Below are 144,179 nucleotides of genomic sequence, written 5' to 3'. Positions count from 1 at the left end.
TTGTTTCGACGCTGAAACTGGTGTCCATTGCATTCTGCACGTTAAATTTAGTAAAAAGAGCGTTTAAACGTCGAAATATCTCATACGGGAAGGGAATGACGGTTACTTTCGTCAAAATCGACGAAACGGTCGCGATTTGCGAGATGTTGGGACTGTTGCGACGGTTGAACGGGCGTGCTTTGCATTCTGCACCTAAAATGGAGTGAAGAGAGCTCTTAAACGTCGAAATATCTCAAACGGCTATGAAATAACAGTTATTTTCGTCAAAATCGATAAATAGGTCGCGGCTTGCGAGCTGTTGTGCTTGTTTCGATCATGAAAGTGACGTGCATTGCATTCTGCACGATAAATGGTGTGAAATGAGCGCTTGAGCGTCGACATGTCTCAAACGGGAAGGAAATGACGGTTACTTTCGTCAAAATCGACGAAATCATCGAGATTTGCGAGCTGTTCCGTTTTGTTTCGACGCTGAAACTGGCATGTGTTACATTCTGCACCTTAAATGGAGTAAAAAGAGCGCTTAAACGTCGAATTATCTCAAACGGGAAGGAAATGACGCTTAGTTTTCGTCAAAATCGACGAAATCATCGAGATTTGCGAGCTGTTGGGCTTGTTTCGACGGTTAAACGGGCGGGCATTGCATTCTGCAGGTAAAATGGTGTGAAGAGAGCGCGTAAACGTCGAAATGTCTCAAACGGGAAGGAAATAACGGTTATTTTCGTCAAAATCGATAAAAAGGTCACGATTTCTGAGCAGTCGGACCTGTTACGGCGGTTGAACGGGCGTGCATTACATTCTGCTCGTAAAATAGAGTGAAGAGAGCGCTTAAACGCCGAAATATCTCAAACGGGAAGGCAATGACGGCTACTTTCGTCAAAATCGACGGAACGATCGCGATTTCTAAGCTGTTGGGCTTGTTTCGACGGCTGGACGGGCGTGCATTACATTCTGCACGCAAAATGAAGTGAGGAGAGCGCTTAAATGTCGAAATATCTTAAACGGGAATGCAATGACGGTTACTTTCGTCAAAATCGACGAAACGATAGCGATTTCTAAGCTGTTGGGCTTGTTTCGAAGCTGAAACTGGTGTCCATTGCATTCTGCACGTTAAATTTAGTAAAAGGAACGCTTAAACGTCGAAATATCTCAAACGGGAAGGAAATGACGGTTACTTTCGTCAAAATCGACGAAACGGTCGCGGCTTGCGAGCTGTTGGGCTTGTTTCGATCATGAAAGTGACGTGCATTGCATTCTGCACGATAAATGGAGTGAAGAGAGCGCGTAAACGTCGAAATGTCTCAAACGGGAAGGAAATAACGGTTATTTTCGTCAAAATCGATAAAAAGGTCACGATTTCTGAGCAGTCGGACCTGTTACGGCGGTTGAACGGGCGTGCATTACATTCTGCTCGTAAAATAGAGTGAAGAGAGCGCTTAAACGCCGAAATATCTCAAACGGGAAGGCAATGACGGCTACTTTCGTCAAAATCGACGGAACGATCGCGATTTCTAAGCTGTTGGGCTTGTTTCGACGGCTGGACGGGCGTGCATTACATTCTGCACGCAAAATGAAGTGAGGAGAGCGCTTAAATGTCGAAATATCTTAAACGGGAATGCAATGACGGTTACTTTCGTCAAAATCGACGAAACGATAGCGATTTCTAAGCTGTTGGGCTTGTTTCGACGCTGAAACTGGTGTCCATTGCATTCTGCACGTTAAATTTAGTAAAAAGAACGCTTAAACGTCGAAATATCTCAAACGGGAAGGAAATGACGGTTACTTTCGTCAAAATCGACAAAACGGTCGCGGCTTGCGAGCTGTTGGGCTTGTTTCGATCATGAAAGTGACGTGCATTGCATTCTGCACGATAAATGGTGTGAAATGAGCGCTTGAGCGTCGACATGTCTCAAACGGGAAGGAAATGACGGTTACTTTCGTCAAAATCGACGAAATGGTCGCGATTTGCGAGCTGTTGGGCTTGTTTCGACGCTGAAACTGGTGTCCATTGCATTCTGCACGTTAAATTAAGTAAAATGAACGCTTAAACGTCGAAATATCTCAAATGGGAAGGAAATGAAGGGTACTTTCGTCAAAATCGAGGAAATCATCGCGATTTGCGAGCTGTCTTCATTGATTTCGTCGATTTTGAAGAAAACAAACAGTCATTTCCTTCCCGTTTGGGATATTTCGACGTTTAAGCGCTCTTTACAGTCTACTTTACGTGCCAAATGCAATGCGCGCCCGTTTCATCGTCGAAACAATCCCTACAGCGCGCAAATCGCGATGATTTCGTCGATTTTGAGGAAAACTAATCGTCTTTTCCTTCCCATTTGAGATATTTCGACATTTAGGCGCTCATTTGACTCCATTTTACGTACAGAATGTAATGCGCGCACGTATATCCGTGGAAACTAGTCCACCAGCTCGCTTTTCGCGTTGATTTCGTCGATTTTGGCGAAAACTAACCGTCATTTCCTTCCCGTTTGAGATATTTCGACGTATAAGCGCTCTTTTCACAACATTTTACGTGTAGTGTGTAGTGCGCGCCCGCTTAAGAGCTGTATTTGGCAGCATATGTGGAGTATAACGCGCATCGAATTTTCGAGATGTTGCCAATAGCAGTGTAGAAACGTTGAATGAGATATTGAATCCTGGGTATGCAGTACTGCTATAACACTGGATTTGACCTCGACTCGAATTGACATATTGTAAATAGGAGCAGGTCCGCTGTATTTGGCAGCAAATGTGGAGTATAGCGCGCATCGAATTGTTGACATACCACCATTAGCAACGGAGGTTCGTTGATTTGAACACTGAAGCCTAAATATGCAAAGTTGCAATTACAAAGGATTTGGCAGGGACCACAGTTGACATTGCGAAAACCGGTTGATGCGCGCAGAATTTGGCAGCAAATGTGGGGTATAAAGCTTATCCTATTGCCGACATACCAAAAATAGTAGCAGAGATACATTCAAATGAATACTGAAGCCTGAATATGCAGTACTGCTATATCAATGGATTTGACCTCGACCCGATACTCACATAATGCAAACAGGTGCAGGTGCACTGTACGTGGAAACAAATGTGGAGTATAACGCGCATCGAATTGTCGACATATCAGTAATAGCAGCCAAGATTCATTCAAATGAATATTCAAGCCTGAATACGCAGAAGTGTAATATCATTGTATTTGACATCCAACAGAGTTGACATAGCGTAAACATTTTTTTCAATTTATTTATTTAAATTTTACAATTTGTTCAGTAGGACATTTGGTAAAATGGTATATCTTGGTGTTATAATAATATAACATGTGGGTGGTTACCCCCAGCAGGGTACCACCTTCGTGTTTATTAGGTTGTGTCCTTTGTGAGATCTGTTGGGTGTTTCCGTTTTAGTTTTCTTTCTATGTTTGATGTGTTGATCGTTTCCGCTGCTAGCCGATTCAGGTGCGTTGCTACGCTTTTTTTGTACCTTCTTGCGTGTCTGCTCCTCCTTGATCGTTGGTATTCCAAGGTCTTTCCGTATATCTTCGTTTCTGACATACCATGGTGCGTTTACTACTGTTCTGAGGATTTTAGTTTGGATTATCTCCATTTTGTTTATATGGCTCATTGCTGCTGTTCCCCATAGTGGTATTCCGTACGTCCAGACTGGTTTTATAATTGTTTTGTATATTTTTAATTTGTTTTCTATGCTTAGTTTGGATTTTCAACTTGTTAACCGTTGCATTTGTCACCTTGCTGTCTGTATTTTGTATATTATTGATTTAATATGTTGTTTCCATGTAAATCGTGTATCTAGGTGGAGTCCTAGGTATTTTACTTGCCTTGTTTGTGTTATTTGCGTGCCGTTTAGTATAATGTTTGGTGGTATCTGTTTTCACAGTGTAAATGTAATGTGGTTGCATTTATCGGGGTTTGCTTTAATTTGTTTATCTTGAAGCCACTTTTCTATTTTTGTGATATGTTCTTGTAGCAATGTGACTGCTGTTACAGGGTTCGTGTGCCTGACTAGTACAGCTGTGTCATCCGCAAATGTCAATATTTTGCTATTGGTAGTTGTTGGTATGTTGGCCGTGTATAGTGTGTATAGCATTGGTCCTAGGACGCTCCCTTGCGGAACCCCTGCCTTGATATCTTCAACTTCAGAGCACGAATCTTTAATTTTTACTATAAAGGTTCTGCTGCTTAGGTACGAATTTAATAAATGGTATATTTGTTCCGGGAATTGTTTCCTGATTGTTTGTAGAAGGCTTTCGCGGTTTATTTTATCGAATGCCTTCTCTATGTCCATGAAGAGTGCTGTACAGTATTTTTTGCCTTCTAATGCTGTTATTACTTCATTAGTGAGTCTGTGCATTTGCTCTATCGTGGAGTGTTTGTTTCTGAATCCAAATTGGTGATCTGTTATTGATTTTTCCATCTCTATTATTGGTTTTAAGCGGGCGTAAATTGTTTTTTCTAGTATTTTAGAAAACACGGGAAGTAGTGATATTGGTCTGTAAGATGCTGTTTGGTGTGGGTCTTTGCCTGGTTTAGGTAACATTATGATCTGTGCCAGTTTCCATAGTTTAGGATAGTATTGGATTATTAATATTGCATTGTAAATTATTGTAATTAATCGTATCGCTTTTGGAGGAAGGTTTTTCAAGAATTTACCACTGATTAGGTCAACTGGTGCTTTATTGTTTTTTCTTTTCTCGATTATGTTTCTAATTTCTTGTGCTGTTGTTTTAGGTATGATGTAGTGTTTGTCAGTTGAGGTACTAGTGGTTAACGCATCCTCGTCGGTATTACAATTGTGGTTGCTGTTATTGATATTATGTGGTGTAAATGTGTTGCTTGGGTGGTTGGAAAATTCTTCAGCTTGTTCTTTGTTGCTCTTGCCTATGTATTATCTGATTTTCTGATTGCTGGGACTAGTTTTATTGGCTTCTTTATTTTTTTTTTTTTTTTTTTTTTGTGTGGCTTTCCATAGAGAGTAGTTTGAGTTCTCGTGTGCAGATAGTGACTCTATAAATTTTGAGAACTCGTTATTATTGTGTTCTTTTATTTTGTTTTTTATTTCATTTGTAAGTTTATTTAAGGTTTTGTTTTCTTTTGATCTATGTTTTTTCCATTTTGCTTTCGCTTTCCTTTTTTCTCTAATTTTTTCAAGAATGTCTGGCGGAATTATTTTTGTTCGTCTATTTGTTGATTCGGGTATGGTGGTTGCCCATGCTGCTTCCTGAATAGTTTCTGTAAGTGTTGTTACTGCTTGTTCGATGTGTTCAGGTGTTTTCAATGGGATGTCGCAGTTGATTTTGCTCTAAATTATTTCTTTATATGTTTGCCATTTGGTGGTTTTATTGCATAGTGTCTCTGAATTGTTATAAAGTATTGGTTTGTTTCTGTATGTAATAATTTTGGGTGTATGATCGGAGGTAAGCTCGAGGCTGGGTGCTATATTTAGTTTATTTGCATTTAGTCCCTTTGTAACTGCAAAATCAAGTAGGTCAGGTATTTTGCTCAGGTATTTTGCTCAGGTCTGTCGGCCAGTATGTCGGACTTCCTGTGGATAATATATTGAGGTTATTGTTTCTAATGTATTTTCCCAAGGTTCTACCTCGAGGTGTAGTAATTCTTGATCCCCATATTGTGTGCTTTGCATTGTAGTCTCCCGCTGCGATAAACTTGTCACCTAATTGTTGAAAGTACTCTTCCCACTTTTGAGGTGTAATTTTGTTTCTCGGTGGTACGTATACTGCTGACAACTGAAAATGGTTGCTGCTAGTTTGTACTGTAACGGTGGTTGCTTGTATATGCTCCTTACTGACTTGGCTGTGTAGGTGATGTTTAATGTCGCTTTTTATTATTACTGCGGTCTCTCCGTGTGCTTTTCCTGAGGGATGCTTGGTGTCATAAATGGTGTAGTACGGAATTTTTAAATAGCTTTTTGTAGTGAAGTACGTTTCTGATACGAGTAGTATATCTATGTTGTTACTGTACAGGTATGTTTTGGTTTCTAGGGCCCTTTGTTGTAGGCCGTTAGAGTTCCAGGCTGTTATTTTAAGCGTGTCCATTTTTATTTCTTATTTTTTGCTCAGCATGTTTGTGAGTAGTTGTAGCATAACTGTAATTTATTCCTTTTGCTGTCTGAGGGTTGCGTTCGATTATCATTTTTGTAAGTATTTCAGTATTTTTAATTGATTGTTTTAGTAGTTCTTTGATTTCTGTGGCGTCTTCGGTGTTGCTTTGACACTGATTGTTAATGGGCGTTTCTTGTCTGATATTTTGTGTTACATGCGCGTAACTTCGGTTTACTTGGATGTCTGTGTTTCTGATTATAGATTTTATTTCATTTTGAGTTTTCAATGTTGCTTTGTTTTCCGTTGTATTTTGTTGTTGTTGGTAGTTATCAACTGATCTATTGTGAAGTGGTGGAAACAGTTTACGTTGTAGTTGTTTCCTGATTTCACATCCTTTTTAGCTGGCTGGGTGGTTTCCGTTACAATTGTAACATCTGACTTCCTCAATTTTTCCTGTGTACGGGCAGTGTATTGTTAAATGACTTTTTGCACATTTAACACATACCGGGCTTCTATTACAATAGTTTCTTGTGATAGCGTAAACATGAGCACGTGCGCCGCATATAGCAGCAAATGAGAAGTATAACGCGCATCGAATTGTCGACATACCCCCAATAGCAGCGGAGATACGTTTAATTGAACACTAAATCCTAAATATGCAAAACTGCAATTATAAAGAATATGGCAGGACCAGGATTGACATGGCAAAATCCGGCTCAAGGGCGCAGTATTTTGCAGCGGATGAGGAGTATAACGTGCAGCAAATTGTCGACATACCAACAACAGCAGCGGAGATACGTTTAATTGAATACTTAACCGTAAATATGCCAAACTGTAATTACAATGTGTAATTTCGACCAATCGCGGGGAGACGTAATCACGAGGAGTGACGTCAACGGGAGTCATAAATTCCCGTTACGATTATAATAATCAACACCACGAGTTGATCGATCCCCTGATTTCCGTTAAGACAATAGGGGTGATTCAGTTAGGATACCACTGTGGTTCACAGAGCTATAAGGTTTTTATTTCCAACACTTAAGTTACACTGTTGAGTAAATATAATTCCTAGATGACACTTTGGCGCACGAAGATAAGATAGATGTACAATGGAGCAAGGCTCTTATAGTTGAATTTAGTATGTTAGTTTACGTAGTATTAGAGAATACTTAATAGACGTTTAATTTAGACGTTGTAAGTTGACCCTTCTAACGGTGTAGAAGGAGTAGTTGACATTTCTAGCGGTGTAGTAACAAGTAAAGTTGGGTGACTATGCTGTGTCGGAGGAAAGCTAGCAATGGGTGTGTCTAGCGCACGGGACCATCGGATTTGTTCATGACATTTTGGTCAGGAAAGTGAGGGCAGTATACATTGCTTCTGATTGGCCAAACGAAGGTTGGTGGATTAGGAAGGTCTTAGCCGCCCTCGATAGAAAGTTGCTAGTAGGAAGCATCGTAAGTAAGAAAAACTAACTTTCCCTTGTCAAGTCGTAGTAGACAATATTTGTTAAAAAGTAATAAAAAAAAGATATTTGTTCGGTCTGAAGGACCTTAGCTAGCAAATTACTCGGATTTATGACGGGTCCTTAAGACTATTGAGGGTACGCCGTAAGGATGAGCGGACATCTGGTGTCCGTGTATGGCCTGGTCTAGGTAGAGGGCCGTCCGACGTAACATCCTATTCCCGTTGAGAGGGTACCGATCAAAATTTCTATAAAGGTAGAGTTAGTTGGGGGCTGCCGCCCAACTCCTTGTTGATTGCTGAGTGTCCCTCTTCTGCGGAATCGGGTTGCCTCGATAGTAGGACGAGCTGTGTGGCACCTCGTTCCAAGATGCTCGGTGCCGTATGCATTGTGGTAGTCGGGATGAGGCCGTTGTCGCTAGGGTGAATTTGAGGATACGGTCGAAAGGCCGGTGCGTTGAAGATAGGTTGTCTTCCATGCGTTCTGGATCGCCGTGGTCCTCGGCATTGCCTAGATATTTTCCAGTGGAGTTCACGAACCAGGAAGTGTCGTGAAACAGCTCGGCCCATGAAGTGTCGTGGAACACCTCGTCCCAGGAGGTGTTGTAAATCTCGCCGATTTCGCAAGGGCACGTGAAATCCGTATGTGGCAGCGCAATGAAGACGTGAAGGACGTCTATGGTTGATTGGGGGACAGGTCTCCCCCGCTGACCCATCCGTATCGCGCCTTCTTGATGATACTTGGTGGTTGCACCGGTGATCGCATCCAGAGTTGACATAGCGTAAATAGAAGTACGTGCGCTGTATTAGGCAGGAAATGTGGAGAATAACGCACATCGAATTGTGGTCATACAACGATTAGCAGCGGAGATACATTCAATTGAATATTGAATCCTGAATATGCAGTACTGTAATAATATTGGACTTGACCTCGACCCGAGTTGACATAATGTAAACGGGAGCAGGTCGGCTGTATTTGGCAGCAAATGTGGAGTATAATGCGCATCGAATTGCCGACATACCACCTATATCAGTGGAGATACGTTTAATTGAATACTAAAGAATATATATGCAAAACTGTAATTACAATGGATTTGACAGGACACAGAGTTGACATAGAGCAAACCGGCTGACGTGTGCTGTATTTGGCAGAAAATTTGGAATAGAATGCGCATCTGTAGACATATTGTAGACATATCACCAATAGCATGCGTAGATACGTCCAAATGGAAATTGAAGCCGGAATATGCAGAACTACAATTATAGTGTATTTGACAAGGCCCAGGGTTGACATAGCGCGAACGAGCTGATGTGCGCTGTTTTTGGCAGCAAATTTGAGGTATAACGAGCTTCTAATTGTCGACATATGTCCAATAGAAACGGAGATACGTCCAGTTGAATACTGGTGACTGTATATGTAGAACTGCAATAACGTTGGATTTGACCTCGACCAGAAATGACATAGTGTAAACAAGAGTACGAGCGCAGTATTAGGCAGCCAGTGTGGAGTATAACGAGCATCGATTTGTCGACGTATCACCTATAGCAGCCGAGATACGTTTAATTGAATATAGCAGCCTGAATATGCATAACTGCAATTACAAAGGATTTGGCAGGGACCAGCGTTGACATATCAAAATCCGGCTGATGCCCGCTGTAGTTGGCGGCAAATGTGGAATATAACGCGCATCGAATTGTCGACACATCTCCTATGGAAACGGCGGTACATTCTATTGAATATTTAAGACAGAATCTGCAAAATTGCAATTACCCTGAATTTGACAGTACACAAACTTGACATTGCGCAAACGGGCTGAAGGGCTCTGTATTTGGCAGCAAAGGTCGAGTATAACGCGTGTCGAATTGTCGACATATCTTCAATAGAAACGGACATACGTTCAATTGAATATTTAAAGTAGAATTTGCAAAATTGCAAATGCGATGGATTTGACAGAGCGCAGAGTTGATATAGCGCAAACCGGTTGAAGGGAACTCCATTTGGCAGCGAATGAGGAGTATACCGCGCATCGAATTGTCGAGATATCTGGAATATAAACTGAGATACATACAATTGAATATTTCAGGCGGTATCCGCAAAACTGTAATATTGCACGGGCTGATGTCATATCTCCAATTGGAACGGAGATACGTTCAATTGAATATTTAAGCCCAAATGTGTGAAACCACAACTACAATTACTTTTTGCTGGGGCCTGAGCTGAAATAGCGCAAACCGGCTGATGGGCCCTGCTGTCGGCAGCAAATGTGGTGTATAATGCGCATCTAGTGGTGGACATATCAACAATAGCAGCTGAGATTCGTTCAATTGAATATTTAAAACAGAATCTGCTATACAGTATTCACGCTGGATATGTCAGGGTCAAGAGTTGACATAGCAAAAGCGGTCCGACTTGTTCTGTATTTGGCTGAAATTTTGGATTATAACGCGCGTCGAAATCTAGACATATCTCCAATATAAGCGGAGATACGTTCAATTGAATATTGAAGCGTGAATTTGCAGTACTGCAGTAACATTGGATTTGAACGCCACCCGAGTTGACGTAATGTAAACAGGAGCACGTGCGCTGTATTTGGCAGCAAATGTGGAGTAGAACGCGCATCAAATTGTCGACCCAAAGCAATAGCAGCGGAGATACGTTTAATTGAATACTTAAGCCTAACTATGCAAAACTGCAATTACAAAGGATTTGGCATGGACCAGGGTTGACATTGAATAAACCGGCTGATGCGCACTGTATTTGGCAGCAAATTTGGAGTAGAACGCTCATCGAATTGTCCACATATCTCCAATGGAAACGTTCAATTCAATATATAAGACAGAATCTGCAAAATTGCAATTACAATGAATTTGGCGGGGGCCTGAGGTGACATAGCGCAAACCGGCTGATGCGCGCTGTATTTGGCAGCAAATGTGGTGTAGAAAGTGCATCAAATGGTCGACATATCTCCAATGGAAACGGAGATACGTTCAATTGAATATTTCCGGCAGAATCTCTAAAACGGCAATTACGCTGGATTTGACAGGACACGGAGCTGACATTGCGCAAACCGGCTGATGTGCGCTGTATGTGGTAGCTAATGTGGGGTATAACGCGCATCGAATTGTCGACAAATCTCCAATGGAAACGGAGAAAAGTTCAATTGAATATTTAAGACAGAATCTCAAAAACTGCAACAACGCAGTATTTGACGGGGCACAGAGTTGAGAAAGGGCAACCCGGCAGACGTGCCCGGTATTTGGCAGCAAATGTGCAGTATATAGCGCATAGATTGTCGACATATCACCAATAGCAGCGGAGATACGTGCAACTGAATATTTCAAACAGAATCTCCAATGCGGCAATTACCCTGGATTTGACAGGACATAGAGTTGACTTGGGGTAAACGGGCTGATGTGCGCTGCATTTGGCAGCATACGTAGAGTAACACGCGCATCGAATTGTGGACATATCGCCAATAGCAGCGGAGATACGTTCAATTAAATATTGAAACAAGCTGAAACAAGCCCGATACAACGTAAAATGCAATAATTTAATGATTTTACCTACAAAACGTTGTTATTTCGTTCCCGTTGGAGATATTTCGACGTTTAAACGCAACTATTTCTCCATTCTACGTGCCGAGTACTATGCTCGCCTGTTTCATCATCGAAACAGGCCCAACCGTGTACAAAATGCAATCATTCGAAGACTTTGCCTGTGAAACGCTGTTGTTTCGTTCCTGTTGGAGATAATTCGACATCTAAACGCTACTTTTACTCCATCTTACAGACAGGATGCTGCGCATGCCTGTTTCATTGTCGACACAAGCCCGATACATCGTAAAATGCAATAATAAACTGATTTTTCGTTCGCAATAATCTAATGATTTTACCTACGAAACGCTGTTATTTCGCTCCCGTTGGAGATATTTCGACGTTTAAACGCAACTATTTCTCCATTCTACGTGCCGAGTACTATGCTCGCCTGTTTCATCATCGAAACAGGCCCAACCGTGTACAAAATGCAATCATTCGAAGATTTTGCCTGTGAAACGCTGTTATTTCGTTCCGGCTGAAGATATTCCGACGTTTAAACGCTACTTTTACTCCATTTTACACGCCGAATGGTGTGCATGCCTGTTTTGTCTTCTTAACAAGCCCAATACATTCCACCGAGCGTAAAGACGCGAAGTAACTTGATAATACGACCTCACGAGAGAATGACTTTCCGTTGCGATGATGCTGCAGAGGAAAACTATGATCGGGTGTGTCTAAGAACACGAGATCATCGGATTCGTCGAGAAGAGCCTTCGTCCTGAAAGTGAGGGTAATTGACGTTGCTGTTAATTGATCAATTTCCACGTTGGTAGTTAGAAAAAAATGCTAGCCATCCTTGAGGCAAGGGTGCCAGCGGGAAGCTTCGTTCATTGAAAAAACTAGATCTTCCCTATCTTCCCGTAGTTGGGACAAAGACTGTTTGTCTGTTCGCTGGACTTTTGATAACTAAATGTTAATATTTATAACGGCCCTCAGACTAGCTGAACATGTACTGTGGAGATGCGTCGGCATCTGTTAACCATCATGCCCGAAGAATAGGGTCTGCGTGTGGCAAGCCACGGGACAGAAACCGTTGGAATTTTTACTGTCGCGTGCCGGTACAAATATTTCTTTTACGGAGAACTATAGAATTACTCCATACCTTTGTTAGACAAAGCGTTCATCCCGTGACCGCGGCTACGTTCGGCGACTGGTTGTCGCTTCGAGCCCAAGCTCATTATCACAAATCTCGAACAAATACATTCGGTTTGAATGGCAACAATTGTTTAATTACACCTAAGGTAGAATCTAAATTACGGTGTTAAGGAATTTTCCCGAAGTTCCAAAGGGGAGGCACCGAGGTCCTTTCATCTCCGACATATATTTAGTATTAAAAATTTCAAGGCACCAAGGTAAGACCAGTTGGAAATCTTACCTCGCCTATTCCGTCGTCATCTTTTCCTTCTTTTACACATTTTTAGTTTTTGTGTCGTCCACAATTTTAATATTCAAATAATATGTCTATATATTTAACTTTATTTACTTTATAATATGTACTTTACCTGATTTCTTATATTATAAATTTTCCGCTGAATTTCTGTAACGGAATATTGAAAATCCTTGGCAGTTTTATTTAATATTCTATTTCCTATTTCCCGGTTTCAGTAATTCACGTTCTTCGTATCTCATAACAGTGATTGTATTTCATAAGCTTGTATTAAAGCTGTTCGACCGTTCGCGGAAAGACGCGTTCGCGGTAGATCGCGTCAGCGGGAGTCGTAAATTCCCGTTACAGTTAGATAATCGACGTCACGAAATGATCGATCCTCTATTTTGTTTAGGATGATAGAAATGACTGGACTGATTATAACACTGAAGTAACAGGTTACAATATACACTTTAGTCCAACAACTTTATAGACATAGACAGTTACGCTCGATGCGGATAGATATAAGTTAAATACATGACTGATCTAAGGGTGGAAAACCAGTCAAGAATGTTGACTGATCTAAAGAAGGAAAATCAGTCAAGAGACGTTGACTGATCCTCAGATGATAAACTAGTAAAGTTCGGTGACGATGCTGTTGTCACGTCGAAGACACAAAAAATCACGAAACCGATAGATAGCCGGTGATCTCCTCGCGTCGCAATTCGAACGTTTCACGAATAAGGTGACGAAATCGAACTTCGTACAAGATGATGGAAATTTTATTATATAAATCCAACAGTGTGACGGTTCAAAGTGTTACAAGAGAATGAAAGTGTTGAGCGCTAATTTAGGAGGGTTTTTATATGGAGGTTTTAGTCCCTTTGGAAAGGTTATCGTTGGATGTATATCAGAGGCGACTATTCAGATGCTGCTTTGTTATTATTTCGGTAGCTGTGGCATGCAGGATGTTTTATCTACTTTATTACTGTTTCTGAACGGGTGGCCTTTCTTGAGCGTGTGACACTGGCACAGGCTTTTGGCGGAGTTCACTATAGTAGGGACGGTTGTTCTTCACGAATATCGCGGCTATTAAGCGAGTCTACCCCTTATATGTATAGAAAAAAGTTATTCGAAATGTTGAGCTTTCCAACATATCTAAAAGTCATCAAAAGCGGCGTCTAGTCAGCTTTTTACAATTTAACGAAAAGATTAAAAAATGCTTTTATCCGGTAAATAACTTTCGTACTCTGCTTTATCATTTACAGACTGCATAGTAATTATGTTACAAAATTATAAATGCTTATGTCAACTTATACTTGCAAATATGGCATAAATTATTCTCCTTTGTAGATCATCCTACATTCTTCTTCCTGCATTAACGTCAGACAATGTATATTACTTATGACAATCATCATCATTATGCAATCATCGGCGTGGACGGACGTCGAAGTGAAACCACGCGAGTTCGACATTTCTATATATACAGGACAAACTGTCAACGCGAGTATCTTGAACTAGTCGATTATTTGCTTACGCTGCTGGAATCAGAAGCACAGAAGTGTTTTTTTCGCGCGGTAAGTGCCACTTGTTAAACATTGCCACTTGGAACCGATACGAACAGACATGAAACGGGCTGTGTCAGAAGTATTCTTGCATTATTATAAATACATATAGTAATATAATAAAATATCTCACACACCATGTTTCTGATCATTATTGTGGGTGATTCTATATTATTGGGTTTTAAATGGTTAGGATTCTAAAATGTTAGAAAGAGCAATGAAGTGACTTTGTAATACGTATTATTAAATGTCCTATATCTTCTGTTAGTAGACCAGTCTGCAGTCCACATGTGGCAAAAATTCATTTGGTAGAAGTCGGAAGTTGTTGATATTTTCAATACTGTACCTTCGCACTTTTTAACGTGGGATGTTTCGAAGAATCCATATGCTTGTGTAAAAGAAATACTATGCATAGTTTCATTTAAAAAACCAAAGTATTATTTTAAACATTTCTCAATACTCAATACCAGTTGCTCCACCCTGTATGTGATCGATTCGCGTGTATCTAATTATCACAAGTAAGACGATAATAATGGCGTCTTTGCAGTCATTTTAATCAAGAAAATCTCACCAACATGTTAATATTCTTCGTATTATTAAAAATTTAGAATAGTAACGTTTTATTTTTGCATGGGTGTTATTTGACCGTTGTGGGACTCCTACGTTGTGCGATTCCCCAAGTGACCATTGTATGAAGTCAATGTTTAAATTTATTTATCATAAACAAGCAGATGTGGTATTGTAGTTAAGTTTACTTTTGCATAGATATTTATGAAATACAAAGAATAACGTTATGTAAAAGAGAAAAGCGAATAACGTTCGTAGGATATTTACAAATGCGGAGAAGCGCATAAACAAGATTCTACTTGAAATGTCGAAGCCGCCGATGTCGCAATTTGTGTTCTCTAGTGTGTGTTTTTCGATAACAATGCGCATCGATAAATAATTATTGTGATAATATGAATAAATAATGATCGTTTTATTGAGATCGTGTTTAGGTAAAGTACATAAGAGGTTTCGGAAATTAATAACACTTTCGTTGTGTCTTTGTAATTCCCAGTTCTTTATTATCTTTAGCGACAAGCACTGCAGGAGTCACGTGTATGTTGTTATTGCAAATTACGACGTTTGTGCGATGGGATTTCAGATTATATTAGGTCTATAGGGTGCTTCCATTTCAGCCTTCTAGTTATGTTGATGTAACAGTTTGCTATTAAAGGATTTATGTGGAATTCTATCCGTGTCCTTCTTTTGTGGATAGTTTGATTTCTTGCTGTCCAGAGCGGACGTGTAATTCTTTACGGATATCATAGTTTCTGACGTAGCAGGGTGGATATATGATCTCATGTAGTATTTTAGCTCGCTCACCTTCCATCTTTTGCACGTGCGATTTGGCTGCCATTTCCCAGAGTTAAATACCGTAGGTCTAAATTGTTTTCATTATACTTTCATAGATGAGCATTTTGTTATTTCTGTGGAGCTTGGATTTTCAGCATTTGAGCGAGTTTGTCGATTTGTAACTTGTTTGGTGTTTTATTTTTTGCTTAATATATTGATGCAAAGTGAGTTTGTTGTCAAAGCGAAGTGAAGAATGACGACATTTTGTTGAATTTGTTTGTGGTGCTGTATTACGATTTAATTTCAGACTGCCTGTTTGCGGAGGTACTTTCCACATATTTTCTAACATTTATTTTGACTTTACTTTGACTTTTACTTTGACTTTATTTACTGCCAATTTTATTCGTTAACGTTTGAGTATTTTTGTGGGTGCTGATAGTTTGTATAGGTTATGTATAATAAAGGGACAAGTAACGCTTCCTTCTGACACAGCTGCTTCAATGAAGCGAATGTCAGAGGTGATGCCATAGATTTTCACATAGAAATATCTGTTGTTTATGTATTAGTACATACGGTGAGGTGGATAAAACGAGTTGTATTTTTTCTAGTAGCTCCTGATGTCTAGCACTGTCGAAGTGTCACTCAACATCAACAAAGAGTGCAGCACAATATTTCTTTTCATCTGGTGCTCGTAGTATTCGTTCGATCATGCGATAGGTTTGTTCAATAGTGTTGTGCTATCTTTGGAATCCAAATTCATGACTTTGCGGTTGAGTCCCTTGCTGTTGAGAATACTACTGATTTTTGTGTATATTTCCTTCTCAGCTATTGTTGATAGAATTGGCAATAGTGAAAGGACTTTTATTAGTGAAGACTTCTTGGAGGTAATCAGCCATAACCTTCGTTTGTTCCTCGTGTGATTTTTTCCATGTTCCTGTTGAAGTTTTGATTGGCCTTGCAGCTTGTATTGGTCTTGTTATTTTTTCGTCACTTTCTATAAGGAGTAATGTGATATTTCAGTGGTATCAAGGTTCAGGATGTATTTTCCAAATTCTTTATTATCGTAATTACGTATTTCCGCTTTTATGTCTAGCCGATCGCAATCTTGGAATATCATACTAAGTTAGTATAGTTGTTGGAAGACTGACTATATGAATCGTTGATAATTAATAAATGCTCGATTTTACTTTTTCACGTTACTCAAAGACTGGAATAAAAACAACAACTCGACTTCGCAAAGATTACTGTTCTTCTAAACTTGATATTAACTCTTGACCAATTCTTTATTCAACTGCAAGAAAACTGACTGTCTCTCAACTGAAAAACTGACTAACTCGAAGTTTATACTAAAAACTATCATGGGATAATTGTCATGTGACGGTTTAATCCATGAATATGATGAATTTCGACACGTAATTTGTTACGTCTGGCGACGCTTTACCTAGACCAGGCCACATACCGCGGGCAGGCAGGCAACCAGATGTCCGCATATCCTTACTGCGTACCCTCAATAGTCTTAAGGACCCATCATAAATCTCAGGAAATTGCTAGCTAAGGTCCTTCAGACCGAACAAACATTTCTTTACTGAATCGTTTCTAAAGCTTATTGTTACTACGGGAAAGTTAGTTTTCTCACGTATGATGATTCCCACTAGCAACTCTCTCTCGGGGACGGTTAGTACCCTTCCTCACCAACCAACCTAGAAAATTAACTAATTGACAGCGAAGTCTTTCCCTTACTCTCCCAATGAAACCTTGCCCTTGACAATTCAGCTCTTTCTTGTAGATTAGACCCACCCACGACTAGCTTTCTTCCGGCACAGCATCGTTACTTTACCTCACTTATTCTTTATCGTTAGAATAGTCAACATGTCATTACCGGGCTTCTATCCTTAAACAATCACTTGTACATACGCATCAGTGTAATTATCTTCTTTACAAAGTTGTTGCAATAAACATTAATTTATACCTGTTAATTCAGTGTAACCTCAATTGAACCACTTCTATTATCGTAACAGAAATCAGGTGATCGATCATTTCGTGGCGTCAATTATCTAATCGTAACGGGAATTTACGACTCCCGTTGACGTGTTTTCTCGCGATCGCGTCTCTCCGCCAGTGGTCGAAACTGTATATATTTACTATATTTTTTCTCGAGGAGATTACGAGGAAATGAAAAATTACGTAATGTGAATTCCATCGAGGGATTCTATGTTGGAACTGGAATTCTTATGACTGGTGCGACAGGTTTCGTGGGCAAAGGCCTCCTCGAAAAACTGATACGCACGTGTTCACACATCGCTGCTATTTTTATATTGATCCGGCCGAAACGTAACCAAACGATAGAACAACGATTTAAGAAGCTAATAGATGATCCGGTTCGTAAATAATATTCTACTCGCTTTTTGGAATTTCATTATATAAGTCTCAAATTAATGAACAATTGCCAAAAAACAAATAAATTACCTTCGTAAGTTCATGGGAGCCGATTAATGCAAATATGATGTAATTCAATTCTTGCCTATTTGGTTCAACACCACGACTTGGAACAGTAACTTCCATTCTGTTTTGAGTGCGAATGGTGTCAGGATATACTCGTTAATTTTTCAGTGGATAACAGAGAAGCTAAGAATGGCCCATTCGATTCCCTACAGAATTTTTATTTTATCATTCATTAACTGATAATCAACTTCTTGATTGCGAACATTTTTGCACTAAATGGCTCATTTTCTGCAAGAAGATGACATAAATAATAGTGAACTTTTAGGTGACTATAGAACACATCAACAAACGCGGTTGACATCACCACTTTTGCGTACTTTCCCATTTATGAAATCGATCATGCAGCTTTTCAACTCATTCATTTATCTATTTTTATTTGTTATTTCATTTCTGATTCCTTACAGATGAAGACTTTTACAAGGCAGCAGTTTAAGATTTCGAACGTTATCAATTATCTAATTTTGTATCATTAATATTGCATTTTCGTTTACGCCTTTCCCTTCTCATAATTTAGAATTACTATCATAAAACACGTAATACTGTCGCAATACTAAAATACTGAAAGACGTATATATATTAAAAATGGTGAAACAATTATTTATACTGTAATATCGGAATATATTAAAGGTATAGTTTTGTCCGATTAATTATAGTTTATTAATAATGGATTGAAAATACAGATATTAGTTAGACAGAAAAACGATGTTTGATTAACAGGAAAACTAAATACAACGCTCGTATTTACATCAAATAACTTGACAACTATTTGGTAACTCTCTCTCTCTCTCTCTCTCTCTCTCTCTCACTAGCAACTCTAACAACTCTACAACACTAACAACTCAATTCTAACGACTCTATGCTTCGACGTCTCGATCAACTCTGCCCTTCGCAACACACTCGCTTTTCGACTCGCATACTCTGACCTCTCCGTCACCTCTCCTTGAAAACCGAAACCGTCTTTTGTTCTAACGCTGTTTATCGTTTTTCTCATACCTCTGCAAGAACTAGGTCACTTTAGTCACATAGGCGCTCTTAGATGTAAACAAACCACAAAGGACGACGTACACGGTGTTTTTCTAATTTCAGCCGATTTCCAACCGAAGCTATTCTACGATATTACAATACAGAAAAGTTCATATGTACTTTTCTGTCCGAGATAGGTAAGTATGAGAATAGCAAAATCGTACAATAATTAAGCTATTTGCAAGTTGCCCAAGAAAGAGAAATTGATTACTACTATATTTACTATGTATATGTTACGTCGGGCGACACTCTACCAAGACCAGGCCACACACAGCGGACAAGATGGTAACCAGATGTCCGCTCTTCCTTACTGCGTACCCTCAATAGTCTTAAGGATCCATCATAAATCTCAGTAATTTACTAGCTAAGGTCCTTCAGAACGAACAAATATCCTTTTTCTAAATCGCCTTCTAAAGAGTATTGTCTACTACGGCTTGACACGGGAAAGTTAGTTTTTCTCACGTATGATGCTTCCCACTAGCAACTTTCTATCGAGGGCGGCTAAGGCCCTTCCTAGTCCACCAACCTTCTTTTATCCAATCAGAAGCAATGTCTACTCCTCTCATTTTCCTAACCAAAATTGTCATCAACAAATTCAATAGTCCCTTGCGTTAGACACACCCACGACTAGCTTTCTGCCGACACAGCATCGTTACTTTACCTCACTTATTCTTTATCGTTAGAACAGTCAACATGTCATTACCGGGTTTCTATCCTTAAAACAATCACTTACGTAACTTGTACATACGCATCAGTGTAATTATCTTCTTTACAAAGTTGTTGCAATAAACATTAATTTATACCTGTTAATTCAGTGTAACCTCAATTGAACCGCCCTTATTATCGTAACAGAAATCAGGTGATCGATCATTTCGTGGCGTCGATTATCTAATCGTAACGGGAATTTACGACTCCCGTTGACGTGCTTTCTCGCGATCACGTCTCTCAGCGGATGGTCGAAAAACATAATTATTTCTGCGGACGCTGCAATCTTCATTTTTGCTGGTGTCCTTCCAAAAGTGTTTGGGTTTTTTCCTTCACTGATGTGATTTTCGTGGAAATGTTTTTGAAGTTTTCACCTTCTGAAGTCCTTGCTATTGCATTCTTCTTGCAATTTTAATTTCTGCTAATGATGTGTCGTACTATCTTTGATCTGAGATTGCGTTTTCATCGTTTTACGTCTTATCGTTCCTTATTTCAATTTAGATATTATTTGGTTAGGTTTAGTGATATTATAATTTTATTTTTTTAAGTTTGTTGTTTTATTGTGATATTAGAATATTTGTACGCGTCGTATCTTTTATTTCCTTCAAATTTTCTGTTTTTAATTCCATTTGCCCAGAGCTGTGGTTCGTGCTATTCGCGAGTTTCGACGTATTCCTTTTCTGCCGCATGTTACGACTCATGTGGAGCGCGACACGTGGCAGCCAATATCTAATATATCAGGTATTTTATTATTATTCACGGTCAAAATGTGAGTCTTCCAGTCGAAAGGACTGATCTTTTGGTATACTTTTACGCCTTTATTTTTTATTGTCTGTCAACCCCAGAAATGATGTTTGGTATTGAAGTCTCCAGTTATCAAACATTTATTTTCAAACACTTTAAGAAAGTCATTCAGCTCCTCAGCTGTATGTGGTCTATATTGTTTTTGATAAAATTATCAATTCCTCCGTGAGCTGTGCTATTTCGGGCAAGGAGTGCCACAGTATGTGCAATATGGTAGTTTGAAGTACGACTCATTTGTTTCGTGTGTATCGGCAAGAAGAAGAATGTCCGTTCTGTTCCTCGATGCGTATTCTTTTAGCTCGGGCAATCTTACGTGCAGCCTGTTGTAGTTCCATACAATGATATGAGTTATATTTTGTTTAGTTTGTGTAGCGTTAGCAGCTCCATTAGGAGATTTAAGATAGTTGCCATTTGAGCGGCTGACTTTTGTAGTAAATGTTCTAGATTTTGGATATAATTGTTATTATTGTCGGTTAAGTGATTCCGCGATGCACTGTTATGCGAGATTTTTACAACTTGTGCGTACGTTTGGCTGGTACTATTATGGGGTTTTATTTATTCAGAAATATTAGAAATTAAGGTTTCCAATGATTTCTATCTTATATGTTAAGTTTATTGATAGATGGATCTATTTACAATGTATTAAACAGGAAATGATGGTTATTGAAAGTGAACTAAATGCAGAAATGTGCTATAACTAAGATAATGAAATGGATAATTCACAATTCATAACTAATAGTTTACAATTCATAACAATTCGGAAACTCTCGACTCAACTCTCGACTCCTCACAACTCGACTCTCAACTAACGACTCCTCACAATTCGCTGTATCGCACGTCCCTTTGCAATAACGGTTTGATCCGAAATGCTTTATTACATTGTCCGAGCAAATATATGTTGGTAAATATATTTTAATTGATCTATAACTGAACTAATCTCATACGAAAATTTAACTGTCGTCGTTAAATCGTTAAATATTACAAAATGCGATATAAGGCATATGTATGCATACAGTAGCGGACAAAAGTTTAAGACAAAATAGAAGAAATAAATAATTGATTTACTTCCCATAAAAAATATAAATACAGTGTTCTACTTTTGGTATTAACTAATTAGACATTTGTTTGCACACTTACAAAAAAAATTTCATTTTGATATTTTGCTCAGTAGCTAAGTTATAAAAAAGGCACGAAATCTGTATAATATTCTGTCGGTCAAAAGTTTAAGACTACACAAGCAATATTAATTTTTATACACAACTGTAGTATCGTGGAAAAAGGGCCTGTGGTGGCACTCGATAATAAATATCACCACTCGACACTAAGTGTCGGACACTAATGTCGGACGACGGTAGCGCAGTGGTTAGCGCCATCCTGAGCTACCAAGCACTAATCAGGCCGATCACAACCTACGGCTGCCCAATCTGGTACAACATATCAGCCTCCCAAATGGAAAAAAATTCGCATATTCGAAAGAAAATGCATCAGAGCTTGCTTGAGTACTTACAGGTCCGAACACAGCGGATTCAAAAAATATGTTAAAAACAAAATAATCTACGACCTAGCCAACATTCACCGCATAGACTGTCACATCTTAAAATTAATAAGAAACCACTTCGCGCAAGCGGCAAAGATAAAAGAAAATAACTTAATCTTCAATTGCTTATTCCCAAATGACGCATATTAGAAAAACACTCTGGCAACAGGCTACATGCCCCCAGAAGCTTTCCTATACCTAGACGAAAAAAACTACCTCCAAGACCAAAATAACATCCCAATAATTTATCACATAAAAAGAAAAATAGGGACCAAAACTATACTCTACGAAGAAAACTTAAACGGACAAACCGCAGACACTAGGTGGAGATACAACATGGCCCTCCTTCTGAAAGACACTAAAGACAAACACAAAAAAATATTGGTGGATTCCAAATCCATAATAAAACAAGAGAGCAAATCATTAAACCGACAGAACTCAATTCTGACACCGTATAACACAGGTGTAAACTGTAAATATTTGTAAATATTGTAAATAAACCTATTTGACACCCCCTCCCCCGTCCCCTCCCTATTATCCCGCCTCTCCCCAAAATTATACAGCACCCAAAAAGTAGACTACCGAAGCGTCCTGTTTTGCGACCAAGTTTTCAGGACAGAAAAATCAACCAAAAACAAAATTACATAAAAGCTCCGCTCCCAAGCGGCTTAAATCCAAAGATTAGATTTTAACACAAAAAATGTAAAGCGCCGATACATAATATAGTATGGCTATGTCGTACCGTCGCGTATCGGTACCTTTGCCTAACACATCATTACCAAAATTCACAGTTTATTATGAATACCAAAATGTAATTAATTGTATCTTGGATTAAATAAACATCATTAAAAAAAAAAAAGCAGTGGTTAGCGCCTTAGGTTGCGAACATTCGGGACCCGGGTTCGAATTCCGGCGACTGGAATCCGATTTTTCTTCTACGATATAAAAATTAGAAGAGAAGCGACCGTACCCAGCAGCACCATCTACAATATAAAATGTCCGATACTACACAATTATACACAATATGTACACAATTTTTGTTTAAATCTCCGCAGCAATATTATTTGCACTACGAAATCGATCCTTTTCGCTCAATCAATGAATGCGGCGATCCATTTTCGGCGTTGTTTTCCGTCGTCTTCCGTTTTTCGGTTGATCGCAATACATGCTTGCCTTTAAAAGTTTATACCAAGCTTGCTTACAAGCCGTTTCTGATCTGTTCACTATATTTGCTATTTCGGTGAAGGTTTTACTTTGCTTTCGCAGCCTTACGATTTGTTCTCCTTCGTTTTCAAGTAAATTCTTTGATTTGCCCATAGTCTGTTCCTACCTAAATGAATTTTAAGCAATAAAAGGTACACCAAACAATGATTTTGACATTCCAGAATCAAAATGTTCAAAAACTGTACTCATACTCACGTTTTACACAGATCGTCTTAAACTAATGTCCACTGTTTACAATTGCTAAGCGGTAACTAACTGTTGTAACTTCTACATTGTTTGTATTTAACAACTGACGGTCTGAGGTTACGAAGGTCAAACATACAGCTATGTTATTCCAAAGAGACAAACCGAATAGAAGAACAATATGCGTATAAAATGTTTGTAATCTGGTTTACAAATCATCGTCTTAAACTTTTGTCCGCTACTGTATATCGTTTCTAGTGCAATTGCGTAACCACGTGTAACGTATAACCAGAGGAAGAGAGTTTTTACTCCTATTCACTTTACCACACTCGTCTGTGACTTCACTAACTTTATTAGTTGTATTGAATATAATTCCTACATCCACCGTTATAAATCGCAAGGGGATTTTTCCGAACATTGGTACGAAATCGCCCATAAGAGGCAAGATCCATGTTGCATACTCGTCTATGTATACAACCTATGCTACCACAGACGTACAACTATAGGCAGAATGTGATGGTACCGGCAGTTTTTCACGAATATCTTGTAAACCAAGCGAGTCCACCCCTTACATGTACAGAGAAATGCTGTTCAAAATATACAGCTTCACAATATAGCTGAAAATCAACGCAATCAGAGAATACTTATGTTTCGTATACTTTCGCAGAGACTTGTTTATACAATCGTAGTCCTGACTTGTTGCATTTCCAACAAGTCGTTTGAAAACGAGTTACATTGAGGTTATGTAAAATAGGGCTCTCTCGCCAATGAAATTCTTCATTACGACATGTTTTATCTTTCACGAAGAATGTAGTGTCTTTACTAGTTTCCTGATTCATCGTTCGTTTTAGCTTGCCATTTATTCTATTAATTTCAATTTTGAGGCTTCCATTCCTGTTTTGTCTCCTAATCTTCTTCATCCTAATCTCTTATTATCTCCTATTTGTCTTATATTTTCCGAAAACATACGGTTACAAATTTTTGATTTGCAACTTCCACGATTCGTAATTAGAATCTTGAAATCTATGAAAACTCTTCGATTTCTTGATATCCAAATAGAGCCATCTTTCCTTTCCATTAACTTCCTTTATTCTTTCCAAAAATTCACACGTACGGTCTACAGTTGAATTCTGGGTCCATAACCTGTTAAAATTATAGTGTTGCCACGGTATATTAATGGAAAAACACATAATTACCTTTAAATCCTAATTTACGCTCGAAATTCTACTACTTCTAAATTTCACATGCTCTATCTTCACTTACTTGCTATTTCATATATGCTACTAAAAATTTGGAACACATACCGCTGATAATGCACGCCTCCACTCACACACGTTTACATATCGCATAACATCGATGAAAGATTCCCCGTTTTTCAATTCGTTATAGGTCGTTGAATTCGTGCTTTTGGCAGATACAGCAGAGCACTAGAAAAATATGCGGTATCATTTAAAAAACTCATGGTCACATCGATATTTCAGAAAATTTAATTCATAAAAAGATCAGAATATATACTTTTGATCAGTTTGTTCGAATGCAATAAATTGTATTTTAAATATTTTCCGAATAAATCAACAGAAACTGAATTATTTCAAAGTGGTAAATTTTATTAATTGAGCCTGTATATTAATTTGCAGGAAACGACTTGGAAGTTATATTATAATATTCGTTTAAAGCATTCCAAGCTATTTGAATGATAATAGAGATGAAATATTTCTTATACAAGAAAGAAAAGTAGTATTTAATTTTTGTACTCTTTTCCTCCTTTTAAATAGCGTTTTGTACGCATTAGCATTTGAAAAATCTTTTAAATGAAATATTTTTATGTTAATAGGAACATTATTATAGTATCGATATTTAATGAAAACAGAAGTCAAATGTTAATGATTACACATATAATGGTGTAATTTGCAAATGAACTGCATTGTGACAAAATTACACACTTGCTCAGTTCGCGCCATAAACCATCATTATTGAATCATTTTTCCTTTAGTACAGATTATCCTGAGATTTTTTTTGGAACATAACACATATATAGAAATTTAGGATATAAAATTGTACGATATTCTTTATTTATTAATTTTCCGATTTATTTTTTCCTATTCATTTGCAGATATCTGGGTTGAAAAAGGGGAAGCCCTGTGATTTTGGTACAATGAATACAAAGCTTAATGAAAACGAGATAAATGAAAAATTACGTAATGTGAATTCCATCGAGGGATTCTATGTTGGAACTGGAATTCTTATGACTGGTGCGACAGGTTTCGTGGGCAAAGGCCTCCTCGAAAAACTGATACGCACGTGTTCACACATCGCTGCTATTTTTATATTGATCCGGCCGAAACGTAACCAAACGATAGAACAACGATTTAAGAAGCTAATAGATGATCCGGTTCGTAAATAATATTCTACTCGCTTTTTGGAATTTCATTATATAAGTCTCAAATTAATGAACAATTGCCAAAAAACAAATAAATTACCTTCGTAAGTTCATGGGAGCCGATTAATGCAAATATGATGTAATTCAATTCTTGCCTATTTGGTTCAACACCACGACTTGGAACAGTAACTTCCATTCTGTTTTGAGTGCGAATGGTGTCAGGATATACTCGTTAATTTTTCAGTGGATAACAGAGAAGCTAAGAATGGCCCATTCGATTCCCTACAGAATTTTTATTTTATCATTCATTAACTGATAATCAACTTCTTGATTGCGAACATTTTTGCACTAAATGGCTCATTTTCTGCAAGAAGATGACATAAATAATAGTGAACTTTTAGGTGACTATCGAACACATCAACAAACGCGGTTGACATCACCACTTTTGCGTACTTTCCCATTTATGAAATCGATCAGTGCAGCTTTTCAACTCATTCATTTATCTATTTTTATTTGTTATTTCATTTCTGATTCCTTACAGATGAAGACTTTTACAAGGCAGCAGTTTAAGATTTCGAACGTTATCAATTATCTAATTTTGTATCATTAATATTGCGTTTTTGTTTACGCTTTTCCCTTCTCATAATTTAGAATTACTATCATAAAACACGTAATACTGTCGCAATACTAAAATACTGAAAGACGTATATATATTAAAGATGGTGAAACAATTATTTATACAGAAAAGTTCATATGTACTTTTCTGTCCGAGATAGGTAAGTATGAGAATAGCAAAATCGTACAATAATTAGGCTATTTGCAAGTTGCCCAAGAAAGAGAAATTGATTACTACTATATTTACTATGTATATGTTACGTCGGGCGACACTCTACCAAGACCAGGCCACACACAGCGGACAAGATGGTAACCAGATGTCCGCTCTTCCTTACTGCGTACCCTCAATAGTCTTAAGGATCCATCATAAATCTCAGTAATTTACTAGCTAAGGTCCTTCAGAACGAACAAATATCCTTTTTCTAAATCGCCTTCTAAAGAGTATTGTCTACTACGGCTTGACACGGGAAAGTTAGTCGAAACAGTATATATTTGCTATATTTTTTCTCGTGGAAATAGGAGAATATTCCCTTGTTGAGAAACGTTAAATTGGTATGATCGCTAGTTCCTACAAGCTAAGTTGGTACGACTTCTAACGACGCTCTTTTGGCTTAGGAGTCAACCACGTGTTAATTATCTAAGTGTATCCGGTGTATTCAGACGTTTTGTACGAAGAGGTGAAATATAGAAAGCAGAAATTGAATCTATGTGAATCAATTATATCTCAACCCCAAACCTATATTTAATAACAGATTATGGGCTCAGGGCAGTGAACTGCGACAGTAAAAACATTTATTTGTTGAGGTTTTGTGTTTTTCTGAAATTATCCGTGAAGAGACCACGCCATGGTTGACCAGTCGTATCTATCTATTCGATCGCCCCTGGTCTGGAGGAGCCGCATGAATCTACTTTATCAAGTCCATGTCCATAGCCTTGCCCCGGCCATTTGCCCCATTCGTGATCTTTTCCTCTTCTTGCGGTGGACATCTCGCGTTGTCGCCCTGTCTTCCGTCCGTAGCAGGCTCCCGAATCCGGCTGGTCCCTTTAGTTTTCGGCGGAACGCATGCCGCCCCTCCCATTCTGTGTGTGGCGGGCGCACCAAGCGACTCACAGAGCGGGCACCTGGGCACGGAGGCAGAGTAGCTCTTGGCCTGATGACCGATGCCTTCGCACCTGTACCACAGCTGCCCGCGGCCTACCGTATATCTGCAAGTCACTCTCACGTGTCCCAGCTCTAAGCATCTATAGCATCTTAAGAGCTTCTTCGGAATGGCTTCGACCCTCGCCATTGACCAGCCCACAAGAATCCCACTTGGCTTACTTTCCGCGCTGTTGCTGTCGGGCATCTTATCCATGCTGACCCAAAGCCACCTCTGGAAGTCCTGATGTCTCCCACTCGAACTTCCAGTGCCTTGGATCCTCCAGCCCTCGAGGGGGTGTCCCGAAATTCTTCCTTGCCAACCGAGATGTCGATTTTAGTTACCCTTAGCTCCACCGTTTTTCTTTGGGGGGGGGGGGGGGACGCAACTTTCACCATAGTCGGATCCAGAGCTTGTGTCAACCGTGTTGCAAGCGCGAATGCCTTCTCCCTCTCTTTGTCCCCAGGAACTTCTAGGATAATGCTCCCAGTCATCCCTTCCTGATTTTAACCCGTTCAATGCCGAATTCGGCTAGTGGGACTTCCTGTCTAGCCGTCGACAGCATTTCGGCGTATGTTGGTTTCGTCCCCTCGCTCAGCGTTAAGGTCACTGCAGATGACCGCGGAGTAGGAGGGAGCATCACCTTCCTGGTCTCCTGCACCGGCCCTCCTGTTGGGATTCGTTGTGAGGTCCTATGCGCCTTGGCAGTAGCTGGTCTCTTCGCATCCTTGGTTTTTCTCTTGCGTTCGACCACCTTCCATTCACCACCCTCTTGTCCCTTCGAGGACGATGATATTTGGGTGGCACTGACCTCGACCGTGGTTATCTTTTCCTGTCTTTCTTCCGGGCTATGACGCCAGTCCTGTAGGTGTTCTTCCAGGGCCCTCATTAGTGAAGGCCCGAGCTCTTCGAATTTCCTCTCGCGGGTACAGAGACGATCCTTCTGCCCCCCCCCCGTCATCCTCCTTAAGGTGTCCCAGCTCTGAAGTGGAGGCGTGACAGCGTGCGTTCTCCTGAGGGAGACCCCCGACCTTGCCTGCTTGCTCTTTCCGGAGGACCTCGATCTCCTTTTCTAATGCTTCTACCCGTATCTCCGCCATCGTGGCAGCTCCAGTGCCGTAGGCGGGCCCCGTTCTCCTTATCATTTCCACCGTGCCCGCGGCAATGGTGTTTGCTGCCTCCTTTAAGGTCTTAATATACGTATTCTTTAAATTCGACGATGTTGTCGCCACCTTTATTATCTCCTCTACTCGCCGAATTAGTTCGGCTCCTATGTCCGCTGTGGGGGATGTTCTCATCTCCCAGGTCAGTTCCATAGGTATGTCTGGAACTATGGGCGTCAATTTTCTTTTTCATCCCCTGGACGCCTCTGCTGAGGATGAGGATGGGGCCCCATAGGCCAACAGCTCTTCGACGTCCGAACTCGTACTTCCCTGCGAGTTTCTTGCCGTGGTGTTTCTGGTATCTGATTCGACGCTTGGTTTGTCCACCTTATTTGCAAGCCTCATGGATTTTTTGGTTACTTCTGATGCAGGCTCCATTCCTTCCTCTATATCCTGCTTTCTACTGTTGGTATTCTCGGATGCGGGGGCCCGTCCGGTGTCCTTTAACGTGGAGGGGCCTTGCGCGCACGTGCTCTCGGGTAGATTCCGAGGTAGCCCGTGCGGCGGCTCTGCTGTCGCGCGTCATAAAATGTCTGCGTCTGCTCACGTGTGCCACGAGGCGTACCCATAGGGAGGCGCTGCCAGCGCGCGTTCTAACCTGTCTTCCTTACTGCTTCGTCGACAGGGTTGAATTTTATCTCTTGCTCTTCTGCCCCATCCAATTCTTTCCTCACTAATTTTCTTACGCACTTCGCACTCACGCACTGGCACGGCACTCTAGTCCACTTTCTTTTGTCGCCTTTCCTTGATTTCACTATGATATAGTCTGCAGAGTACGGAGCGATGTAAACGCATGCCGCCATTCTCGGATATTCCTTTGTCTTAGGGGTCGACCACGTGCTAAAAATCTAAGTGCATCCGGTGTGTTCAGACGTTTTGTACGAGGTGGTGAAATATAGAAAGCAAAATTCAATCTGTGTGAATCTATTAAATATCAACCCAAACCTATATTTAATGACATCCCTTCCAAACGAGAATGAATCAGTGAAATAATGCAATAATTTTAATATATTTTCAATTCACGATAGCGTCTTAGATTTAAAATTAGATTGAATTTCGTCGCGATAATGTTTTTGTTGTAAAACCTAAGTATCAATTTTTTAATAATGAATCGTTGCACACAGAATAATATTTCTGATGAAATGTGTGATATCTCTGATATCTATCTTACATGCATGTTCATTTACAGAAACGATGAAAACAGAACAACTAATTGATTGTAGGCAAAATGGAAAGAGATGAAAATGTAATGACTAATTTGTGTAACGGTGTAATTAAATAATGTAATTGACCACACTTTTATCTATCTTATTGATGGGATTAATTAATCGAGTATAAAATAAGCAGAATATATGTATTTGGCAAATCGGAATAACAATTATAATTATGTACAATAGCCGAACTAGCTGCACGTTATTCACATACTCTCTCACAGTCCACCCTCCTTTCGGGTTGCACATGACTTATATGAGGTTGATCAGTTTAACTTCAGTTTACTTTCGTTACTAACGAAAATTTTTGGTCCTATGGAGTTTGATCTTTATTAAAATTAGGAGGATTATATTAAAATGAACATTTATATTGAGAACAGACGATACCTCTCATTTGATATTCAGTGAAAGAATGGCGAAGGAATGGAAAAAAGATTGTGAAAAATGAAACGAGGATACGAAATCTTTCAGCGAAAATTTAAGAAATAACCAATTAAGAAAAAATATATGTCGGAGATGAAAGGACATCGGAGCCTTCCCTCTGGAACTTCGGGAAAATCCCTTAACAGCGTAATTTAGATTCTACCTTAGGTGTAATTAAACAATTGTTGCCATTCAAACCGAATGTATTTGTTCAAAATTTGTGATAACGAGCTTGGGCTCGAGGCGACAACCAGTCGCCGAACATAGCCGCGGTCACGGGATGAATGCTTTGTCTAACAAAGGTATGGAGTAATTCTATAGCTCTCCTTAAAAGATATATTTGTAGCGGCACGCGACAGTAAACATTCCAACGGTTTCTGTCCCGTGGCTCGCCACACGCAGACCCTATTCTTCAGGTATGATGGTTACCAAATACTGACGCGTCTCCACAGTACATGATCAGCTAGCCCGAGGGCCGTTATTAATATTACGATTTAGTCATCTAAAGTCTCTCAAACAGACAAACAGTCTTTGTCTCAACTACGAGAAGATAGGGAAGATCTACTTTTTTCTACGAACGACGCTTCCCGCTAGCAACCTTCCCTCAAGGACGGCTAGCATCCTTCTCTAACCACCAACATGGAAATTGACCAATTAACAGCAACGTCAATTTCCCTCACTTTCCGAACGAAGGCATCTCTCCACGAATCCGATGATCTCGTATCCTTAGACACGCCCCATCATAGTTTTCCTCTGCAGCATCATGGCGACAAAAAGTTATTCTCTCGTGAGGTCAAATTAGCGAGTTACATAGAATCTTTAGCGATTTCTTCTCTAAAACAAACATTGTAAACAATTACTTTCTCTTTCTTGGGCATCATATTGTATGATTTTGTTATTCTCATACTTACCTATCTCGGACAGACAAGTACATATGAGCTCTTTCGTATAACCATACAATTAAATAGGCATAAAGCTAAGTAGATACTTGTCTACGCTAATGAGGAATCAAATAGGGCAGGTCCCTAACTATATAGATTCTTCTATATGCTAGCGTGTCTCATCTTCCAGTATTGTCCGCGTAGTGCAACATTAGTCCAGGAATAAACAGGAACATAAACGCGAGTACTCTCATTTTCTCTCTGATATAAATTATTGTCTCATGGAGATATGATAGTTTGAATATTATAATGCATGCTTATACTGACTTACGAAAATATGTAGGCACTGCAAAATTGTATGCATATACTATACATTTTTTTAAACTTCGTTAGCTCTATAATGAGATGCGAGTATCGTAATTATACTGAACAAATTTTAAACCAGTATAGAAATGTATAAAAAAAATTACAAGGCATTTTTGCGGACATACACTTTTAACACACTGTTGACCGGCTACGTTAAACAGAATTTTATACGTAAAAAAAGAATTTATTCCTAATCGGTCAGAAATGTATTAAGAGAAAATTAGTATGTTTAATAATATTCTATATTGGGAACCGAGCTTATATATTATATTCTTCAGATTTTCGATGATATCAGAGCGCAAACCCCAACAATTTTCGATAAAATTCATCTCGTGGAGGGCGACGTGACTCTACCAGATTTGGGTCTTTTGCAAAAAGACAGAGATATGTTGATAGAGAATGTAAACATAGTGTTCCACATTGCGGCCACTATAAATTTCCATCAACCATTGGATATGATCGTCAATGCAAATGTGAAGGGTACCGCTAATATTATCAAACTGTGCAAGGAACTCAAGCATGTAATTAGCGTTGTCTATGTGAGCACAGCTTACAGTAATCCGAATCTATCAGACATCGAGGAAAAGGTTTACACGTAAGAATCAGTTATAATTCGTCAACAACTTTTTCAATATCGTGCATAACCTACTTCCAAATACAAATAAACGATGAAAGTAATTGATAACTTAGTATAATTGTTTACGTATCTATCTGATTAACACTTGCCAGTCTCCATTGAAATGAAAAATACTTGTCAAAACAGGTGTAAATGTAAGAAAACTTACATAAGAAATAATCAATGATACAAGATCTGTCAATAATAAAAATTACATATTGAAAATTATTTTACCTTTTACTAATTTCTTTTTCTTATTGAATTCAATGATGAACTTTTGTTCTTGATACACGTACATGATAACAACTAGGCACGGATATCATTATAAATTCATATTTTAAGATGAATAAACATGATTTGAGGAACAGAATCTAAGCAGAACTTTGTTCGTTTACTAAAAATTACAGCAAGTACTTCATCTTCGATTCTTTCTATATTATTGTGTATTATTTCATTATATTCTGTTATATTATTAGACATTATATGCGTTTTTGCATTTTAAATCTTTAAATGCGTCAAATTTGCAATTTATTAATGACTTTAGCGTGACAAACATGTTATCTTATGCTTGATAATTTTGCAGCACGAATCTAGATCCCTCTCTCGTGATAGATATATGCGACCGACAAGACAAAGAATTAATTAATCTGCTCGAAGAAAGAATTTTAAAAACGTATCCAAATACATACACGTTCACCAAGAATCTTGCAGAGCAGACAATATCCAACAATAGCAAAGGATTGACTGTTGCGATAGTACGACCAAGTATAATTTGTTGCTCGCTAAAAGAACCGTACCCTGGTTGGTTGGTATCTTTTGCTGGACAATCAGGTATTTTTATAAATATTTACAACGATAACCCCTCGTCACTTCATATCTCACTCATATCGCAAATAAGAGCGTTTCATTATACCCAAGTGATTCCGAATAATACAAGTCACTCGTATCACAAGACCTTAGCTCTCCATAATTTTCATAAGAATGAAAGAAATCAGCAATAGAATAAAACTGTGACAATTTTTAACTCGCATATTCTGAAGGTTACGTATATGGAAATATACTTTTTGCGTATTGCGCTATAAAAATTAGTTCATGATACCGTTACTTCTTTTTTTATTCACTTAATTACAGGGATATGAATCTGTAACATACAATCCAATTACAAGCAGTTAGTTTCAGCCGAAAATGTGTAGTGTAGTATAGTGTTATGGAATTAAACGGAATTAAATTAAGCATAAGACGTGCGATGCGCCTCTCGAGACAGTAGGATATGCTTTGTTACAATGTACATGATGTATTTAACGTGAAACAACATAAAATTTTAGAGCACACGGTAATATCATTAAACATTTTATGTGGCAACAACGAGCGAAATATAATATATTTCTGTTTAAGAGGCAATAATTTTAAATAATTATATAATATATGCGATGGATATGTATTAACACTGGACTACTTATTCAACGAGTGGCCAAACGCAGAAGTTGACGCTGTATGCTTTCGAACATATCATAAAGAAATTGCTGATATGTCAGAAGGTTGGTTATTGTTATAAGACTGTAGACTCTGATGTGGCCTGTGTGTTAGCTGAAATTCCGGTCAATCGTCTAACAGTAAAAGAAAGATTACTCTGGTATGAAAGGACAAAACTGATGAGAACTGAAGGAATATATTGGAGCGAGAAATGACCAAAAGTCAGATAAAAAGGGAGATTACTCTAATTGGACGAAAAAGAAACTCTCGAATATTCTTCCGCGGCTGAAACTTCCGACGATTAGAATTCCAAATTTTCATACTGTGGTAACTTTTACGGGATATGGAGTATTCAACTTCTTCTGGGCTTGGATTGGAAAGGCTACATGTAGGAAGTGTTGAAAGAACGGATTTTGAATTATATCTCATTACTTACGAACGCCGAATAGCCGTTGAGAGTACAGAACGTTAAGCGGCGCGAAGCGAAATCGTGTTTGTCACCTACGGTGCACAGAGGGAGGAAATGACGCAAACAACGTTTAGAATTACTCAGTCTTCTTGTACGATATGAAAATTCATTTAATTCCCTTATATAATCTTGAAATTAAAAACAGATGTAGCCAGTTATCATAATCGTTTTGATTATGACAAACGATCTGCACAGAAGCGATTACGCTGATCAACTCCACGAATTACGATAAAAAGGAGAAACAATTGTAATATTACAAACGTTATTCCCTAAAATTCAAGTTAAGATATACGACTGATTATATAATTGATTATACGACTTCTTCTTTCAACAGATAAACTCATCGCTATGAGTTATTGTATGAACAACATAAGCATTTTTAGGCAATGAAGTTAAAAAATTCAGAAAAATATAGTTGCAATTAATTTCTGAGAAGCTAGTTGACTCTAATTTTTACCAGATCGCCATTATTTAAGCTGTGTTTTTACTGTCAGTTAGAGCTACTCTTCCCATATCTGTATCGCTACATTTCGAGACAGTTGAGAATCATTAATAACTTTTAAACCAATTTGACGTTGCAGGTATCTTCATGAATATCGGCAATGGTATTGCAAAAGTATTATTGGGTAAGGCAGATGTAATATCAGATGTAGTGCCTATTGATTATGTAGTCGACGTGATAATGTGTGCCGCGTGGCACGTCACGCTACATATTGATAATAGGGTCAAAGTTTACAACTGTACGAGCAGCGCACGTCCCATCAAGTACGGAATCGACATTTATTACAGAATTTTTTTAACTAACGTAACTCAATTGTTAGAGTATCCTAAAAGCTTTAGATTCATTTAAGCAATGCGATCAATAGAAACGCCAATGGATAAATTACATTCCAGTATGATTAGTGTACAAAGGATTATGATAAACTTAGAAAAAGATATTGGGAACACAAATGGATAAGAGCCAGCCAGATTTTTTCCTGTGAATATCTATACATAGGATTGATTTGTTCTAATGAAGGTGGATGAGTCATAGAAACGTCTTTACGTTTTTAATACTTCTTCGGAAATAAGAAAGGTATCTCAATTCAATAAGTAGTAACTTTCTTTTTTGTGTTTACCAGTTTCTTCGCAACGGCTTGACGAACCGGAATTTGTATCTCGTAGGACATGTTCTAAAATATCCCGTTATAAAATTTTTCTGTATTATTCTTTCTTTTTTCTTTTTGCGATAACCCAGTCTATATGTATATTCATCGATTGAGTTGAACTATCGGAAAGAAATCTTTTTTACAGGTATTTCCTCGAATAATTTGATCCCCGAATCATTTGATTTTGCAAATAAAGTTCTCGTTACCTTTGCATTTCGGCAAGTGCTCTTTCGTCATGTAGTTTATTGCTTAATGTCTCCATTGTACTTCGTGGCTTGAAATGTTGCTACTGCGGGAGATATCGGATGTAGCCATCGGTATCTTTGAATCTGCTTCTAATGGATTCGTTATTGAATTTTATGAGTACCGAATCCGGCAATTCCCTCTCTTCCAGCTGATATGTTTAAAGTGCTGGCCGTGAAAATGTCTTTACAATTCCCATTGCAACTATTAAACTATCAAAAATTGCTACGTTTCGTCACAATAGTCACAGACTCAGAAACAGTAATAGGATAGACAAAACATCCTGAATGCCACAGCCATCGAAACAATAACCAGATAGTAACAGGATAGCCGCGTATGATATACACCGGACGATAACCCCCCCCCCCCAGAAGTAACAAACCTTAATATTAGAACCTTCCTAAATCAGCACTCAACACCTTTTTTGTTATAACACTCTGAATCGTTACTCTGTTGGTTTCGTACAATAAATTTTACTATTACGTCTAAAATCCAAATATTTACCTTACTTGTGAAACGTTCGAACTACGACACGAGGAGATCACCGATGATCTGTCAATTTCGTGAATTCTTGTGTCTCCTACGTGACACAATATAACCCATGATCCTTCATCTAACGTTATTGAATACACTCCTTAGTAATTACTCTTTCGTACAGTGCATTCAAAATAACAGCCTGGGCGAGCGTAGCTTCAATGATTTGCTCTGCATCAGCAAATTGTTAAACGGTTGCGTCTCCCAATGTAGGCTTCAGCTGATGTTTGCTTTTATTGGTGGGAGTCCGCAGGAGTCTACTTCCATTGCGAAATGACATGTGACACACTTAATCACTCTATCATATTTATTAAATTATAGAAATATCCTTCTCTGTCACTGTTCAAAACATAATATCGGTGCCGGAGTACAGTTGGTTTTCTGATTCGTTAATAAGAATTAAGAACTGAAATAAATAGTAAATAGATAGAAACAATTTATCGTCTTCTTAACGACAATAAAGATCATTTTACGTTGACTGTGTAATATTGATCGCTGTATTAAAAAATGTGAAATGACAAAGTTTTCCAAGAAAATACTACCAGCTTCGAAATGTATTAAAATGTATGAAATAATTTCAATTTCAATGTAACAATGGTTCAGATCACTCAATCACTTACTGAATGGCAACTTAAATCATATACTGCAACATTTTCCAAGGCGGTGCAAATTCTCAATTATGATTGCCGCAAGAAAACTGGCGTTAAGATGTAGAATAAGATCACTTACTAACATCTTGTTAAACGGAAACAAGCTCACACCTTTTCAGTTAATAGAACTAATTTCTTTGCCAAAAACATATCTGCAAACGCAGACAATTCTCACAGACCTAACTAAAATTTCCATTTAAATGACGAAAATTTTATTTTCATCACCACTTTATTTTCTAGATAACGAGCGAGACATTCACTTTTAACTGAAAACTTCTTTAACGTAATGGAGATATAGCTCGATTCTGTGCCGAACAAAAAAAAAATCACCTTTGACCGTAATGTGTATTGACATTTTTCACTAAATCATTAATTCATAAATATGTAGCGGCACTCGACAACAAATACCGCTCGACACTAACTAACACCGGACGACGGTAGCGCAGTGGTTAGCGCCTTAGGTTACGAACGTTCTCGGGACCCGGGTTCGAATCCCGACGCCCGTAGTCCTATTTTTCTTCCACGCATCTAAATTAGAAAGAAATAGCAGTACCCCAGCAGCGACATCTGCAGCCAGCAGCTGCAATCATCACGGACAACACACGACACCTCAAATAATTTATATAGGTGATAGCAAAATACAAAACTTTCGATCGATTTGTGCTGCATTCTATTGTTCACAATGAGATAGCTCAAAATATAACCTATTTGCAGATGTTTGAAGCTTCACCCTTTACGACAGAGAGTTGTATCATCGAACTTTAGATATTACTAGTTTCTTTATTGAGACAAATTTCCTCGTCGCCACTGACTTTCCAATTAAATAATTATTTAATAATATTTCGTAATTAAATTATTACGAAAATTGACTTTCCGTTATAATTCCAATAGTTAGATTATTGAAATTCAAAATATTTATGCTACTTTTGAAACTCGCAATAATAACCAGAATGTTAATAACTTCATTTGGATTTACATTGAGATTACTGGTAATGAAAAGCTAGATTTACTCGAAAAAGAAGCGACAAAAGAAATTTATACTTGCATCAGATATCAGAGTTTCACTTATAATCTAGTCCATTAACATTTTTTGTTCAAGAACAGATTGAAAATAGGAATGTTTTTGGATAATCTGATTCGGAACAATATTTAGAACAATATGAGCGACTTTAAGACAAATTTCCTCCGCCGAGATATAAATAAGATATCGATCGTACGTAAGAAATTTTCAGTCGGAAGCTGCAAATGAAGTTTTACAATAGTTTGCAGCAAATTGCTAATAAAATCGTTTTTAAGCCGAGCTTTATTGCATTATGATAAGCCCAATTGTTAGGTTGCAAATTAATAAAAACTGCTTGTCAATGTGCAACAGACTATCCACGTCTGAATTATGGCATCTGGGAATACCTACACTACGAGAATAAAAACAGACGCCGAGTATTACTAACAATTTTCCTTAGTCTCTCCTTCAACAAAGCTCTGTCTTTCACTTTGTATTAGATCTTTCTTATGTGATCTTGATATTAAAGGCCTAAAAGTTATTTATAATTTTCTTGAACTGTGTTCCGTACGAATCGTATTAAATTTAAATAAGTAATGAGAATTGTAAACTTTTTAATATTCACTACCTAATTAGAAGTTGCAGTGATAGATTGATAATGAAAGATAAAAATACTACATTTGTTATATAACCCACGTCGCATTTGGAGTTACTAATAAACAAATACATATATAATGTAACGTTGATAACAAAAGAAATATTGCACTAGGAATGTTGTACTCGCGTCCATTTGTGTCCTCGATAAGTCAATTCAGAAAGCTGTAAATATGGTACAACTGAAATTACATAATTTTTCTTGAGATATTACAAAATATCTTCTGACATACTCTAATAGTAATATGCGTTATCTTGAATGTAATTCAATTACCTCTACAAGTGTAAACATTTCAATTTTCAAGATTGGGTGAGATCATAGATATCTTCGTGGAATGTAGCAGAGAAATACCGATGAAAGATACGTTGTGGTATCCGAGTTGCACGGTAGTAGCAAACAGATATGTTTACGATGCACTGAATATACTTCTAAATGTTTTACCTGCATTTGCCGTGGATATCTTTTTAAGGTTTCAAGGTGGTAAACCAATGTGAGTATTCTATCGTTTGTCAACCACATCAAAATACTCAAAAAACGACATTTCAGGGCAATGAATATGAGCAAATTTTACAATAAATTGGTCATAGCGACAAGCTACTTCAACTCGAATGAATGGTCTTTCAAAAGAGATAACATTGCCGACATGATAAACAAGGTGAATACCTTTGAAGATGGAAATCTTGTTAAACTGGACTTGCAGGATATGGATTGGAAGAAATATTTAGCAAATTACTTGGCGGGAATTAAGAAATTTAATCTGAAGGAAGACCCTCAATCTATAAATACAGCGCCGCAACGGTTATCGATGTACATATAGAAATATTTGATATGATGACTCGATATGATATTTTCTTTTATTTTAGATTCTACTGGATACGTCAGATAACTAAAGGATTCGGTATAATCATTTTATTTCCGATAATATCGGTAATAATATTACTATGCACCGACTACTTCAATGCTATGTTTTCCGCTTGAATAAAAAACAAAGTATATGAAACATTATGGAAAAGGGCCTTAGAATAGGAACATGTCCCTACACATAAACGGTGTCCGGCAGAGTTATATATTACATACTATATAGTATATATGTGATATGCTCTTCGAATAAAAACTGTGAATAAATGAAGTTATTTGTCGATATTGTGAATAATACATGTATAATGCTATTGTATAATATTACAAATTATTAACATATATTAGATATACTAGATAATTCAGAACACTTTATTGCGTGCTTGCTAGCTACGACCGCATGGTAGCAAAGGCGGTTAACAACCAACTAGAACAAAAGAAGAAAGTAAGGCGACCGCACTTCCGCCGAGAACATCGATCCCGGTAGTCACGTTTATACATTTCTATTTTTATTCGAATACTTCTATTCTAATTCGTATACTCAGCGAGATATTAAATAGCGCAGTAGAGACCGCCAAATACGCATATACAGTGCTCTCTTAAACAACGTACGGATAGGACACCGACTGACCACGTTGAATGTAATCCGTGTAGTTACGTAGCTCCCACCCCATCTTCCCTTTCCACATAAGCTGAAGTACATAATCACATACACACATTTATATTCTTCCGATGCATGTGCATAATATACACTATTCTAAATTTACACTGTCACAATCACTCGTTATATTCTTCAGTATAGAACAATTTAATGTAAACTGCCATTCTGCAATCGTTGCTGTATGCATCGAGCAGCAACATTGAATTCAGACAGTTGACAAACTGTTTACAGAAGATAAGATAGTTGATGTGAGTTATATTCCTCTAGCGCTGTGCTTAGACTTAGACGTTAGGCGTTAGATTTTTTGACTGACTTGTCGCTCTTATGCTAATACGGAAGAAAGTTCGATATGGGTGTGCCCCTTTGCATGAAGAACGCGGATTCGTTATTCACACTTTTCGTTAGGAAAAGTGAGGGTAACGATCCGCGATGTCGATTGGTTATAACCAACGCTGACGCTTGAAGGGATGAGTAGGAAGCCTCCTACTATTCGGTTTTTCCTAATAGATGCGTACCCGCTTTCTCCGTGTTTTCAAGTGCGCCTAATAAACCCAAGAACCTCTCTAAAAACCAGATGTGCGTCGAAAATATTTTTAGGCTTAAGAAATCCTTCAAGACAACGGACTAACTGAAGACACATGTTGATACAATACAATAAAAGTGAAAAGTTATGGTGGGTCCTTAGGTTTATTGAGGGTCGGAATGACGTTACGCAGGCCGTTGGCTGTCCAGTCGCGAGAGCTGCAGTGCAGATGTTTTAGGTAACGTAACATCCTCCCCCCGTTGAGAGGGCACCGATCAAATTCTGGCTGTGGAGTCAGGTGCGTTGTTTGTCTATTTCCTTCGCTCCGTGTGGGTGTTCGGACTCGTCTGTATCTGGTTGAATGGGTAAGGGAACCAGTCTTTTGACACCACGGTCCAGGATACTCGTTGCCGTCTGCATGGTAGCGGTCAGTATAATTCCATTGACTCATGGATGGACCTTAATTACGCGGCCCAAAGGCCACTGCATAGATGGGACGTTATCCTCCCTGAGGATTACTACGGTGCCTTCACAAATGTCATGTTTGCCCTTATCCCATTTGTCGCGGCGGGTCAGCTCGTTGAGGTACTCTCGATACCATCTGCTCCAGAAGTACTGTTTGATCTGGTGGATACGCTGCCAACTTGATAACCGGCCTGATGGAACTGTCCTGAAATCACGCTCCCGTAAACTCGTTAATGTGTCACCGATTAGAAAATGACCGGGAGTGAGGGCAGAGGGATCTTTCGGATCAGATGAGATGGGAGTCAGTGGGCGTGAATTAAGAATGGCTTCAATTTCAATCACAAGGGTGTTAAGGTGCTCAAAGGTCAAGAGCTCCGTGCCGACGATGCGGATGAGATGGCGTTTGAAAGATTTCACCGCGGCTTCCCATAAACCGCCAAAATGTGGTGACTTTGGGGAGTTGAAACGCCATTGTATCTGGCGATCGGCGAGAAAACTCTGCACCCTTTCCTTGTGGTCGTCGGACTGCAATAGGATTCGGAGTTCTTACAACTCCCGATTAGCCCCGACGAAATTGGTGCCATTGTCGGTTAGGATGGTTGCGCAGTATCCTCACCGTGAGATGAATCGGCGTAGAGCGGCCAGGAATGCGTCGGTGGTTCGATCGCTGACTAACTCTATGTGGACAGCCTTTGTTGCCAGACAGACGAATATGGCAGCGTATATTTTGACTTTACTGCGGTTGCGATCCCTCCTCTCCGTGATGTAGAACGGGCCGCAGTAGTCGATTCCGACGTTCGTGAATGGACGCGATTCGGTAATACGCGCCTCTGGCAAATCACCCATCAAGTATTCCACTGGTGGAGGGTTAGCTCTGCAGCAACGGACGCACCTTTTAATAGTGCGCCACACTTGGCTACGGCAACTCTACTACTTGGCCGTCGATCGGCCAATAGCGCAGTCTCACGGCGTATAGTGTAGCTTGTGTCCCTGTGTGATGGTTGTTCCGGTGTTCTTGATTTATAATCGGTTACAGTTGATTCCGGCAAAATAATTGGGTGCTTTTGACTGAATGGTATAGCTGAGTTGGTTAGTCGTACTCCGATGCGTAGTATCCCATCTTCGTCGAGGAATTGATTTAGTGGCTGTAGTTTTCCTCCAACGTCCTTGCTTCCATCTTTCTAGAGTGTCCGAATTTCCGTCGCGAAATGTCTGGATTGGATTATCTTTATTAATTTGTTGTGTGCCGTAGTTAATTCGTCTGTTGTTAGGTGGGCAGATCGGTTTTGTTTATGTCTCCATCGAAAACACCAAGTGACGACTCCTATTAGTCTTGTCCAGGACGAATATCTATGGAAGAGTGTATTATCGATGGTACTCGTTGTTAGACAGACCGTCTTCTTTTGTTCCGGGATTTCTCCCAGCGGTGTGGGGGTTCAAATTGGCTAGTTTTTCTCTTGTTGCTTGAGCCATTCGGGTCCGTTTTTCCAGATGGTCGGACGCAGGAATTCCTTGGGAGTCTGCCCTCGGGAGATTAGATCCGCTGGGTTGTCGTTGGTGGGCACGTGACGCCAGTCGACGATGTTGGTTTTGGTTTTCGTTTGGATCTCGGCTACGCGGTTCGCCACAAAGGTTTCTAACGTGTGTGGCGAGAACTTGATCCACTGGAGCACTATAGTGGAATCGGTCCAATACACGATCCGAGAAACGTTTATAGTGAGTGACTTTTTTACCAAGGACATTAGCGAGGTGAGAAGCAGTGCTCCGCTTAATTCGAGTCTTGGGATAGTCAGAGACTTTAGCGGCGCGACCTTTGATCGCGCAGTAAGTAACTGAGTTTGTATATGTCCATCAGAGTTGATACTCCGTAGATATACACATGCTCCGTATGCCTTGATTATGGTTTTACGAGGGAACCGAATATCATTAAGTAAGGGTAGTTGGATATAGTATCGGTCCCATTCTGTATGCAACTCTGCTGGCAGGGATTCATCCCAATCAACTTTTAATGCCCAGACGCGCTGAAGTAATATTTTTGCTTTGACAATTACTGGCACGAGCAATCCAAGTGGATCATAAATTCGGGCTATCACCGAACTCATTGATCGTTTTGTGACACGAGTGATGTGGGTTCGACTGAGTAAAGGATTGCGTCGTCCTGAGAATCCCAATAGATACCTAAAGTTTTTAACGTTTGTGATTCACCCAATTGTAGTCTTCGATTTGTATCTCTTTCTGATAGTCCTCGCAGTATATCCTTATCATTGGATGCCCATTCCCGGATGTTTAAGCGGGCCGATCTGAGAAGTTCCGTGAGTTCGTATCTTACCGATAATAATTCTTCCTTTGTATCGGCCCCGGTGAGGGCGTCGTCGACATAAAAGTCGCGCTGTACAACCGATGATGCTCGCGGGAATCGATGTCCTTCGTCGTCTGCTAACTGTTTTAGGCATCGGAGGGCTAAGTATGGGGCAGCTGATAGTCCGAACGTCACGATGTTGAGTTGATAAGTTTCGACCTCCCCGTTGGAATTACGCCATAGAATCAGTTGGTATTTACGATCTTCTGGGAGTACGAGGATCTTTCGATACATCTTCTCAATGTCACCCGTTAGGACATATTGATGTGATCGGAATCTCAATAGAATTTCAATCAGATCTTCTTGTAATTTAGGTCCTGTATGCAGAGTATCGTTGAGGGAGACTCCGGTGGTGCTGATTGCCGATCCGTCGAACACAACCCGAAGTTTCATGATATCACTCGATTCCTTTATCACGCTGTGTTAATGCGTAATCTTCGTCATGTAACCCAAGTCTAAATATTCTTGGATCACCGTACTATACGCGGCTTCGAATTGCTTGTCGCATTGGAATCGGCGATAGAGAGAGGCGAGTCTACTCATGGCAACGGACCTTGACGTCCCAAGCATGGGACGCTTCTCGTTGAATGGCAGGGCGATTACGTATCGCCCTTCCTTGTTGCGTTGGACATGGTTGCGGAAATGCTCCTCACATTGTAATTACGATTCTGAGAAATGTGTGGTGGGTGGTCCCTTATCGATTTCCCAAAAACGTGCGAGATCCGCTTGTATGTCGGTTGTGGTAACGTGAAAGGAGTGTATACCCGATTGAGCGGGTGGGCTCCCCCGATAACCCAACCGAATCGAGTCTTTTGCAAACATAACTCAGTATCGGTGGATTGGGGTATTTTGATCTGCCCGACACATAATGATGCTAAAGTTGGGCCTGAGCTTAATAATATTTCGATCGGGCTTGGTCTGTGGAATCCTGGGTCGGCTAATCTTAGATTTTTGGGTATCTGGATGACGGACCGATCGATTGATTGGTTTGGGACTAATGACGATATTGTTGGAACTATTAAGAACGTTACTGTACGTTCATATTTGCAATCTATAGAAACAATGATTGCCGTTATCTGGCTCTTAGCGATTGTAGTCAAATCGTCGAAGGCGCCGATTGGGACCGAACATCTCTGTCGTTTTATACCGAGGGAGTTTGCGAATTTCTCAGTCATGAAATTCATACTAGATCCAGTGTCTAGCAAAGCTCTGGCTCGGATTGGTAATGTCCTTTCGTCTAGCACATCGATCTGTGCTGTAACCAGCAGATCATGATGCAGTGCGACGTTTGGAGAAGTATTTATCCGCTCGGTCCCCCTTGTTGTAGTCTGTTTCTTGAGTCAGTTTTGCTCCGGTTGAGATTTGGACGAGGAGTGTGGGGCAGTGCCCTTGGTCCGTGATGAACGTGACTCATATGGAGCATGAACTTTCGTATCTTCTGGAGCCGAATGTGTATGTTTCTGTGAAGATTCGGTTGTCCGTCTCGAATTGTGGAACGAACGCGACTTCAATGATCCAGGTGGCGATTGTCCATTAGAGGATTGTTTATGCGATGAACGACTGCCCGACGACCGACTGCTCGATGAACGACTACTCGACGACCGAATGCTTGACGACCGAATGCTTGACGACCGAATGCTTGACGACCGACTGCTTGATGACCGACCGCTCGATGACCGACCGCTTAACGACCGTGAAATAGCCTGCGTTTGTTCTCGGTGTAGGTAGGTACAATGTCGTTGCCCGCATATATGACACGAACCCACTGTACACTGTGTCATCGAATGTCCTCTACCTAGGCAGTTTGTACATAGCGATGCCCTTTTAACGTCTTGAAAGCGTTTTGGCTTTGAAGACCTTACAATATTTGAGTTCGTGGGGTCCGTTGCAGGTCGGACACACCAACGTCCTGCTGGTTGTGGCAAAGGTTCGCCCATGCGGTATGTTTTGTCGGTGGCGATGTTGTTTGTGGGTTGACCCTTTTGTTTCCTTTACTTTAGAAAGGAGTTGATTCCCGTTTGCCCGTGTTTTCAGAAAGTCCATCAGGTGTTGATAGGGAGGCACTTCTTGGTTTGGCAACGTGCGCTGCCATTTACGCATGCTGGACGAAGGTAATTTCGACGCGAGCAATACGATGATCACTACATCTGATATTACAGGCTGTCTTAATTTTTCGAGCGCTTTGAGATTTACGCTGACGGTTTCCTGCAAATCCTCTATGGCTTCTGGAGTTTCCTTTTTGATTTCGGGATAACTGCGCAACAATTCCCAATGACGCATACAGATCCTGAGGGGGCAATTAAATTTCTCCTTCAATGTGTTAAGCGCGATCAAGTAATTGGCCTCTGTGAGTTCCAATGATTGGATAACTCCGTGCGGCCCTTCCAGTTATGGATGAGCGTAGATGTTGGAACTTTTGGACCGTTGTTAAATTCTCATTGCGGTCCACTGTGGATGAGAACGTGTCATAGAAATAGGTCCAGTTCTCGAGGGCACCATCAAATGCAGGTATCCGAATCTCCGGTAGTTTAAGCGGTGCAGCCTCGCGACCGGCGGCTGATTCGCTGTTTGTCGATTGCGACGGCGTAGCTAGTCGTACGTTGTTTAATTGATGAGTTACTCGGAGCTCTAATCTTTCATACTCGTCTGCTATTTCAAGGCCGCGCGCGGTCTCTTCCTCATCTATACTTATAATCTCGATTTGAATGGCGCGGAATTCTGTCTCATACGTTTCCAGACGATTTTTAATTTGGATTAACTCGTGCTCTTGCGGACAGCTGGATTGTTCGATTTCGTCCAGTTTTTTTGATAAGCGTGTAAAGTGACTGATACAATGGCCTCGGCGTCGGCGCAAGGCGGCAGGTTCGTTTCCGGTTGCCATTATTTGTTATATAATTGAGAACGAAATGGTTAGAACTTACTTCTGTTGACGATGATGCAACGGCGGTGGAGATTGTGTGGATTCACGTGTCACTATATGGTCACTGGTGTGTGCACCCTTCACTGACACTGGATCCAGCTCGAAGGACCATGTATTTTTGACCAATCGCGGGGAGCCGCAATCGCGAGGAGAGACGTCAACGGGAGTCGTAAATTCCCGTTACGATTATACTAATCGACACCACGAGTTGATCGATCCCCTGATTTCCGTTAAGATAATAGGGGTGATTCAGTTAGTATAACACTGTGATTCACAGAATTGTAAATTATATATTTTTTCCACTTAAGTTACACCGTTGCTTATAATATATATCGTCGACAATGAGTTAGCGTATAGAGACGCGATACACTGGCACAATATTCGTTGAGGATAGAGCAAGGCTCTTAGAGTTTTGTTATAATTGGATTTGGTATGTTAGTGGACGTAGCACTAGAGGGTATCTAATAGAGGAAATGAATATTCGATATTCCCGAGAACCGTCTTAGATAGTTGATGTGAGTTATATTTCTCTAGCGTTGTGCTTAGACTTAGACGTTAGGCGTTAGATTTTTCGACTGACTTGTCGCTCTTATGCTAATACGGAAGAAAGTTCGATGTGGGTGTGTCCCTTGCATGAAAAACGCGAATTCGTTATTCACACTTTTCGTTAGGAAAAGTGAGGGTAACGATCCGCGATGTCGATTGGTTATAACCCACGCTGACGCTTGAAGGGATGAGTAGGAATCCTCCTACCAACGTGGTTCGTGGGAGGCGTTGTGCATGGGAAAACCAGCCTGTTTTATTAGATAGTTATTCGGTTTTTCCTAATAGGTGCGTACCCGCTTTCCCCGTGTTTTTAAGTGCGCCTAATAAACCCAAGGACCTCTCTAGAAATCAGATGTGCGTCGAAAATACTTTTAGGCTTAAGAAATCCTTTAGGACAACGGATTGACTGAAGACACATGTTGATACAATACAATGAATGTGAAAAGTTATGGTGGGTCCTTAGGTTTATTGAGGGTCGGGATGACGTTACGCAGGCCGTTGGCTATCCGGTCGCGAGAGCTGCAGTGCAGATGTTTTATGCGACGTAACACAATCAATTCATAATTGTCATCAATGTTTTCGACAAAAGGGTTGCTAATTTCCTTACTGACACTGTAAATACCAACAGTGTCTAAAATCTCACAGGCATTGATTTAGGAATCATACTTACTTACGATGAAACTTCATTAGAGTCCATCATATTAGTGCAAAGTTTCAAATTGTTAATAATCTTTACTTGAATGATCTTTCAGGGAAGTGTGAGTTCCGACGACGTGGAGTCGTTGGCCTATGTGGCCTCGTCCTCATCAACGACATTCAGGGCAAGGAAAAGGAAGTTGACCTCCACAACCCCAGATGTACTTGTGGAGCTGGTCCTAGAGATGAGGACGTTCTCGACAATAGACATAGGTGCTGAACTAATAAGGCGGGCCGAGGAGGTAATATAGGGTAATAAAGGTAATAAAGGTTGCGACGACATCGACTAATATGAAAGAACACCTACATAAAGACCCTGAAGGAGGCGGCAAGCTCTATTGCCGCTGGTGCGATGGAGTTGACCAGGAGGATGGGCTCTGCCTACGGCACTGGAGTCGCAAGGCTGGCGGAGGTGCGTTTAGCGATGTTGGAGGAGGAGAACGCGGCCCTTAAAGAGCTATCCAGAAGGGCTGTATGCGTTCTTCAGGAGAATACGCGATGCGATGTCTCTACTTCAGAGCTGGGTCGCCCAACGAAGAATAACGGAGGGAAGAGTGAGCATCTCTCTGCCCTCGAGAGAAAAATAGAAGAGCTGGGAGCTTTGCTAATGATGGCCCTAGAAGAGCACCTACAATGTCAGCAACGTAGCTCGAAGGCATGGCCGAGGAAGGCAACAACTGCTAAGGGTAACTCCTAATTCCAAACTAATGCCAATTACCATCGCTCCCGAGAGAGCAGGAAGGTGGCAAATGCAAGATCGTCGAGCCTAGGAAGGGGAAGATGAGGAAAGACGCAGAGAAAGAGGTAGGAAAAGATGCGGCAACGACTCCACCGGCTAGCAGTCCTTAGTCGGGAAGGAGAATGAAAAGCATGACGAGACCAAGTGCCACCAAGACTGCGGGGACCGCGCAGCTGCCACTAAAATGGAGTGCCGGTGCAGGCGAATAAGAGGGCGGTGCTCACTCCCCTATCGCGATCATCTGCGGTGACTCGTTGAGCGAGGAGGCAAAGGTACCTTACGCTGAGGTGCTGGCGACGGCTACACAGAAAGTCCCGCTAGCAGCAGTCGGCATTCAATGGGTTAGAATTAGGAATGCGATGACCGAGACCATCATTCTGGAAGGCCCCGGAGATAAGGAGAGAAATAAGACGCCCGTGCTTACCGCACGGCTGACCCAAGCCCTGGACCCGACCACGGTGAGAGCCGCGGCTAGATCAAGGACAGTGGAGCTGCGTGTGATCGAAATCTTGGTCGCCAGGGAGTTTCGGGACACCTTGGCTGGGGCCGAGGATGTAGGGCTTTGGAGGTTCAAGTAGGAGGATACCCAGGACCTCCAGGGGTAGTCTGGGGTTAGCCTAGATCAGGTGTCCAACGGCGGAAGCGCAGAAACTAATCAGGGCGAGAAGGATTGCCCCTGGGCTGGTTAATTGCAGGGGTCGAGCCATCTCGAAGAGACCTCTGCAGTGTTTCAGATACTTGGAGCTGGGACCCCTGAGGGTGACTTGTGGCTCAATGGTAGACCAGGGGGACATGTGCTGCATCTAGTGTCTGCTGCCGTAGCAGGTTTAGTTTAGTAGTAGTTAGGTTAGTTAGGTTACGGGTCCAGGTACGTACCTCGGCGAAGTAGCCATACTGGACCCGGGCACCCCTAGAACCATGGGGTTGGGAACACACCCAACCAGCGCACTCGGTACCCAGACCCTGCTACCTGTATTAGTTAGGCCTGCAGGGGCTTTCATTCGTCTCAGGTCGAACTTCTTCTTTCCTAGCCCTACCGTCCCTTGAGGATGGTTCCCCACTACCCCCACGAGTCCAACCCAAATTGGCCGACCTGAGGGGTTGGCTCGTGGTCCCAACTTTAATCATTAGTGGGACTATCGGTGTGGATGTACAGCCACGTCACTGCCGGTCAGAGATCTTGCTAACCGAACTCGACAGTTCTAGATAGGACTAACGTATGCAAGGGCCCAAGACAATGGGCATCGGTCAACGCCGATGGTTCGGTCCCGGGACTTACTCCGACGGTCCCAGCCTTGGCTTCGGGATCGTGGGTGCGCTACTACCCAAGGCCGCGTAGAAAGAATGTAGTATACTCCCGGCGGCCTACCCTGCGGTGTACATAGGGGACTCACGTAAGCGGGACGCTTGTCTCGACGATCCCCCCTGCTTCGGGAAAAATATCTTTTCTTCTATAAAGAATTAACATACTTGGGACATCATATCTCGACAAATGAAGTTAAGCTCAACTCGATAACGATTGAGGTAATTAACACTTTGACTGCTACGCCGAAATCATATATTTCGCTGGGGAATGCCACAGTGTTTTAACTCAGTGCACCGTTAGATGTACCAATGACCACCGTGGCGTCACAGAAGAAACCATGGCCAGTCATATGACCAACGTAACAGTCAAAGTGTTAAACAATTTCCAGTACTTAAAACCAAAAAGAATGTTAAGATATTCCCTGATTGAGGAAGATATTTTAGATGCTTCGAAGATTGCTAAGATTGCCAAGCCACTTACTCATCTTCTGAAGGAGAAGGTACCTTTTAACTTGGATGAGAAGGCTCAAATTGTTTTTGAAACATTGCGAGATATCATATCTTCCGAAGCCCTGCCTCAATTCTCAAATTTGTTACAGCCCTTCTTAGTGATCATCGCTGCCTCAATTTCTGTCCTCAAGGCCGTTCTGAGCCATGGTCTCATTAGTAAAGACATACACGCAGCATATGCATTTCGAGCCCTTAATCAGCCTAAAACCCATTATTTCAAGATAAAAAAGTAAAGCATCTCCGTCCGTATTTGTATGGTCAACGATTCACTATAGTCACTGACCATCAGCCCCATGTTTGGATACATTATGTCAACGATCCAAATGTCGAAAATTATGAGGTGGCGCACAAGATTGAAAGAATGCGGCTACTATGAATATTGTTTATAAACCCGGAAAAATCAATCCCAATGCCAACCCTTTATCTAGAGTAAAACTCAATAATACCAAATTTAAATGTAAATACCACTCCTAAATTCTTGTCATCCTCGTCTTCGTCCTCTAATCTTCAAAGCATCCTTAAAAAACGATCGTTGATGGCAACGATTTATCGATTGTAGATTCTGAAGGGAGCGAGGACAGTTACTTGGATTGAGAGCTAACCGATGGAAGTCTTGGTTTTTCACGGAGAGAGATGTGTGTGAGGCTGTTATGCCTGAATTTTGTTTTAATCAGTGCGCGCAGACCTCAGTTCAACCCCCAATGAAGTTTATTGACAGACCCGAAAAAGTTAATGAGTCCTAACCACAGGTGCTACGGATGCTAATCCTCTAAATCCAACCATTCGCTCAGCAACGCCTACGTTTCTATATTCGACAAGATTACCTTCACACGCTTCCGGATAACTTAGTACATTTTTTATCCTTAATATTGAAATAGCTTCTTCTGTATGCAATGAACTGTTAAAACGCGACAAAATTTCTGTATCTCATGCAATGGAATAATTTTAGTCATACTTTGGTTTTCCCAAGCAGAAAATTTTCTGTACTTCAATTATTCAGCAAATCCATCCATACTGCTAGATCAGTTCTTTAAAATATAAATTTTTGTCTGACCACTTTTGAACAATTAATGTACCTGTGCACGAGCAAACCTTCTTACATGAACGAAAGTAAGTTAGCCTAAGCAGCAGGGTGTACAGGGATTCTGAAATCGAACGGTACATGGGCAGCAGTTTATTTCGTACAAGTTGTAGAAAAGAAGAATATGACATTTGAAGACATAAATCATCCTGCTCGAGGTTTTAAAAGAAAAATCGTAGATTAAACATTTTATCTGCCCAGTCATTAAAATCCATAACAGCATATCGAAGACAACCTCATGGGATTTTCGAGTAGAGAGCATTAATGTTTCCTCTAATCCTTTGTATCCGTAAATAATAAATAAGTGACACAACGTATGAACGGTGGTTATACAAATTTCACACACGCACCGCGATCGTTCCGTTCGCGGTGTTTTCCACAGGAAAATCACACACATTAAATATTCTTGAGGTGCTACTAAATGTAGTCGAATGATATCTTCCATGAATCACACATATTTTCCACACAAATTACTGATCACTGCATATCACAATATTCACATACATACACATGAAATAAAAAATGAAGAAACCGAAAGAAACTGCAAAAAAAATTGTTTACTCTCTTATATCTGCATATAAAGCCAGGAAGAAAAGCAAATTACAAAGTATCTTGTCCGAAAACGATTGTTTATACTTCTGGAGGGAATCTCAAACGTCCAAATTTGACTTTTAGTATCTTATAAAATTCTTAAAGTATTCGATGGCCGAAAATAGTAACATTAACACATGTTAGACTTAATTGATAAAAATTTCCGGACTAACCGTAAATATTAACTTAATTCTGCGTATAATGCGAGTCAAACTTGTAAAAGTTGTTTCCATAGGAAAACACCTTTTTTAATTAAGGGCAAGGATGTTACGTATTCACAATTTCAAATCATTTGGAGCAAATGCTGCATAGCGTTAATTATAAGAATAAATATATGTTGGAGAAGGTTGGAATTTAGAGTTAGGGGCGTGAAACGAATCTTCGTTTGGATTACACAGTGTCGTTATGCAATAGAGAAGACATTGACTAGTGCAAATGCGATTATTATAGGATTGGACAAGTAACCGTGTTAATTAGATACTCGAGAAACTAATGACAATGATCCTAGGTTCAATAACGAATCCGCGGTCAACGGGATGATGGATGAACATGCTCACAAAATCTAAGTCGGACTCTTTGTTAAAACGTGAAATATCCACCGAGCGTGCAGACGCTAAGTGACTCGCTTAAAACGACCTCACGAGAGAATGACTTTCCGTCGCGATGATGCTGCAGAGGAAAACTATGATGGGGTGTGTCTAAGGACACGAGATCCTTGGATTCGTCGAGGATAGCCTTCGTTTAGAAGGTGAGGGAAATTGGCGTTGCTGCTAATTGGTCAATCTCCATATCGGTGGTTAGAAAAAGATGCTAGCCGCCCTCGAGGGAAAGTTACTAGTGGGAGAAGCCGTTCGTTGAAAAATAGGTCTCTCCTATCTTCCCGTAGCTGGGACAAAGATTGTTTGTCTGTCTGAAGGACTTTAGCCAACTAAATCTTAAGATTTATAACGGGCCCTCAGGCTAGCCGAACATGTACTGCGAAGACGCATCGACATCTGGCAATCATCTTACTCGAAGAATAGGGTCTGCGTGTGGCGAGCCACGGGACAGAAACCGTTGGAATGTTTACTGTCGCGTGCCGTCGCAAATATTTCTTTTAAGGAGAGCTATAGAATTACTCCATACCTTTGTTAGACAAAGCGTCCATCCCGTGACCGCGGTTACGTTCGGCGACTGGTTGTCGCCTCGAGTCCAAGCTCATTATCACAAATCTCGAACAAATACAATCGGATCGAAAGACGGCAATTGTTTAATTACGCCTATGATAGAATCTAGATTACGGTGTTAAGGGATTTTCCCGAAGTTCTAAAGGGAAGGCTCCGATGTCCTTTCATCTCCGACATATAGTTACCATCTAGTCATGAACATTACCACGGCATACATTAATTGTACAACCGCGTAACCGAGGCTACGAAGAAAAGAAACTGATGACGAATTTACTTATTAGTGATGGCCAGAATCACTCGCCAATTTGATATTTATTTCTGTTGCTACGTGAGAAGACATTAGTAAGGTATGAAGCGCTCGTTTTGCTCCACGATAACCCTCAATGAGATTAATTTGTATTTGTCACTAGTAATTTGTGATTTTTGATTGGGTATGACAAAAATTATAATTTATTATTTTATAATCGGAAGAGATACACGACGAGACTTATAGGTAGATTAATACAAGCATCCAAAGAGTCCGGACATATTGTTTGTCTTTCTTTGGTAATATTAACATTAATTTTATTCTTGTAAAGTTTAGTTTGTTGTTCAATTTATCGGTAATTTAAAACACCTACATAGCTTAGATACAGGTCTATTGATTTTATATTACATTTTGTTATTATTATGGGCACCCGAATTCGTGTCAAAATCCTTTTTTCTCAACATACGTGACCGCAACAATGTAAATGCAAAATAAACTAAATTTCATAAAAATGTAAATCATCGAAATATTAATCTTCATGTAAAGGTTAAAAAGCTTTTAATAAAATAATACACACACACAGTTATTGCAAACTAAATATTTATTCCCATCCCACATCATCCATAAAACTGTACTTTTATATTTGTGACGCTACCTTAAAAAATTATATTGATATTGATCCAAAATGTATATGTATTTCACGGTTTTTGATCAACTTTAAATGAGCTTCAATTCTTGCATTCCATTTACCAAAATTTTGTTAATTGTGTATCCATGCAGAATATGTAATATAAAACATTTTATGCAATATATGTTTTTATTTACAATAAATAAATTACATTTTTTATCAGTAGGTCAACAGAGTCACAGAATCAGGAAGAAAACTGACGGCGACACTAGCAAAATGTTGGCATTCTTACATTTCATAAAAGCTGATGTTATATGTTTGTATATATATGAATATCTTATGAAGTCTCAATGCGATCCCATTGCATTATGATATTCATCAACAGAAGCTTGATTAACTTTGATTAAAATTTATTTTCATTAATAAATTTTTTACACTTTAAGTATATCATAATTGTAGGAACTAATTACAAGAGTGTAAGATGAATGTTTTCACATGAGTACCATTTAGCTAGATTATGTACTGGAAAAAAATGTTTATAAAATATTAGTTTGCCAACTATTTGCAAGTGTTTGCAACTGTCAACACCCGTTATAAAATTTCAATCATTTGTAAAAAGACATAGATTGTGTCAGAAATTCTTTAAATAAAGTGATAGATAATAAATTTTGGAAGAATTTCCTTGTAAAACACAATTTGGTAAAAAATAATCCACAAATTGTAGGTTTGATCCTGCTTGTTCTTCATTTTTCAATGTCATCATTTTTTAATACTGAGTTTGGAAGGAGCCAAGCCAACTTCTTACAGGAGTTATACATATAGTAACAGTATACAGATCAAAGTATGTTATCACTTATAACACTTCTTTCTAGGGTTTTACCAAACTAAGAAGTGTTATTAAGCAGAATATTACGCAGAATCAATTTATTCTTTAGTATATAGATTAGTAAATGTTACAACTATTATTTTTAAAAAAGGGGGAAACTATAATTATTATGAAAGTTTTAGCATTTATAGTAAGCTTCTTATGTAACAGTAACGTTACTTGCTTGTTAATGATACAAAAGTTGGAAGATTTTTAGAACTTTTTCATTATTAGAAGATATTAAGACCTTCCTCCAAAACGTTTTCTTGAAATTCCATTCCCTTCGGAATTTATGATAAGTAATTGCATTAATATAAAGCAATATATTACTCTGATCCTTTCACCTGGAATATATATTATTTTTCAGGAAACATAGATTTAAGACAATAATAAAATAGCTTGTGTGCATGTTGAAACAAATCAGTTAATTTCTGTTGTAATATTCTGATATAATAACCTTAACGATAAGTTATAAGTGATAAATGCCTTGTGCATGTTAAAGAATATTGCATGTACTAAGTACTTTAAAATTCTTTGTTTGTTGTATGCTATACTTCATATCCTACATTGTTTTAAAGTAACATTTACATCAATTTTTTCACGTAATAAGTATTTAATTAAAGACGTTAGCAAACTTGAATTTCTCACATATAAAATTCATAAAAATTTTTCGTTCGCATATTAACAAAAAATAGATTTACATAAATATATATATAAATTATCTAAAAATATTTTCAAATAACACTAGAAAAAATATGTTATTTAACATATTTATAATGTTCTTTCCAAATAGAATACTTATCTTACATCAAATTTTTTCGTTTAGTGCAGCATATAAATGATAAAAAGTATAGATATTTATGATTCCCTAGGTCTAAATTAATAGATTTGATATGTAAAGGACTTTTTGTTGTTTAAAATACTCCATATTTTTACAAAAAACAATTATTTCGAAAATATATTGACAATAATATTTTGAAAGAACTATCTTAGTAATTACATGTGAGATAGTTTAGAGATAAATATTACATCGTATGAAATTTGGCTTCAGCTGCATTCCAAAATATGTTTTCTCCATGAAATCTTCCTTCTAATATTTTTTTATCAAATATTATTTTCAATGCAAAAGTTATTTTTTGTTTATCATATTATTTCTTCCAAAATATAAACATCGTTGGCTTGGCATTGTGGACATACATACATGCACGCTTTAGAAATTCATACATGATTTAGTCGGTTTTCATTAGAATGGATATACACCAAATGCTATATTGATCTATGCTACATTGATATTGTTTGGCGACATTTCAAATGGACCTCAATGTACATGATTGTGCGGTCATTCGTCTCCTATTGTCTCAAGCACACATAGGTACAAATTGTGATAATCGATATCTGATTATGCAGTAGGAAAGACAAGTCGTGCTTGAGTGACATGTTAATAAAAACCGGGCTCTGCATATTATGTTAATAGTTATAAGATAGAATAGCTATCGCTCGTGGAAGGTATGTTACTTTTTAAATATCTTAAGCAAAATCAGAAAATCGGTTACCCAGAGTTCAATAATGATGATCTAGCCTGCAACATTTCATTAAATTAAATCAAACTTATTAAAATATGCATATTACTTGCTATTAAATATGCAGTTTACTAGCTATTAAACAGAGTTAGAAATTACGCAAATCATTATCATATCAATGATTGTTACAGTTTCAACATTCATATATGTAGTCTTTATATTTAAATTTACTGAATTGACAATTCAAATATCTTTACTTAAGTGTATGTCTGTGTATAATTTCCATTAAAGTTCAAATTAATCTTTTATTTTTTATCTTAAGTGTTTTATCTTTATTGTACTATTCAATTTATCATTTTAAACTTTAGTTCTTACGATGTTATTATAAGGTGAAAAAATTTAATTTTTGTTTATACTGATACATGTATATTATTCACTTAGCATTATATGAATATTTAACAAGAATTTGAATATATGTCTGCAACTATGAAAATTTAATAAAATCAATAAATATATTTTTGTTACAAATAATTAATGGTAATAAAAAATGATTTCAAATAAAAGCTTGGAACATAATTATGATGATAAATATGTATTTATGAGAAAAGTTAAAATGTTTTACCTAACTCTGTTTTAAAGGTGCAGAATATTTATAAATTTCAGAAATAATAAAAGAATAAAAGATATCTATAAATGAAGATCGTTAAAATTATAATTTGCGGGTAATCCGAATAACCGATTCTGTTCCCAATTATAAATTTCTTACAATTACATACAGTGAAGACTATAATAGGATTTCATTATATTATACATAAATATATACAAACACATCTTCTCTTATATCAACAATAATTCTCATAATTGATCATACTAATATCATATAAATATATATATATATATATATATATATATATATATATATATATATATGATTCATCTATCAATAATTAGATATAATATTAATTTTTAATATTAGAATACTCTTCAATGTTGAACGCAAAAGTTGCACTTTACATACAGAATCACATACCAGTCCATTGCACCACATGCTGACACAATACTACTGTATATAAATATTATATCTTTTACTAGATAAGAACTATACTTTTACGGGTTTACTCACCATTACCAGTCGAAGGAAACTTTACAGAGATTTAAACCAGAATTTCTAACTTATATTTTGGCTTTAAGATATAATAATTAAGAAGGATAACTTTTTAGTAATAAATTACTACTATTTTTACGAATGATGTAAATTATAATTTTCTACTTTAAAATAAATAGGAGTTTTTCAGTCTGAGTTCTTATTATTAGTGGTGTTATGTGATCCATACAAGTATACAAAATGAGCACTATATATGACGATATTCTATTTATTTGAGTTTCTTATTATAGTTAACATTTACTTTCAAACACTTATTAAACACATAATAAGGAGTGAAATATATATTATATTGTAAATTATGTCACATTAAGAATTCTGTAAAAAATATACGAGGAAAAGAACTATAAATTGATATTTGTCTCAGAGGTTGTAGTGTACAATCAGAATTGTATCATATTATTGTTTAGAAATATGTCATGTTTTTAGGATACGTTAGGATTAAAAAGCAAAATGAAAGCAGGAGTTTTGTACACATAAAATAAATCAGAAATATTTCGTACATACATAAGTAAGCTTAGAACATAAAGTGAAAGAATAAATATAATATGTAAATAAAAATGAATAAATTTTTGTTTCTATATAGATGCATGTCATTTGTTTTATACGTATCTAACACAGTTATATAGAAATATGTTAAAATAATATACTAAATTATTCAATTGATAAGTGAATATAAAGCTCAAAGAAAGAAGACAAATAGACAAACAAACAAGGCTTCATAAAATAATGAATATATATCAATGTTTGAATCAATAAAAGGAAACAGTGTTAAGAGATCTGATACTATGAGATACACATTTAGCAAATTTTAAAATTATTAATGTTAAGGTTTAAGTAATTCGGCTTAACTGTTTTTCATTCTATAAACTTCGTAACAAATAATGAAAATAGCTTCTCCCCATATTTAAAACTATTTCAGAAGAAAAGTTTATAGAGGTTAAAATATGTCCGTAAAAAACATAAATAAACGTTTTTAATAAGAAATGTTTAATCAAAATTACGTTTAAAGTTAATTCTTCTTTCATCTGTATTGTATTATTCTGATTCGATTTTAGATGTAATCATAATATATAACATTCATGTTGTTATATAAATATTGTAAGTAATACGAAATATGTTCTTCAGTTTTTTAAAAATATGAATGACAATGAAAAAGCTGTTATGTGAACCATTATAAGAATATAAACAACGCTCACTAAACATAGGTTTGCATTTCTTATTATCAATGAGTTAGAATATCCGCTTTACACTGTGATTGTATCTTCATGTATGTACCAAAATTTTAAAACAGAATTTTAATGGTTTATCTGTTATGCCATCTGAGAAAAGATTTTTCTAATCATAGAATTAAACGATATATTGAAATTATAATATTATAAGTTTCTATATAAATATTTGGCACATTATTATTTTACTTGTACTCGTCACCCATTGGGAATTTTTTATCTGCTTTATAATAAGTGCACTTATTTCAATATAAATTTAAATTATATATATACAATACTTTATCTAAATTTAGTTTTCTGACATGAAATATTACATGTAGACGTTTGTAACTATGAATATGCCAGTATATATCAATAAAAAATATAGTAATATCATAGTATGATAGTAATGCAGCCCAAATTTTTTTATAATGTTTAGTTACATAATTTTTATTTCTGAAAGGGAGAAGGAATCACATCAATTTAATGTTTCTTTCATTTTTGAGAATGGCATTTAGATAAACCATTATACCTTCAATAACTTTTCAGTACATTTTGTATGACACATTTGATTATAAATCTGTACAATATATTTACTGTTATATTATGTACATACACATATGACTATGTTAAATACAGATGACTTGGTTATTTGTGTATACTTAAAAAATTATTTTTAAAAGACTGAAGCAAGATAAAATGAATAATGCTACCTGTTTAAAATGGAAATACTACATTTTAATTTAAATCTATAAAGAAAAATTGTATAGTTCTACACACATATTTCATACAAATGTACAGAAAATTTCTTGTCCACTGAACAGCAGATATTATTTATTTTAACCTTTTTACTTATTACGACAAATAATAGGAAAAGCAAACTCTAATGAGGAAAGTATATAATATTCCAATAGAAAGGATTTTCTTATTGATAGTTGTACAGATAATTAAAAATACACATATTGTTATTTTAGGAAGTAGTATCGATAAAAATGTTTAAAACATAAAAAAATCACTCTTTTGATGATGTGACTGGCTACACAGCAAATTTTGTTTATTAGAGTATCAAAAATAAAAAAGTAGTATTGCTAAGTATTCAATATTTTTGCTTTCAATTTCCGAAATCAATTAATTTTTAACGTGCATTTAACTGCTTTATATTGCAAGGTATGCGTCTATTATACAGAGTGAAACAGTAGTATAACTGAAACTGAAAGAATAAGGAATATGTTACGAAAAACAAAAGAGACACAATTGATTTTAGAAATTGCTTGAATACACAAATAATTAATTCTTCTACAGTTTCTGTTTGATATACGTGGGCATGTGCAAAAATCACGAGCTTGAATGTCTGACAACATTGGTAGAAAAGCAAAAAGAAGAACCCGGATTTGTACAAGAATTCGTTATATTACCAAACTACATCATCGTGTATCTTCAGTGATCGGAAATCTTTGATTGAAATCTAAATAGAAAATTATGTCGTATAAAACAATTAGTAACGAAATAGGATAATAACTAACCCCAATCTATGTCCGATGAATTCCCAAAATAAATTTTTCTGAAAACGAAATCTCGGATTAGAAATTTCATAGCATGTTTTTTATTTATCTTTTCACATATAATTCCTTCTTTTATTTATTTGTACTATAGTATTATCCTGTTTGTACTCTGTATACTTCGACGCATTAAATAAATACACATTAAATAAATCAGAGTTTCATTATAATAGTAATTCTTTTTCGATAATTTTTTGTTGTACATTACCACATTATAGAATTTGTTTTTAATGTAATTAAATTGCTTTTTTGGCATCTTGGAAAAAGATTGCTGCAATGTTTCATCACAATAATAAACGCTATTAGCTTGGTTAATGAAAATCTCTTGAAAAATTTCCTTCGAAAGGTGATGGTATTTTGTTATTACAGCTATATTTTATCTGTTACAGCAACGAATTCTTTGAAATTTCACCGCAGATTGTCTATAGTTCGCTGCATTATTTTGGCACTACATACGTGTCTTCGATTGTTTGTCTATTGTGATTGTGATCTGTCTTGACTACGAGTTCGTCTGTAATTCATATCTGAGTATTCTCTTTCTCTCTACACTTGTGTATGTTCAAGCCCCTATCCCCTTGGGTATTTGTACTAGAATCTGATTTGATATTATGTTCAACGAAGCAATGTAACTCGTTCTTATAATTCGTTCATAGTAAACACTGTGCAAACTTGGCACTTATATAATTGTATATCTTCGTCCGGCTTTGTATCCTCTATGGAAAACGTAGGTTAATTCTGGCTTTCTTCCGCGCTGTCCTCGTGCTTCTGTCGATTAAACTAAGAATTCCCAAGGTGGACACCGGACTTTGGATTTTCGTTTGCAATTGGCACATGATACGATCGATACATATTCGCGGTTGTCACTTTCACGCATGCTGTAGAATAGGCTCACCCTCATCGGACGAAGTTTCACCACCGCTGATCACTTGACTTGGAATTGTTTCAGACTTCCATTGACCTATTTTTGTAGGATCTTTTTCACAAAGTCTTTGAGCCAGCATCTGTTAAAACAGAATAGTGTCAATTTTAGAGATAACTAACTAGCTGTTGCTCGCGACTTTGTTCTCGTAGAACCCGGGCAATTGATATTCTTTCTATTTATTTTTTGATATTATAATGCCTTTACATAAGCTATATCTTTAGTTTTATTAAAACTAAAAAGGTTAATTGTATTAATTCTAGAAACTTTCAAATCTGGGCAAACTGACATATAATTGGTCGTGAGCAAAAGCTTTCTTGCCCTAAATCTATACCCGCATACCTACATTAATATTACAAAAAGTCCAAAAATATTTATTTGGCTTGAGGCAGAGGTGTTTCGGGACAATTGTGACTATCTTTTACGTGTTTTATTTACGAGACGAAGCTAAGGGCCAATTCTGATTCCGTAATGAAATCTGTTAGAAAGCAACTCCTACTTTTAAATATTCGCGGCCGCCAGAAAAGAGAGCGCGCGGTCGAGCAATCGATATAATTCGATCTCAATGGCATGTTCGGTGCGACGCAAAGCGATTTCATAGCATCGCATCTTGTCAAGCCACCAAGCAACTGTCCGATTCCAGATTCAATGGCATTTGTCATAGGACGAAATCGAATAACGGTGGGGTGCAAATCAACCTTAATCCGGCATATTTATTCATTTAGTAATTTACGGACACTAACATTATGTTACAAAAAAAGAAACAAAAGTACAATAACTGATTAAGAGTTAAAGACTGTAACGCTGATCGTCTGAATTTATAGAAAGGAACAGAACAGAGGTCGACTCGATCGGTGGAAATACATAGTCATATATTTACATAGTTGCATATTCTGGTGACGGAATCGCCAAATCTAAGATCACTCGTGAAGAAGTGGACGCGGAAGATCAGAGTATTGCATAAGGAACGTGAACAAGCATCGAAATTAATAAGCTGAACTAACGAAGGACTATGAACGAGGTTATTGATGACTTTACATAAAAGAAGAATGTTAGCACATTCATCATTATATAGAGTACCCCGTGGGGTCGTAGTTGTGGCGACAACTGTGAATTGGACAAGTGCGCATGATGCAAAGCGCAGGAATTTGCGCAGTGTCGTATTTATGCTCACTACTCGGTTCCCCGAGGAGTACGCATAATAAAATGTAGCCTGTGTCCATCCGGTGAAAATGTACTTTCCAACGGTTAAAGAATTGTGTAAATCGGTTGAACAATTTCTGAGATATCTCGAATGCACACAAAGAGACCCTCTCTCTTTATAATATTAATGTAGATAATTATTTCAAGTTATTGCATGTTTAGATGAAATGAAATTAATCAAAGTCTTTCATCGTTTATTTTGTCTATATATTCTAACGCATTTCACATTTTCCTAATATATTTTTTACATTAAACATTTCTCTTTTATTTAAATTCAAATTTGCTATCTATATGTACAATAAGGATAATTTCATAATTATACTATAAGAGTATTTTTTTTTAGCGAAATGCAAATTTTTACAAATTTTTTTACTGCATTAAATAAAATATTATATATAAATATGGTATGAAATTTTGGAGAACTTTTTAACGTATCTGAACTTACCTGAAGACTAGAAAGACTATTATCACAGTCGGTAGTATCAATATCATTCAAATTGACACCAGATCTTTCCATCTCAGCGTACGTTCCAAAGGGCAATTTTCCTAAACATTCTAATTTCATAATGTGCATTTTGCTACGCAAATGCTTCGCCAAGTGACCATGTATTCTGAATGCTATTTTGCAGTCTGTACATTTAAATGGCCTTGGATTGCTGGTGGTCGCTGCTCCGAACGTGGAAGTCATACTAACCTGTAATCAAACAAATTCGAAAATTCAGTTCACGTCTAGTATATCGAAAAATACGCATGCATATCGCATTTAAACACGAGATTTGATGAACTCTAGAATTAGGAAAATTTCATTCTATCTTCTATCCTAACCAAACTCCGATAAATTCAGTTCACTTTGATCATATACAACTTTTTTGCTTCTATTAGTTTAATCATCTTTAAATATTACCGTAAAATTTCGTTTCTTTCAGTCATATTCCATTACTATGATAATACAACAATTAACTTTGTTCGATTAAAATATTGGATACATTATGGAAATGTAAAGAATGAATAACGAATCATACTATAATATATTACCATTCAGTCGAACGATCGAAGTCAATATAAGGTACGCTCCTGAAGTTAATATCGAATTATAAGGGAATAATTTTTAAATTTGTCTGGAAATTTAACTGAATAAAAAATATATAAATAAAACGCGTTCTTCTTATTTATATCACATGATCACGTCAATTCGTTTTAGAGAAACGGGTGCGAGATACAGTTGAAGTTCTATACGCACGATATATTTCAATATAAGTATCGATGCCTCAAATTTCTAGTAATAGAATAATGAAAGAGGAGAAAAGTAAAAACAATCATAATCGGCACATCTGGGATTCTAATGTTAGTGGCTGTCAGAAATTTGTATGGTTTTCCAAGCATGATAATTTTAAGAATAAACACCTAGGAACAATAATTATTTTAATTTAAATGTATTTACTCTGAATGAGGGAAAACTGTGCTTATTTATAATGCAAGTTCAGTCTGAGCACGTAATTTTCCTCTAGCGAAAGTTATACCGCGTCTAACGCAGTTAGTCGTATATGTTTGTTTCACGACTCTCGACTTAACTTGAAATCAAACCAAATTCAGAAAATCTAAAAAGTTTATAACGTAGTCGGAAATAACATCGTGACGGAAGATTCGGAACAAAAAATGATTCAAGATATTTATATAAATTAATAATGAAATAAATAGTAAGAATAATAAAGATTATTAATTTCTGTTTAAAGATATTTAATTTCTCTTTAATATAGTGATTAATTTAGTATAGTAAATATATACAATTTAGTATAGTAAATAGGAATATAATAATTTGTCAGAAAATGGATTGGTATGATTTATTGTTAGGAAAACAACAGTTTTATTTGATCAAAATTATTAATGTTGAATACTTGTAGGATGAAAAGTGAAATGACAATTGCAATCATATTTAAAGAATATTTCATAAACGTATAAAAATAGTTGAAAATTGTTTTTATAAAAAGCGTTCCGAATCACGCTAACTTATGATTTGCTATGCGTCGAAGATATGTCATATAATGCGTCTTTGAATACGTCTTAAAAAATGTTATTATATTATAAATAGAAAGATATGCATTTGAAAAAAATCACCTTAAAATTTCCTTCATTATTGCAGAAAAACTCCGTAGGAACTTCTGTAGAAACAATTTTTGTATAGCTTTACTTATTTACTAAATATTTAATCATTCTGATTGTAAGTTAACTCACTTATTGTACGTCGCACGTGCATGTGCAAGTATGTTCACAGAGAACAGTAAATAATTCGCCCCTTAACCGCAAGATTTTATTCGTCTTTAATTTAATAAAATAAATTTACTTCGTCATGAGTAGATTTGTAAACGATTTGTAAATCAGTTCAATGTAGTACACTTGTAAGATCAATTCATTACAACACGAAAAAATATAACGAATAAATAGAAACTTTATATTTATTTCAGGCTGCGTTGCTGTACGAGGATTGTTTAAGGAAAGCATTCAACCATTCTGAATATATATATCTCGAGAGCAGATTGTGTGAGTTTGATGTAACTAAACAACCATCTGAAACGAATGTCACTATGTGTATGTGAACAGCCATTCTTAGCGAGGCCACTCAATATTCAATTGTTAATGTTACATCGCTGAGTGAGTTTATGTTTTGTGTGTCTGTTGCTACATTTACAATGACTAAGCGAGTAAGTTTTACCTTTCAAATGTCAGTTTCAACAAACAAAAGTTTGCACAAATGATAAAACACTATATCATCTGCTTACGTCTGTTAATCCTTTTATGTCCCAGATTTGGCACTGTGTCATTTATAATCAACAGTCGAACATTGTAAAACTTACTCGCTTAAATGCGAGGATCACAAAAATATGAACTCACTGAATAGCGTAACGTACATTGCCAATTGGATAACTATAGAAGAATTTACATATACACTGGATGATTTGTTTCAAATAGTCGTTAAGTTACATCAATTTCATTCGGTTTTGAAATATTTAAAACGGCTGGATGTTTTTGAAATAATTCTTGCAACCAAGTATATTATAACGTAATCACTGTATCCGGTGGACGATCTTATAAATTTTCAACCAATAAATATATGATATATGTAAATACCTGTGAGGGAGTTTTCAGTCGTAAGATTTAGATTTCTTCCATTTATTTTTGTTATTAAAAAACTAAAGTTATTAAAAAAATAAAGTAATAATTAAATAAATGACCATCTACAATTTGAGTCACATTTAACTGCTTCAATGGTAATATTTGTTTGTATCTCCTAGGAAAACCATACCAGCTGTTAACGACCTTCTATAAATTTACCGGTAGATAATCCCCGTATAACGCGTTCCTTTTAACGCAGGACGTGCCCCTACGTTATACAGGGATCCACTGTAATTATATTAACATTTAAAGGCCGAAAATCAAGTAATTAATCAAGTAATTAACTCGAGATCATTAGACAGTTTATTATCGTAAATGAAATATGTAATATTTAAATATAAAAAGTTGATTACCTTATTGTGATGAGAAACAGATCTTTCGTGCTTTGTCAAATGACCCTTGGTTCGAAAAGAAACCGCGCAACTGACGCATTTAAATGGTCTCTCGAAGTAATGAATGTTGATATGCAACCGTAACTGACTAGGTTTGCTGAACACCTTGTTACAAACTCCACAGACGCTTTTCCCATCTTCAGCCATACTGTAACTACATTCAGTAGACTCAGTTCTTTCAACGAAAACTGCTTTAGCATCGAATGTGGCAAAGGATTATCAACAAATGGAACATTTTAACAAATGGAACATAATTGTACCACTTTCCTATAACCTTGAATTTCTATAAATTGTAGGGAAAAGGAGTTAATTCCTGATTTGGATTATAAATATATATTCTGCGGATAATAACTCTTTTTACAATGTATCGTTACAATTGTATTGAAAATGGATGAAAAACGAGGAATATCTGATAGTTTTATTAAACCTTACACATGTATTTTATTTTTCATTTATTTATCGTACTTCCCATGTTATGTACAGGAACCTTATGCGTTTTGTTACTATTGATGTAATGCAAACATATAGTATCCAGAAATAGTACAAGTAAAAAGAATGGCGATATTCCTTATTTTGTGCTCGATATTCTATGTTTTTAACTTATACGTCAAATCTTTAATGTTATTCTACGCGGATATCGATGCTTTGGAACTCTTTGCGATCTTGTTTGTCAGGTATGTCAATCCCTTATCATGGGCAAACGCAATAGTATCAAATGCGCTGGCCTTAATAGAACGAATTAATCCCATTTTAAATTAAATTAAATTATGCTATCATCATCCTGTACTAATCGTATTTTAAGTAAAAAGAATCATATTAATAACTTTTAATAAAATTTGAGATGTCTTTGTCTTTCGGTATTTTTATTGTACAATGATAAAATCAGGTTAATTTCTTAACAATTCCTTATTAGACAAAGAAAGATGATTTGCAGCGTAAATGTTAATTATTCCTAAATCTGACATCGTTGAGTAATCAATAATCACAATCGTTTATTTCTGACTAAATGACTTAATTTTCCATTTCATTTCAATTAGTGGTCTTTATCACGTAAAAATACAAAACAGCAGTTAAGAAATACTTAAGAAGATTAAGTAATTGAAATGATTGTGGGTCATCGAATGATGCCAGTTAAAGTTAAGGAACTCGTGAAGTGTTATTACCACTCAATTAAAACTAACATGTGAAATATCGCTCACCTGGCATAATTAGATGCAGGTCCATTCGAGGGCTGCAAGAACTCAGCTTGTGGCTTAGTGGTTGCAGCGTTAGGCGAGGGCGATCTAAAACCGGGTCCCCCGACAACCATTTTCCGCGCAACCGTATGTTTCATGCTCTCTGCTATTTCTTTTTCTCTGTGAATCGATTCGATATCGAACGACCGTCGATCTATGACGATATTGTTCTGATAAATTTTCTCTCTGATTTCCATCTTGATATCTTCAGTGGTATGCTTCGATACGTGCTTAATCCTGGAATCTATCATAGTCATTTGTATCTTGCTAGGATCGTTATAAGTCGTTACTGGACTAGTCTCTAATTCAGCGTTTCTTGATTTCGGAGATGATTGTTCCGGGTAAATGTCCCTCTCTCTCGGTTGCTTTTCCATCTTCGTATTTCCTACTCGGTATTGTTGTTTAATTTTACTATCCATAACGTGTCGTTCAGTGAGATATGCTTGCAACATATGTCCCTCGGCATCCGGTTTCCACTCTCTTCCTTGTATCGGTAGTCTTTCCATCGTTTGAACGATCGTTTGTAACAGTACCGGTTCCGAAACGGCAGTTAAAATATCTGCTGGCTTGGCTCTTTGCGGTATGGAAGAGGGCAACGGCTGTAGGGCTGGTTTCGTCGTGAGATCCATAGGCTGTGCCAAAGTATTTCGCGAGTCGGTATCGACTCCGTTCACCTCGATGTCGGAACTTTCTTTTTTCGATGATTGAATCACGGTCGTCCTCGATTCTTCCGGAGCGGTTCGGCTCGAGGGGAAATAGTATCGATGGGACAATTCGTTTCGAACGAGAGTAGTTTCTTGCGTGGTGACAGTTTGGCTGCTCAAGCAGACGTTGTTGCTTATCGCGGTAGATGATACGTTCGCGGACCTGGAGGTCGTTGGGAAAGTTAGAGTGTAAGGGTAAGTTGTCGGTCTTCCAGACGGTAGAAGCCCTGGAAATCTGTTTGTATTACGTTGCGATAGACTTAGCAAACTCTGTGCAGCTTCTTGCTCCTCGCTTCCGGATTCTTCACTCTCCTCTCCATCACTTTCTTCCTCCTCTTCCGAGGATTCCTCGGTATTTCCACCTGCAGCCAACCGGGCGATAGCTTCTTTATCGATATTTTCATCACAGACCGTCGTAGGTACCGGAACAACGCCGAGCTCGACGCACTTCTTGTAATGAGCTTTCGACTTCATATGTTTCGTCAGGTTGCCTTTGGTTTTAAAGCTGCGCGTGAAAGAAGAAAAAATATTTGTAAATATTTATAACGTATAATTGTATAAATTATAATATACAGAATGATACACGTAACTAAAGTCACTGCTACTAATAATATTGCAAATAATAATTTCAGCGTGTTGATTCGTCAGGAAGTATACGATACATTATTCGATTTTTCTCAATCTTTCTTAAATGAAATTCAAATTCTCCTTTATAACGAAAATTATGAATAACATTAAAAAAAGAATAATAATATGTATTAAAATGGCTGTTAAACGACTGTCAAAGAAATTCTGCTAATTAACGCGCTAAAGTTTAAGTGAGCACTTGACTCGTACATGTAAATGTATCTTTCATTATAAATAAGAATTTAACTTCTATCTGAAAAATCCGAAAAAATCCGAAAAAATTTTCGATAAAGTCATTATTTTCAAAGTTATCCAAGTGGTTCTAATTAAGTGTCTCGCTTTAAATAATATTTGGAACAATTCTAGTATAAATATCGATTTGTTAAAAATAGCATTTTGAGCATATAAAATAACACTTCATTTGAAACTACGATTTTGCTACAAAACTTCAAATTAAAATTCCCTGAAATAACAAAGTTATACCGTTCCAAGTCAGCCATGTATATTCGTATACACGTATGAACCGTAGTTAGTAGTTACGAGTATTTTTCTCAGAATATCATTTCATGAAATAATGTCATAGTTAGTTCATGAATACTAGAAATACGTATTTTAAAAAAGGTAATTAAGAATTGCGAGGGCAACCTGCGATTCTTTACAAGAAATAAATATTTAAAAAAAAAAAAGTGGATTAAATCTAATATCTCTGCGTTATTATTAAATGTTAGGCATAAGTATGCTGTCTTAAAAGACAAAAAGTTTACTTTAAAATCATTTACTTTTATCGGAAAGCATGTCGAAAATAGTTGTAGTTCATGATTTTAAGATCTCAGTTCATTTGACATTGTGCAATAACAGTTTTGATAAAGCTTTCGCATTGTAATCCTCATTATCGTTTCTAATATATACCATACACACATGCAGAAATATTAGAATTAATAAAGCAGATCAAAATAGAAGGGAGCGTTACTTGTTGCATGCCACATAATTAAATACTGCATATTTAAAAAATAGAGCTATGTTTTATTCTAAGAAATCGCAATCCTTTCAAACATATTTAGTTCTTTTTCTACTATTTTGTATTTAAACATAGAAATTAGTAAATGAAAAACATATTTCACAAAATGTTTGGAATTTTTGAACATGTTTATATTGCCACCAGGTAATGCCAATCAGATATTCATCAAAAATACGAAATAGAGTTCCTAATAGATTTCCAATAAAATTTTTCAAATAATTAATTCTCTTTGGCAATAAATTGTAATTCCTATGTCAATGTAATAATTTTAGTAAAAGCCTGTATGCAGTTTATGTTATTTTTTTCGAATTTTTCAACGGCGTTAACATGATTATCTGTTCAAGTTTTATCTCGTAAGGTTCATAACTTAATATATACAACATAACTTATATGTAGATAAATATATGTAACAGATATAAAAAAGATAATGAAAAATAATGGAAAGATATAATATGTTATTAATAAATATTACTATTATTCTTCCTCGTCCCATTTCTTGTGTGTGTGTGTGTGTGTGTGTGTTGTTATCCTTTATGTATAATGTTTGTGTTATACGGTATCATGATGTAAATTAAGCAGGTTTCCTTTCCTCCTTTCTTGATGAATATTAACGTCTGAACATGTATATTGTTTGTTACATGTATTTATTTTATCCGCATGTATAGAGTGATTCATAAAAGTATGTCTATACTTTCGGGAGTGAATCTACACTAAAATAACATGTATAGCTCCTACGTGCCTTAGTTTTCGAGCTAGAGATGATTGAAGAAAATATTCAAAATCCACCTTGCGCCTCGACACATGTTTCGGAATTAAACATATCCTGATCAAACATGTTCGCATTATGATATGATAATTTGTTATCTCTTTTCTATTGAATCCCGCTTCGTCAACAAACAACATGAAACATGGCAAAGCAGGATTTTCTGCAGTATTCTGCTGTATATAGTGGAATGTCAAGCCGTGCAGAAACGTGTACTCGAAAACTGTGATACATAAAACAAACATACAAGATGTTCTAAACTTAAACAGATGTGTTAAACGGATGCTAGACTGCGGGGGCATAATCTATAGGCAAAAAGACGAAAGAAATGTTATATAAAGTTTGTCAATAAACGATTTGTTTCAGAATTATAAAGAAATGCATGAAATAAGTAACGACGCACGCAGTTTATTGAAACTGAGCAATATCCTCCTGATCAAATGTTCATTGATGAGCTTGTATCCGAAGACAAGGACAACATTTTGAAATGAGAAAATAAAAGTACTCGACAATCGTTTTCGTCATATTGCATATGATATTTTCCAACTATCAACGATACAGAATTGTTAACACGTGATACAGTCAATTTCTGTGTGATGCGATGCGTCGTTATCTATTGCAATTTTTGTTTATAACTCTGTAACAAAGTACTTATTGACAAACTTGCGTCCAACATTTCCTTCTTTCTTTCGTCTGTAAATTAAGTCCTTACTGTTTGGCCATTTAAGTTTCGGGCAGCCTACAGGTATAAACATACATTTATATGATATTTTTTTATTTATTTTAATGTGTAGATTCATCCCCTGAAGTATAGACACGCATTTATGAATATTTATATTCTTGGATGTGGATGAGCACTTGCAAGGAAGGTACGAACGTTTACGCTGTATAATTGATATTGTCGTGCAAATGCTTGGTGTACAGCCTTTACTACAGTATATTTATTGTTTCTGTCTGTATAATCTTTTTCGGCGAGTAGTCTGCAGCTATCTATGTTCTATTGCTTTTCTGCAGTGGTAACATGTTTTGCATGCGTTATATCAATGGGCTCTTTTATTATGTATTGTATTTTCTGTGGTTTCTCGTATTTTCATGCATTGTCATGACTGTCGTGACAGTATTTCTTTTGTTTCTACGAAGAATTGTCTTAAACCATTTTATGAGCCACTTATATGGAAGTACAGTGGACTCAGTACAACGCGTTCCCCTCTATAACTTGGATTCGTCTAACGTCACACTCATAGTCCATATACAGGGTGTGCCACATTTTAATGTACAATATTTAATTGTTTTGTAAGGAAAGTTCGGTGTGCTCTGTAACTAAGAACAAGACTAAAATATCGTGTAGCAAAAAGATCGCATATGCTTCATTAAGTTATAAGAAACTTATAACGAAAGTGTAAAATGCGACGAATGTACGTTAACTTTCTCTTTTCTCGGTTTAACAGAGGATAAGGCAATATATATGTATAATATTCATGGTAAGTGTTGACATATGGCACATACATGAGAGTGTATTTTGTACATACATGTTTATTGCTTTTGGTTTAGGTATGTTTATTGTTTATTGTATGGTTTTACTATACGACGAAAAAAGCACGCTATTTCATTTTAGTTTCGTCCAGGCTTGTGAAATAAGAGTCGAGGGTTCCCAAAGCTGCACGTGCAGAAGTTAAACAAAACAAGTCAATATCAACTTTGTCAAAAATGCCAACTTTAATAAAGGCGATCGATACTTTGAAATATCTCGAAAGGGCTTGATCCTATCAAAAAAATGTTTGAACAAAAGTTGTTGGTTTGTTTCAAAGGAAGCATTATTATTGCCAATTATTTTTCTGTAGATCGACTGGTAGATCTTTTTCAGGGTCAACTCCATTTTTGTAAATCGAACCATGTACTTTTTGATACATTAATCGAACCATCTCCGCATTCTCTGTAAAAGCTATTGACTTATCTATACTGAAAAATCACTAATTTAGCAAATATTTTAACTTGAATTTGTCAAATTTATCATACGAAATACAAAGACAAGGTAAACGCAAGAATACAGTTTCGTGTCTTTCCTTCGTTCCAAACATCCTCTATATTATATAGCTTTACGTGTCATATTTTTGTTAAAACTTCTTAAGGAAACATTTCTGAACTTTTTACTACGTGACATGTTAGTCTTGTTTTTAGCTATACAACACATTGGCAAAATTTATACACTAAACTACGGGTACCCTGTGTAATGCATACATATGTACATGTGGTTGGTATAAATAACGCATGTTATCGTGTACAGCGCATATAACGCTGTTTCCTATAACGCGGAACGTATCTTCCGCGTTAAACGGTGGCCCACCGTACTTGTCTATATTTGGATCTTATATAATATCGTGGCGTTCGCCGTTTAGGTACTACCTTTTTACTCTTTTATCTTTCTCGTGTCTTATCACGCGCATGCGTTTCTGTGTATATGTTCTTGTACACTCTTTTTTCTTTTAGACTGAGCAATTGTATTTGTATTAAGTCAGTCCGATTAAACAAGTTTCTGTTGTGCGTGCTATTGTGAAAGTAGTTTTATATCTACTCAGGTAGCTGTGTAACTTTACGATTCTTTCGTAGCCATATTTTTTCTCAATAGTGTTTGGCATCGACTGTACGATAGTAATATTTGTCTTTTCTCTTTTTTTTCTATTACATTTTGGTAGAATTGTCTATAATGTCTATTGAATTATACGTTTTGTATTTCTTTTCCATTTTATACTTTATTATTATTATTATTATTGTTGTTGTTATTATTATTATTATTATTATTATTATTATTATTATTATTATTATTATATATGAAATAAAGAAACGTTTTAATTTTGCAATGTATTCAAATAAACAAAAATAGATATTGAAGGAAATCAAAGAAAGAAGATTCGTTAAAAACGACTTACCTAAAAGCGCAATGTTTACACGTGTACGGCCTTACGTCCGTGTGCGTTCTGATATGTTTCTTTAACATGGATGGCTTTTTACAACGAATGCCGCATTCCTCGCAAACGTATCGGCCTCGACCTTACATAATAAAGAAATAAGTTGAAACCGTTAACCAGCACATAATATGCTATTTACGAAAAAGGTATATGTCTCAATAGACGCACACATAAATGCAAATATTGGTTGTATTGTCATATACGTATACCTTTAACGTGACAATATATATGAGAATACAGGCTGGGGCGGAAATCATAGTACAAGCGGATAATTTCATGCAAAGAAATAAGACGAAAATTTGGTGTAACATTTTTATCAGAGACTTCGACTTCGAGAGAAACTCGAGTTTGAACTACATGTGAGAATATGTCAAAAACGAAGAACAACATTTTTCATAAGGTGTTTCGTTCTTTTTTTTCTTTGAGGAAAACAAATTTAAAAATCGTGCGCGTTTCACATTAGTTCGTAATTAACTTTTACATGAGCAAATATTATATTACATTTTTTACTTATTTTCACATCTACAATAATTTCGTATTGAATGTTTATTCATATGAAATCTGTACTTGTTAGTTAGCCACGTTAAAGTATATTTGACAAATTCCCAAATTTGATTTTATCAGAAACGGTGCGTCACGTGACAAAATTTTATTTCATATTTTCGACACATTTTTTAATGTAGAATTACCCCGTGCCCGATTGTACTATGATTTCTCACCCATCCTGTACAATATGCGTGATAATATTTCGCTTTTTTTTTCTCTCAGTGCTATACGGAAATTTAGAAAACTATAAAAATAGTATTAAAATAACAATTTTTTATAGTTTTACACTCGCTAGCAATTTCATCCTTCGCCCTTCCTTCTAATACTTCAGCCTCTTAAACTTTGTACTCTTTCTTCTATTACTCGTTAGAGACATATTACGTATAGTGACTACAGAAAGTATTTGTACACCATTGAATTTATACATTAATTGTATATTATATTATACAGTAATTAACCAGATCCGACTATAACACATTTCACATCATTCGGTAGTACCTTCGTATGATTATAAAAGCTTGACAGTAAATGTAAATGGAATGTAAAATCTAATAAAAAGACGCTCCATTGGAAAATAAGGTGCGTACAAATACTGTCTGTAGATATAAACATATCTGACTGGCTTACTAATTGACTTATTGCATACTGGAAAGAAATTCGCATATTCGTTTTTTGGTACGTTCCAATTTCTCTGAATATCAAACGTAAACAAATAAGTGAAAATGTTGAAAATACAAAGAGAGACAGGTGTTGGATTGCGCATAAAGTCAGTGCTGGAGTCGAAAGCAAGGCAGCGTGTGTAAAAACATGTTATATCTTTACCTCTGCCCCTGACATATGTATAGTCCTCGTTGCTTTCAAATCCTCCGTCGAATATCTTAACCCTTTTCGCTTTTTCTTGCATATCGCTATCCAAACCGCTATCGGAACTAGTTGGGGTGGTCGGTCTTTCCGAGGAATGCGTCAAAATGTCCTCCTGTTTTTTCCAGGCGGTCGTATAATTAAGCGGTCTGTGCCTCGAATCGTAATGCACCATATCAACGTCAGATGGTACTTCTTTGCATATCTTCCAATTCGAGTACATAGATAAGCCGTGTTGCTGTGTCACATACATCGGCTGTGGTCTATTCAGAGTGCAGTAAAATACTCTGGTCGAACATTTCAGGCCAAGATATGTATACGCGTGACCGTTCAAATAAAGCTGCCCGTAGGATTTCTTCGGCCGAGGGGTTTCTGGGCTTATGAGCGGAAGCGTGTTTGCCGTAGGAGTGATACCATGATGCTTCTTAGGCGTGAACGTGCCTGGCTTTAGTGGCAACGAAGTCGGCCTCAAGAACTTGAGGCGAAGTCTCGTCGAGGTCTCGGTAACGCTAGGAACTTTTGGGCTCGTTAATCCGATCTTCAAAACGTCGTTGCCAGGAGTTTTGAAGCCGAGCTTGGGGTCCTTTGCCGGGCTGGCGAGATCCAATGGCTGGCCTATCATCGACACGTGTCCATTGGACATCGGCTCTGGAATTCCAGCTATTGGCGTTTGTATCTTGGTGGCGTTGATATTTGTACTTGGTGTTTGTATTTTCACCGGACTGGCGAGATCTAAGGGTTGAGGGACTATGTGGAGGCCAGGCAATCCTGGTATCACCTTGTATCCGGCTTCATCGGTGGCTAAACTCGTGGATATGTCTATGGCTGGCGTCAGGGTGTGTGGTCCAGGCATGCCAGGAACATAAGGTATAACTTTACCACCGTGAAGGATATTCGTGATTCCCGGTTGAGGCAAAGTCAGCGGGTTATAGGCAGTGATACTGGTCAGAGGATTTAAGTTCGGCTCTAGATAACTGTAGCACGACATGTTGGGTGCTATATTCGAGGTTGATATGTTCGGTATGATCGGCGCCAACATTTTTGGAGTGTTGGGCAAAGATATGGAGGAACTAGGCGTGCTGACCGCCGTACGCGGTGGTTTGTGTACCATCGTGCCTCCCGAGTGAAGACCCGATCTAACCACGATCGAAGCGGTCTCCGAAGTAACGCACTTGCTGCTCACGATCTGCTCGCTCGTAGGAGAGTTGGTTTGTCGCGGCTCGATTCTCATCGTCTTCGTTTCACCGGTATTGTCCAATATTCTGACTTCCCCGCCGAACATTTGCAACGAGTTTGGTCGTGGATACTTGCTTAGCTCCTCGAGAGATCGTAACGTGGTTGGTACAGGGTCCGATCTCTGTTTCTTCATGGGTGGAGCGTACGCATCGACGAGCCTCGTATTGCCCAACAGAGGCCCGGGAGATGGAAGGGGTTGCAAGGTGCTGTAATATTCGGAAGACTTGGAATCAAAATCCGACTCTCTTTTCTCCATTTCCAACTGATAATCTCTTCGAGGACTCACGCTGCCTTTGCAGTAGTACTTACGATGAACATCGAGATTATCGATACTTGAGTAAGGGATATTGCAGGAAGGGCAGAAATAGCTCTCGTATTCCGTCGTTCCCTCTTGATTCGAGTTTTGATTTTTCAATAGGAGATCCTTGATTATCGAACTTTCCGGACCGTTCGGATAATCTTTACTTTCTTGCACAAAGCTCTCACTGTAACATCGTTTTCTCGAAGATTCCTCCGCGGATGAGAGATTCAACGGCTGATCGATAGATTGTTTCGTTTCCACGAGGCTTTGCTGTCTTTGAATCAGTTTGTGTAGTCGCGGATCCACCGCATCGACGATCGCTTGGTTGTCCGTAATAATTTTATCAATATGTTCCTGTACTTGCTCTGGATTTGGTTTCGGCGTGGTGGTAGCGGCTGTCGAGGAAGAACTGTTCGTGGAAGAAATGGAGGAAAGGGAAGACGTTTCGATATCGTTGTTGACACACTGGAGGGCCGTGTGAAATTTTGGCTTGTAGATTTTCCCCGTTTTAATCGTTTTTACACTAACTGACGTCGTCGTGGGCGTCGATGACGGAGGGGGTGGTGGTGTGCCGGTTCCGTTGCTCGCACTGTCGGACAAGCTTATGTCCGAGTCCTCCGATACCTGTGAAATGATCGAATGTCTTTACGTCACATATTTTCTCACTCAAATCTTACTTCTAAGTTAAAAATCGAGTGTAAAAGCTGCATCCGCGATCTGAAATACGCGCCAATTATCAAGCTTTTTCAAACTTTATAAGAAAATATAATTAATCGTAAGCCTTAACAATAGTAACAGCTCGCGTCGTACTATAACATATATTCTATCTATCGCGATTCGAAAATCCTGTATGTGAGGAAGTGAGAAAGTGAAATAGAAAACGTACTTTGCTGGCATCACCACCTTCCATCTTAAGGGCGTGAGCACGGGATCTGCAGTGCTTGTAGAGATTCGACTTGGTCTTGAACGCGAATCCGCAAGGAACGCAAGGATACGGCCTCTCGTTGGTGTGAGCTCGGATGTGTTTTTGCAGGACGCTCGGTTTCGCGCACGACAGCCTGCAATAAGGACACACGTAGCCGTTTTTCCTCGATTCGGTCGGTTCTCCGTCCGCGGGTTCCGCAGAGATCTCGATCTTGATCGGATCTTTCGGCGACTCTCTGGAGTCCTTGGCCGACTCCTTCCTTTTAGTTGTCTCTGGAGAACCGTTGCTGACCACGGCGTCCTCCTTGGGCTCCACTTGCGGCGTAACCTCGGTCGTCGCCATCTTCTTGAACTTCTTGTGCAAGTATTTCGGCTCGCCATCGTTATTGTTGTTGTTGTTGTTGTTGTTGTTGTTGGTGTTGGTGTTGTTATTGTTATTGTTGTTTGCTAACTGTGGGTCTGTCATCGCCACAGTGTGAGTCTCTGCAGAGAGGAAAATGAAAATTCGGTAAGAAAATTGATTTGGTGTTTCGCTCGAAACATGTTATCAATTGCGAATAAAATTTGCCTTCTCTCATCAAAGTATTCATTTCGAATGTTTTGAGCACATGTACATAAAATAATAGCCATTAAAATTAGAAATGACGGAGAAATATGAAATATTGTTAAAAAACTAACGAAACCGCGTGAGGCACGCAAACGCGGGAAGAAAGAAATATTGTTTGTTTGGGTCCGATACTCCATCGTGATTCAGCTAGATTGTTCCGAGAATCGTCTTACGAGGAACATTACAATGAATCACGTGTTATGAGTAGAGTAATAGTTTATGATCGCGAAGAACAGGAGATTCCGGGAAACATGTAAGAAAAGATTTACTAAGATATTCTAGAAACAACAGTGAATTGTCCAATAGTGCTGTGCATACAGTTACACAAGATGGATAAATTTTTTATTTTTTCCTCTGTCGTCCTCTATGCGTGATCGAATAATATTTACACGCGGAATTTTATGTTTTAATATTTGATAAAAAGTAAAATTGTCTCGGCAAGGACAGCTTGAGAAAATTATCTTCATATAATCCTTTATTTCAACTAACGCTTTCAAGCAAGATTATAAATACTATGTAGCATCAAATACTGTATTTCTACGTATATTTCTTACTTTGATTAACAGCTGTTTTAATAGGTAACATTCAGAAAAAGCCAATGTATATTTTATTTATAACGAAAATAAAATCTAACAATTAATTAATACCTTTCCAAAGATAAGTCAAGTAATCAAGTAGAACCGCTTCGGCGGTGGATTCTGCACATGAAAACAACAAAAAACTGTTTGCATTAACGTATGTCCAATAGCAATTTGACCTTGTTTTCGATGTATAGCGAGTTTCTTCTGTAACAAATTGTATCTGCGCATCTTTACATTTCAATAATCTGACATTTACAACTAGTGCACCAATCATTTGTACAACGTCAAATAGAGTATATGTTTATATGGACTTTTCTTATTATTCCCACGTATAGAATTCAGCGTTTAAGCGGTTCCTCGATGCTACGGGACACTCTGCATAAGCAAGAACGCGGTGAAATAATCGAATGAATATTCTTATCATGCTTCCAGTGCATGACGTTACACTCTTGTTTGTTTCGTCGTTGTATCTGCGACATATTTTAATGAGTATGTTACTGAGAAATAGTAAATTATGTCCACGCTTCACGTTTCACGACTTCCTATATGATTTTCAGACTTGGGCATGACTTAAATAAGGTACTTGAAAATTCTATAACATCATTTTACTTGGCTCGCTCGTAATTAGTTTAACATAATTACATATGTATTAGTCTATTTGAACAAAAAAATGTTTTTCTCGGAATTACTTCATTGAAATGAAACAATTTTTCACATTATTTTTTATTTATGCAACCATTTCTCGAAGTAAATGATACTTTTCTATTACGTCAATTGCTTCGGAAATATGAATATACAGAGTCACGTATTTCATGATAAATTCCAGTAGGAGCAGCTGCGTGAATAAATTCATTACCTTTTACGTTAACATATAGCATATTTTACATATAACGTATAATATATAATTATGCTTTATTGTTTGTGACTCAGACATGTGAAAAGTGTCAAAAGATTCAAATTAATAGTAAAACTCGCTAAAAGAACAGAATTGCTTGATTAATTTTATCTGATCATAAAATAAAGTTAAAATAAAGTAAAAAAATAAAATTATTTTTAAAATAGACGTAGAAGGTCAGTAGAAATCTGAGTCGTCTATTACAAGTTGTGACGTTTTATTTTCATAATGTTCTAAATATTGTCAATTACAATCGAAATGTTGTCCGAAGTGCCGTTTTAAATGGTTCGTGCAAAAGCTACACACGAACACGTTTGACGTGTAATTATCAGGTCGCTTAATATTCAAGGCCTGAAAGGTCATTCTTGTGCAGTTATACGGCAGTTACGTTACGAAAGCGGAAGAAGCCGAGTTCAATAGTTCAGAGCGTCGTTTATGCGCGAACAAGACTTTCCTTCGATTGGATTTCCATCTATAATGAAATTCGTTGAATGACGTTTCTGTTCACCAGTAAAAGACGATCAGAAATTATTCATAGCGAGCAGAAGCCGTTCAAATTTTTTAATCACCGTTATCCCAATTTGTTCAGCACTGTAAATATTTTCGACGTTATCGATCGTTTAATATCTACGTCTAATATCCTTACCGACTAAAGGCACAAATTCTTTGCTTCTTAATGTAATTAGTAATTACGCAGAAATAGATTACGCGCGTGAGTTAATCAAGCGGTCGTTAATTACTTTGTTTGTGCCAATACACTACAGCATTCTACTGCTGCACAATTTACAAATTACTGCTATACCGATTTAACTGATTTAATTTCTCCTATTTAAGATCGTCGATAGTTTGCATATCCCTTCGTTCGATGAATTATTACCGCTTGACGTTTTTCGCTGTTCCTAACTATGGCGTTTTCAAATTACGTGGCGTAACATTGAATAGTAAAGTGTCATTCTCGGAATAAACGCAGTTGTTTTCCTCCGGTAATAGTCGATGTTCGATCATTTTGCAATCTGTGAAAGTATTGCTTCATCTAATGTCTTGTCAATATTTCCAACACAGTTTCCGTCTGATAAGACGATTTTTCGTGCTAAAATGCATTCGTAAACCATTTTTTACCTTACGTTACCAGGAAAATGATTAGCATACATATTTTATTCACTATCGGAAAAATGAATTGATATTGAAGCGGAAAATTCGATCAATAATGTGAAGTGTGAATCGATAGCAACGTAGAAGAATACAAAGAATACCGAAGTTTTTCAAATCTGTATAACACATTTTTATAATAATTTTTCTAATAAGGCCAGTAAATATCAGTTTGTTGCCCTACTTTCATGCATTTTTCTTGCATGTCAACAATTTTCTAGATCAACATTTACATTTCCAAATCATTTCTCCTTTTACAATTTTTATTCCGACGTGTAATTGTATATCTCAGCTTCTAACTCCTAATCTTCTTCCCTTCTAACTATATATTCGATTATAGCTCGGACATGATAATATTCAGAATCGAAAAATTAAGCGTATCATATATATATATATATATGTGTGTACATCAAGAATAGAAATCAATATGCAGTGAGCAAAACTCGCGTTACAAGTACTTTTAGTGCCTCGGATTTCATAAACATGTATTTAACACTAATCACGTTTTGCTTCAGAGATATAAGCAAATAAAAAGTGTGAGGCGTTTAACAATTCTAGTTCTTGTACATTCAAGTTGTACAAAAGGCAAAGGTACAAAATAACAGAAATCTAAACCGAATATTCGAGCGAAACATGTTTCTACCTACAAAAAGATTAAAAAACCATAGTTTGACACAAATACACAGTAAACTTTGTTCAAACAATGGTATAGGAACGTGGGAGAAAAAATTGTTCCGCTAACTTCTATTATCCTTTGATATTGTTTGAAATATCAATAGCTACAGCTAGAAAATACAGCGGATTCATAAATGCCTCGGGTTTTTTCGTTCCATTAGAAAATCTATCAATAGATTTTGAATCTATGATTTCATACTTTTTTGTGAAAAAGTGTGAAAGCGCTGTTGTAATCTGACAGACCACAAAATAACTAATCTTTTTTTTTTTTAATTAAAAAAAGTAAGATTACTTTTCTCTTTGTGCAAGATTTCACTATTTGTGCCCAATTTTATACAGTATGCAACTAATTCGTGTATATATTTTAACAGATATTTTACAAATTGAGTCATTAATTTAACGAAAAGTGAATTGCCCTAAAAAATTATGGATATTATCAAATAAAGAAATCAAAGGGATTTGCATTTGCAAATCGGTAATGAGAATCGGAGGAAAATTGCTAAATTAGTAAATATTGCCGCCATTGATATAATACAATGGAATTCAAAGTTCATTATCGATATTTCATTCTATTACAACTACATTTCATTGGTACTGTCTATAGCCATTTATCGTATACTATGAAAAATAAATGAAATTTCAGAAAGCAATGCCAATTTTACAACGGTATAGTTCATATCAATTAAAAATTAAATAAGATTAACAAGTTTCTGCGTCGCTGATAATAATGCTGTTGATGAATTTATGAAACTGTATTATGAAATAAATATTTTGGGAAGACAGAAGTCTTTGGAAAAATGTATCTTAAATTTCATCTTTTTCGTCTTTATATCTATAATTCGCCATTTCATCCATAAAAACTTGACAATTATTAATGTTTAATTTAAAAAGTAACATATCCGGGATAACTTTTTTAGGAATAACGAAAAGTAATTTGGCCGTTCAGGAAGAAAATTTTTACTAATATACAGCGTTGAGAAACACTATAAATTTTAGGAAACAATGGTCAAATATTATTTCTGTAATTTTCCATTCTTAGTCCTTGAAACCGCTCTTTAATGATTTTGGTATCTCTTCAAAGTAGAGCTGACTTATTTCGACTTGTGACACTTTTGATATACTTGAGCAAAATCTAATTATCCTTTATAAAATACGCACAAATACTCCGATTAATATTCGGACACCCTTTAAAACAATAATTTTTAACGACTTGATAATAATAAACGACTTGAGCTTTTTTTAGAAGTTAGAATAAGATAATTTCTTACAATTTTTTTATCTGGGCCTGTAACGTAAATTTAAACGATACATTTTGAAGATTTACGCTGTTGAAAATGATGAAAATCGCAGTTTCTCGCGACTTTCGGCCTAAAATCTTACGTCTTTCGATACCTTTCGCTCATATATAACTCCGTCAATCTTCAAAATGTATCATTTAAATTTTCATTACAGACCAAGATACAAAGGCTGTAAAAAGCGATCTTTGCTCTTTTCTTCGTGATTCCCACCAATTGCAATTTTTGCAACACTTTTGTACGCGTCATCCGGTAAACAAATACTTTTAACTTCTAGGTTAAAAAAAAATAGGGTGTCCGAATATTAAGGAGAGTAATTGCAATTGATTTATTTTACATATTAGTTTGATATTTACTTAGAAAATCGTTGTTCGATTTTATGGCGGAGTATCTTCGCAATTAAAAATGCGAGGAAGTGATTTTATGCATCTCCTATGAAGATAATCAAATACGAAATGAGAAAATACAAAACTCGCCGCATCTGGTAAACAAGATCAAATAAAACACGTTAATAGGAACTTTTTTAACTATTTTTAAGTAGTGAATCCGTGCCTTAAATATCGTTCGCTTGTTACGAAACAATCTGTATAACTGATTTGAAGAAACGTTTATATTGATTAACTAGCATTTTGAATTGACTAATTACCGTTATCCTACTTAAGTCTACATCTTCATCGTTCACAGTTTTATACTATGATCACGGTTCTATATATTTACGTTCCATTGTAGAACGTCAACATATACGCATAGTATATTAAAGTTGAGCGATTAAAGAGCATTCAAATAGTTGAGTTTTTCGTTATTAATCCTATGTGATCAGGATCATATTCGATATTTCGAGTTCATAGTTGACAAATTATTTTTGAAAGTGTGATTTGATTACAGTTATATATGTGAACTAATAATCACGATAAAATATCCGCACTGATACGTCTCTATTAAATTAGGTTTTTGAATAGAAGAATATGGTTCGTTGTGTTTCGTCGAATTAAACAAACATTCGCGTTACGTTCTCGAAGAAACGGGATTATTTTTGAGAGAAAATTTCATCGTGCTGCCGATAATAGCGTCGATCGTAACGATAAGTTTAGAGTTTTCATTTTCATCTTCCTCGCATACACGATGACGGAAGATATCAACAACTTGGAGTTTGGTCGATTAATCGATTTATATTCGGGGACGGAATGTCTCGCAAACTGATTTTTATCTCAGTCTGTAAACAAGATATCTCGTATGTTAATAAAGAAAACCGCAAATCGAGAACCGAACGTAAAGGAAAATTCCGGTTTCAAAGTTTTTGAAAGTTTCTAAAAGTAAGTTTTAAAAACCTTACTGAATAATCCTTGGAAACGTCACGTACATTCGGATATCGTTCACTCTACACGTACTAAAGGCTGTTTCAGATATGGCCAGCGGTTTAGTCAAGTAGCAAGTAAAACCGAATTTACACTGTTGATTCATCGATAAACAATGTCTTTCATCCTCAACATCCGCGGCAATTCTCCAAAGTGAATAATGTAAATTCAGCTTTAACGGCTACCTGGCCAAATTATCGGTCGTGTCTGAAACAGCCTTAAAAGATTCAAACATCCGCGGTACCCTCAACAACGATGACTCGAAATTATTTGCCTTCGATCATCTAACGTAATCGGCGCGTGTATCTTTGGAAAGTGCGCCTGAAAAAATGCTTTAAAATTAGACGTTCGATACAACAATCGATCCAAGTTGTCGTTCGAGCAATCATACGAAATTTACCAGCATACAAACAACATACGATTCTTAAAACAAAAGCTAGATGCATAAAAGATTAGCCAAGCAATTTCCAGTTTTTCGAATCGGTTGCCCAATACTAATTTAGCAAGAGGCCGTGGCGACCAAAAATCGTGTACAAATGTGATTGCGGCAGACCAATTTCACGAAAGAATACACAGCTACGTAATTTGACTCGTGACGACATAACATCTTACATGGTAAGAAGGAAAGAAGTGTGAGAACAAACAAAATGTCTGGTTCAGGTTTAAAGGTTTAGATATCATTATGCCTCGTACAAAACAGTCGCTAACAACGATCGAATTTTCATCGTAATCGTTAAAGCGGTTTCATTTTTTAAAAATGATCGCGTGAAACGTAGATTTCCCCCATAATCTGTATGTTCCAACTTTATTTGTACTGAAAATTGAAGCGAGAAATGTGAAAACTTTATTATTATGTACATATTTAACCAATATGCAAGAAAAAATTAATCTGCCAAAGTATTTTCGTGTCATGATATATAGGAGCTGTTTTAGGTAATCGATTGTTTAAATTGTAATTAGCTTCTCTAAAACTCGTATCAAACTCGCGAATGGAAATGATAAAAAGTAGGATTAAAAACAATATATATGTTAAGAATAACTTTTTCAATCGCTTTTATGATATACGATAATGTGAAATAAATTGTTATTATCTACGCAGAATGCCGTATTTAAGTCGATCACCGTGAATATCTCCCAAACACATAAACAATATCGAAAAATGAATTAGATACAGATTCGATAATTCAACACACGATTTAATATAATTTCCTTATATGGATGGATTTTCGTTTTTCGCATAAAACAAAATATTTGAATGCGTTGACAAATGCGGTCCGTAACTTTTACACGAATAATATCAAGTTATTTCGGCCAAAAATATTTCGTACATAGGTTTAAATTCTAATTGTTTGTGACTCGAATGTATAGGAAATACAGTATTATATCGGTATTATTGTAATTTTCAAAATTACGTTATGGATTATGTGAAGTTGTGTTGTTTCGTCTGAAGACGTTTAAAAAAAGTGAATAATTACTCGCGAAGTGATTGGTTACTTGGAATTGTTAGTTTTGTTTGAAATACACAGGTGACTGATACGCGCAAGGCAACTCTCCCGTACGTGCAGACATACGTGCAGCGCAACAACGAAATTACAGAAAATGTTGAACAAGTTAGTGGCTAGATAGTTAGCCCTGATAAAAATAAATTCATCTTCTCTGACGTAATGTCTGGTAATAAATAGCGTGGCTATTATTGCCGCTCGCATGGATCTCATTCGGCTGACTCGTGGAAAAAATTTTACTACAATTTGCGCGTTTCCTTCGAGAGTTGAAACGACTTGGTCTGTGGGACGATTTTTCTTCGGCGACGTTGTTTTCTGCGGCACTGATCGCCGAAATGCTTGATAATTTTGGAACGCTATTTATACGTGGTAACGGACGATGCTGGGAAATCAAGAGGAGAACGAGAGGGACTGGCCAGAAAGCGAGCCAACCTGCTTCTTCGCGTCCCGTCGCGTCGACGAAAGCGTTTCACCGAAAACTCGTTGCAAACTTCTCGCGTCGTGTCACGTCGTCCACCTATTTTCCATCGAATATTCCCTTTGTGTTGCGCGAACAGGAAACGAGCTCCGATACTCCTACAGTGCGGGACAGAATGATAACCCACATAACATTTTTATTTTTTATTTTTGAATATACAGGGTAAAGTTGCCTAACACGAGAGCCTAGTTTGTCTCCTCCGTTATCGTTAATTCTTCAATGTCTTTGTTCCGTAATTATTCCTTAATTAGTTGATTTCTTCGCGCGTTTGCCTTGAAATCAATTAAGCGTCTTGAGAGAGCATGTCGTGAAATACGTTGTAGAAAGCTTTTCTAAGTGATTTAATCGAGTTACAAATACTTTTCAAATGGTAAATATTTCTGTTTTGCTTTGTTTGAACACGATTATGTTTTTATGTTATAACGAAGTTTAAGATTTACTTGTTCTTTATCATTAAATAACGGAGACTTATCCTTCGAGCTATTTAAGCCTATCATGTTATTGTTTCCGCGTATGGAACACTTGGAAGTTTCTATTACGAGACCAATCTCATATTTATATAAGTCCGATAGTGGAACTGATTACGAAATTGAAATACGAAGAAGAAATTGTTCCAAACGACGAAAGTGATCATCAAGAAAATTACGATGCAGAATGGTTGTTTGGTACTTCAGATGTATGTATATGGTGAATAGTGGGTTGAATGTATAAAGTGTGGGCCCACGAAGACTGCGGTGTTGAAGGAATATAATAGATTATATGTGTCGAATGTGTGAAAAAAGAAAGAAACGAATAAATATACGGATCCCGAATTAAGAACCCATATTTTTAATCTCTGCTTTTAATCATTTTCATTTTATGGTTAAATCGTATTAACCTTACCCTACGCAAAAAGATATGCATTTTCTTTTATATAATATTATAGGTGCCATCAAATGTAAACATAGCGAAAATCGCTTTCGTAGAACGTGGTTTATCAAGGTTATAGGAAGAAATGGAAAAAGTGAGGATTAGATCGGTGGAACGATCCTCATTGATCAATTCCTTGTTATTGGGTCTTATAATATATGAAACTTGATTGTTATAGTATTACAGATTGAAAGCGCTAGAGTATATTAAATTCCTAAGCAGTGTTATAGTGTCTCGTTTTTTCATTTATTTAAAAAATTGGTCGATGAAATGTTTGAAGTAAAAGTGCATTGCTCTGTCGAATTTGAAAGTTCATACTCGATGGCAGATGTTCCGAGAGATACGTGTTTGTAGTATTTTTAAAACATCTCAATGCCGACAAGAAAAGTATGTAATAAAAAAAAAACGCATGTCCCCGTTTAAAAATGTTAATTCGATCTTCGCAAAATGTTACCAAGCCATCGACGCAAGGACGAGGGTATATTATATCCTCCTCGATATCATACATAACTTTTGTCCGAAGCAATTTTTCATTGAGTGTTCTCGGACAAACCGGATACACCTTACATTACAAACGCAACACTCGACATTTCGTGTGCATAAGATATGCAAAACATATATTTTCTTATGAATATATTCAGAAATGAAGAAAAATGTTTTATCATTTTGACGCTGTATGCATCTCACCATTCTTGTTTGCTATCTATAGCGATTTTATATACAATTCTGTTGTTATCGTCAACAACTGGAGTTACAGAACTGGCGAAGCACAAATTTGCATGGCTGCCTGTAAATAGGAAACGAAACAAGAAACGTTCCTATACTTTTCCAACTTTCATTATTTGCGATTGGTAAACTACTGATTTATGCACTTTTAACAAATTTGAAAAGATTTATATAAAAAGAGATGCGTATGCTTTGTTATATTAACACTTGGACGCAGATCTTCGGCGCAGATCTTACTGCGAATCGTTGGCATTTTTCAGTCAGTCTGTTATCGTGTAACTATGATACGCTTTTTGAGAAAATCACGATGGATTCACATCTATCATCGTTATTGGATCTTCACCGTATTATCTTCATTTATTTTGTACACTTATGCATTACATGAGTTTATTTATTTGTCTGCTGATCGTCCCATACAGTTCCAGAAATTGGAATTATAGTCATTTTTCTGGCCATCCACTTCCACTGCATCGTTCGACTCGCAAATTGCCAATCTTATCAGCTCCGTTTGTAAATCGTTTCATTTAAATAGGACACTGCCACATACAGGAATCGTCTGTTTTGCGTGTATCATAAGTTTGAATCAAGAGGAATAAAGTCGTACGCATTACAAGCGAATACATAGAAGACTGAGTGCCTGAGTATCGACATTAACATTTTTTTCTTGGTACGGTAATACGGTAATTCCGAACTTTGCTCCACTCTTTTACTTTGCTTTACTTTCGCTCTACTTTTCGCAATTTTAAAAAAATTGTAAAATCATGTTTGCCGACTTTAGCAATGACAGACTTATCAAAAGTTGGAGAAAATTCCGTTTCTTCGAAGATTTCTTCAGGGAAGGGATTTGTTTCGAGCTTCTTCGGTCGTTTCGGAGACAGAATTGTAGGAAACGTGATAAACCGATCGAAAAATGCGATCGTGCGAAAGTTAATATCGTGTCAATGGAGAGCTGAGGAAATAATAAAGTTAATGGAATTTTGCAAGCGTAAGGATAGCGGATTCGTTGAATACGCACAAGTCCCTATAAAGCGATAAACGGCCTCTGAAATTACGTGGAGCCAGACGTCGCTTGCGACTTTATTGGATCATCGAAAAAGAAATCCAGAGAAATGAATGAAACTACAACGAGTCCATTCTTATACGACGAATTCAGCTGGTTCATTCTTACAAATGCTGCTCTGTGAGCACGCGTCCAGTATCAGCGGAAGGCTGAATATCTTGCTACGGCCTCTATCAAGAGCGTTCATTGCCTCTCTATTTTGTGGCATTCGATCTCCATCGATCGAGTAATTCAACAGCCTGATTCTAAATAAATCTTTTATTCGAAATCAAATTTTTCAGGCTTGGAATTTATAAATAGATCTCGGAGTTTTATAGATTTTCATATTTTTATAAACGCAACTAAACACACGGAACCTAATTAGATATGAGAGAATAACAACGGAGTTAAAAGCAGCCTCGAACTTAGAGAAATTTTCTAGATTTTTTCGTTGCAGATGCCAAGTGTAAAAACTACAAGTGTAAAAGTGTAAAAATACTGAGAAACGTGTATTTCGCATTCTCGAAGTTTTACAACGACTACTTTTTTTACATTTGCGGTAGCAACATATTGGCATAACTATTATTCGCGATCTTTTTCAGATTTTTGGTAGGGCGCGCCCTGGTCAAAAAATCAAAAAACAATTTTTCGATGTCTATGTCTCTTATCTTCTCGAGCCTAGAATCAAGAATCTTGAGTATATTAGTTATCGACTCAACCAAGTAGATGGCAAAGTCATTAAAATTAAAGCTGAACGGGAATTTACATCGTTTCGCTTTGGAGATTGGAGGAACACGGTTTCATGAAAGCAGCGTTCCTCCGCCGTATTCCTCCAAAATGAGATAATAAAATTCGGCTTAAGCTATATAAACTTTTTTCGTAAGTCCGCCTTCGAAGAAGGTAAAATTCTATTTATATTAACTTTTTCAGTTGTTTTCGAACGTTAATATCTAATGTTATTCGCTTAAAAATATCGTAAAGATATTTTATCGTAAAATGTACATAAAAATCATCTTTGTTATAATTCATCAATATGGCACGTAACATTTCATGATAAAATATTTTTGAAATTTTTTTTATGAATATCATTCATCGTTATACAGATGATAAAACAAAATTAATGGAATAGCAAAGAAATTAAATCTCTGTGGAGGCGAGAAGCTACGACAGGAAAAGGTCATGGTGGTTTTCTAATCGAATACCTTAACTCGGTGTTTCGCTAGATACATCGTTGGTTCAACAGTTGATATTTTAGAATCTAGAAGGTAGATATGTATCTTCAATTAATCGAATTAGTTGGTTCTTTTCATTTATATATTATCTTCTTTCGAGTGCAAAAATATGGAACATCAAGTAATATATTCACTGTATAAAAAGAATTCAAAAATTCAAAGCATCGATCACGTTTCTCCCCGAAATACCTCGAAAAAATCAGTTTTTGAATTTTTTAACTACGGCGCACCGCACCAAACGGTCTGAAAAAATTCAAATACGCTGCTACTGTAAAAATAAAAAAGTAGTCGTTTTAAAACTTTGATATGAAATACACATTTTTCAGCATGTTTCAACATTTTCCATTTTCTTATACTCGGAATTTGCAATGAAAAAATCCAAAAAATTCTATGGCACACAGCACCATGTCTGCGAGGTGCCTGGATTTTTTCAGAATTTTTACATGTTTTTAAATAGCGAAAATAGGAAGAAATAGACGTAGAAATAGACCTCCTGTAGAGATAAAAAGTTGAAAATTGATTTGCCTTTGCAGGTACGAAAACGCAAAATATTTTCTTTTGCTAAAATATATAAAATATAAGGACACTTTTAACTTTAACCTTTTCGCTTTAATCTTTGTTTCTGTATCTACTAAATATTACGATAAATATTTAACTTTGCATACTTTATATATTTTTAGATATTTTACGCATTGTGTGCGTTCCTGCAGCTTCAAATTTCCCATGACCGCATAAAAATTCGCGATTCTAGCGATTGATAAAGTTATAGTCACACACACACACACACACACATCGATTAATTATAAGACGATAAAGCATATTAAATGTCTCGTTTCTCAATAATCCGGATTCTTCCAACGAAAATCTATATATGATAACTATACATGTATATCATTTGTACATGTATCGTATATGTATTGTACGAAAGAACGTAGTGCATTGAATAGTTCTATCTAGTGAACGACCTTAATTTCTTATGTATTTTCCTCGCAGTATTATAACGTTTCATACACACATAACGACGTAACGACACATTAAGTTAGACAGTGAGTTACGAACTCGATCTTTTAAAAATTGCCATTTTTCAATAAACGATATATCCAAATTTAGATATATACAAAAATTTAATTATTACACTACTTGTTTCTATTGATACATACCGTAGCTTGTATATTATTAATGAGCATCGATCATTTAAATTGAATATACTCGACACACATGCGCGAATAGTTCTGTGGCTCACTCTACGTATCATGCAATTTATATTATAACGTGTGTTAAACAAGAAAGAATATTTCATCAACAAATTACATACACAGGCAAATTGAAGCATCTTTTTAAACGTAAAGTCTACGAAAATGTTAAGATAATTTTGGGCATGAAGACATATTACGTAGAAAAAATAATGTTAGAAAAACGATTTCTGGATTATATTGTACAAGAGTAAACAGAAAGTCACGTCTGTATGAAATTAGCTGCCCATTTTTCAAATCTCGTACGTTTGTCGTTGTTGCAAGTTGTTTTACGTTTATTTTGCATTGTTTCAAGGAAATAGTGATTTATCTCGAAAGGTTTCAGAAGCAACCTCGTAAAAGTGAATTTAGTGCGAAAAAATGCTAGCCACTGGTCGACGACATTTGACCAATTTTCTCGACGATCCAACAGGAAAGTCGTTCTTTTGTTCGTGGTCCGGTCATCAAATTTTTGTTTTCGGTTGTTCTAAAGTTGTAATGCCCACTGACTTGTGAGTACAGCCTTTTCAAATTACTTGCTAAACTAAATATGACATTGAGATATAATGCTTTGGAACAACTAGAATAATCCAGAGCAGCACGGTCGATTTTCAAGAAATGGCAGGCTGTTAAAAAATTCACATTTTTCGGATTGTTTCTGAAACCTTTCGAGGTAAGACATTATTTCTTTGGAACAATGTTGAACATATTTAGAACAACTTGGAACAACAAAAGAACGAGATTCAACAAATGGACGGCTAACTTCATACAAATACGACATACGGTTTTATTACGCCGCATTTTATGGTTTTGTCGTTATTTCGCTTTACATCCTTATCGACCACGAGAAAATTTGCTACGTTTTAAGCTGATTTTCTTAAGAAATCATCGAGGAAAAGCAACTGTTTATGACGTTTATCACTAAATTTATCTGCATAAAAAAAGTCACACGATGTCATTTACAGAGAGTTACTTAAAAAGAAACTTGGATCTCTTTTTTGAATGACAAATTTTCTTCGGTACTTTTATTATTGTATCAAATTGTGACTAGTTTTTGTCCGAAACATCTTTTTACGACGTTAGGGAAATTATTTCATATTTATAATATAATATCTATTATATTTATAATTAGGGAAATTTTTATGTAACTGTCACTCGATTTTACTTTCACAGATGTCACGCGTCTTTTAACACTTTTTCTAAGTATAATACTGTCCGTAGTTGCAACTATACGTATCTAAACGCTTTCTTGGGTAGGTGTTTTAAAAATTCGAGTAATTGAAAGGGTAATAACAAGTGTCACTGAAACGTGGATATTTAACGTGAATACAATGCATATGGCAGTGTATCTATGACAACTGAACACACCGGTATTTATATAAATTGAGCCGATCTATTCGTGAAATTATTTATCGGGTTGGCAACTAAGTGATTGCGTATTTTAAGTAAGAAGGAAAATTCAACTTCAAAATTCAAATTCAATTCAAATATAACTTTATTCAATTAGGTATTGTCCGTTTCTATCAATGACCTTTTGCCATCTTTCAGGCAGTGTCATAATTCCATGTTCGTAAAACTTCTGATTTTTGCCAGCAGAAACCTGAATTAAATGTGATTTTACATCATCAGCGTCATTAAAAATTTTATCATTTAAGGAGTTCTGCATGGAACGAAATAAATGGTAATCTGAAGGCGCAAGGTTAAGGCTGTATGCTGGATGTGACAACACATGCCAACCTAGTTCTAATAATTTTTGGCGAATGAACCAAAGATGCGTTGGGTTTAGCATTATCATGCTGGAAAACAACACCCGTACGATTTGCCAATTCTGGCCGCTTTTCTTGAACCGCATCGCTCAATTTGACGAGCTGTTGAACCTACACGTTTGAATTAATCGTTTGGTTTCTTGGTAAAAGTTCAAGGTACAGAATTCCTTTATAATCTCACCAAACTGACGCATGATCTTTTTTTGATGAATCTCAGCTTTTGGTGTCGTCTGGGCTGGTTCATCTTACCTATTGACAAAATCCGCAATCGCTTAATTTAAGTGACTTAGTTTAAGTTTGTGACTAAGTGATTGCAGATTTTGTCAATGAATGGACTTAGCACATTCTTTTGGTTTGTCAACCTGTTCAAAGCACCTAACCTATATAGTTTTTTTTTGTTGTTTGGACTTCCATCTTTAATTCAGTAAAAAAATTGTATCCATTAGTTGTTTAGTTTTGTTTTTATCCCAATTTAAAAATGGAAGAACAAGATGCACATTTCAGACATATTTCATTGCATTATTTCAGAAAAGGCAAGAACGCATCGCAAGCACACAAGAAGTTATGTGCCGTATATGGGAATGAAGCCTTGAAAGAAAGGCAGTGTCAATATCTAATCAAGGACAATATCTAATTGAATAAAGTTATATTTTGAAGCAAACATTTTGAATTTTCCTTCTTACTTAAAATACGCGATCACTTAGTTGCCAACCCCAGAACGATGGCCTTGCCAATTGTTACCAAGACTATTGAAAATTGGTAAGGTTTGTACTTTTCTATGTAATTATTTTAAATTTATCTTCTTTTTCAACATCTTCATGTGTAAAACAACAATTTTTGTATGAAATAATCAAGTTTATGTATCTAATTTTATCAATAATACAAGAAGATTCCTAATATCAGAATCAGCGTACAATTTAGATACGTTATTTAGTCGCAGTAATTTAAAAACTAACGATCTCACTATTTAATATTAAATTTCCAAATATTCTTACGCCATGGTTTAATAATTATTTTAAATAGCCAATTATAATTCATTTAGGTACTTTTATTCACTTAGTAGTTATTCTTAATTATTAATCAAAGTATCAGATCCAAAGTCGATTTGTTCATCCATCGTCTTTCATAAGAGATAAAAAATCATTTTTTCGAAAATGTTCCAGAACTGATTGGTACACGTATGTGAGTATCTGCATTACTACACTACCCCTTTTTAGCACTAGATTCTCCTCAACTTATTTGGTTACAGGAAAAAACAAAAGACGAACATTGCCGATCTGTTATCGAGACGATACATACGATATTTGAAGCAAACAAGTTCCGTCAATGACGTTCTTGTTGAGATAAAAGCATGTCATTTGTCGGCGTGACAAGAAAGTATCGGCAAATATGAATAATATAAAAATAAAGGAAAGAATTTAAACCTTTATGGCATTCATACAAAAAAATTGCGACCACGCTCGTGAAACGCGATAAACACCCTCGTATAACTTGTTAGATAAATTTAACATTTTGACGCACTTTTCCACTTTTTGCTTCCGACTTGTTTCTAGTTTATGTATGCACAGGCAAACCAATATGTAGTTACCAAAGATGTAAAGGTTCATCGAAAAAGATTTTCTATATCAGTCCTGTTATACGGAGCTCCACTTCTGCACTTTGAATATTCTCCTGATTTAACAATGTTTAACCCTTTCATAACGTAAAGTATTATTATTATTAAAATGTATTACAGTAGTGAGTATTCCATATCTTAATTTAAATTATTTTAACAATTCTCTACAATCAATTCTAATGCATCTTAACAAATCAATTTTATATCTATATTAATATGTTAATAATTCATAATACTGCAATTCCGTTCATTTCTTAATTGGGTTTAGAAATCTTTTCCAGGAAAAGTTTTATATTATTTTATTGGCTTTGTTCTTATAATGCCAAAAGACGATAGCACAGATTCCTTTGGCCATGCAGAAATACATTTCATACCGATACATCTTAAACGAGTATCACGTTGTTATCTTATTTCCTTTGTCATTTCTTATTGTGAAATTCAACTTTCTTGTTGTTCATTAAAGTAGCAATGTGTAATATGTAATTTTTAATGTGTAATAAAAATTTTAAAAAGCAAACATAAATGAAACATCTGACGTGTGTTTCAAGATAAACTTTTGGCAAAATTGCCAACTTTTCTCTGGATATCGATATCAGTATATCTGCACGCGTATTAGAAAAACGATTTGCAATTTCCAAATCTGTAGTTTCGTTTTATCATATCATTCGACGAACTTGGTTTAGAAAAATATATTTGAGATTTCTGATACTGGTCACATCGATTATGCCAGCAAAGAGGCAGCAAAGAGGCAGCAACCATCGCTGATAGTGCTGAAGGAGCATCCGTAACTGATGATGCTTGTGCCAGAAGTAAATCATCTGGCGAAAACACCATCCGCTTCGTTTCTCAAATTTCCAATAACCGTGTGTATCTACATATATCTGGCTCAGCAATTTTCAACCATTTTTATCTCATCGTACACACGATGAATTAACCACTAAAATTCTGCGGCGCATCAGGAAATATATTACATTTACTTCAAGACGTATAGTCGAGTAATGCACGTTTTAACAATTCTTGCGGAACGCCAGTACGAAAGAAAATCGCGGATCTGGACGGTAAACAGATATCTCACCAATTTCTCTCTAAATAGTCCTCAATTTTGTCAGGAATACCACCAATGCCGTGATAAAACCTTTAATCTCCTCTTCGCAAAGAGTAAACTTTCCAGTGAATCGACGTATATTCCAGACGAACATATTGAAAACTTCGTGGAATGATACGTCAAAGCTACGAATAGCTATTCAAGAACCTCGTTTCAATCACGTCTTAAGATTTACAAGACAATTATATGTAAATTCGAAAGACATATTGAATATCGCAGAGTTATTTTCAATTGACCACGATAATACGCAAAAGCGCATATTTATATCTACAGAGACAGTTGGTAGACTTCTTTGAAAAAAGGAATGCCATCTAATAAAGAATTTCAAGATGCAGCTACTGACAATCTTATTGCTTCGAATAACGATACCACAATTCTGGCAATAAAAAACCATAATAGCGGTAACGATATTACGTATAAAAAAGCAATCTATCTATTTTTATGTCAAAGATACATTCATAAAAAATTAATTTACATAAGCGTCCGCAGTCTAGTCATTACTTCGTTATCGCACCGTGTGCAGCATATCGATCTTTTAAGACCGCATCTGTTACAGCATCCGAACAGGATCTAGTTTATTTAGCGTTTCACGTTAAACATTTTGCCGTTAGTCAGATTTGCAAATTGAACTGTATATATTTACACCTACAGGGCGAGAAAATCCGGTCACGATTGGTTTTGTCCCTATTCGAAACAAATATCGATCTATCAGCGTTGATGGGCTATAATTCGTGGCACAAAACGTTTAAGCACTTTTCACGTCGAATCCAGGAATGTGAAACAACGCGACTCTAAATTAGAAAAAAGAAAGGAATTGAATGTTGGTATCGATTCAAACATTATTTTTAATACTCGCAAGTTTCCTCATACTTGATTCGTTATTCGTTATTCGTTATTCGTTATTCGTTATTCGTTATTCGTTATTCGTTATTCGTTATTCGTTATTCGTTATTCGTTATTCGTTATTCGTTATTCGTTATTCGTTATTCGTTATTCGTTATTCGTTATTCGTTATTCGTTATTGATATTAACGTTCACGGCGGGAAATAGAATAAGAAATAGTTTAAGAGTGGAAATAAGATAAAAAATAGCTTATGAAAAGAAATGATATAAAAATTACGTAGTCTCTGGTTTTTTGATAGATTCAATAGAGGTTTCCTACTTTTTATTTCCATAAACATTCGTTTCATCTTTGTAACTTGTTATATTACTTTTTTATTTAGTTCCGACCATGTCACGATATTCCGTCTTTAGTTGCAACTTGTTATTTCTGTTAATAATCAAATACACGGTTATCTTTATACTGCTCTTTTATGTGCTAATCTACGATATATGAACGCTTAAATACACACACACACACACGCTTTTTCTGTTAAAAAAATCCAAGCTATCTCTTCGGTAAATATGTGATCATAAAGTTTTGGCACTGTTGCTACTGGTCTAACAAATGGTACTGTGTGTACGTTGTATGCTTATCAAGAGTTATATTATCGATACTCTTTGTTACATAATAAAGAGAAAGTAAAAGTTTATGAAAACTCGAAGACACACATTGCTTGAAAGATGATTCATTTAGAAATGCTGAAATTATAATTGACGAAGCAACGGAAATATGTTATCTTAATGTATCGAAATTTTAAGAGCAGAGTTTGTAAATTAGATATTTAACAACTCCTTATTGGTATAAAAACAAATCGTCTGACAAATGTACTTACTTGTCGATGCATTCCATCAACGAAGAAACTATAGCAACGTGACACAATCAATGTCTTGTCTAGTTTTTGTTAAATTTGTATAAAGGCAAATAAGAAACATTATACCTGCCAACTGTGAGTATCGGTTTCCTTCCCGTTCGATACTTTATTCTTCAGAAATAATCAGACCCGCTACTATTCCTCTATATTTGAATTATACTTTTATAACTTATTTTAGTTTTATTAGAAAATGTAAGTAAATGTTCGCTATTCTTAGAATACACAAGTATTCGAACAATTAATACTCGTCCTAATTACACCTATCGCACGCATTTGTTTGCATCTCTTGATCTAGGACACTAACCTAGAATTTATAATTTTTACGACTGACCAAGTTTTCACTTTTCGGGTGTGACAGATTTGATTATTAATCATTATCGTATGACGACTATCGACTGTTAATCAGATGACGTGTTAAGCCATTATATGCCTAGATACACTTATAAGTGGTATTTCGCTTATATTCATTAAGAGCTAATGATATGGACGCAGTGCGATGCCATCAGGCGAGCATGTGCGCTCGCCGATGCCCCGAGATCAGCCAAAACGTCACAGACATTAAAACGGAGTGGAGGAAAGACGCTTACGGCAGAGCTAGAGGCTCGTAAGTCGTAGAACCATACGTGCTATTCGGTGTTTATTGTCAACTTTCGGTTTCAAAACATAATTCCCTTTCTTTAAACAGGCGATTCTTACTTCGTCATACATACATACATACACGCTGTCGTACACTATTTTCTTTACACAGACATGGAGAAAACGTATCGAAACGGTAGACGCATTACCGCTCAAGTATTTACGCGTTTATTCATTTTTAATAGAATGTAATTTGGTGAGAAAACAATTAATGAGAGGATCAACCACAGTTTTCTCCTCTATTGTTACACGATCAAATTAATCTTTAAAAGTTAATGTGTGATAATGCGTCAACTCAAAACGTTGTCGGGTAATATTACTTAAAAAACTTTGTAATATTGGCTTTTCTAGTTTTCAAGCTATATATCAGACAGACAGAATTCCTTCAAACTGATAAAAAGATTATCGTGACGGAAGAAATAGTAAACAAATTCTGAAGATTTTCTTGCAATATTGTAATGTCAAAGAACAAAATCCAATGATCTAAATTGCTCGAAAAAGGTTGCAAATGACAGATTGCGTTAAATCTTAATGTGTTAATGCTAATGCAAGCTCGTACGTACACTCGTAGCACGAGAAAGTATTGGAACATTCGCAGACGAACTTTACGAATATATTATGCGTGTTATTTAAAACATCTTGAAATTTCATTGGCACTGTTACGAGGCCCGATATCCGCGCTCATAGCCGGTGAAGTTTTAAACAAACCTGAAAATACAGCATATAGAAATTGCAAAATATTTAGTACAAGTATCTATCTCGGCGAGATTACAAAAGTATTTGAATCAATAAGGCACAATGTTCATAGGAACCATCTGTAATACCTCTGTTATAAGTATACATACTTAAGTATACGTACATGTACATTGCATTTCAAAATGTACATTTTCAGATTGGTGTTAAATATCAATATATGTACGATATAATCATTGAAATGAAATAAAATTTCAAAATGATTTATACAGAGTTGACCCTCTGAACGACGCGCATTTTAAGAGTTTCCGTCCAGAGATACATACTATGCACTTATGTGGTCCGCGTAGTAAACCATGACTTAGCGACAAACTAGACGGCTAACGAAGAGCGCTTAAAAAGATATTACTGGTGCGAAGCCACAATCGGGCAAACAATGTCCATCTTACTACCTTTGTCGTGAGATCGGTCGTTTGTCGGTCATCACATCACCACAGTATGAATGTAATATATCATCTCATACTCATTGACTCGTTGAAAAAACAGGGTCGAAGTATCCCGAACAGCGCGGTAGCGCTTGTCTTAATCGATTGCGAAGAGAAACAAACGGCACAATAGCGCTCGTCATATTTGTTACTTTATGAAATACGTACTAATATGAGTACCATTAGTTTATAAATATTTCAAGTTTTGTCCAATAAAAATTAACAATGAAATACAAAATACCGTCAGTCGTCCGTAGCGTTCAAATGTACTAGGACTTTTCCACACAAAATCTAAACAACGCGATCGTGCTGCTTGGGACTCAAACGGTTAATAAGATTTTCCTTTCTCTAACTTATCTTATTATAAGAATAGCGTAATAACACGTGTGTGTACATCGTATAGCATGCAAGTTATTACATACATATACGTATACACGTGCTATTGCATACACAGTTAAGTTTTTGGAGAGTTAAAAATTATACGCAGACTTTCGCATTGCGTCTGCGTTCTAAAATCTCTTCGTTGTTCGAGGGTCAGCCGTATAACACGTACGATATGGACATAACAGTTTTCCGTGGTAAATGCTCAAATATTTTCACGAATCAGCGCATGTAACCCTGTTATAACACTGTTCATCGTGTAATTTCATACATTGTAACATTGCCTAGGGATGAACGAATTTATTACTCAACTACATTATCGGAGCAATGCCTATTGATTTTTGAAGTCGTTGAAATAATTAATAAGCCGTGGCACTAAAAGTAATTCAATTTAAACTTCCGAACTATGGTTCCAGCCCTTCCGATTTCCCGATCAAATAAATACCTTCTCCGCCGAAGAGAAATAGTAGAAGCACGTGCGACTATCGATTTACGGAAGAATTAATGTTGTTTAGCCACGGCTAGGGATGAAACACGTGCCGTTCTACGACTACACTCAATTGGTCAGTGAACCGAATAAAGCCCTGATGCGGCGTTTGTCGATGCTGCACGAGTCATAGCAGCGTTTTCTTCTTGTATTGCTGTTATTATTGTTTGCTCTCTATCTCGATAGCTCGCTGCGTGACCTCGTGCCCCTCGTTTCCACTCGTCAGACTTTCAAGCGCTGCGTTTCTTACTTCCGCTTCTGCTTTTTTATGTTCCTCCAATACGAAGGAACAAAAAAACAAAACCGAGGAAAGAGAAACAGATAGAAAAAGAGCGTTCGAAAAATGTTTTCTTGTTATTTATGTAACAAGAAAAGTAAATAAATCCTACGTAATTTGCGGTAAATGAGCAACATGTTTAAAAAATTGCGCTTAAAGATGGTGTAAAACCTGAAGAAATTAGTCAATTCGTATGAATTATCGGTAATAACAAGTAGATTGCAGATATTTATATATTTGTGGAAAATTTAAAGATTTAGGAATGCATAGAATACACGTATTATACAAACGTGTATAAAATATCCAAAGTACAGTACTCGTTATAATATTTAGTAGATGAAATATATCTCTGCCTAGGTATCACTCGTTTAGATGTGTTCATAAAACCATAATTCCATACACCCTAGGTGCAACTAGATTGTATCGCGTATACTTACTATTTTATTGGATAAACATACACCAGACGTTCCAATAATCATCGGCAAAAAAAGCGATTCTATGTAAAAAAAAAAAAAAAAAAAAGAACAAGTCGAAAATATACACTAGAATTTGTTGATATAATGTTCAGTTTTCATATTTGTCAAGTGTACTTAAATTTAGCTAATTCCGGACTGGACAGAGGCAAATTAATCGACGCTATTCTACGTGTGAAAATAAATCGAAAATGTGAAATAAAGTTTGCTAATTATTTAGAAATCTACCGCCATCTTGGATTTCGACGATTTCTTAATATTTCGTAGAAATCAACATTTTAAACAACCTTTTCCTCCGCGTGTTATCACCAAAGTATTCTAGTTTTCGAAACTTCTCGTGCGTTAGTATTGGTTGTCGACCGCCTGATTGATACTCGAAATTAAGACCGAGCGGGTTACAGAGCTCGTATAAGAAAAAGTTGTTCAGAATCATACCCCTAACAACATGTTAAAAAATTATCAGAAGAAGTTTCCCAAATAATTACCTATAGCGCTTTATAGAGCGCTTTGTTTCCGAAGAAATGAAATTTGAAAATTTATTATATAAATATGTGTGTGTCAAGCCAATTGGTAACTAGAAATTGTATCTTACATTGTCCTCTTGGTTTTGCACGCAGAATAACCTCCTTCTGTGATCAAACCTAGTCCGTAATTAATCAAGTTTACCTATCTTTTTATATATTTTTTATATATTTATATATTTTTATTATTAAAGCGAAGTGCCGCATGAAAAAATCATATTCTAAATATTCGATTTATTTTTACACGTAGAATTACTCTTTTGTTGATTGTATTTAATGGCATGTCCTGCATCTAAAGTTAGCGCACCCCCATTTTTCAAGTCCCGTTTCTTTCTTTTGTTGCTGTTGTTGTTGTTGTTGTTGTTGTTGTTGTTCCAAATTGTTCTGCGTTTGTTCTTACATTGTTACAAAGAAATGCTCGTGTATCTCGAAAGGTTTTAGACAATTTTTAGTAAGTCAACAACCCGCCAAAAAAATAATTTCTGTGCAATTCGCCACTTCTTGAAGATGTTCTTCTCGAACATGTACCTAAAAGTCGTTCCGGGTTGTTCCAAACGTTATTCCAAAGTAGTATTTCGATATCATATTTAGTTTGGGGAATAATTTGAAAAAATTGTGCCTGTAAGTTAATGGACAACGGACACTTTTTCATTTTCACAGCAATAATATACAGTAAAGGGTTGTTTTCTCTTAGAACGCGTACTTACACCACAAACACAAACATAAGGGTGACTTCATTCCTGCGTCGACGCCTAGGGTTGGCTGTTTGGAACAATTACCTACAGCTCTAGGACAATCCAGAAGAAAAATTTGATGTTCGGAACACGGAACAACGCTTTACTCTTGTGTCGACACTGCCTTTCGGCATTGCCTTGTGGGCACAGTTTGTTCAAATTGTTTCCTAAACTAAATATGATGTTGGAATAATACTTTAGAACAATGTTCAAATCAGTTAAAACAATCCAGAACAATTCTTACATATTCGAGTTTTGGAAAATGACGGTTGATCAAAAATTCACTTTTTGGAGATTGTTCCTAGAACCTTTCGAGATAATTCATTATTAGTTTGAAGCAACGTAGAACAAGAACAAAATATTCAGGATTTAAAAAATGGGAGGATAATTTCATACAGGTATACCTTGTGTAGACGATTATCGTTGAACCGATAAAAATAATGCCGCTTAAATCGACCGCTGAAATCGATGGTCATAAGTTGATTCGAAAATTGAGATATTCACGTCACGTGGTGCCTAGCCGGACGCGAAACGAAGCTTCCATTTCTATTACACCGAATGTTGTTACGCGTTATTTTTTCCGCTTACTACAAATCGATATTTTACAACGAATCAGGAATCGAAATAACCGACTTTTCCGCGCTTATTTTACAAATATATTTGTTGATACCGTCGAGACTGGAGCTTAGGGGGAATAAAGAAATATAAAAAAAAAGAAAAAAAAAAGAAATGATAATGTTTCGATAGGTATTAGGTATACTTCTATATAGATAAGCAACAGCCGTTGATAAAACTTCGTAATACCAACGATAACTATTATTGACTTAGGCACTTCTGTTTCAAACTATGCAAACCTCTAATACCCGGATTCCTGCTCGTGATTCACTTTAAGCGAACTGTATTCTGTCATAATCACCGTGATTAGCTTTAATTGGACGTTTTTAGCATTTATTTATTTTAGTACATAATTTGCACGTCTGATCCTTGAGTCTGATGAAAGGAAGAAAATATTAAGCGTAACGACGCTTTAATATTTTTCTCAAATTTCCATCACAACCGACTTGATTCACTTGTTAAAACTAAAATAAATTTGTACAAGTGCCCGCATTATTCTAAGCAAAATTTTCAAACTCGTTATCTACGTACAAGTACAGCCATCGCATTAAATAAAAAAAAAAATAATTAACTATCACGTTAGAATTATATCTTGAAATACTTATTTTTAATGTTTTTCTATATTATAAAAAATAATTTTAAATAAGGAAGGGGGTGCAGGTTACTGAGATATTATAAAGGAAACAGACATCGGGAACTCTGTTCTGATATAACAATATGTACTCATTGCCAGAAGGGTTACATTCGAATTCGATAATTTTATAACGTCATGCGACTGGAAACTTATTTACGTATCCACCTTTCTACGTGTCTTAAGTGTTAATCGTTACTCCGTAAACGTTTTTACGGTTATCACAAACTGTAAACGGTCATCTGTGTCCTACATGTTTTTCACTGAGTAAAAGTCTTTGTAAAAATTTGTAAAAATTCGTATAGCATCACCGAAGCTTCTAAATTGACACGCAAAGTTGTCTCTCCTTCGACTCCTTTTAGGGAGGTTACCTGCTCGTTTGCGAGAAACCGATAAAATTATCAAACTAACTTGGACACGAAAGAACCCGGTGTACAAAGTGAAGGTAAGTATTACGTTGTTGTCCCTTGTTATCTAGTTCAATGCTTTGTTATTAAGCGAATTAATTGTAGCTTTTTTAGATTTTAGGCTCTCTATGAATCAACATACATAGATATATATTAACGTTAGTTCCACCCATTGTATATTATATACATTTTCTCGTTCGTTGTTATAGTTTAACTATATTATTTATTATACACGAATAAGTGTCATTTCTTAAGTTCTCGTTACACAGATTCGCAGATTCTGTACATAGCATAGTGTGGTGCAAACCGTACACAGTTCATTCACGTATAACAAGGTCAACGTTGGCTAGGTTGATCGAATAGAAGTAAAGTAGAAACAAGTTGCAAAAGCAAAAGTACACTATGATTAAGTTTATAGAATAGATGTATAGAATAGATCGCAATAAATGAGATATTGCGATGAACAAAAGTATTGGCACCAACCAACTTTCCTTGTAAAATTCTGTAAAAACTATGATGCTCTATTTAATTTGTTCCTAAAATTGAATGCAAAATTTATGGAATTTAAACGTTGAAGATAAAGTTGTGAAAAGTTTGTATTCTGACAATTAATTGTTACAAGTAATGGAAATTCCTGTTTCATTTACAATTCCTCGGTACTTACATCGATCCTAGCCCACTTTTCAGTTTCTTTATCTTTGGTTTCATATTGGTCTCGAGATGATTCTATATTTAATTCAGACAGACAGATAAACAGAAGAATAAGCTAAATAAAAACCATTAATAAAACAATCATATTTATAAATAGCACGATTTCTCTTCTATACTTATTCTGCATTTACAATTATTAAAGATAACTCTACCTTCAGAATTCTTATTAATGCAATACAAAATAAAGTTGACTTAATGCAAAGAAAAAAATGATTGTAAAGTTATAAGATCAGCGAATAACTTTTATCCATAAAAGTTAACAGTTCCATTCGATCTCTGCTGAAACGCAAAGTTCTACCGTCAAGTATCGTCGTTGCATGTATTAATAGAAATATTTGAAATAAAAGAATTGAAAGAATCCTGAAACTGAAAACCGCGATATGCAACAATTTTCGCATGTTCGAAACAGACAGCGCAGAGTGTAACCGTTTCTTAGTAATCGTAATCGTAACAATGAAAATATGATCAATTAGTACTGTTCGATTGTTGCGTTAATAATAGAGCTGTCCATTGTCCGAGTCATTCAACTTGCAATTATTCCAGTCTAATAATTACAACGGCGAGCGTGGAATCACTATGTCAGAATTAGCATGGGACTGATAAGGGAGAAAAAAACGTAATCGGCCAGTGAGTACCAGTGACACACGAAGGCTGCACTCGAGATAACGGTACAGTACAAGAAATGAAGCGTCAGTCGCACGACAAACAATCAATTACGGACCATGAATAGTCTGTTCAGGCTACTGTACATTGTCCAGCCAGCCACTGACCAGCGTTTGTAATTCGTTAATTGTTTTATGCCGGACGTGTCAGTTATATTAAAGACTGCCATTACTCCTTTAATAGTCCTGGCAATAAGTTTCCAAGCATACGCGATAGTACTAAGTTAACTGAAAATATAAACATTTTCAACACGTATTATATTGGCTGGCTGAAGTTCGAATACCGAAATATGAATTTCTACAAAAATCAAACAGCATTCCTTTGTTCACATTTGTTCGACCAAAATTTTCCTTTGTCTATTCTCCAAAAAGAGTGCGCTTAAATTTTTAATTTTTAACAATTTTCATTTGATAATAACATTTCTGTGAAGAGTGGACCGAACGAAAATTCTGGCTGGACAAATCGTGGTTAAACATACCCCGCTTAAAAATCAACGAAAAGGTTCAAGGGGCGCTGACTACGGATTTTTTTTTTTATTTTTATTTGGTGACAACTTTTTTTTTTTAAAGGTGGGCAGATGAAAATTTTGATTGGACAAAAAATGTTGGTTTTCGTGAAAATTCGCATTTGGAAGTGCCAACTTCACCCAGCTTGTTATTTTTCCAACTGAGATTTTGTCTGTTAACTGTACTGATTTCGTTAATAGCCAAAACTTCAATTATTTTTGTATTTATTTCATATCACGTCGATTTAACCTTCTTATGTATTTTTACCCACATCATAACATTGTTATTTATTTTTTACATCTCAAAAACTTTAGTATTTTTAATTAACTTACTATTAGTATTACTGCGAAATCTTATTGCCAGAGATAGTATAACGGCTGTCGAACATTACTTGAATTTGTCATATAATTGCACCTTGGCCCACAATCGGTTTCGCTTTGTTCTTCTTGGGAAAATTCAAGGGACTCCATTACAGTTTCGAAAATAGTTTTTAGAAAGATCCGAGATATTGCCAAGATGGAAAAAGAAATAAAAATAAATTAATATTCGGAAATTAAATAACAAGCTTTTTTCCTTCGGTTCATTCTTATTGCCACCTATGCTAATGAAATCAGTTCAAACGATTGATTTTCGTATCAAGGAATCTGCAAGATACGTAAACGTACGTTTAAGAAATATAATTTATGATATTGTAAATTCGCCTCATTTCACTCAATGATTGCCTTCAAAATTAAATATGTGCAAAATTTTATAAAATCCGTCTGCAATTTATAAATTGCGTAATTGTTATTTAACAACTCGTTTAGTTTTTCTTCAAAAATATGCAACTCGAATTATATCAGTATAAAAATGATGATCATACGATACTAATTTTATATATTGCATATTATATTCTAATTTGTGTATGTGAGTGTGCACGCGCGCGCGATGAATCTTAATATTTTCGCAAAAGAAAAAAGAAGAAAATGGAAAGATAGCAGAAAGAATTTTTACATACATTTTACATTGATATAATAGTTGTTAGAGATAATAGGTAGGTAAAACTAAAATTTCAATTTCATTCATGAAAGCAAAAGACAGTTTCCTGAAATACGTGAATGTTTCTGGGAAATGGGATAATCTTGAGATTCTGATATTTTGACATGCAAGATGTATGTAACATGCTTAATATCTTTCACTGACTTGTCATAATATTAGAATTAAAGACATCGACAAAAGCCTTGACCCTTTTATACAAAAATAACATTTATTCACAAGCGTTATATATGCATTATATTAAGCATACATGTGAGTACGTTTTAATGTATTCTATTAAATGAAATAAAAAATTCAGTTTCTCATCTATCGCATTGTACCGTCTGAAGTTTCACGCAAGGAGAATTTAACATACAATCGAAACTATAATTTATATAATACAATAGAAAATGCAGTACCTAGTTTTTCTTCTTCCTTTCGTTATCTTTTATACAATAACAACAAATTTTAGACTTTTTGTAAAAACGAAAACTTAATCGACTTCTTTTTAGCAAAAGAAAAACTAACGGGGCTACATAATTAATTTATTAATATAATAAAATAAAACCTTCTAGACTAATCCCAAAAAATGTCTTTTAACTTTATTTATCACATACCGTAACATAAGCGTTCGAAGTATACTAAAAAGTATACGCACTCGCAAATCTATTTTTAGCGAGACTGATTAATTCGAGATATTGTGTTAACGTCACGTTTTGTTCTTTTGGCAGAGCGTATGAATCATGTCTTAATCCACTTTCTTATTTTGTGCATAATATATTTCATTCGTATTTCAGACATTACTATGCGGATGCTTTTAATATGAAATATTATTGTACGAAATTCAAAAACTATTTACATGAAAAGCAAAAACTGTATCATACTGGTATGACATTTTTATATTAGGGGGAGGGAGATTTATCTTGTATCCTTGAAGATTATAGTTGTTGCAAATCTTCACTTGCAACCAATAAACTGAAAAGCTTGTAACGAATAACATAAAAAAATGTAAATGTATTCTAACAATTTTACCTTAAAATATTGATGGGTTAAGCAAAAAGGAATAGAGCGCTCGCAAGTTCCAGGATACAGCCCATTGTGTTTATCTGTAGCTCGGGATCATGCATCAGATATATGATAAAATTTATGCACACGTTTTATCAATAGTGTATATCGCATATCGTGTATTACAGACACATCCATACTAATGAACAAACTAATTTAGACATAGAATATTAAACTATGCGATAGATTATCTTCAAGCATTGTAAATAAATCAAGGTTACAGTTTTATTCGGCACTATTAATTTAAGTAGTAGCAATAATCCCAAGGTCTTTTTCAATACAATAACGTTTTCTTCTTTCTTTATATATATATTAATTTTCAGAAAGATACGATAAAATCTTTAACGAAATGCAATCTTTACTCTAAATTAAACATTTTTTTAAAGGCAACTAATTAAATTAATCGACTAATTAAGAATCGAGGAGTAAAAGGATATACGTAATAACTATTGCTTACAATCTTCTTTACTAAAGCGCGACAACCTCCATAAATTTTATGTTACTTGTTCCTTCTTCTTCTTTTCTTTTTTTGTAATTACGCGCTAAAGGTAGGCACATAAGTGAAGAACTTTCTAAAAAAGAAGAGGGTAAAAAAAGAAAGATACATGTATCTATTAAGATGCAGATCTGCGTATTAAAAATGTACAAACAAGTGACATACATCTGAAAATGAAAGCACGTATAAATTGCTAAATAACAAACGATTTGGAATGGAGCCAGCAACATATTAGTCTTATTATTGACAATATACTACAAACTTTTCGATTTTACATCAACGTTTGATTATAATACCGATTTATTATATTATATTATTGGTACTGATTATATACTGCTACTATAGTACATATAGTGATTTATATTAGACATATATGAAAGATTATAGAAGAATGTATGATGTATATATTTACATGCGGAACTATCAAATATGCTCACAAGCATTTAATATATTTCATACAGATCATTAAAATCACATTGATATGACCGATTTGAATATAATTGAAATACGTAAAGGAGAAACATATAGGAAATATAATTTCATAAAATGAAATCTTATTGAAAGCAAGACATCGTTAAAAAGAATGTTGAGATTTCGCATACGTGTATGTGTATTAGGCGGGTTGGAGACAGTAGTACAACCGGAAAGGAGATCATACATGTAAAAATATGATAATTTTGTCATTAATGATTTGAAGATAAGGAAATCACCTTTTCGAAAAGATGTCAAATACGCAATTAAGATGGATTTACATTATACATTTCGACACGGGTCGATTCCATTCTGACGAACATTCTTATGAATAGTCAGATAGGGCTGTTCACATATAGCGTAGCGGATCCGTTCCGACACGTTACGTACGGAAAGATACCAGCACCGGTATTAAACACTGAAACTTCACACTATCCGTCATCGACCGGTACGTGACGTTCAATCCAAGTGTCCAATCCAAAGTTTGTAAAGTCGACACTCTCAAGCACAAACTTTTATTGAAAACAGAGTATTCCTTTGCCTACGATTTGTCCACGTTTGTCCAAGCAAAATGTCTTGATCATAACTTTTTTCTGAAAAACGAACAAACCAAAATTACGGTTGCATAAACCGTGACAACCGTTACGGTAGACAAATTGTGAGCAATCACATTCCATTTACAAATCGATCAAACGACTAGTGAAACGCTGATGTCAATTTCTTTTCAATTTTAATTTGATGATAACTATTTTTTTAATGGTGTACAGAAGGCTAATTTTTAAAGGGCAATCAATAATGAGCATACTACATCGTATATTCGTAATTTGTAATATCAAATAAATATTCTGAATCATTTCTTTTGTACGCGAAAACAGGAGCGAAAACAGGAGCGAAAACAGGAGCGAAAACAGGAGCGAAAACGACACAAAACTACGCGATGAAAATAAAGAATAAAGACATTTCCTGAATATGCACTTTCATTGCATGTAAAATAGCATTAATAAGCAGAATCGCATGTGAAATATTGTACAAATTAGGAAGATGAAATTTGAACGCATTTATACATTGGCGTATGTAAATGTTTCACGAATCCATACAGCAGAAAGGAACTTTAACAAACATTAATATTTTAGATACGACTTGGGCGACAGAATATAGTTCCAATTGCTTTCTTCGGAGTTACTGAAAATAGATATAATTTCACGTGTTAGGTTTGGATAATTTATTCTTTAAGTATATGATGTAAATGTATATGATGTCTTTTATGGATGTTATTATAAAATATGATGACATTCTTCTAAACTCTTGCTTTTTTTATTCCTTATAGATAAAGAAATACGGAAAAACGAACGTTATTGCTACAAGAACGTTATTGTTATTCGATTCTATGAAAACGATTGAACGAGTACATTATTTGTACACTACGTCTGTAAAATATACTCTAGAAAATCATTTTAGTAAATTTAGAAAACATTAAAATAAACGTTATCTTTTATTATGTAATTGTAAATTACATTACTAGACAGATTTAAATATACGTGAATATCATAAATAATTGATATGTGTAATGTATTCAGGAGCAGACGCATGATTTAACCGACAAATCAAACTTTAACTTGGACCGAATAAAGAACTCGGTCATGTCATAATTGGTCAAATGCTCGAGCATTCAATTATAAAACGCGGTTGCATAGTGGAATATAAACGAATCTAAACTATTATCATTGTTTTAGGATATTTACTGAACAAAACTAAAACGAAATCAAATTCTTATAGCGGCACTTTCCTAAAGCAAAAATTTTACTCGAAAATGTTATAGGAATGCTTTAGGAAAGTATAAACGACTTTTCACTAGCAGGTTAGTAGGTATTCCAATAACAGTTCTTCAAAGACAATAATGCCAATTTATTGTTTTTATTATTATCACAAAAAGTCATACTGAAATTTTCGTTTAATTACAATCAGCTCATTAATTCAAGTTATCTAGCTAATGAAAGTGCACGTAATATTTCTCGAATAACTCCTTTTTTTTCGTTAAAAAGATATGGACTTGAAAAATTCACAAAGAACTGTAAATATTTTAACAATCAGTCATACAAATTTATGAAACAAATGTTTTGATGAGATCCTTGAATAAATAATATTTAGTCTATGCATTTAGAATTAACCGCATTTTTATTACAAATCAATATCTACTATTAATTGTAATATTTATATATATTAGTAATTACTTAATTACCTCATTATACTCATCTGCCATAAATTCTTCTAAAATTCAAGAACATAATGAACATTTAAAAAACATGTTTCAATTTATTTAAAATCAATTTAAATGAAGTTAATTTAAAAGATACAACAAGTGACAAGTACTATTACTCACTACATTTAATTAAACTATAAACTATTGAGTATATAATACAATACATATTATACAATGCACATAATATGATAACAATTGATTACACATATTATAAAATACAAACTGATGTACTTAATGAAGCAATAAACTACTTTTCAATATTAAACGAAGAAAATATTTTCCTGTTTCTAAAAATAAAATTATTGCATATTCTGTACATCTTTGATACATCTTTCAGAATAATCGACTTATTATTTTTTGATATACAAAAATTTCCATCTAACTTAACTTATCGTTACATTGCCACAGTTGCGCGCTGATTGGTACACAACGTTATAATCGGAATAAAATCTCTTCAGTCACCCTCAACGGTGAACCGTTAAGGGGTTAAAGGTTAAAAAAGCGGGACACACGAATGATAAATAGGGACGCAGGGATGACGTTATTAAAAGTTGGAACAGTTCAATGACAATCAAGTAACAATCAGAAATGATAGTAAATCTTAAATTTGTCACGTGCAACAGTTTTCTAGAGCACATTGCATGAACACAAATTTCATATACACATATAAACATTACAAAATATAAAGATTGCCAACCTTGAGCGATAACGTTTAAAATGCCCTCGTAAGAAATTACATACACGATATTTTACAATTATTTGACGAATGACTTCCTTATTGTATTAATAATATCTTAACGATATTGTCAAACAATTTGTACGATGTCCACAAGTTATATACAATCCTAGTATTTTAAGTCCTTTCCTTTATATTTAGTTGCAACTTGAAATATATAAAAAAGCATTGTATAAAAATATTTAACTTCGCGTATCTTTCGCAAATGTTGAACATCGATATCGTGTTATTCAGTGTACCGAAAGTTTTCATACAGATCACAATTCCATATATAAAATAGATTTCTTTACTTCCTAAATTACAGAGAAACTACACAAGATGGACCGCATAAAATATGCATTACGTTATACGCAAAACTGTCGCCAATGACTGTGTTGTCGTTGCGACGTTAAAGAATGGAAAAAGAAGAAGAAAATATGTATTACGCTCTATCTTCGAAATTACCACATTTTTCTTTATTCACTTTTTTCATTCGAATAGCTACTATCAAACTTCACTACATGTATTTGAACCTTCTGTGTAGAGTTACGATGAAAAATTCAATTCAATTCAATTCAATTTCAAATTCAATTCAAATTCAAAATCAATTCAATTCAGTTGATATTTTAAGAACTTACAACGTTAGAACTTGAAATACCCTTTTATCTCTCTACTGTTCTAAATCTTCTAGAGAGATGAATACTTAATTTTAGTAAGTACTCACAAACTTTCTTTACAGATAAGTTGTTTGGCATAATAAATTTAAGTAAGCGAATTTTTAGATGTTACCCGATGCCAAGATAAATGTCAATGTGTATGTAATTACCGGTCAGCTGTTAAACTTCAGTTCGATCTTTGGAAATTATACGATAAAGAGATTTCAAACAAGATAATAGAATATAACACAAATATCCATAGGAAACGTATCAAATATATCAGAAAGAGATAATTCATTTTTATTACTGCTTTCCTTTCCCGTCAAGCTATGCTTTAAATACTAAAAAAAAGTCCCCGTTAGGAAGCGAGTTGATATATATACTTTAACTCTATTGTTCAAGTAAGCGTATGGTACGGAAATGCTGGAAATTATATAACTGACAATGAGCCGTAACTTCTTGGAACAAACTTTGACAACTTAACTTAACTTAATTAATTAATGCTTTATTAATAACTCTCTTAGATTAATTCTTTCTGATACTTTTAAAAATGTTAAATATTTCTGATACTTTTACAAAAGTTAACAATGCGATTTCAATCATGTACGAACTCTTTTCTTGAAGAATATTTGGCCGACCACCTACGTATCTCGAATCGGTTTATTCAGTTCGTCACAGGTTCGAAACGACGAAACAGAATAAGACCTGTGCCTCATTGCAACCAATCCTCGGATCGCAAACGAAGGATCAATTAGGACATATGCAGAGATGTTTATTATCTTCTAAACTTCATTATCACATGTGTTATTGTTCTATGAAATTATATAAATAAATTTATTTTTTAAGCGAATTCTATATAAGAGTAAACGTTGTTCTCGTTTGATACTTCGCTTTATCGCTATAAAACAAAACATTTGACATCCCAGGCAACGATGACAAAATCTCCGGCAGTTTATTCTCAGAGTTAAAACATTTACACTACTACCGGAAGATCATACAAATTTTATAATGCAAACACACTAATAATGTACAGAGAAAACTAAGACTCCTGTTTGACGTTTGGTAGAGAATCAAAAATTATTCGTGAATTTTTAACGATACGTTATATATGGTTTTCACATGATGGTACTCCAACTCACTTTGTTAGACGTTTAGACTCGATATGCGTAAGAGGTTTAAAGCAAAATTGGAGAACACACAGATTGAACGTGACGTTACTGTTTTGTAGTTTTCTCGGACGATAATAGATCTTTCTTCTAAAGTTATGTAAAACATAGAGTGACGACTATTCTTAGCGCGACAAGTAAAATATAAGGATAAGAACACTACGCATCAGTTATTTCTTCGATGTTATCAAATATTTAAAACAATATTCACAAATGATTTAATAAATCTAAGAATCCATGGATGTTACTTTGAACATTTAATAAAATAATTTTAAGCTGAAAATAATTCTTTGACACGCTAGTGGTCACGGAAGAATTTCTTGTAGGTACATTATACGATTAGTCCTTCTGCCCCTTTAATTAGGAAAAAGATTAGAGTCGATTTATTTGCAACTGTAAAGAAAATGGTTTGTAACACTGTAGGTGATCAAACCTATACAAGAGCACTAACTCATTAGTTTGTTAATCATTCTCATTTGTATAACTCGTCAAATCTATAACAGTCTAGTCTATGATAATAATCTAATCGATGCTAAATTCCAAGAAAAACGTAAGATGGAAACGTATTGGAAATAATAAATAATAAAGATAAAAGGTATGTAACTACACAGATTTCAAGGATATTCTTTCAGTCCTGCAGGCTATTAAACCCAAAAACTCAATTATCAAAAGATTATGGAAAATTATAACGAAATCTTGTTAAAAACTTGCAATATAAAAGATTAAAATCAAGTGGACAATCAACATTCTTAAAACGTTTGATATTTGATCTTCTCCTAAATAAGTACATTAAATTATTTGTATAAATATTAATATTTCAGAAATTGTATATACTTGTAATTAAATTACAAAGTGATTTTATTATGTAAACGAAAGTGTACATATATTACTTAAGTAATATTTGTATAGTAATTGTAATCAGTAATTCTATATGTAGATAATTAAATAAAAAATTTTGTATAAAGACATTTTTCTCTTCTAGTGCATTACAGCAAGAGAAAAAAATGAACATGTAGCAGTCCGCAACCTATTTTTGGACGTAGAGCACTGGCTTGGAATGAATCATATCTACTACCAAACGATAAGCGTCCGTTTTTCCTTTGAAATAATAGTTTGAAATAATTTCATTAAAGCAAAATTCTCATTACGTAACGAAGCATATACACACTTAGTGTATAAAAGTATTGCGACATTTAATATACACATGTCAAAGTCATTTTTCACGTAACCTATATCCAAATAAAAAGGTACAATCATATTCTTTCGTCAGTAGTCGAGGCATCGATATAATTTTTGACACTATATTCGAAAAAACATTCGTTTTCTGATATCTGTATAACTTACAAAAAGCGAGGTAAAATGTTAATGCGTAAATTCTGGTAACTGCGAGTAACAAAGTAACGAAGTGTATTGAGACACCATTGCCAATGACTCGTACAGTGCTGCCACCGGCAGAGAAACGGGAGATTCCCGCGGCTAGCAAGTGAGTCACGCGTGCGAATGGGCTCGTTCGTCTGACGAAGCGTCCTTCCCCGCCCCACGGTCTAACAAAACATCCCACTCATTCTCTGTAGACTGACGAAGCGCCAACACCCTCCCCGCAAGCGTCTTCGCAACACCAAGCGTACACGAGGACGGTTGCTGGTTCCCCGCTGTGTCTCCATGAGTCGACAAGACTCGACTTGACTCGGCTCCGTTCGCCTTGCCAGCCACGAGGAAACCCCGACTTCCCCACTCACTGCGCACCACTCCGCACTTGCCGCTTACCGCCCATGATCGTTACCCCGCGCTCTGCCCCGCCGACGAGCCGTTCTCAGAAGAGAAGCAGTAAACTCGACGCAGATTCGCGTCGTTCGACTTGCGCCACGCCACGCCACGCCACGCCGCACCGCACCGCACCACACCGCACCGCACCGCACCGATAGAGCGGTGAACGGGTGATTAGGTCACGCACCCCGTGCGTCGTCTACGTGCCCTAGGCCGTTCACGGCCGTGTGTCCGCGGAATCCCCCGTTGTTTTTAACAGCCACCGATCACCTCCCTACCTATTATTACCAACATTCTCTGCCTCTGGTTTCTAACGTAGCTTGGAATGCGCCACTTTCACGATTTGCGCGAATCGCTTTATTTTTATTTCAACTGCTCGTGTTAACGCCCGATTTCTTTTCAATTAAACACAGTTTTTCGAATGGAATATTGCGGTGATTTTATATTTTTCCAAATCATGATATCATCACTAGACTGCGGATTTTTATACAAATTCACATTTTTGAGAGTGTAATACGAAAAATAAAATCTATTTTACCTATATACTATGTATATATATTACCTATGAAATGCAAAAAAAACACTACACTTTGGATATTTTATGTATTTTATGTTATATCATGTGCGTTTTGTGCAATTTTACACTTTCGAGTTTCCTATAAATGATATTTTGATTTGATCGTGCACATTTGTATCGATAATCTCACACAGAGATTGTGTGATTTATCAAGCGCTATTGTTGAACGTTAGATACGCTATATTAATAAATTGCTTAATACTACATTTTTAACACAAAGAAAGGGAAGAATAAGAAAATAAAATTTCTTTTTCAAGCTCAGTTACTATTCAAAAGTAACTTGAAGACAAATCTTTCGAGAATTAATATCATTAAAGAGTATTGCAAAGCGCATGCTACTATGCAGAATCTTTCCGGACTTATGTATGAGTATCTTTATGTTTTCCTGGGACCGTAAATGTCATAAGTGATCATCACAGAGAGTGGTTTTACCAGGAAATTTCCACAATGGATAAACGATACTCAAGTATGCTGGCAGATTACTATTAAACGCTGAAGATGCTCCAAAGATAAAGCGTAGCCTAAAAATAAAGCGAAGTTTTCGTTTCACATATTCGTCGGTGGAAACAATTTCCACTGTTTTATAAAATTATTAGGAAATGTTTGTAACATTTTATAATAAAGAATAATAAAAGTATTTTCCAGAATACCGTTATTTCATACAATAATATACAAAAATATGTAAACTATACCTAAACTATACATATGATATACAAACATCAAGAAGACATCAAAGAATAAATTTTCTAATTACAATAAGAATATTGTATTTTTATTTCTATTGTTGATCTTATAGAACTATTTCTTTTCCAGATGCGACTATATCACGTAAAACTTTGGTTCTCGTATTCGTAAGTCACGATCACTTTGTACAAATATTCAACCTCAAAATATTTCATATCAGTGTAATGTGAACAGTGTAATGTCAACAAAAATAACTTATTACAATAAGGAGGATAAAAAAAGAAGGACGTCAGGCTTGCCAGGAAAATTCATTCACGCTACAACCATTACCATCAAATGTTTAAGTATCATATTTTTGCATTTTAAATTTCCCAAGTCATGAAATATGTACATTTATAAAAATCATCAAAATAAAACGCATAAATTGCCGATTGATAAATTATAGTTATCAATTAATGAATTTCACGTGAATATTTTAGTTTCTGCGCAACTTAACAGTATTCAATGCACGGTAATGACGGAATACTACTTGTGAATGGGTGATTAGGTCATGAATCCTACGCGCGGTGTATCACGGAACATTCGTAATCAAGAATCGTGCGCTTTTTGTGAATAGTTCACTCGTTATTATAGTGATGAAAAACATCTCTTATTGTTGTATCTCATTTAATCTAAAACGATTTATGAAATGGATTACAACATTAAAACGGTCTCTATTAACTTGGATATTTTCTTCCTATTGTTTCATCCACATTTTTCGAAATGTTATTAACATTCAATTCAACATAAAAACTATAATCTAAAGATTCTATGAGTGATTTAAGTATTCATAACTTGATATTAATATCGGGAAATTTACTCTCGTGCATGTTACAGCAATAATAAAACAACTTATCAAACATCTTTGATATGGGAATGAGCGACAAACGAAATTTGAGCTTTTTAACGTTAATATGATTTTACCGCCAATACCCAAGATTAAATTATTTTAACGAAAAAAGAAAAGGGACCTTCCTCAAATTCACTTTTACGTGTCGGTTCCAGGTAAAAAAATCGGATTCATCAGTGTTTTTTACAAGAGAGGGAAGCAGATTTATTGATATCTGAAATATGAATTACGCGGTGGCTAAACGACGACGATTAATCTAATCTCAACCTGCAGCAAAATACAATATCACATCGAAAAATACGTCGTTATCGCTGGTATGGTGTATGGTTTTCGATCGGTTTTATCAGAATCAACACAAATTTTAAGCACATGTCTCCAACTTCTCTTTTATTACATTAATGTTCCAAAACTTTCGCGCAATTCATTAAAAATTGAATAGCGTGCACTATATGCATAACGCATAATTTTCTGTATTTTCTTAAAATAAAACATTAATAAAGGCAAACGAGACTGGTAATGTAGAATCAAAACATGCTTTTTCTTCAGTAAACTTCCATTCAATTCATTTCCTCTATTGAATCTATTCTTAGCTTGCAGATTCAGGAACGATCAAATGATAGTGCAACGGTTCTTTTTTATTGTGATCATTTATATTCAATCAAAGTATGTGTGTACAAGCGTACAAGTGTACAGGTGAATGCCGTGGAAAGGCGTATAAAATTATACAATTCCTTTAAGAAGTTTAAATAAATCAACAAAATAATAATCTTGTTGCGATAACGAAAAGTACTTTGACGATTGATTTTTTATATTCGAGTCTTGCTCCGTCCACGATGAAAGTCTTTCCAAAGTGTACAAATAGCATATTAAAAGACATTAAATAGTATAATAGCAATATTAAGCTTTGCGATATGCATTTCTTTTTATGCCATACATCAACATAGACAGAATATTCAACACGCATAGGAGGCATGTTCGTGATCTGGATAGATATCTGTTTAACGCAAATAAAACAATTTGAATATGCAGATACTAATTACAACATAAATCCACAAATTGTAAAAAAGCATTAAACTTTCCACTTTCCAAAGAAGATTCAGTTATAAAGCAAATTTTTACTCAAAAAAAATAGACTTGTCGACCATGTTTGACGCGTTCAAGCGTTCATAAGCAACGACTATGAGAATTTCTTTCATATATGTAAGTATGTATTCTGTCAAGAAAACTATGATTTTACTGAACGCATATAGAAGCATTCGTAGAATAGAAAAGGTTAAGTTTATATCAACTGCTCGGCGTGCGAGTTTTGATAATTATTTTCATTCAATTAAGATCCTTTGCGCCAAAAAAGATAATATTCGTTCAAAGGAAAATACAGAAGATGAGAACGGAAATCACTAGATAAAATCAGTACTTTGTGTTCTGATGCGAGAGAATTTTACTCGCATAATATAATTTCAAAGGCTGGAATAAGAATTGTGTCGGTTCGTTGAAGCCGTTAAAGTTGCAAGATCGAAAGTAGTTTCGACGAGAAAAATGAATGCATTCAGCGCTTTTGTAACGAGGAAAGCGGGAGAAATTTTCATGCAACGAATAAAAGCAACTGGCATACACATGCTTTAATAAGTATATTTATTTACTGTCTGATAAGTAAATTCGAATTCGAATAATGATCGTCGAACTTTCGGCAATTATCAATATCATTAAAAAAACACAAAAACACGTGTTCTCTTACGGGGAAATGGTCGATCCCTTTGGATGGGTACAGGCGGGTCGACTAAGCGGTTGGCTGGCAAGGAGTGCCAGATAAAGAACCCTAGTCGACCAGAAAATCTAAAAAGTTAAATTCCGTGGTCGACTGAACATGACTAGGTTTTACTAACCTACACAACAAAATTTAGTGTTCATACACGAAAATTACTCGAAAAATAAAGTCGATCGTCGACTATATCAGTCAACCAAATTTGCACCTACACAAAGCGACATATTAAAATTTCTCGCTAGTCAGTTACTTAGTCGACCTGTCTACAGCCGCCCTTTGTACCACCGTCGTTGCTAATGGTCTATTTACAATATCGCACCGAGAAATTTCTATCTGCTAGAAAATTCCATATACTTTCAACCCCTTTTCGTACGATTTAATTTGGGCCTCTGCGTGCCGTAGTCAGTAACAAAATCGTTTACACACTGGGGGAAACAAACTTCGGGTCGTTCTCTTGGTCTTCCTTTACTGAGGAGGGGGGGGGGGGAGGGGTTATGTTTTGGTTCGCAATCTGTGTTATGAATCTATTTGACCATTTTCATGTTTATTACGGATTCCATACGAGTCTGACTTGTGATTTTTATTCCTCTTTCCACGAGTGACATTCAATATTATACGGTAAAGGGTTAAGCTTATTACAAGGCCGTAAACACTTTATGGTATCAATGAATGAATGTAACCATGTTTACCAGATTTACGACAACGATCTCTCGGCTATTAAAGTTTTGACAAGTGAATCGAATAAAATTAATCGTTCTGTCAACATTGACTGGGTGCAACAGTTAATATTTATTAGTTAATATTTTAATCAGATGGTTTAAATGAGTATTCGTAACATCTTTCTTCTACTAGGACACGTGTGCTATTCATTTTTTCTATGTACGTAATAACGTGTCTCTCTTTCTATCCTTTACGACTGAATTTGAATTTAAACACTAAAATTTTTAAGACAAGAGGAAATCATTATATCACATCGATCCATTTAACACTAGCCTTACCAGGCCCGGTCAAATGACCGGTTTCAAAAATGTAGAAATTGATTAATCATATAATATAAGAATTTACACAAAGTTAGATGAACGAAAGAAATAACAATGTATGTACAACTTTAAATTAAATTTCGAAATCGGTCATTTGACCGGGCTTGGTATGGTTAGCGTTAAATGAAATATATTTATTTGAAGAATATTATAATCAAAAATAACGAATATGCTATATAATTCTTTCTATATTATATTAATTATTCAATTGACTTAAGAAATAAAAAAATATTTAAGAAAGACTTTCTGTCAGGTACAAATAATCGATTTTGCCTGAGTTTAGAAAGAATTTAACTATTTTCTCTATATAAAATCAATACATTATAACGAATAAATTGCCACACTTTTATTGTAAATAAAGCTTCTTTCAAATGAAAATTTCTCAAGCCACCAATGGTATGTGAAATCATCATAGAATTTGAATCTGGGTTAACACTCCGCAGCTGTCTTCCCAATTTCCTCGAATTCTTTTTCGAAACTACTTGAAAACACGGGTATCGAAAACACCACCGGGATTCCATTGAAGTAACTAATAATTAACAACTATTTATAACATAGTTAGTTATAACATAACTTAAACTTTGTAGATTCGATATAACAGATAACAATTATCAAAATAAAGCAATTGAATTCTTTTAACAGGTTATAGAACTTCGTGCGTGCAACGCATGCATTTCTCTTGCTTGAATAATTTGTCAGTGATGATTGTAACATCACGTTCGTTATGTACTATTTGATAAAATAGCGTCAGGTTATTTGTCTATCTTCGTTTCATTCTTTGATAAATTTTTTCATCAAAAATACTAAAAAAAATACGTAGATCGACATTCACATCTCGTGGAGAAATGTCTTCTATTACGCAACCTATATATGATACATATAATATAATATAGTATATAATATATAATATAGAATATATAGAATATAATATATAATATAGATAATATATAATATAGTAGATAATATATAATATATATAATATATAATATAGTATATAATATAATATATAATATAATATAATATAGAGTAACGAAGAATTTGTTAAAACCTATTCTTCTATCTAAACTGCCAATGTTCATAAATGTTAGCTCGGATGCATACAGTCATAACGGAGTAGCATAATAGATGATTGCGTATCCAACAAATTTTCAAAATCATGTCTGGAAAAAATGTCATACCATATTATTTACTTATTTTCTTTATATAGAATCTCTGTCTTTCCAGTTGTACTGTTATTTCTGTCCCACCCTATACATATGCATTTGCGTCGAGGATATCAGGCTGGCGAGAAGAAGGCTTCCCTCTTGCTTTAATAACATACGATTTATTGTAAGGAATCTCTCAGTAAGTTTTAATTTTAACAATTTACTTTATGTATGTGTGCTCGTGTGTGATGACTTGAATTCGACTTGTGAAAATCTATGTATGTATACACTGTAGTTGAATCAGAAATTATCGCTTTTACACGTTTCTTATCCAAATAAAGTGATTAATTTATTTTTGCGTCAACGTTTCCTTAAATAATGGCTTGGAGGTATAGTTATTTATAACAGAATTAAAAAATATAAAAAAGGAGTAATTTGATGTTTTCTGTAACCTAGCAGGCTAGATAACTAAAGAGTTCCAGTTGGTCGGTTCGATCTGGTTTCGACTTTATACAGCGGTCGGAGATCAGTCGTGTCACCTACAAGCGTGGCGCGTCGCTAGGTGTCTTTCTGGCGTAGCATGAAAATAGCCAAGCGTACTTGGAATATCGTGCGGCCTACGCGTTAGGCATGCTACAACGGCGTTAACCGAGCGTTCTCCAAGCGTAAGCGAGTGCGAGCTAGCACGAGAGATTACACGGCTCCTTCGAGGAGTGGGGAAATACGTACGAGAGAAGACCGTTGAGGAAAAAGAAAGAAACGGAGCGCGAACAAAGAGAAGGACGGAAAGACAGGAGGGGAAGAAAGGCCGCGAAGCGGAGACAGGTAGATAAATGCGGTTTATGCTAGGAAGAAAGAAGACAGACGACCTCCTGTTGTCGCACCGTATCTTACGAGTATACGGGGTCAGAGACGAGAAGAGGGACAATTGCGAGAATCGGCCAAAGAACGAGAGAAAGAAAGATAGGAAAAGAGGAAAGATAGAAAGAGAGGGACAGATTCTAAGATTGACGGCAAAGGGAGGTTACAAGGAAAGAGGAACGCGAACGAAGATAGAGATGGAGGAAGAGAAAGAGAGCAAATAAGAGATTCCAAGAGAGGAAAGGATTCATACACGTGCGCGCGCGCGCCCTCACGAGAGAGAAAGAAAAAGAGAAAGCCTATAGTGAGAGGTAGAAAAAGAAAGATTCTCGGAATGGAAAGACGGGAGAAGAAGCGAGAAAGAGAGAGAGAGAGAGAGAGAGAGAGAAAGAGAGAAAGAAAGAGATTGGTAGAAAGAGAGAGGAGTAGCTCATGGTTCACCTGTCGTCATGGCAACGCCGTTTCGCCGCTCACTTGTTACTCCAGAAGCACGAGAACAACACAGAGGGACTTATACGCGCACTATCCTTTTCTCTTTGGTATGCGGTGGGACACAGAGTCGCGACTCCTCTCTCGTTATCCACTTACCAGCGCGTCAATCTGTTTGCTATGCAAATCCCATCCGACCGGTGCTGACGTAGACGGTAACACCAACGCAGAAACGGGTCCGTCGACGATATCTCCTACTAACACACTTAACGGTGAGCAGTTAGTCATTGCCCGCGTAGCATACACGTAGAAAATATAATTGGCTACCACGACGGACCACGCAGCAATTCCACACGGGTTCTCCTTTAGCCCCACCACTTTTCTGCTCGGTAATACTGATACCGAACTCACTACACAACTCTTGCCAGCACCAATACTACTTAGACATATAGTGCTGTTGTTACTACTACGATTACAATCACCAACCGTAATATCACCAATACAACGACGACATCGTGTCGGTAAACGCACCGCAAACTCCACAAACGAATTCCTCTTGCGACTTACACGGTTCCGCACTGATATATATACATATCAGTGCGGCTCCGCGACTCTTGTCTGACGTCATTGGCGCCTAATCGCAACGTATTTCGTATATCACTTCGCGTACTTCTCTCGGACGTGCACCTCGCGCTTTAACCAACGATAAATTCTTCCTGTGTCCTTCTTCCTTTTTTCCTTTTTGCCTTTCTTCCCTCGCGTGATTCTCAAGAATAACGTTACGACGCGATTGCAATAGTCCTGGTTCAACAAGTATCCATGACGGAATTTTCTTTTCTTTTTAGCATAAGTTTCCTATCGCAAAAATGATATAGTGTTACGCAGAAATCAGTTTCTTCGGTTCGATGAATCTTCGCTTGACAGCCAACAGGGACAACGTCGCTTCGCGGAGACAGCTGGGATGCACTATAACGTTACAATTTCTCGCTCATTCGTCCTCGATTGAGATTATAAAGAACCGATTTGATCTACCGTAAGGTACGATCTTGAAGCGCGTATCGCGTATCGAGTGTTTGATCGCGCCACTCACTCGGCATAGGCACAAACCGCTTTCCACCGTGTCTAATACGTTACTGCTCATCACTCTTCCTACAACATAATTCCTGTTCGACAACACTACACGCACTTTCCACGCTCTTGCTTGATCGTCACCACTACCACTACCACTACTACTATCACCACAATCTTTTCTCACTAAAAGAAGACGCTCGTACTGTGTAGCTGCGTTGCGAAACGGATGCGCGCTCGCCTCAACAAGTGATCGCAGCAGCAGTAACAGCAGAAGCGGCGGCGACGACGACGGATCGTCAGCTCGTCGTTCCAGGGTCGTTCGTCGGCGTATAGGTGGCACAGCACGCGCATGCTACACCTCCTGACGGCGTTGTTATTGTTGCGTAACTGGCGGCCCGCTAAGCCGAGTGTGCCGCTGCCAGCAGCCGGGCAGAGAGAGAGAGAGAGAGAGAGAGAGAGAGAGCGAGATGACGTGAGAAAGAGGCCGCGAGAGCGAGGTAACAGCAGCCGTGGGTGAACCAGTGGGCGAGTATCTCTGACGAGAGAGCGTGCGAGCAGTGCGCCGTCTGGCGTGGCTGACGACAGTCTACTGCCTTCCGAGAACCACGAGGCGATTCCGTGTATCGAACGCGCACTGCCGAGCCACTGAAGGGATGGACTCGAACGATCAGAGTGGGGATCCTGTTGGGACGAGAGGGGACGAATTCGAGGTTCAGACGAGTGTAAAGCTTCATCCACACGCATTCAATCTTCCGAAACGCTCTTGGCTATACCACGCTCGTGATTTATAACGGGTTCTCTGCGATGGGTTAATACTCTACGTTCAAACATTTCCGTAGATTCCTCGCATTTACAGCTGTCTTAATAACAATAATTGCATTAGCAGAAGTATAAAATTAAAGCAGAAAATGTAGTACATTATTATCGGTTTCATGAACATCTCAACAAGTATAGTAATGACTATGTTTAATTTAAATATGTATTTTAAATGACTTTTCATTAGTTAACGTATTTATTAGTTGTTGTTTGTATGTTAGTCAACATGTGTTTTATGTGCTACGCCTAAAAAAATATATACATAGATGCATATGTGTGTATATTTAAATTTTACATTTACAATAAATTATAATTGGAAAATATAAAAGCGATAGAACGTCTTTGCGAATAATAATTTACTTGTATAAATTTCTATAGTAATACTTATAAATATGTATTTAAGTTTCGATTTATTTATTTGGAATTTATTACGAAATTTCCAAAATTTTTAATTACAAGTTCCTACATTAAGTTTTGAGCGAAACAATTAGAAGACTAATAAACAAAGTGTATGTATATTTTTGTTATGTCATTATTTTTTCTGTGGTTATAGTATTAAGCGCTCGTACACTCAGCTTTGTACATTTCATGATTTGTTTCAATTATGGACATAGAGCAAACTGCCTTTTTGGTTTATATAAACTATACGTTATATGTTTACACATATACATGTCCTATAGTATCTAGACAAGTCGGGTGCGTTTCGTACACGAAACGTAGAAAAGAACATGTGGACAGACTTTAACACCAAGAAAGCCTGTGGAGAGGCAGAGTTAGCGATACTTGACTAAAACCCACAGGGACGTACTCTACTACGCTCTCTCTCTCTCTTTCCCTCTTTCTCTCTCTCTCTCTCTCTTTCTCTCTCTCTCTCTGATCTATACCTCATATTCGAAGACGATAATGAGGCTTTTAACAGTGGCCTTGTGTCTCTACATATTAAATGGAAATTCGAGAAAATACCTGACTGCGATAAATCCTCACTGCAACTACTTTTTACGTCACGCTGATTTTCTTATGAGATGTTTGATGGATTTTCTTTGATATCATAGGGTAGTTGTAAATTATAAATGAGACATCGAATAAAATATTTTTTGTCATTTTATTTCATATTTCTCAATATTAAAATGATTCTATTACATAATACTTTCATTCTAGAACTTTGAAACATATGTCATCCTCTATCAAATGTATTATATATCATTACCTTCTTATAATGCAAATATATAAATTTATAAAATATAAATTAATAAAATGATAATTAAAATGATTATCTAGTCAATAAAATTCACCTCACTATTCGCGTCTTCCTTCGCTGTATTGAAACGCATATTATTGTTTGAGCGTTACAATTCTTTTGATTACACTTTTACGGTGTAAGGAAATCAAAGACACAAGAGAAAAGTAAAAAGGTATTTATCATTTATCATTCAGCACTGTTGGCGTAATGGCCAAGCTTCTTTCGTTTTAAATATTGATATGAGAATATGGAGGATAACGTAATAACAAGTAAACAAAAATCCCTCGTGATAATCTACTTTACCTATCTATTCTGGATCGGTAAAAGTTAAGGGCATACGCAGTTTTCTGAGGTGTCGCTTCAACTGTTCCATCGTCCCTGGTCGAGAGTTCTGCAGGGAGTCTCTGCTATCGGGCAAATATGTATGTACATACATACAACCTTCTCACGCGTCTGCCAGTCCCGGAAGGACGGCCTTCGGGGAATTGACCTCCACGAAGCACCCGCTTCTCGGGGAAGACGATCGGAAGAAAATACTAATCATGAAAGCTAACAGAAAATAGAAACGATCTTTCTTCATATTGATGGTTTTTATTAATTTATTAAAAGATGCTTGTTATTAATTTAATATTAAATGTTTTCAGTGAAAAATATTAACAATGATCGAGGATTGTGGAATTTGTATAAATAATTAGATAACGCTTGTAACAATGCAATTATCACGATATTAATATCATTTTTATTAAATGTTATATTCGCCGTCGGATTAATATTTGTTATAATATCTATTATTTTTGTGGATTATATATCTATTGGTTCTAATATTATTAATATAAGCTTTGACGATAACATACATGGCTTAAATGTTGTAAAGTTTAATATATATTACAATGTTTTCAATATTTATTTCAAAACATATCTCGTGCAATATTGTAGAATGTTTAACATTTTTTATTATCAATTTGTGAATATATTTAGTAATTACTATCTCTTTTTCTGAAGTTTGATGTTGCTCTAAATATTATTTTATACAGCAAGTGACGTTAATCAGGTAAAGCATGGGTAGATATTTTAGGTAACAGTGACATGACTAATTTTTTCTTAAAATACATTCTTATTAAAGTCTTTTACGTTTATGATGTATGAATGAAGCTAAAATTCTTAATCTGTTAACCAGGAAATACAGGTCAATTCATTAGTTAAGCTTTTAATCCTCTTGACGTAGTGATTCCTTTATTTAAAGATCCCTTATTCCATTACATGTTGTTTTATTTCTATTAAGAATGGCAATATCACATCTATACTTGTAAGGATGAACACCAATCTATCTGTTAGTGATTTGCTTATTTTTAATCCTATTAATAATTCTTTAATTAAGAGAAATAAAATAATAAAATTCGATTCATTTTTAATTCCATAATTACAGAAGTTTCTGGTGAACGAGTGATTCAATTGATAGAGTAAAAATTTTCACGTTAGTAGCGTGTATAGTATAGTATCATAGTATTACCTAAATAATTACTAAGGAAGAAACAAGTTGTATTTGTTGTGTAATTTCGTCAGCTTTTATTCATTAAAATATATTAACGTTATTAATTTTGTTAAAAAATTGAGCACTGAAGTAAAATTGAATACGTAGTACGTACGGTCACGAGAAGCATGAAACTGATGCCATTAAATATCTCATATAACATTTATTTTTAGATAAATGAAATTTCAATTTTATGCGAAACCGGATACATTGGAAAAGATTAATTCAAATTTCGCGGAAAATGTTTGTTTCGTTTTTAAACAATTTATAGCGACTTGCGTTTAGAAACATGATTCATTGTGTTCCTGGAAATTCTCATCTCGTTAAATGATATATATGTGCATAGATAACTATGTTCAATCTTATTTGAAACGTAGATTTTTATATATTTTACTTTGTTGTAGTCTATTGTTTTTATTCATTATAAAGTGTTTAATATTGCAGCTTTTGTTTAAAAAAGTAAGTATTTTATAATCATATGTATAAAATATAATACACACAGTTATATTATAAATGCATCATAAATGTTACATAAATGTATTATAAATACATAAATATAATCGAATATATTCGATTTTAGTACTTTTTGAACACATCATAATTTTATAAAATGTATACACGCAATAAATAAAATTTATTATTGAGAAATTCATGTATAGTATTAAAGGTGAATGACTATGTACTTAACTAAGAGCTGTTTATCATAGATGTAGCAACCATAAATACAAATATATGTGATAGAAGTACTCGACAGAAGATATAGTGAAACGTAGAGATTCCGAGTCAAATAATAAATATAATTGGTAAATTGATTAATAAAATGAAGTAATTTATTGCGTTTGAAATGATTCCCAGCAGTTGAGTGGACCCGGAATAACTACTGCAAGTAATACTACGTATCAGATATGATATGATCGATAAACGTGTGTAACTGGGAGTTTGTCTATGGGCTACGTGGCACAATCGTTAATTATACGTTTGCTTGATTGTCCTTGGATGATAAGCCACGATAATGATAGTGTATTAAGTACTAATTGCATTATGGCTGAGCGGTTCCTTATAATATTTTGTAAAAATTTTAACTCCATGAACAAGATACATATATATAAATATAAACGTAAATCAGCTACTGAAAAACCAACATAGATAATAATTAACATGCAAAGGGTATTTGATATATTCGTTTAACTTGCGAGTCATGTATTAATTATTGAATATAATTTAATCAAACAATCAATTATAATTGTCATTTCTTTGATTAGTCAAAGATATGAGAAGGAGAGAAGGTTATCAACAATTACATACATAAATTATTCTTAACTAACAGCTCGGGAAATTTTTTCATTCATATATTCATTGTTCGGCACAGCTTCGCGTGTAATGCAATAAATTTATAGTTCCGATTAATTTTATGAATAACGAATATAAAAGTATAAAAGGTTGTTTGAAATTGCTCGACAATTTCCGGTGTAAACGACGATGTATACGGCCCTGCAGGAGGAGCAATAAGAGGTACGCATTTGTAGTAGTATAATACGAAGAGAGGCGTGATCGGTTGTATATTGTACAGTGTTTGTGTGCGTACGTGGAGAATCCACATGTAACTGACTGCCATATGACGTGGAGATTGTGCACACTTTGTGTAGCGATGGGATCAATTTACGATCAAGATGCCTGTATACGTATCGATTCGTCTTGAATTTACATTTAAACATCTTTTTATTTATACACTCTGCTTGTCAATGTTTATTTATTAATATTAATTCTATAATGCAAGTGTTCAATTATAGTATAATGCAAGTTTTGTTTATGAATATAATTTTAGGAAAATTTTCATAATAAACGTGTTGCTTCTTATTAGAACGTTGTGTTACTTATTTTAAGAAATCGACGATGCAAATAAATTACAAAACGTACGTACATAATAAAATTATTAATCTATATAAATGTAGATTTTATTAGATTATGTGCGTAACTTTGATTCTATTGTTATACGATGCACTATTCAAAATGTCTATAATAATTCTGAAACTCTATCGAGGAACTGTTAAATAAAAATGTTATCTTTTCGAAATTTACAGGACTTGTAAGGACAATTTTATCGCACATCGATCCCATCGCTGTGCTCGTGCTCGTAGAGTACTGCTTACGGATCTTCGAACGTTCAGGCAGCAAGTGGAAGCGGCGTGGAGTAGAGGAAGAGGAAAAGAGGGGAAAAATGGAGGGAGGAGTAGAACGGCAGGGCATTTCGTGGAATGTCCTGGCGTTTCGGACGAACACCAGGCGGACTCCACCGGAACTCCGATCGAGCACAGGCTTGCGTCTTCTAGCCTGACTGGTTGGCTGGTTGGCTGACTGGTTACTCGCCTATACACAACTTGCCCGACTTGTACGTTCCATGGTTCAGTTTACATCGGCTCGACAATCAACGGTCGAGGCCTTCCTTCGTCTCTTCTCTGCTACTTCTATGTATGTGTGTATGTACTATCGTGGCCAGTTTTTCTCTTCTCCTCTTTCATTCTCGATTCTTCTTTAGTCTCTTTTTACTTTGTTTCCCCCACCACCATCTCTTGATTCCTTTTCTCCCTTTTTCCTCTATTTCTTCAGTTCCACCTTTTCCCTTTTCCTTTGACAACTTTTTGTTTCTGTTTCTTCGATGATCTTTCTTTGTTTATTCCTCTCTCTTTCTCTCTCCCCCCCCGTTCCCTCCTTTTTCCTCCGCTGCTATTCCCCCCCCCCCATGCGTTTCCATTTTTGGCAAAGTAATAACAATTTTTACATTTATCTACGTGCATGGTACAGTTTGCTTGAGATCTTTTACGTAAGAATATACGTATCTATGAGTATACGTATCTATGTATACAGCACTTTGTTTGAGCTTCTAGTTTTCAATTTCTATGAATTGTGACGACGATTTTCCGCGCTTTGACATTAATACTCTTATCACAAACAAAGATGAATTTTTAAAGGATAAAGATAAGTATTTTATGTGCAAAAAGAAGATAAAAAGAACACTTTCGTTCGTATTCACTCTAGCGGTTCTAGCAATGGTATATTCTTCAAATATAAATATAAATAAATTCAAGAATTCAATGCGTTTATTTGAGTAAAATGAGATTATATTCTATTTCTTTATATTGGAATTTAGTTAATTTACTTATTCGAAATTACTAAAATCTAGTGGTCATTATAGTATTATTTTCTTCCACAATGTAATTAAGTTTTGCATCCATTCAAGTGAATTGTATTATATGAATTTTCAATAGCGATCACGTATTTCCTGAATTCGAAATTTATTTATCAAAGTAAAAATAATGACAATAGCTATAAGTATAAAATTTTATTGTAATTCTGAAATGATTGTTTTCACAAATTTTGTTCTTTCGAAATTTCTTTTATAAAGCATCTGTATATTTTAGAAATAGGATAACGACATTAAAAAATATAATACCTTCTTCGAATTTTGGAACTTAATAATTCATCGCAAGACACTGTTAGCTTTCAAATTTTATTTTAATCTCTCATCTTATTTCTTTCTTAGAATCACTACTGCTAGAAGATTCCACAAATTGCATATCCACCCGTGTTTGACGCAAAAATTTCGATTTGAAGTCGCATTATCGTTCTTAACATCGCGCTCCGAATACGTAGCACTCTTTCACGAAACTCTTTATGGAACACTCCGAGAGCGTGCTTGAAAAATTCTGACCTACTGTTGGTGACCTAATGAGTATAGAAATTGCTTGGAATCAAATGGAGTGAAGAAATTTGCGGCATTCCCAGTTCCCCAGGAATGTTTTTATTAAGCGTTCGAGTTCGAAGTGTTCGTGTCCGGACTCTCGACGAGTGTTACTCGCTATTGAAGATGTCGAGTTTCTTCTCGCTTTTTATAATTGTGCAAGTATGTATCTACGAAACTTATCGATTACTGGTGCTACCTTTTACTTGTTATATCAGCTAAATAAACCGCCGCTACCAAGTACTTTTTCTTCTCTTCCGAAGAACCTTGAAACGTGGAAACCGCAGGTGGAACGGATCTTCTCGTACACCTTTTTTACACCTGCCGGTCATCCTTCTTCAGGGAATTTCTTGGCTGTGTTGTGAGCTTAAACACGCGAGACTTGGTCCACGCGTGGGATAGTTTGATCAGTTTAATGACTTATTGGCCAGATTTATCGATTAACCGACTTTGAAACATTTGTCATACGTTCTACGTAATTCGATTTTAAAAATAAATTATTACGATATGATCAGAACGAATGAGAAGTTTCTATAATTAAGATTAATTAAATATACGTAATATACTGATATTATACAAACTAACAATAGAAAATACTAGATACTATCTATTTATCATATAACATATACAGTAGAACTCGTTGCTATGCGACCTTGTCAGATATTTTGAAATTGTACAATCAAATGTTTGATTATCTGGAAACAGATTCGATCTTGAATTATTCTGCGGGCAAATTAAGATTCTTAAACATTTTGTTATCAAGTACTACAACGAGGTTCAAATTTCACGAATCTTACTGTTTATGTGCATATGCTGCTTGGTATGATTTCGATTCTTTAAGAATACAATAACTTTTATAATAATACACTTTTATTTAGGATAAATCGGTATAGGAAATAATAATTTAATTTTCGAATATAATTTCGCAAAAATGATTAAAGTTACAAAGATTGTTATATAACTTATGTTTAAATACCAATCGTGACACGCGCTTCACGATAAGTAATATCAAAGTTACCAATCGAGAATAGAAACGGAAGAGAATGTTACAACTTACAACCATTTCTTACCCCGAGTTTGTAGTACATTGTACTGAGTCGATGACATATTCGTAATTTAAAACCATCAAAATATCTATTCCAATAAACTATGATAAATAAAAGAAAATAAATATGTAAATAGGATACAAAGCAAAAATAAAATATAAATAAGATATATAAATAAAATATATAAATAAAAAAGAATATAGAATCGTGTAAAAGTCTCAAAAGGTATATCAAATAGAGATATTTTATTTCGACGAACGAATATAAAGATAGTACACATTATGTTAAATATGTAAGAAGTTTTTAAAATGAAGAAGTATCAGTGATATACTTAAACTTTGCTAAAATAATATATCTAATATAATAACACGAGATCTTTTGGAGATTTTGTTCAATAATTTCAATAAATTCATTTATCCGTTATTTCTTTCTTATATCTCAAACTATCGTTTATATCTTTTACTTCCTTTCGTTTCATGGTTCAGTCCAAATCGGTCTGTACATGTTTTATAGCGTTTAATTTAGGATTCTATCTATCGAGGTAATGTCTGTAAAGAGTGTTCCTAAAAAGTGTGTAAATTAGAAAAGATTACAAGCAAATAGCTTTTATGTTACACAATGCGGAAATATTTCGTGTAAATGTAATTTTTCCATTACGAAATCACTACGCTTACCATCGCGCCGCGTAACAGTCACAAGATTTTTACACAGTCACACATGCAGCTAATTCAAAATTATTCTAAACTTTTTGCGATTGCACAAATGTATGAATCGGTTGTAACGTTACATTCAATTCTGACCAATGATGTTGCAGTCATCTCCGGCTATGTTCTTGAACTTTGATTGCAAAATTTTCATTGATGACGCATTTAAAAGTGCAAAGTACGTTACAAGTTACAAAGAAGGAAGACTAGATTAAAAATTGTATCAAATAAAAATGCTATACGTATACAGCATCGCAAATTTTAAGTATTCTAAAGCATCACAGTATTAATTTATGAAATTGTAAAGTTATTTTGGTCGTTGCAGACGCCTACTGTACATTTACGGTATATTTAGTCGGTTAATATATCGATAGGTACACGTTAGTTGCAATCTTTTACCATATAATTAACACCTGTTACTTTTGCAAAGCTCTACATGTATGCGCTATAATATGAAATAAAAATTTTACAAAAAAATATATGAACATTAAGTTGTACGCCTATTGTTGTCTCGCGATACACAAATTATTCGTAATTAAGTAATTCGTAAGTAACTATTCGATATTTTTCACATATTAAATGTAGTTTTCTAATCATATATCTTTGAAAGAAGATGTATTTTTTATGCATGCTTCTTTTTATAATAACATTTAAATAGACTCTAGCAACGTTTGATAGAGTTGTTAATTAATGCAGTTGAATTTAAATAAATTTGAATAAGATATACGGATTGAATAAGATATAGACATACGGCCCTAACATTTTATATTTTTTATTATATTTTTATTTTAGCTGGAAAATACGCATGTAGATTGTTAAATGTTCAAACTCGATAATCCAAAGAACGAAGCCTCAAATTTTGTTATTCCTGATTTTTACTCCATTTTGAGTCATCTCTTCGTGAGTTTGGTACTCGTACCACGAATTTAGGCCCACAATATATATTATATATATATATATATATATATATATAATTTGCATATATAACGTAAATTTATAAGAAACCCGAGTAATAATAAACCCACATTAATGATTGGAAATGCTCGTTTATGCCGAGCGTGCGTAAGAGGCTACATGTCGATTTTTGTTACGAAAGAAGGAAAGTTCAGAAAAAGACCGCTGCGAGTTTGAAGCACGCATTTTTATTTGCTGTCCGCGTTCTGCGCGTCTCGACGATTTTCGATTATGCGGCCAGTGAATCATGTATTTTTTTTTCTTTCCAGTTGGAGTGCCTACGTACCGAATATTTTCTTCGTTCATGTATTAGCGATGAGTCACGCGAAAACACACGTTCACTGTACACAGACCAATACACGTGCAATTCGCAAGACCTTCGATATGATACACCGTATTGCACACGAATCTCACGACTCTACTATCGAACGTATTCCACGAAAGTCAACTGCTCAACCACTTTTACGTGCGAAACGCATTCGACGCTTCGCATTGAAAATTTGACTCGACTTCCAGGAATCCTACGACAGATCTTTCTTTCTGTTATGCACCTGTTTTATGCAATAGAATACTCGGATGGCGCAGTGGCGCCTTTTCATGTTTGATATAATCATTGATAAACGAAATAAACATCGATACGGAATTGCGTTACGTAACGCGTAAACAGACGTGTACAGCGAGAACAAGACGTCCTTATACGCTTGTTAATTTTTGGATTTTATTCTCCAATGATAATTTGGACATGTTTGGATCTAATTAACCGATACTTGCATATTAATTAATGAGTGAATACTTTTTGTAGCTACGATGTAGTAAGCGTGGGACATTTATCACCTAACATATTCAATTTTCTGAACTACATCTTTTTTCGATTTGTTTCTTTTCAGAATAGGAAATATTCATTGGAAACTGTATCCTAGAAAAGAGTAAAGATCGCTTAGATGATTTATTTGAATCAAATATTACGTAGAGGTTAACTATATTTTAAATGTAAATTTCAATTTAAAGGCAACGAGTAAAGAGAAATATTAAAATGAAGCTTTCGCGATGACAAAATTATCATATTTTCTTCCACGGCATACAAAATTAATTCTAATCTTAAAATTAAATGTTTTCAACGTTAACAAAATACAAACCGTCTTTCCAGGAATTTTGCATATTTATTTTTCTGTTCAAACCTGTTGTTTTGGACTATGACATCGAGGTACGTAGTTGCTCGCAGAGAATTCTGAATGAACATTGCCACGGAGCGACATATACGTACTGCATACGTATCTGTGCATGAAATTGTTTCGAAGGTTTTTACGGAAGGTTTTTACGGATTGCTACCGGTAATGGCACTGAGATCTCGGCGAAAATTCTCCAGAATTATCACTAGCATTCGTCATGCAAATGCGTATTATCACGTTGCGAAACAGCAAGATAGAAACGGAGACAGAAATATGTTCCGAAAGAGTCACTCGTGATATGTGTATTTGCGCACAGCTTCGCTCTTTTACTCTCGATTAAATTACCGCCTCGACTAATCAGTGTAGAAATTACGAAGAACAGTCCGATACATGGGAGATTTTGCAGATTGACGATGAATACTAAGTGGAAAGTTGGCAGTCGAGGAATAATACTATTTCTACAGTATGAACTGTTTTATTCAGAAGAATCGCAGTGATTCATAGAATCACGCGCAATGATTCATTTTTACGCGCATAGCAATTGTAATTAATTACAAGACTCATCATGACTTATCTTTATTTTATTCAACTTGTATATTTACGCATTCCTGAATCTAAGATTCTGATGCAAATGATTCAAATCATTTTCTTGAATATCTCACTTATTAGCTTCTGTTAAATGAACATTCTTTTTACATCTGTTTTACAAATGTTCCTCATTGTCTAGTTCAATTAATTACATTTCTTTAAATTGGATGTATTCAATGGGTCGATTCCGCTAGATTTATCTAGAATGAATCAGTGTCATATTGATGCGTATTATTGGCGAAGCATGAGTAAATCAGCCGGATGTTTTCTGTTGAGTCTTTTGGGGACGTTTGAGTAGCAGTTTTTAGTCATACGTGGTTTTTTATTCTGCTAAGTTGAGCATTGGTACGGTTTGTAATTTCCCTTTCAACTGTAGGTATTTTTAATGTTTCTCGTATTTCGTCGTTTCTCACGAGCCATGGCGCGTTTAAAATTGATCGCAATATCCCATATAGGAGATTTTCCACTTTTTACATATTCGACCTTGGTAGACGTGCTTCAAATTTGTAGTCTGTATCCTCAGATAGGTTCGATTATGGCATTGTAGATTTGTGATTTCTTATTTCCGTTCAGTTTCGAACGCCCGAATGTATCCATTACATATTTTCTTGTGATTTTTATTTGTTTTATTTTTCCTTGAATATGATTTTTCTAGTTTAATTTATTATCTTGATTTTGGGGACTATGAAAGTTTACTCTGGGAGCTGGCTTTTTATCGAGGCTGAAGATGATGCGTGAATATTTGCCTGAATAGAATATTACACGAAATGTCATTCACAATATAGAATTATGAAACTTAAAAATCTGAGCAAAATTATTCAAAGTATTTCCAAGTTATTCAACATTCAAAATTGGTATTTATTTTAATCTTTCGATCTAGTTGCAGAGGCTCTATGCAATTTATGCAATATGAATAAAATTGAAGCGAAAAAATCTGTGAGTTATGAGAAACTGAACGGTTTTGTTTAATTTCTATTGCAACAATTATACGACGAATTACCATTATGGATTATGTAATGTAACAAGTTGAATCATTCCTTAATATCTCAAATAATATAAATCCCTCTCATATTACAGTTACGATATTTATCTGCTGTAAAACACATAATTTTCTTCAATAGACGAATAATTAATTCATTACAGTTGGCATGAATCTGAATATTTGTGTATTAATGTCAATGTTATATATATCTGAATATGTATGCAATGTATATACATGTGATATATTTAGAATAAATTAATATATGAAATATATAATCTCTCTCTCTTTCTGTATACTTAATTTTATGTTTAATAAACACTTTATTCAATTACATACCTGTATAATATATTCTTACACTTTAAAATAATATTAATTCGTTCTTAATTTATTCCATATAATACTATGAGGTAGAACGGAGGTGGACTTGTATGAAAAAATAAACCAGAAATGCAAAGCGATATCTTTTTGTCCGAGATTTTGTTGTCGAGAAAATCGAGTTTGAAAATTTGTCAAATATACTCGAATTTGGCTAATTATCAACTAGGTATGATCAGAGGATCAGTAGGAAGTTATTCTAAATGCATAAATGGATGAAAAATGCGGAATAAAATTGCTTCGTTTAAGATTTTGAGTTTCAAAAAAGTAGACTGGGTAGGTACTAGGCCTAGTAGATGCTTATGATCAAGTTTTTCATTTATTTTTCTAAGAAACGAAGCCTTTTGTGAAAAAACTTTGTTGTGCGTTTCCGACTTACTTTAACACGTAAAATAAACTCCTGACGATTATCTATTCTTGCCGTGTTCGAAATTAGCCATATTCGAATACCACATACTTGACTTTCAATCTCGATTTTGTCGAAAATGGAACACTGTACGAAAAAGTGTCACTCTACATTTTCCACTAACTTCTGTATGTAGATTCATCTGCTTCCGGCTTGTGCTTTGCTGTACAGTTTGATACCCTGTGTATTAAATTTCCGTTAAGTTTATTTAAGTTTGTCATTATTCTGCTATTGATCGAAATACTTATTTTTGTGAAATATTCAATATATATATTAATATATTCTTTTTTCTCTCTTCTGCCCAAAGATCACTGTATAGTAATTGACAATTACATACAATTATACAATAGTAATTTTAACAAGTTTTCGTAGCATCATATCGAGAAACTAGCTATACATATGCAAGAGCCACTAGCTCTTAAGTATTCAATATATAATAGATTGATTTATAATAGATTGTTCATATCGTAACCTTATTCTAGAAACTTTTCGGCAATAAACGTGAATGGTGATAAAGAACTATGTTGCAATAAATATTCATGGCCTTGTTTATGACGACATTGAATGACTTTAAAATTACGTTATGATAATTAAACAAAATACACTTTAGAATCATCAGATTTTCTCATTACATAAATCTTATGATATTGAAGAATCACAAATTAGACGAAAGGCAACGTTTTATTTCGCATATCTTTTTATCGATTATCGTAAAATTGTTGTAAAATTTATTTGGTAAAGTCTTTTTATTGATTCCTGTCATTTCTTCCAATAAAAAGTCATGTTTTAAATTTCATTATTTACATTTATTTACATTTATGCAAATTTATATATGTATGAGATAATTTACATTTGACAGTCAATGTGTCAATATTTAATGATATTATATCGCTGTACGTATTGTCTAGTGTAACAAATTTAGAAGAAAATAAATCTAGAAATAGTAAATAAAAATTAAAGAAAAATAAAAAGACCTAGATACTCAAAAATGTCAGTCTCATCGTTTATACAAATTCTCGACTGCGCTTCTTCGAACAAGAATCATTCGATAGAATTATATTTCTCTGGTCTGTTCACTTTATCTTGTTTCATAATGTGCACGTGCGAATGTTTATTGCAGTCGTATATAAATAATAAATCTCTTTGTTTCAATATATTCTGAATATTCGAATTGGACATCAAAGTTCCGGATAAAGTATCAAAACTTTTGACATATATGTGTATTAGAGACGCAGGTATTATATTGGTAACGAAGATCGGATTGAAACAGGTATATATTTCTATCGTTGAAACGTGTTTGTATTTTCACGCAATCTTTCGTTTTCGCAATTTATCGACAATCTTTAAAGTAATCTTTAACTAAATTTTACAGGAAGAAACAATAAAACTATGCGATCATTACACGTAATATCGTTACACGTGCGATCGTTACACGTGATAAGTAGTCGTTTGGCAATTCCAAAGATATCCGTCACCTATTTATTTTCGCCGGTTATCTAGCATTATCTGGCTGCGCCACGTTTCACTTCAGTTTGTTTCATTACTTGCACGAATGCCCTGTATGCCACGCAATTTCCTCACCACTCGAACCCAAGAGTCATCATTCGCTCATTAGCAATCGAGCATGACGCAAATCGTCGCACGCCACTGTTTTTTTGTTGATCTGCTTTTCCTGGAACTTCGAGTGTATCTGGATAACCAGATTAAATCGCAATGTTCATCAGATATGACTTAACAACCGGCCATGCTGACAACGAATTGGTCGATTGATCTACCTTCATACGAGGTATTAAATTTTGTCTTTGATACAGGTGCAAAATTTTGTCTGCTTCTTGTGTTATCTATAGATGGCGTTATTTTTCTTTAAAAAAAATGGTGATACACCGAAATAGAAGCTATGTATGTAGTTTTACATGTAACTACAGATGTCTTACTTTAACAATACAGAAAAAATGATAGCTAAGACGTACGTCAGTTAGGTGGTATTCGAACTCTGTGAAGCGAATTTTTGCTATTGGATTTAATTCACCTTGATAAATTAGGTTGTCCAAAAAGCCTTTTATATTTATAACTACAATTATATCGTAACTATTCTCTACTATTCTATTGTTATTTTCTGCCAGCTTTTAGCTAACTTCATAATGCCATCCTTGAAAAATTTCTCAGTTCTACGTTCGAAAAACTTCTCCACATGCGTTTTACGAGTCTCCAAATTCGCCAATTTTTTCCCTTTGAGAGAATTTTGTAAGGCTCGGAATAAACAAACTTACGAGAAAACGATACGATGAACGTAATATGACGAAAATGTGTTTTTAATCTTTTACAACGAGTGATAAACTGTATAAATCTTGATAGTTTCTTTTATAAGAAAGGTTGATACGTAAGCTTTCAAACATATGTATGCATTTGCAAAAATAAAGAAAGACGTTGGCACTCGAAGCGACATCAATGTCATCTACTGACAAAAATGAAAACATTTTTTGGCCAACGCTTATATATATACAATGCCTGATCAAAAAGTTCCAAGACTTTACAAATATTTACAAGGAACGTCTTTTTAAATAATCTCCTTCGCTATACTTACACCTTTGAAATCTTCTTTACCAGTTTTCGATAGCCGCTTGCTACGTCGACTCTGAAAGTGAGTTTAGCACGTTCATCGATTTGGCAATGACTTCCTCCCACGTAACAAAACGAGCTTTCCACTTTGACTGCCACGGTGGTCATTGGTGACCAGAGCGCTTGAACTTCTTACAATTGTAAAAATTAAATGAAAATTGACAGTTAGGGCATTTTGAATATAACCGATAAATAAAAGATACTTTGAAATAAAAAGTGTCCCATTGAACAATTAAACATTTTTATTAGAACTTCAATAGAAAAGAAATGGTGCACTGTGTTAAAACACTGTGGCGTCCTGAGCGAAACATGTGATTTCGGCGTGGCAGTCAAAGTGTTAAGGCAGGGGAAAGAGAAATGATCTGCTAGAAACAAATTCTGGTGAATGCGGTGGTTTACGGCAAGCCGAAAAGCTTCAACGAATTGTCACACGCTCTCTGCTGTTTAACCTCTTAGGTACGATGAGCCACTATAGTGGCTCACTCCATCTTTTTCATTTGTCTTGCTTCACACTTTTTGTGCCCTCACTACGTTTTATAACAGTGTTAGCAATATACAGACAGAATATATAGTCCTTGTTTTTGATACGCCGCTGTCAAGTATCGATCGTTGCTTTTCGTTAAAATAAATATACAAAATGTCGCTTCAAAATAGAAAACGAAGAGCAATTTGAAAAACACTATCACGCTATGAGTGTGAAAATTGTGACGTGGGTCTATGTGTCGTACCGTGCTTTAAAATATATCACACTCAATTGTATTATTAATTATTAAAGTAAATTATTAAAGTTTAAGTATATGCATCATACTTTTAAGAAAAATTATAATTTGGTTATCAAAAACTTCATTCCAACGTGCTTGCGTAGAGAACACCACTATCCGTCACACATTGCAGTGCTGTATCGTTTACTATCGTTTGTACCTAAGAGGTTAAATAAGGAATAAACAATGAAACATGGTCCTTCCAACCTTCCAACCTTCAGATCCTAAAGTCTCACCTATCGCGTTTCGCAAATGACGTCCCCGAACTTTTTGATCGGACCGTGTATGTGGAATTTGATCTTGAACAAGGAGCGCGAGAGGCTGTTGAGGAGTATTATCTGTGGAACATAGTCGTCGATTAACGGGATGCGTGGACGAACCTAACGTACGATCAGGGAGCTACAAGCAGGACAAACCTGACGAGAAATCAAGGAACCGTAAGAGGCTAACGCTTCGTGAACGAAAAAATGCAATGAGAAATCGGAGAGCCATTGCAGAAAGACGGCGAAGATAAACTCGACGCGAAGTCGAAAAACTGCTAAGAATTGTAGACGCTGTTGGTAAGTTGAAGGATTTCCAGGCGAATTTATTGCGAAATCGTGGAGTTTTTGGACGCAGACGACCTCGATGCAAAATCGGTAAGTCATTAGACGCGTTTCTTTCGGATATTAGTGAGACCTTGTAAATGTGCATAATGATATGCTATAAAGCTACTACATGACGTTACTAATTAGCGGGTTTCGAGAATAACTAAAGTTGATTTAATCGGAAACACTAGCACGTACATGTATCGTAAAATCGTGTCGGGATAAATATAGATGTGTTATCTAATGTACACTGCTGGCTGTATGTATTAGGATATTTACTCATTGCTTCATTTACCTATTTGGTAACATCGACGTCGTGCTATTTTACCACATTTCAAACAATGTGCCTAATATCTAATGACAAATTGCGAAGTATAATATATATAGGAGATATACATATATTTAAGAAAAGCACATTATATTTATCGAAACAGCTGTAAAGTATCGTACTTTATATTTAATATTTTATTGTAAGATGAATATGATGAAAATTCTAAATAGGAATAGAAAAGGAAAGCAGTGATATACTAATCCAATTTGTACTAAATACCTACAGGTGTTCTAACAGTTACGGCCGTGTGGGTAAAAAGACTCATTGGCAATGCGGCAACTAAGCGGTTTAGGAATTTCTCGAATAGAATTTATGCCGATTCACGGATTGTGTAGGGTTAATCGTCGATTCGAAAAGAGACTTTAACTCGACTTCTGTACGTGTTAACCAACGCTTAAACACACGCGATACAAAGCAACGCAACTTTACTCCATGCTGGTCGACGACGGTTTGCATTTAAAAACTTATACAGCATAAAACTTAGACGGAGTTATACTCCCACTAGTTGTTGTTTAACTTAATCGAGATTGCGCCCTGCGTGATCTTCAGACATAAAGAAGCATCAGTATCATAGTAGCAAATGAGTTTGATAGTTTCGATACGCGATCGACGATGAGAAGCATGATCATTCCTCATATCGTAAAAGTTTAGTGTAACAAAACTATCCTTGACAATTACTGTATTATGCTTTATACCAGAGTCTTTTTATCACGAAAATTATCAAAAAGTTAACAATGTACATATACGATATACACTTCCCTTGACAAATATTGGGGCTTGGAACACCTCTTAGTCTCGTAGCAAAACATAACGATTGATTTAGATTAGCGAAACAGATTAATTGAGCAGAATTATGTATATATTTCTACAAGATAATTATGCAAAATGTATGGTAAAAAAACTTGTATAGTTATTTGCACGAATCATAGAAAAATAACGAATCGAAGATGATGTATCAAACCCCATAATCTTTTGATCTAAACTTATAGAGAAAATTTTAGATTGATTTTAATTTTAGAAATTGGTAAGATTTTTTTGTTAAAAATTATTTAGAAAAAATATGGAATCAAAGAATAACAAATATATATACAAATAGGAAATTTAATAATACAAATGACAAAATTAAAAGAGAAAAGAACTTCAATTCATTATTTAACGAGATTCTTATTACGTGTAACATGGGATTCTTCATAGTCTGTAGTTCCAAACCATTCGAGATAATAATTTGCTTTAAAAAGTCCCTAATATTTTTTTCGATTTACCTCATTGTCTTTCGATTCTTACGAACGAGAGTGTACGCGTGTACATATAAAATACACGTATGCCCATATAGTAATACATACACGTATATTGCTACATTCTTCTCATTTGTTTTCACGCACCTCATAGAATTGAATGATTCTATACAATAAGTAGATAACTAAGTAATGTAAATTGGAGATAATTAAGTAATTACATAAGTAAATAATTAAGTAAAAATAATCGATGCAATAAATGCGATAGGTATTGAAAATCATTACATATCAACTTTTTGAATGTTTTAAAGTTTACTTGACTGGATCATCTTGTACATAAAGCAATTTGCATTAATTAAAATGATTATGTAATTGAAGCTGGGAAAATGAAATAAAGAAAAACGCAAGATAATGTGCTTTCTGTAATTTCTTCCAAAGATTTCAGTTCCAAAAACGATGTAAATTGTATTTTCTCAAAATGTATTTTTGATCAATTTTTCTTTGGGTTTCGTTGTTAACGATTCTCGTCGATTCAATACGTGTATTAAATCTCTCGCTAATTATCTATTGTCATTTATACTTATTTATTTAACGCGATCATGCATAATCGTGGAGGTAAATGGATTGAAATTTTGTCTCGGTAATATACTTAGTGAACATAAAAAAAAAGATTCATATCGGGATATGTTATCGTAGTAATGTATTCGGTAAATTGCCAACATGCGCAAAGTATAATCGCTTAAATAAGTGGGTTAACGATGGTAATTGACGATCTTCGTCTCCGTTGAAATTACGCCGAGTCAAAGGCTAATAATTATTCGATGCGCTTTTCCGCAAGTACCTATTCGATGTTTCGGTCAATTTCGTCGAGGTAGTTACCTTACTTCGTTCGGTAAAGGAGAACAAGACGAACATGGGCGCGAACGAGACATATTAATTATTAAAATGGATCGTCGCCTTAATAACCACGACGTCGAATTCAGCTCACAGGTCTTTTTTATTTTCTGAAGTGGGGACACTACGAAGGACTGAACCGTTTTAAGGCGATAAACATAATTTTCTTCTTCTGACGCGCGCTATCGACGCGGAGAAAGCACGGTCCTTCGTGGAAACAGATCGTATCCTTGATCGTATCGATCTGTGCCTCGTCTATGCAGATCTTTCGGACACGGCAGGTTCGTATCCATCATGTGTGACAAGAGAAATCGAAACGGAGAAATTACTTTATAATCGTACAGAGCGCGGCCGAATAACGGGTATAAGCGGGCATGAAGTGATTCCTTGCGAAAAAATAAAAGAATAATACACAGTAAAATTTGTTCATACGACGCTTCGTTTTCGAGCAAATCGAGTTTGAAAATTTCAATCAAGCATACTCGAACACCGTTATGGCGCGTGATGCAACGCGTGAAAATGAGTGGAAAATGTGTCAAGCAACGAAAAATGCTATTAGCTTTTATCCGAAATGCGATAGGAAAGTTGAAAAAATGAATGGAAAGATGAAAAGGTGGCGGTCAAATTTATCCAAGAGTTACACTTAATCTTCGTCATCTTTGGATACTAATCCATCCACGAAATAACTCTGAAGAGGTTCTACTGGTAAATCGATGGAAGTTTCGAATCGAGCAAACGCAAAGTATCACAAGATCCTTGTTGCCCATTGTTCTCAAGTAGCAACAATCTGCTGGTACTTCAGATTTGCCCGATTTCGAACTTTAATTGATTTGTCAGCAGAATTCCTGAAGTATCATCACGTCGAAACAGATGAATAATTATTCTGTAACTGTTCTGTGGGCTCGGAATTTGAAGAAAATGAAGATTAAGCGTAACGCGCACTTTCTCATCGCATTTCGAATAAATGCTAATAACATTTTTCGTTCCGTTCGTCAGGATGCCCGAGAACGATCATTTTTTGACATCCTCTTTATCGTACGCGCGTATTGCCGTGTTAATTGAAATACGCCTATCTGGTCAAGAGGTAATTTTGACAAAAATGACTTTTAGTATTTAACGACCAGGCATCGATTTCACATGAATCCGAAATATGAATCGTTATATATTCAGTTGAAATGCAACTATA

At 35.7% G+C, this 144,179-nt stretch overlaps 2 protein-coding genes and 1 long non-coding RNA gene across 5 annotated transcripts; 2 read left to right on the top strand and 1 right to left on the bottom strand.

Annotated features, from left to right (window-relative positions):
* The first annotated feature begins 13,923 nt into the window (after positions 1-13,923).
* On the top strand, positions 13,924-39,518 carry LOC138185525 (putative fatty acyl-CoA reductase CG5065). Its single transcript, XM_069124536.1, has 8 exons — positions 13,924-14,071; positions 25,489-25,767; positions 31,832-32,148; positions 32,753-33,000; positions 34,693-34,876; positions 38,646-38,831; positions 38,888-39,148; positions 39,205-39,518. The coding sequence occupies exons 2-8, from the start codon at positions 25,531-25,533 to the stop codon at positions 39,317-39,319; spliced, it is 1,548 nt and encodes a 515-aa protein (XP_068980637.1). The 5' UTR covers positions 13,924-14,071; positions 25,489-25,530; the 3' UTR covers positions 39,320-39,518.
* Positions 39,519-53,588: 14,070 nt separating this feature from the next.
* shn (zinc finger protein schnurri) lies at positions 53,589-122,095 on the bottom strand. 3 transcript variants are annotated; one of them, XM_069124422.1, is made up of 8 exons: positions 121,958-122,095; positions 76,776-77,296; positions 74,314-76,513; positions 72,907-73,027; positions 66,832-68,076; positions 65,594-65,786; positions 62,515-62,763; positions 53,589-60,948 (listed from the first exon to the last, which is right to left on the bottom strand). In XM_069124422.1, exons 1-8 carry the CDS (start codon positions 121,965-121,967, stop codon positions 60,814-60,816), a joined length of 4,674 nt encoding a protein of 1,557 aa, XP_068980523.1. In that variant the 5' UTR covers positions 121,968-122,095; the 3' UTR covers positions 53,589-60,813. The 3 variants fall into 3 exon arrangements, with proteins under 3 accessions (XP_068980523.1, XP_068980525.1, XP_068980524.1); XM_069124423.1 differs by lacking the exons at positions 53,589-60,948; positions 62,515-62,763 and adding an exon at positions 65,334-65,468; XM_069124424.1 differs by lacking the exons at positions 53,589-60,948; positions 65,594-65,786 and having other exon boundaries at positions 62,621-62,763.
* LOC138185454 (uncharacterized) lies at positions 61,445-63,732 on the top strand. The gene is made up of 3 exons (XR_011174618.1): positions 61,445-61,887; positions 62,996-63,135; positions 63,271-63,732. It is a non-coding gene; the product is annotated as an uncharacterized LOC138185454 (long non-coding RNA).
* Positions 122,096-144,179: the final 22,084 nt, after the last annotated feature.

This window comes from Bombus flavifrons, chromosome 12, assembly GCF_040668555.2.
Source record: "Bombus flavifrons isolate JBK064 chromosome 12, iyBomFlav1_principal, whole genome shotgun sequence".
Classification (NCBI taxonomy): Eukaryota; Metazoa; Arthropoda; class Insecta; order Hymenoptera; family Apidae; genus Bombus; species Bombus flavifrons.
The sequence above is the reverse complement of the archived record's forward strand: the minus strand, read 5'-3'. Positions and strand labels throughout refer to the sequence as shown.

What these genes read in the sequence shown, in the direction of transcription:
- LOC138185525 (XM_069124536.1), top strand. Translation starts at nt 25,531, where the DNA reads ATGAATACAAAGCTTAATGAAAACGAGATAAATGAAAAATTACGTAAT. An exon ending in ATCTTTTGCTGGACAATCAG is followed by an intron (nt 33,001 to 34,692) that starts GTATTTTTATAA and finishes TTGACGTTGCAG; the next exon opens with GTATCTTCATGAATATCGGC. An exon ending in AGCAGCGCACGTCCCATCAA is followed by an intron (nt 34,877 to 38,645) that starts GTACGGAATCGA and finishes TCAATTTTCAAG; the next exon opens with ATTGGGTGAGATCATAGATA.
- shn (XM_069124422.1), bottom strand. An exon ending in TACATATGTCAGGGGCAGAG is followed by an intron (nt 73,028 to 74,313) that starts GTAAAGATATAA and finishes TTATTATGTAAG; the next exon opens with GTCGAGGCCGATACGTTTGC. An exon ending in CCTGCATCTAATTATGCCAG is followed by an intron (nt 65,787 to 66,831) that starts GTGAGCGATATT and finishes TACTGAATGTAG; the next exon opens with TTACAGTATGGCTGAAGATG.